This window comes from Papio anubis, chromosome 5 (assembly GCF_008728515.1).
Source record: "Papio anubis isolate 15944 chromosome 5, Panubis1.0, whole genome shotgun sequence".
NCBI lineage: Eukaryota > Metazoa > Chordata > Mammalia > Primates > Cercopithecidae > Papio > Papio anubis.
In genome coordinates, this window is record NC_044980.1 from 155,744,513 (window position 1) to 155,888,691 (window position 144,179).

Below are 144,179 nucleotides of genomic sequence, written 5' to 3' on the forward strand. Positions count from 1 at the left end.
CTATGCAGAGTTCTTAAACGGTAGCCGAGTTTAAACTCTCAAGGCAAGTACTGAGTTAATGTCTAACAAAACCTGACTGCTATTCCATTTTAAGTTCTGACAGTGTTCTTAGCAATCTGTATAGCAGAAAGAGGCTGCAACATTCTTTGAGATATTGCATCAGAACTCCTGGTTCTGGGCTTCAGCCCTTACGGCATCAATTTATATTCTGAAGGTTATCTTTAAAGCCAGAAAGGTGAGGAACAGAAAGTTTTAAAATAAAAATTTTCTAGGGTTTACTATATCTAAAACTCCTTATATTTTAAAATTGGCTTCACCTTGATAATAGGGCTCTGATTGCAGTAAGAAACAGCCTTAACTTTTATTTCCCTTTGAAAATGTACTTTTCCAGTGTGGGAGAATGCACTGAACTACTTTTAAAATTATGTTCATGGATATTTCATAGGCTGCAGTAGACTTGTGAGTCCTAAAAGAGTTAGCATTTTTCTTCTCTGGAATCCTGACTCAACCCCAGGACCAATAATCAGCAAACTAAACTGAATCTGAGTGAGGAGCTTAGAGCACCTCCCACTTGTTTCTGAAGGTGCCTCAAGGGCTTACCTGGCCTAGATAAAATTCGAGAAACATTGAAGATGGGTGCTAAATTACAGAGTGGAGAGAGGCTGACTAGTCAGATAATCTAACACCTGCCTGAAGAGTAATGAAGAAACATTTATTCTGATCTAGGAACAGAAAAGAAGGTGATGAGTTTGCAATAAGGATAAAGAGAAAAGAGAAAGAACTTCAAGGTTAAGGGCAAAGCATAGAAATAGAATGTCATCAATGGTCACTTTGAGTTAGTGTGTATCACGGTGATACACAATTAAGCATTCGAGTACATTCTCTGATCTGATTATTCATTCTGGGAAAAGGCCACAGAAGGCTTCAGCAAAACACTGCACAGTGGGAGAAACTTTTGACCCTCCAAATCTAGTATATCTTGATGGATTTAAATGTATTTAATCCCTTCATTACTCAGTTCTCCAAATACACAGTGTTTATTGTGTCACTAGGACTTGCCAAGCACAATGTGTTTTGAAGGGTCACCACCGATGAAGACATGCTGCTTCATACTTTCAACTATCAGAACACAATGCATACACACACATACATGAAAACACACTCCCAAAGAAATACAATATTCTCCCAAATGTAAAGTAATCTGCAAAAATGTCCCCTGTCCACAGGGCAGGTAGCATTTTACATATTAATGCAGAGCAGTTTTAGTTCCCCTATACGCACTTATTCACATCAAGTCAGGCTTTCTTTGCATAAGACATCAGCAGATAATGGTACATGTACAAGCAACAAAGATATCTGCCTCGTATCACCATTCTAAGGTACAAAATATGACTTTAAAAAAGCTTCGAAATGATCTTTCTGTTAGTTTATTTTTCCTTTTATCTTCATCTAAATTCCTCTCGATCCCCCACTTCCCCACAACTGGTTTCTGTAGCCAAAAGGGAAACAGTATGGGCTGAGGAGGATGTATTTTTCTTCTATTTTATAAATACATACTATGTAAATATATGCATATACATATATATTTACACAGTCAAATTTGATGTATCTTAAAATAAAACATAAGTTGTAAGACGAAAGCTTTTTTTTCAAACGCAACATTGTAAGATGGAATCTTAAAGTAAGATGATACTGCAGTCACTGGGTTCCTGAAAGGTGACCTTCACCCCCAGTCACATTAGTCAGCAATTCAATTTTCTCAGTATCTTTAAGAGGTGATAATAGCTGCAAATTGTCTTGACATATGCTACCAGCTGCTTCTGTTAAGCAACAGTTACACAACTTGCTTTCTCTCCATTTGAATCAGAAAAAAAAAAATGTTCTTTAACAGTTGTTTTTACATTTTCCAACTCAAGTTTGGAACTACATGTTGGAACTCCTATGTGCAGGAGTATCCAAGAGCCAGTCTCGTTGAAATATATGAAAGCCACTCTTACTGATACACAATTTTACCTTCTCTCAATCTCATTATTTTTAAAAAGCAATTTGTAATGTCATCCTATTTGATCACATTTCTATCATTTGTCATTGCAATTTCACACTGCATCTGAAATAACACTAAGGGAGAGGACTGCCCCTCATATTGTCTTACGCCCAATTTCTGCCTCCAAAGAAAGAAGAAGTAAAAACTAAAAGGCAGAAATGAAATCCACACGCACACAGCCTGACGCCACACCCTGGGCCTGGTAGTTAAACATCGACCCCTGACCTAATCAGTTATGTTATCTATAGATTACAGACATTGCATAGAAAAGCACTGTGAAAATCCCTGTCCTGTTCTGTTCTGTTCTAATTACTGGTGTATGCAGCCCCCAGTCACATCCTGCTTGCTCAATCGATCACGACCCTCTCACGTGGACCCCCTTAGAGTTGTGAGCCCTTAAAAGGAACAGGAATTGCTCACTTGGGGAGCTCGGTTGTTGGAGACTTTAGTCTTGCCCAAGCTCCTGATCAAATAAAGCCCTTCCTTCTTTAACTCGGTGTCTGAGGAGTTTTGTCTGCAGCTTGCCCTGCTACAACACCATATTTTGCCAAAGAATGCTCACATCACTCATTCCATGAGAGCCTCTCAACCACTGTGAGTATGGTAAGTGGGGTGGGTAATACTAACCACACAGTTCACATAGCAGAAATGGAAACTCAAAAAATTAGAGTATGAATATTTTCAATAACTGTCTTGAGTTCCTGTATCTTCTTTCATCCTCCAAGAGAACTCTTGTACTACAGCATTGTAGACTCAACACTCAACTTCATGAAATGGCCTCGAAAAATTCTATCTTTAATTCCTCCCACTTACTCAAGCTCCACACTTGATTTCAAATGTCTCTTGAAAATTTCTTGTATATTTGGCCCATAAGCCAAATTAAACAGAACATCTCCTACGAGCTTCCCTTCCTTCACGAATTCCTGTTGCTGTCACCTTAGTAGCCAACTGTGACTTCACCTTCAGATTTTCAGGAATTCTTCCATGTCTTTCCACAAATAAAATTAGTTTCTTGTCATCCAACTCCCCACCTCAGAAATCTCCAGTAGCTCTCCATTTCTTACTACAATAGGCTGAAACTTTTGCCAAGAACCCAGAGTCCTTTAATAACAACCTAGAATCACCCTATCTACCAATCTCATTCAAATGCTACCCATTTCTTGCCCTTGGCGCTAATCAGTTTACCCACTTCATTGTCTTATAAAGACATCAGCATCATTCTTGAATGTCTGCCATTTATGTTTTTTTTTACCCAAAATTCTTTCCACCAATGATTCAGTCATCACTATTCTCTCCCTACATGCCCACAAAACTGAGTGTCTATTTCACATATTCAACACTTTGATAATGTATATCCATCGTTCTCTGAAAATTTTCTCATCTTTGAGCGCTTAAAGACAAGATGAACATAGATAATAATAAATTCTCTGTTCTTTCCCAAGTACCCTAGTCCAGAGATTAGATGCATGCAAACAACATAGATGGTGAGGGTAATTCTGGGGTAGGAATCAGAAAGTTTAGCCTACTAGCAAGTTGTAGAATGTGGACCACCCAATTAACCTCCTGGATTTTAAGAGCTCTATCTACAAACAGAGGAATATTAGAATAAGAAAAAGTTTCTCAAAAGTCAATCATTCATATCGCATCTTTGTGATTCACTGATGGGAATACAGTTACTACTAATGTATATGACGATGGGCATATACATACACACACACACACACACACACACACACACACACACACACACACAACTGACTATTGAATCTCCTCAATCCAATATTACCTTTTACCTGCCACTCTTCTTTTTCAGTCCCCTTTATGGCTCAAAAATTTTTTTCTGTTTTGTTCTGGATCCCATTTCTTCCCTTCTATGTTTCTCTTCAATCCCTTCTAATTAGGCTTTTTGTTTCTTATGTGCCAGTAAGCTATATCTGTCAAGGTAATAAATTATCTCCATCTTACCAAATCCGATGATCAGTTCTCAGTTCTCATCTTCCTGAACCTGATGGCAGTATTTACGATAGTTGATCACTATATCCATCTTGAGGCACATTATTAACCGGGCTTCTAGGATACCACACTATCCTGAGATTTTCTGCTACCTCACTGGCCACTTCTTTTCAGTATTCTTTGCCAATTTCTTCTCTTCCTGATCTCTAAAAGTTGAAATGTTCCAGAACTTAATCTTCAGCCTATTTCTCTCTTCAATCTATACTTGTTCACTAGTCACCCATTTGACTTTAATTATCATCTATACTCTTAAACATATATCCATTTGTAACATTTTGAGCTCCAAATTCATATATACTACTTTTTATTAAACATCACCAGTGAGATATCTAATAGGCATCTCGTATTTAATATGTCCAAAATGAAACTCTTCAACAAAACCCTGCCCCCTTTAAAGTGCCCACATTTATTCTTTCCTTGGGCTTCCTCAAATCTGTAAATGGCACTACCCATCACCCAGTAGTTCAAGCCAAAAGTATTGGAAAAATTCTTGATGTTTCTCTTTTCTTCAACCCATACATCCAATCTATTAGCAAATCTTATTGGTTAAACTTTTGAAATGTATCAGGAATCCATTTCTTTTCTCACCAATTCCATCAGCACAGCCCCAGTAGAAGCAAGGATGCTACTAGCTTAAAATTGTCATCGTGCAAAGAGTTTAAAGGTACCCATTTGGGGTAGGCATATAGTTGAATGAGAAAGTGGGAGACCAAAGAGATTTATAAAAATGTTGTCCTTCTGTGGGCACATGGCTTAGCAGCAGATGACTTTGCAAAGATTTTTTATTAATGTCCATCAATGATAGACTAGATAAAGAAAATGTGGTACATATACACCATGGAATACTATGCAGTCATAAAAAGGAATGAGATCATTTCCTTCATAGGGACATGGATGGAGCTGGAAGCCATCATCTTCAGCAAACTAATGGAGGAACAGAAAACCAAACACTGCATGTTCTCTCTTGTAAGTAGGAGTTGAACAATGAGAACACATGGACACAGGAAAGGGAGCAACACACACTGGGGCCTGTCGGGTGGGGCAAGGGGAGAGAGAGCATCAGGAAAAATAGCTAATGCATGCTAGGCTTAATACCTAGGTGATGGGTTGATCTGTGCAGCAAACTACCATGGCACATGTTTACCTATATAACAAACCTGCACATCCTGCACGTGTATCCCAGAATAAAATAAAATAAAAAAGACTCTCCTTTCTTCAGTAGAATATAACCTGTGTCAGGGCACTTGAAGAACAGAGCTCTAGATACACTTCAGCCCTTACTTGATTCTCGACCTACATAACTGTACTTAGTGGCCATGAGTCAGAGCCGCCATCATCACTTGCCTAGAATGCTACAATCACTTCCTGTTCACCTCGTCATTTTAACTGGTGTCCCCCTGCATTAAGTTCCCCATAAAACTTCCAAAGTAATATTTCTAAATTATAAAGCAGACAGAGACCCTCTCCTTGACCAAACGTGAGTCAAGATCCTCTGAGCCCTCTTTTCACCTAGGCCTCAACACTGGGCTCTATCCTTGGCCCGTTTAGTCCAATTTTAACCAAGAATCCTGCTGGGTCAGTTTATCAGGAATCCCCCACCACTGATATCTGATCAAATTCTTCATCCCCTACCTTTGGTATCTGATCTTTCTTGACATCTTATCACTCTGGTCTGAGTTCAGTAAGAATCCTGCCAAGTCCATTTAGCCAGAGTCCTCCTTACTCCTAATGCTTCTTCTTAGTAATTTGCCATCTATTGATCCCCACCCTGCTCCTTGGCTGTAATCATCACTTGTCATTGTACTTGGAGTTGAACTCACTTTATCTCCCTTAGTGCAAAACCCCCATTATAAAAGTCTTCTTTAACACTGTCATGAAAATGTTTTCTTTAATAAAGCGGGTTGTGGCATACTCCAACTAAAACATCTCCAGAGACTTTCCATTACACTCAGAACACCATACAAACTCCCTACCATGGCCAATGAGGCCCTGCATGCTCTCACCTTTCCTCTTCCTTAACCTCATCTTTCTACATTATCTGCCTTACTCACTCAAGTCTAGCCACATGGCTCTCTTGCTGTTTCTCTGGTATACCAAGTTTATCCTGCTTCTGGCATTGAGAGTTGCTACTCCTTTTGGCTACAATCACTTTCCCCAAGATCTTTGCATAGATTATCCTTCTATTTATTCCATTCCTCCTAAAAAAACTATTTCCTGACTATCCTAACTAAAACAGTACACACATAAACACACACAGACATGCTTTCTCTCTGTATCCCTACCCTGCCTTATTTTCATATAATTTATCACAACATAAAATATTTTATATTTACTCAATTTGTTTCATTATGTTCTTTTTCCTCAAAATTTTAAGTTTCCTGGCCGGGCATGGTGGCTCATTCCTGTAATCCCAGCACTTTTGGAGGCCGAGGCGGGTGGATCACCTGAAGTCAGGAGTTCGAGACCAGCCTGGCCAACATGCCAAAACCCTGTCTTTATTAAAAATACAAAAATTAGCTGGGTGTGGTGGCACGTGCCTGTAATCCCAGCTACTCAGGAGGCTGAGACAGGAGGATCACTTGAACCCAGGAGGCAGAGGTTGCAGTGAGCCAAGATCATGCCACTGCACAGAGCAAGACTCCATCTCAAAAACAAAAAAAAAAAACAAAAACTTAAGCTTCTGAAAAAGAATCATATCTAGTTTTTTTTTGCTATATTCCCCCAATATTTAGAACAGAGACTGGCATTAGCAGATATTTAACGTTTGCTGATTGAATAATTGTTATATTTATGTACCATGTTTACTATTGTTTACTAACATTTTATTTAAATTGAATGCTTTTATTACTAAATGGTTATATTTAAAATGAAAAAAACTTGAAAGTAACTAATTAACAGTAGCATTAGCCACAAATAGAAGGTAATCTAAAAATTGATTTATTGAAAACAAAATAATATTATTGCTATCAGTTAGCTATTTTTTTGGTCAAAGACTCTGAGCTTAAGCCTCACTTTATTAAAAAGAAGATTACAAGGTATTGGAGAAGTCCCAAGGACACACTAGCCCAAACTCAGGCTTCCTCCTCCTAAGAAAATCTGAGTAAACAAGAGGGAAATGTTTCAACTTGTAAGATTCAAAGGTATTGAATGCCATGCCATATTACTGCTTGAAATCATCGTACATATCATCAGTAGTAGACTTTTCTAACTTTGGAATGCCCTGGCCTAGACAGTGAAGCCTTGTGTCTCAGATTCTAGGACTGTATAAGGAATTAAAAAAACAGCCTCCTCAAGTTCACATAACTGGCCAGAATAAACTATAGCTTGGAAACCGATTTTCTGATCCTAGCCCAGGGTTCTATAAAATAAGTTAACCATTTTCCCCATTTAACATTAAAAAAAAAAAAGTGCCTCTATATTTTTCCATATTTTTAACCTAGCTTTGGCATTCCCTGAAGCGATTAGATTTCCCAAGTCTTTGGTCATGAATTGCACTCAAATTTTACCCACGGGTTAAAGCAAGGTCTGGAACAACATTTCACACCCCTGGTGGTGCACGCCTGTAGTCCCAGCTACTTGGGAGACTGAGGTAGGAGGATCGCTTGAACCCAGGAAGCAGAGGTTGCAGTGAGCGGAGACGGCGCCACTGCGCTGCAACCTGGGGAACAGAGCAAGGCTGTATCTCAAAAACAAAAAATGAAACATTTCACATCCCTTAATACAAAGTCAATTATACCAAGGGTCTCTTTTTGTAAAAGCTTACATCATTTGCATATGTGAGAAGTTGATGTACAGTCAAAATGACAGAAACAGATGCTTTCTGCCATCACTTAATAGGAGACATATTTTTCCATGCTGGTGAACAGAAGGCTATCAGTTGCAGAGGCTACAGGTGAAAAGGTTCTTACATTTTAGAACCTGTTGAGGATAAAACGCCATCAAACATTTTCTAAATTAAAATGCATTTTGTTTTGTTCATCTGAAAGTGATACATTTCTATACTGGGTTAGGGTATAAAATCTGCTGCTTAATGGTTGTCCACAGGTTGATGTTTTCTCCCCTGCTTCTAAGACATAAACATCCAGGTTGAAAACCTGAGCTTCTAACAATCCTGGGCATGGTAAGCAGTGGTTCACTATAAATGGTTGTCATAGAAATGAGCAGAGTATTGCAAAATCAAGTTAGAACAATTTAGTTACAAAAATTAGATAACTTAAATCACCCAAAGATATTTATGATAAAAGACTAAATCCACTATAGTATAATGGAGTTTTATATGTCCATATTTACAAGGCTTTTCAGTCTTAATTTATTCATTTATTCAACAACAGTAATTTATTGTTCGGAGGCAACGTGCTATCGTGAATAGGGTAAAAAAATTAGCATATATCCCTGTCTGTTAATTTCTCCTCACCTCTCCCACTTATTCATTCCATGGCCTTGGATAAGAAATCTGGTTTTTCAGGGGCTCCATTTCCTCTTCTACATAAAAGTGATAATATCTTTCAAGGCTATTGTGGAATTAAATGAAATATCATTTGAGTCCAGTATGGTGTTTGACAGCTACTAGACAATTACTAAACGTCGATCTACTCAAAGATCCCTCTACTTTGGCCAAGCGCAGTGGCTCATGCCTGTAATCACAGCACTTTGGGATGCTGAGGTAGGAGGCTCCCTTGAGGCAGGAGGATCCCTTGAGGCTGAGAGGATCCCTTGAGACCAGGAGTTCAAAACCAGCCTGGTCAACATAGTGAGACCCTGTACCTACAAAAGGAAAATTTTTTAAATCAGCTGGGTGTGGAGGTGCATGCCTATAGTCACCGCTACTCAGGAGGTTAAGGCAGGAGGATCACTTGAGTCCAGGAGTATGATCCATGAGCCATGATAGTGACACAGCACTTCAGCCTAGTCTAGGTGACACAGGTAGACCCTATCTTTAAAAAAACAAAACAAAACAAAAAGGATGTGCTGCTATGTGTACGTAATGAATACAAAGTTGTGTGGTATGGTCTTTCTCTCAGGAGTCACAGTGTGAAATAATTCAAGCTCCTTTCTACCTTAGTGTCATACATATGATTTCCCAGTCTGAAAGCTGAATCACAATTCTACTATCTTCTGTTGTCTCATTCTTTCTCATCTTTTGGATCTCAGCTTAAATGTCACCTCCAAAGAGAAGTCTATGAGACTAACCCCTAACGCATACAGTTAGTCCTAATTCTCAAGATCTCATTTATTTCTTTCGCACTGCTTTTATTTACATAGTTGTGTGTGTGTGTGTGTGTGTGTGTATTATTTGCTTTTACCAGTAAACTGCAAGAGGGCTGGGAACACATTTTTCTTGTTGCTTATATCCCCAGTTCCTAGATTAATGCCTAACATTTAGTAAACACTCAAAAATATTTGTTCAATAAATGAACAGAGTTACAGTGTTGAACGACAAGAACACATCTTTCACCTAGGAAAATATTCTAAAGTGAGAAACAAATATAAAAAACCAATTAAAAATAATTATTAAACCATAATAGCAATAAGAGCATCACGTACATAAAATATGCTAAGAACACTTATTTTTGAGTGAGGAAATACCTATAATATCATTGGTCAAGCACTATAATCAATGAATTTTCAAAGTGTTTTGTGAACAAACATAGTGGAGAGAAAGATTGGTTGTACTTAGGCAGAGAAGGGAAACCTGAAGTGTCGTGTAGCTGACGTTCTGATCTAGGACTCGAAGTGTAAGTATCATATCGCCAGAAGTTGAAGGAGTAGGAGAGTATTCATGATAGAGGTAAAAAACACCTCACATCTTCCATTGAACATTTGTCATAGAGTGGAAAGATATCCCAAATGAGGAATAAATAGATCGAAAAATGACAGCATAGAACTTCACGTTTGGTTCTACCATGTTAAAGTTTAGAAGTCATTATATCTATCCTTACTAAAAAAAGTTGGACATAAGGACAAACTGAAAATCAATGACTTTTCTTGGACTCTTTAGAGAACTGAGTTTGCAGAGTGAACTGCCATCCCAAAATCTGAAGAGACTCATTCAAAGAGACAAAGCCAGAATCTGTTTAGCTAGATAGAAAATGCTGAAGCCATAAACTTAAACATTATTATTTTCTAGGGTCCCTGCAACAAATTACCACAAACTCGGAGGCTTAAAACAGTAGGGATTTATTCTTCCACCAAAGTATAAAATAAACATTCATCAATCCATACTGATATTAACACATGAGTGAATAATGGGGGAGAATAGACAAATCTGCTCAGAATTCTGATTTCAACAGAAGAGTGAATGTAGACACTGACCCCTCAAGGAGATGGAGCATAACTAACTCCCTAGTCCTTAAGTGTGGGCTGCTCAGAGTGGTTTTTTTTTTTCCAAAGAGTAGAGTATAAAAAGAAGAAAAAAAGAGTAAATCTACAGAGGAGAAACCAAACACACACTATCTCTGCCAGGTGATTAGGTGAGTATCAACAGTGAGAGCTCATGCTGTTAGTATGTTCCCTGGATATAGTGTGGTGAGAATCACATTTTACCTCTGTGGTTCCTCCAGGAACACATCACTGCAGTCTAATCATGAGAAAACTACCAATAAATTCCAATTGAGGAACATTTTACAAATTACCTGACCAGAACTCCTCAAAACTGTCAAGGACATTAAAAATAAAGAAAATCTGAGAAACTTTAATAGCCAAACAGACCAAAGGAGACAAGAAATGTGGTATCCAGGAAGAGAAAAAAAAAAAGACATTAGGTACAAACAAATAAAATCTGAATAAACTATGCATTTCAGTTAATAATTTGTTGATATTGATTCACAAATTGTGACAAATATATGATATTTATTTAAGATGCATTAATTACTAAGTAACCCAAGTCTCTATATTGCATATGGGAACTCTCTATACTATTAATATCTTCACAATTTTGCTATAAATCTAATCTAAAATAAATTTAAAGTTAAAATTACTTAAAAATAAGTATTTTCAGTGGCTACTTTATGAAAAAAACCTATATACATTATAGAAAACCCTACCTCTATAACACTTTCAAATAGTTGTGGAAGAAAAATGCTAGTAAAAGTTATATACAGACAGTTATACTTACTAAAACAATGACTCCTCAAGAACACATTATCTTCATTTTTTCACTCACAAAAATGTTCTATCATACTCCTGAATGGTAGAGAAAGGCTTTGCCTTGGCAAGAAAGGTGAGAGAGCCATGTGCACAAATTTTAATTACAAACCTGCACTCTCCTATTTTTATACCAGGAAGTCACCATTTTTGGGTGCTCACTCGTCGGCCAATATCTGTTTTCCCATTTGCTAGTAGAGACTGCCTTGCACTATAAAGACTGAAAACATCAGATACTCACCTTCTCAGACACCCCCGAAGTTCAGATTTGGGCATATAATACTATCCTGCTCAATGGAATATGAGGGGAATTCTGCTAAGAGGTTCTGCGAATGGTTTTCATTCCTAATTAAAAGACATGTAAGGAAACTGTCCTCGACCTTCGTTTCATATACACCTCATGGGTGTAACTGTATGAGGACATGATGCCTGGAGCTCTAGCAATCATGTAGCAGCCATGATGGGGTGGTCCTAATAGTAAAAGTTAAATCACCAAGAATGGTCGTTCACTAACGGATATAGAAAGCATTATCCTTCAAAGGCATCACTGAGCTGCTGAATTAGCTAATCCTAAAATCTGTCCCCACATCTAGACTTTTTATTAAATGGATAATAAATATCCTCATGGTTTCAGCTTCTTTTAGTTTTATCTTATGCTAGAGTTAAGAGCACCATAACTGTTTTATGTCGAATTATGCTACTCCATTAATTTGTTCTTTCTCACTCCAACTTATGTTTGTCTACCTAAACCTGATCTATATATTAATCATAGTCCAACGACATTTTTGACACCTGAAAACCTCATTCCAAGGGAAGAGAGTCCTACTCTAGTTCATTAACCTTTATTGCCTATAGCATTAGTTCAAACATCTCCCAGCCCATCAGAATCATTTAGGAACTTAAAATATCCAGCTTCCCAGGCTCTACTTCAGACTTATTAAATCAGTCTCTGAAAGAAAAAAATAGGGAAATTTGCATTTTTAACAAGATATTTGGATGACTGTTGTGGTCCTCTATATTTAGGAAGCACTGATCTACATTGCATTAATACTTAGTCTGCAGGCTCATTTTCTAAACTCATAACCAGGGATTCGTTAGTTTCTAGAGGACAGAAACTAAGCCTTGGGGGTGATGATATGCTTCTGTTTTTCTGGCATATTTTCTATCTTCTGAGGTAATATTACTTAAAGAATAGCCCACATCCATGACAGGTGTAGAGATTATTTTAGTTGGGGAATTTTATGAAATGGATAAATGATATACTTAATTTTAAAATATTGCCTAGAATCCAATTTCAAAGTAATTTTTAAGAAGCAATGGGGGTAAAGTCACCTACAGGAAACTAAGTAAAAGAGTCCTGTAAGAATCCTTTGTTCCATTAGACACCAGGAATTCTTCCGATTTTATTTTCATATTTTCATTCTATTTCTTTTATATAATGGTAACTTAGACAAAAATAGTATGTAAAAAGGGTGGAGGTGGAACTCAAATGGCTAAATATTGGAGAAGATTGTTCTGTGGGATTGTAGCAAATAGTCTTAATTTTTGTTGCTGTGATGGTAATCTCTTTAGAAAAAAAAATGGAAAGAAAGTATATCTTTCTACTCGCTTTGGTGCCTGGCACTAAGTGTTGCACAGAATAAGAAATGCATTAGTAAGAAGAGAAATAAAAGCACACATTTTCTGCCCTGGACAGTGGGGAGTGCATCTCATTCACACATTCAGTTCTTCATTCATTCAACAAGTATTCATTGAGCATCCACTATGCAGCAAGCACTTTTCTACTGGCCATTTGGATGCTGCAGTGACTAAGCAATAAAACCTGGACATTTTCATTTTTACTAAGTAATATGGTTTGGATGTTTATGCCTTCCAAACCTCATGTTGAAATGTGATCCCCAGTGTTAGAGGTGGGGCCTGATGATGAGTGGTTTTTGGGTCATGGGGACAAATTCCTCATGAATGGCTTGGTGCCCTCCCCATGGCAATAAGTGAGTTCTCACTCTCTTAATTCACTGGAGACCTGGTTGTTTAAAGGAGCCTGGTTTCTACTCCTCTCTCTCTCACCATGTGACACACCAGTTCCGCCTTTGCCTTACACCATGATTGGAAGCTTCCTGAGGTCCTCACCAGATGCAGATGCTGGCACCACACTACCTGTACAGCCTGCAGAAGCATTAGCCAAAATAAACCTCATTTATTTATAAATTATCCAGTCTCAGGTATTCTTTTATAGCAAGCATGTACAACCCACAGCTGATGGGCCACACGTGGCCCAGGATGACTTTGACTGTGGCCCAACACAAATTCATAAACTTTCATAAAACATGAGTTTTTTTGCAATTTTTAATCTCATCAGCTATCATTAGTGTTAGCGTATTTTATGTGCAGTCCAAGACAATTTTTCTTCTTCCAGTGTGGCCCACGGAAGTCAAAAGGTTGGACACCACTGCTTTATAGCAATGCAAACGGATTAACACACCAAGCCACTTAGATGATTGTGATGATCCTTCAGGTTTCAGAAGCACCAGTCAATATTACACAGGTATTTCATTCATATGTTCATTAACACTCATCTCACAAAGCATATATTTTCCATGCGGGAGAATATAGACAATAAACAAATTAATAAAGAATGCATGGTATAACAAATAATGATAAACACTATACAGAAAAATATATCAAAGTAGTAGCAACTTAGGACAAGTGATATTATTTTACATCCAGTAACAAGAAAAGGTTCCACTAATAAGATAACATTTGAACAAGACCTGCAGAAAGGAAGTAGTAAGTCACGGGATATCAGGGAGAAGGGTGTTCCAGAAAGAAGAATCAAGGAAGTCCCTGGAGCAAGAGCTTAACTGGGATATTTAAGAGACAGCAAGGACACCAGTATGACTGGGAAGCTAAGTGACAAGGAAAAGATTAGAGAATCGGGTTAAAGAAGTAGTGGAGGGGCTGATCTTGAAAACCTAGTAAGCTATTGAAAAGTCTTTAGTATTTATTCTGGATGAAAAGAGAAGCCAGTTGAAGAATCTGAGAACAGCATGATCTCATTTATGTTTAAAAAATATATTCTGGCTGCTGTGTTGAGTGTAGACCATAGAAGAAGTGGGGAAGCAGGAAGATGAGTTGGATGATGAAAGCAGTAATGTGGGCAGGTTGAAGTATGATAGTCATGATGAAAGGGAAAAGAAAGAGATCAGTTCTCTATGTATGTTGACAATAGAGCCAACAGGATTTCCTGAAGGCTTAGAAGTGGAATTCTGAAAAAACAAAGGAATAAACGATAACTGCATGGTTTTTTGTTTTGTTCTTTTGTTTTGCTTACTTTGGGGCTTTTTTATGTTTTTTTGTATTTTGTTTTGTCTTGTCTGAGCAACTGGAAGGAAAGAATTTCCATTTATTAAAGTAAGAATGACTCTTAGAAGAGTAATGTTGGAAAAGAAAGGGCAAAATTGGAGTTCACTTTAGTATCTATAATATTAAGTTTAATATGTCTACAGTTTATCAAAGTGGAATGACAAGCAGACATCTGAATATATGAGTCCGGAGATGAGGAAAGAGGTCAAGAGTGGGACAAATTTTGGAGTTGTTAATATTTAGAAGATATTAAAGTCATGAGATCTGAAAGATTCACAAAGTAGGGCAGTCTGGATAAAGAAAATTCAACGGTGTAAAGATTTATCTCTGAAGCAACACAAATAAGCTGGGGAGATAAGGAGAAACTAGCAAAGACCGAAAGAAAGAGCCCAATGAGGTACAAAAAGAACCAAGAAAACTGGTATCCACAAAACTAAGTTGAAAATTAGGGCACGAACACTAGTGTTAAATGATCTGAAAGGTCAAATGAAATAAGAACTAGGGACTGAATATTACATTAAATAAAAGGAAAATCACTGATGATCTTGACAAGCACAATTATGACAGATTGGGGGGGAAAGGCCAAGAGTGAATGAGAGGACTGACCTTGGGCACAGCCGATAGAGATAGGTATTTCTAGAAGTTTTGTTATAGAGTTCCTGAAGAATGGGATAGGAGTGAGAGGAGGAAATACAACTAAGACATTTATTTAATGGGTAATTCTCCATCATGTGATTGTGCTGATCAAAAATTACAGTGGAAAAATTGATTTACAGGAGAGAGAAGAATGTCTACATAATATCCTTGAAAAATCACAGGAAAATGGGAGCTAATGTACCAGAAGAAGTGTTAGTCTCAGGTAGGAAAACAGACAGTTTTTCCATAGTCAAAGAAGGGATGTCAAGATAAGTAGATAAACGTGCAAGTGGCTCATATATGTAGTAGCAACAAATGTACTAGACTCTATCAGACTTCAAAAATCCTAAAACTCTGCATTTTATTTAACAGGGAAGAAAAATATATCATGATTTTGTTTTTACACTAATAGCCTTTATTAGAGGATTTTAGTTGGATCCAAGTACTAAACACGGTTTCACAAAGGTATTCTGACTCAATTAGTTGGGAAGGAAAAGTACAAAAAAATTAATATTCAGATATGTAATCAATCAAAATCATCTTGCATTCAAATGCCTCCTAATAATAAATGAGGGTCTGAAGTTTGAAAACTTTCTTCCACTTTAGTATACTACTCTTACTATTTTTAATATTAGCCATATGATTAATAATAGCATAACTCAATGATGTATAATTTCCTTCTTAGTTGGTCCAAGATACAGGATGAGGCAATCAATTGTAGCCCAATATAGTCAATGATGACATATCTTTATCAACGTTCCCAAACAATTTGACTTAACAGTCCCCAAGTTATAATAAATTTGACATTGAAATGATATTTTCAAAGCCTGGAAAAACTGATAATGCTACTAAATGGTGCACATCTGGATGGCATCCAAAGGTGATTAACTGCTTACTCTCTTACTTCAGGCCAAAGTCCATGGAACGCTGAAGCATCAAGTTCTTAGATCAGGGTCAGACTTGATTAACGCCCAAAATAAATCAATAATATAGAAAAGTTGAACAAGATTGGCTGTTAAGCCCTTGAGAACAACTGAGGTTTGCATTTCTCATTCTGATGAGCTAACGAAAAAAGAAAAAGAAATACTGAAATTACTCAAGCAGTTGCAAAACGCAAGTGTATTTTTCCATAGACTAGAAGTATATGAGAATATATGCCATATTTCCAATATTCAACAACACCCCTAAGTGAAAAAAAATCTTTGCCCTATTTGAGACTATCTGATATTTATATGTATAAATATTACTATCTATATTTATGTACATATATATTATAAGGATGTTTATATGAAACCTTCTCACAGTTGGCCACAAAATTATGGCTGAACCAAGACCTGCAATTACTTTATTTTTGTTACTTGTTTAGAATCAGTCATTCTTCTGCTTCTGATGTATTGTATTATTTGTATCTCTTTCCAAATTAGCAGACACAGAGTCTCCCTAAAAGCAGAACAGTTCTTTACAGCAGTACAAAATTAAATTACTTACTTCCAAATATTGAAAGCTTTTAGAACTTGAACCTCAACTTTATCCATCATATGGTAACCTATCCTTCAGTGTGGTCAAATGAAAATATAAAATACTTTGCTCTGAAAGGGACAAATGTCATTATGTAATAGGCAAGACTGTCATTTTCTGGTACATTACTTGCTGAGTCATTAATAAATAGATAAATCTGCATGAGTTGCATGTCCTTGGAAAACCAACACAGGTAATTTGAAAGAAATGCAAGCATCTGACAATCAGAAGAGATGGTTTTGTAAAGGACAATTGGAGCCTTTCAAGTGTTCTAACCTGCATGAATCATTAATATTTCTTCAATTATTTAGGATACAATTTTTAGTTTTTACTGAAGGCATCATGAGATTTCTAATAGCTGTGTTTAGTGGTTACAATACCACTTCTATTAACCTAAATGAGAATATCTCATTTTATATATGTGCCCACAACCACATCTCAATACTAAAGATCAAATGCAAATTTCAACAGATTTTTTTAACATTAACCAGTTTCTCTGTATTAATCTCCAGAGTTACTAAAAACACTTTCACATTTTAAAATACCTGTGTCACAAGGAACAGCAGCAGAGACAACTAGAAATATAATTGGGCCCACTATCATTAGCTGATTTATAATTCCACATGTAAAATATAATAATATACATGCACTAATGGTTCTAACCATAGTTTTCTACCTATGGAACCAAATGTAGCTTTTCTCATTTTTTTCCTAACTAGAAATTTCAGGCTGAATCAGAGCTAGAACTCAAAACAAAGCAGGGAAATTTAGGCAGGAAGTCTTTGAAACAAGCTATTAAAAAGTACCTAATTTTCTTATCCATATTGATAGAAAACAATTCTCTCTATATAAATGCAAAGTAATGTCATCTGTAAAATAGACTGTCACTAACATTAGAAGCATTTCTTCGCGATTCAGGCCCCCCCAGCTCCTTGTTTTTGAGACAAGATCTCACTCTGTTGCTCAGGCTGGACTGTAGTTCCATAACTATAGCTCACTAGAACCTCTAACTCCTGGCTCCAGTAATCTTCCCACCTCAGCCTCCTGAGTAGCTGAGACTACAGGCACATGCTACCACGTGTGGCTAATTTAAAAAAAAAAAATTAGAGATAGGGTCTTTCTGTGTTGCCCAGCCTCATCTTGAACCATTGGCCTCAAGCAATCTTCCTGCCTCAGCCTCCCAAAGTGCTAGGGTTACAGGTGTGAGCTACCACCCCTGGCCAGGATCCACTTCTTCACTCTTTGCATCTTTTTTGTGGTTGGGAAGTGCATAAAATGTACAGAATTCTCACCCTTGATTATATGTAAGAACAAGCCCTGTTTATCTGAACTCTATCTTTTTCATCAGGAGGAACGCCATTCCACAACTTGCGAGGAATGCATGGCTTAGATTTCATTATTTATGATTTGTGTTCTGATTATGAGGCAACATTCAGAAAGCAAGATAAATGGAAGTGTTTTTGAGTTTTCATTAGTGACAGCAGCTTGTCATGTCCCTGTGGCAAACTCCAGCAGTTGTTCACACATGGCATAAATGGTAGAAGTTAGTTACCACTCCACATCTTACCAAACTGTGAACGTTATTTCTTATCCTCTTGCTTTCCACTCTACCCTCCAGTAAGGTTATAGCCATTAAATATTCAGTAGATGACATATTCAACAATTCTATAGACCCAAATACACCCAAACAGTATTTTTCATTAAAAAGTAGTGTTTTTTCCATTTATCAATAATGCATTAAAAATGTGTTTCTATACATTCTAATGGCAATATAGCTTAGTAGAGAAAAACAAGGCGTTAATGATTGAAGACCTGTAGGCTACTCTAAACTACTAAACATTTACTATTGCAATTCTGTCATTTTCCAGCTTCCCTTGCTAGGATATGGGACTGGGACCTGATTACAAACAAGGGCTGTGAGATTTTTATTGAGAGAATGCTAGATACATAGTTACAACAGACAGTCAAGGGCAGCACGCACTTTCCAATTCTATCATCATGACACTCCTCCCCATCAGGGAATAGGCAATGACATAGTGAGATAACAAGTTCAATGGAGAATGTCTTTGGGATTGAGTAGGGTCTCAAGGCAGAATTTTTTAAAGTGTGTATCCTGGCAATCCCAGGATTTTTACAGTCTTTTCCTTTCACTTGTTTAAACAGAAGCAAGGATCCATCTATTACCTTCCCAACCTGCCCATCGTGGCTACTTCAGAAACCAGAGTTCACATCTAATTGGCTTACTCATTCTGAGAGCAAAGACACAGAAAGGGAATCTAATTTCATAGCACAAGTTGTGTTTTTATTAACTTGTGCATTGAAGAAAAGTCCAGCCATTTTCCTTAAAATCTGTAAATAAGTACAAAGCACAAAGCAGTTCCTTCTCTATGAACACTTTCCTCTGGAAAAAAATTTCTAATTTTTTTCATAGTACCAGTTGTGTTTTTATTAACTTGTGCATTGAAGAAAAGTCAGGCCATTTTTTAAAAAATCTATAAATAAGTACAAAGCACAAAGCAGTTCCTTCTCTATGAACACTTTCCTCTGGAAAAAAATTTCATAACTGACTTTCAGCTAAATTACTCACTAGATTAACAAACTCACTCTATTCCCTCTGATAAACTCAGGAAACTGTCTAATATCCATGTCATAATAAAATTATAGGAATCTGTAAGAGATAAGAAAACGAAAGTGTTTTTCCTCCTCTCACACACTGAACACAGCACAGTTCACCTCTGGTCACCAAAGTGTTATGGGGGATTTCTTTCCAACACAATCAATTCTCCAGCACATACCAACTGGTTGTCCTATAATTCACTTCAATTCCAATATTACCTGTCTGGAGATAGCGTCAGGTCTCACATATTAAGAGCTCAGTCCCACAAGACTGCTCCCACTTCAGATGTCATTGTAAGCAGCAGGTTGTAACCTGTGCTTCTGACCAACTAGCTATACATCAAGGCTCCCATGACCCCCTCCTTGAGTTTGATTATTTTGCTAGAATGGCTCACAGAACTCAGGTAACACTTCCATTGACTGGTTTGTTTAGAGGATATAACGAACGATACAGATGAACAGCCAGATGAAAGAGGTGCAGAGGGCAAGGCCTGTGGCAGGAGCAAGGAGCTTCCATGCTCTTTCTGGGCACCTCACACTCCAGGAACCTCCACGTGTTCAGCAATCTGGAAGTTCTTGACCCCTTCAAACCTAGTCCTTTTGGGTTTTTATAAATGCTTCCTTATGTAGATAAGATTGATTAAATTATGTACCATTGATGAATGACTAATCTTCAGCTCCTATTCACTCCAAGAAGGTTGGGGTGTTGGGCTGAAAGATCCAACCCTCTAATTCTGCCTTTCTCTCTGGTGACCAGCCTCCATTATGAAGCTATGTAGGGGCCCCCAGGCACCAATCATCTCATTCGTGTTCAAAAAGATGTCACTTTGGACATTTCAAGGGTTTTAGGCACTGTGTACTAGGAACAAGAAGCAGAGACCAAATACATTTTTCTTATTGTATCACAATATCACGGCATCCTCCTAGCACCCTACCCAATTATGGACCCACCAGTTGGGCTGTAAGAGTCAGTTGTGTTTGTTTGTTCCTATTGCCTTTCTACCAGCTGCACTTGTTGAGGTAATTAAAACATTTTATTGACTATTACGTAAACCACTGAAATAAGAGTTCAAAAAGAATGAAAAGGTGTTTTGCTAAGAAAACAAAATTGGATGTTTCAAAAACATGTTCTAAATGTGACCACTATCAAAAATTGCTATTTAATTTGGTGTGAAAGAGGTGGAGGCATTACATCCTCAAAAGTCTAGATGGAGAGTGGACTGGCAGCTCCACAAAGATTTTAACATTCTGACCCTTTTTGAAGAACTAGAATCTGGAAACAGGATGTGAGAGACAAAGTATCATGGGTGTAGTTTAGCCACGAAAAAAGATGCAGAATGTCAATCATCGAGGCTCATCTCAAAGGAAGGCCTCAAATTATTTTAATGAAATTGGCAAAGGAATAGAAAGTGTTGCATCCTTAGGATGGTTCAACTTACAATTTTTCAACTTTCCAACAGATTTTCTGGGTATTAAATGCATTTCGACTTACGATACTTTCAATTTACCTTAAGTTTATTAGGACTTAGCTCCACTTTAAGTTGAGTGTATGCGCTTCATTTTTTTATGATTCCCTCACCAAATAACTCTCTCAATTAATCCACCACCCATTGTTCCTAATTGCCTCGAGTAGGAGGGCTTCTTTTGTTTTCCTAATCTAACCATGTTTCACTTTCTCCTGATGCTCACTTTGCTTCTCCCAAGCCAAATCCGACTGAATTGTATTTATTAAGAAATCTCTCTGTAGCAGGACTGAAAATGCTGGCAAGTAAAAAGGCTGAAAGGCTTTGCACTCTAACAGGGAGTAGTGATAAATCCTATCAACCTGAATGAATCAAGGTTTCATCTGGCTTCCATTTACTTTTTTTTTAATTATCCTACTTCAAGTTCTGGGATACATGTGCAGAACGTGCAGGTTTGTCACATATGTATACACGTGCCAATGGTGGTTTGCTGCACCTATCAACCCATCATCTACATTAAGTATTTCTCCTAATGCAATTCCTCCCTTAGCCCCAACCTCCCGACAGGCCCCAGTGTGTGATTTTCCCCTCCCTGTGCCCATGTGTTCTCATTGTTCAACTCCCACTTATAAGTGAGAACATGCGGTGTTTGGTTTTCTGTTCTTGTATTAGTTTGCTGAGAATGATGACTTCCAGCTGTATCCATGTCCCTGCAAAGGACATGAACTCATCCTTTTTATGGCTGCATAGTATTCCATGGTGTATATATGCCACATTTTCTTTATCCAATCTATCATTGATGGGCATTAACCCTGTTATCATCCCATGACATTTGGAGCAAAGAATGTAGCCGAGTTGTTCATCCAGGTGTAATTTATGGCATTTTAAACTGAGTCTAGAAGTTAATAACTATAAAATAATGCATGCACCTCATACTGAGTTTAATCAGGGTTTATTAAAAGATGGGTGATTTATACATTTTTGCCCTTCATGTATCATCCTTTAAAAACAAGTTTACCAGGAACTGAATAAAAACTTTCATGGCACTCTCAATATTTTCTGAATTGTCAGCTTTAAAAAAAAAAAACAAAAAAAAAAAACACACACACAGCTTGTCAGAACTTAAATGGTTAAAAAAGATTCACCAGCTTACCTATAATTCCTCTTCAGGCACAATATCAGCAGAAAGCACATTTCTCTTCACTCTGAAATTGTAGAAAGTGACACCGTTGTGAAGCCTCTGGGACTCCTCACTAAACATGAATATTCAGCACCAAGGACAGAAACGTTGGCACATCAAATTAAATGTAACCTTAAGAAGGCTTATCATTTTAAAGTCATTTGCATCTTATTCCCCCAGATTTCCCTTCCTAACTGTCTAAGATGACTCGGCATCTCAACCCAGTCAGCATTCATTTCACATACCTGAGGGGGAAGGAAAGAGAATAGCTCCGTGGCTGAAGCTCTAGCGTGAGGAGTTTGGGCCAGTCACCTGTAACAGCCATGCAACCACCAAATATTCAATATTAAATCAACCAAGGCTATCAGGAGCAAGCCTTGCATACTGTTCAAGTCCTTTGAGGGTAAGAATGTATTAGAAAGTTTCAGCTAGAATTCTTTGGTTGCAAATATCAGAAACTCAAGTTAAGCAAGAGCAGGAATATATCGTTTCACTTATCCTAGAGGTGGGGGGGTGGCGGTGAGGTGATCTCAGGCACAGATAGTTGACAGATTCAAACAGTGTCATCATGTATCTCACTCCTTGACTAATCTCTACTTTTCTAGTTAACCTGCACTGTATAAATACAGAGATGATGTGTGTATGGTCCTCAGAACCTGCAAATTCAGTAACAACAGCACCCCTGAGTGTCTATGTCAGTTATTTGACTATACCACTCCTATTTGCTTTACATGCCCATGCTTTGGTAGGAAACTCAGGACCACATACTTTATTTTATTTTATTTTATTTTTTTGAGGGAGTCTTTCTCTGTCACCCAGGCTGGAGTGCAGTGGCGCGATCTTGGTTCAAGCGATTCTTCTGCCTCAGACTCCTGAGTAGCTGAGATTACAGGTGCACACCACCACGTTTGGCTAATTTTTGTATTTTAATAGAGATGGGGTTTCACCAGATTGTTCAGGCTTGTCTCAAATTCCTGACCTTAAATGATCTGCCCACCTCAGCCTCCCAAAGTGCTGGGATCACAGGCTTGAGCCACTGCGCCCGGCCAGGACCACATATTTAAGAACCCTTTCAGAATTGCAGGATGTAGGGTCCAGGCCCTATGGCTCACACCTATAATCCCAGGACTTTAGGAGGCTGAGGCAAGAGGATCACTTGAGGCCAGGAATTCGAGATCAGCTTGGATAACATGGTGAAACTCCATCTCTCCTAAAAAATATATACAAAAATTAGCCAGGTGTGGTGGCGCATGCCTGTAATCCCAGATACTTGGGAGGCTGAGGCACAAGAATTGCTTGAACCCAGGTGGTGGAGGTTGCAGTGAGCCAAGATCAGAGCACACTGCACTCCAACCTAGGCAACAAAGCTAAACCCTGTCTCAAAAGAAAAAGAAAAAAAAAAGAATTGCAGGATGTAGGGGAAAAAAAGACAGTCCCTAAAATGAACAGATGCAGAACAGATCAAAAAATAAATAAAAAAGTAGCCAACATCCACATATATCCCTTATCACAGTCAACAGGGGAGGTAGGTAGGGAGGGTATATGTGGGGTAACGGAAAGGATGCAAGTTTTGGAGGCAGAGTTCTGTCTTTGAAAACTGTTTCTACCACCTACAAGCTGTGACTGCCTGAGTCACTTTTTTTAGCCTGTTTTCCCGTCCACAAAGCAAGTCCTACCGTGGAGGGTTATTTCAAGAATCAGATGTCCTCCTTGTGAAGCACCTAGCATGGGGCTTCCCGTATAGTACATGGTCAGTAAAAGACAGTTCTTACTATTTGGGTGGAGCAAAAGAGCCAAGATTAATGTTAAATCTCAATCAAAAGAAGCAGAGAGTTGGAAAGATATTTAAAGCATAAATTTACCCTCTTTAATAGCGCATAAATAAATTACCGTAATTTCTTTTAAACATTTCAAATTAGAATTAGCATTAACTGGCTGGGCACGGTGGCTCACATCTGTAATCCCAGCACTTTGGGAAGCAGAGGTGAGAAGATCACTTGAGGTCAGGGGTTCAAGACCAGCCTGGCCAACATGGTGAAACCCCATCTCTACTAAAAATACAAAAATTAGCCAGACATGGTGGCACATGCCTGTAATCCCAGCTACTTGGGAGGCTGAGGCATGAGAATCACTTAAACCCAGGAGGCAGAGGTTGCAGTGGGCCGAGATGATGCCACTGCACTCCAGCCTGGGCTACAGAGCAAGACTCTGTATTAAAAAAAAAAAAAAAAAAAAAAAATAGCATTAACTTATAAAATACATTGTATTTCACATAAGAATCCTTTTTTTTTTTTGAGACAGGGTGTCTCTCTGTCACCCAGGGTGAAGTGCAGTGGCAAGATCATAGCTCACTGCAGCCTCAAACTCCTGGGCTCAGGCGTTCTTCCCCATCCCAGCCCCCCAAGTAGCAAGGACTGTAGGTGCACACCACCACACCTGGTTAATTCTTCTATTTTCTTGTAGAGAAAGGGTCTCGCTATGTTGCCCAGGTTGGTTTCAAACTCCTGACCTCAAGTGATCCTCCCATCTCGGTCTCCCAAAGTGCTGGGATTACAGGCATGAGCCACTGAACTAGGCCTTAATATACTGTTATATGGTGTTTGTTGAAGTATTACAGTGGCTCATTTACAAACAAAGCATGTGCTCAGGGTGTGCAGTTGCAATAAATATGTTGGGAATGTTTTCAGTCTCAATATTCACAGTGATATTTAATACACTGAATAATTAGCACAAATCAAAATGGGATAAGTATGTTTCTAAAACCAGCACTAAGCTCAGGAAAGAGCAAAGCCTTAAGGGTATGAAGTGAAAGGCTATTTAGTATTTTAAATCCCATTTCTGACTCTCACACTAACCCCCTGTAACCCCAACTGCCAGTGCACTGACTTCTCAGTGCTCCTCTAGCTGCGAAAGAGGAAGCTGCTGGGCCCCAATCACCTCCAAAAGATTGTGTTTGAGAACACGGCATGGAAAAAGAAAAAAAATTATTTCAATTCTTAAATTTCACTTGCCTCTCAGGACAATTTCAGTAAGTGAACACTTAGTATGTATCTATCCCTTTTATTATACACAAAGATTATATAGGTTTTAATGTATAACACCAAATTTATTAAATAGTTAGATTTCATAGTTAACGTAGGAATTCAAGCTCACAGAATCACAGAATAATATAGCCAGAGGTAACCCTAAAATTGAACTACTCCAATACCTTTATTTTACAGATGAGGAGAATAAGGATAGAGTTCATATTTTCTAGGCTAAGTACAGAGAACTTTCATTTTACCATCCCATATAAGCAGGAAATTGTTAAAGGTTTAAAAGTAACTTTTAAAGCAGTATTAGTTCTTTCAACTATAAAGAGACAAAGAATATAAATAAGAAAACAAATATGTAGGAGAAAGCATTGAACACAGATATACAGGTTAGGGTCTAGAAACTGGTTGAAAAGATTCAGAAAAACCATCAACCAAAGAGATGAATAGGACAGGAGGAGAAAGACAGCCTCTGAGAATTTTCACTTTATAACTTCCGCATCTCACAAAGATTGCACATGACTATCTCCAGAGTAGAGTCAGACAGACATACCTCAGAGGGGGGACTAAATACTAGAATTACATGAAAAATTTCACCATACTAACCAATGTAAAGTTACTAAATTAGCATTTGATAAGGGAAATGTTAAAGAAAATGTCATCATATCATATAGCTGTTTTGGGCAACTATGAGCAAGTTCTAAACAAATAAAAGACAATTACCAGTGAGCAACACGTGCCAAATGCCTATAAAGCCAACAAATTGATTGCGTTCAATGACAAATTTTCAAGAACACAACAGCTGCCAAAATGTGACTGGATTGAACAGGACTTTGGGATGGTGGAGAGAGGAGTTCACCAAATCCTCTTCTCAAAAAGAAATGACAAAACTGAACAAAATTGTCCAACACTAAGATTTCAGGATTCTGGAATAGACCAAAGGTACAATTTCTTTAGAAATGGACCAAAGGCATAAAGCAAAATAAGACATTTAGATTCAAGAATAAAAAAAGAAAAACTAAACCCTGGATAATAACAGTGTGAATCTGTGGGGTTTTAGCCTGAAGCTGCTCCCTACCTGTCCTTCCCAGCACCCAATAGCTTAGTAGCTCTATAAGGTTGGGGGCAAGCTGTGAAGCCAGCAGCTTTATTGCCCAAGGAGGGGATGTCTTAATTTGGAGCAAAGGTCAGAAAAAGAAACCCACGGTCCTGGGCTCTGTCAGAAACAGCAGCCATAGTGATGTTAAAGGAATAGGGAAAACCAAAGGTCACAGCTATCCTGATGTAATGATCCTGGATGGGTCTAGTAACAAACTGGCAGACTAGCCAGAAATTTAACAGGAAGATGCAGGGGATGAGTGAGCCTTGATAAGCAACTACACATCCCTGGTAGTCTGGAAGGTTGTGCGTGAGGCCATGCACACATGCAGAGGTGAAACAAGCAGACTGAGCAGAAAGTAAAAGCCAAGGAAGACTTAAAAATGCATCTGAATGCATCCCCCAAGCCACAGATATGTTCATTAGTAAAAAGTGGAACTGTTACTGGCTTGAGATGATTAAACATGACCTCTGACCAATCACTGGCCCAATACCAAGTTATGCTCACCCAAGGTTACTCCTAGAAAGCCAGATTAAACAAAGAAAAAGAAAGAAAGAAAGAAAGAAAGAAAGAAAGAAAGAAAGAAAAGAAAGAAAAGAAAGAAAGAAAATCACTCAGAAGAGACAGCAGCGTCCGCTGAGAGGGAGACAGATTTCACAGAATTAGCGCAGGCAACTCACTAAACAAATAAACAAAATAGCAGCAGCAAAAACCCCCAGCTAGGGAAACATCTGAATCCAGAGTTGCTACAATATGCCAAAAATGTCCAGTTTTCAACAAGAAAAAAGTGACATCTGACAAGAAATGTGAAATTTTGACTGCTAGGAATGAAAAAAAAAAAATCCACTGAAACTGTTTCTAAAAGTTTCCAAATGTTTAACTTAGGAGAAAAAGACTAACAGACAATGATCATAAATATGCTCTAAATACTAAAAGAACCATGTTTATAAGAATTAAAGGAAATTATGATAACAATGACACATTAGAGAATCTCAATAAAGCGACTAAAATGAATGAATTGATGATAGATAATAGATAACCACACACACACATACAGTGAGGATAAGTATAATTCTTATCACTTGCAAATATTATACATTGAAATTACACCTAGTAAGCTAAAACAAATTCTATGAGTCCTTGATATTCCTTACAGTACGGGACAGTTCAGTCAGTCCTCTACCAATTTCAACTCATGAGTTGAAGATTTGGGAACTGAGCTGAATAAAAGAGACAAGTGAGGCAAGAGGCTTTAAAGAGAAACTAAAAACGTAAGTCCCAATATATGGCATATAGTAACAAGATCAAGATGACACATAGATACACTATATTTTATATTATTTCATATAAATCATGTGTAAGGTAGATGATACTTGGATTAAATCATACATGTTGATATCTTCTCATCCTATATATTGCCATGAGAGACACCTAACAACCAATTTTAATCTTAAAGAACAGTTCTAAGAGCAGAAAAATTAAATATGCACACTATGTATTTTTCTTTCAGTCATAACCAAGAGACTGATAAACTGAAGTTTTTGAAATCATTGTTTCCCCACATAAAGTGCTACAAAAATCCTTTTCCCACAATCCCAATAACGCTTTACCTTTGTTTTCTTTAAGATGAGTAAGTTTTTTTTCTTCTTTCTGAAGATTGGCTAACACTGAAGAAAGTATGTTTTTCTTGTATCTTACATGCATTCAGAGAAAATTATATTTTTTAAAATTTATTGATACTGGTGTAACAACCACAAAACTTAAAATATTATTATAGTAGGCACTGGGGAGTCCAGAATGCTTGGAAACTACAACCTAATTGGCAGGGTTGTAGATCACAGAGTGTCAATAAGAGCAAAGGTTCCCTGAAAAGCAAACATCAAAAAGCTAGTGAAAACTGTCTCCTAATTAGTAACTTCAGTTGCTTATGGGATATGGGTTGTTATGGAAACTGAAGTAAGAAAGAAAAATGGGGAGACTGAAAAATATTGTCATAATGGGCAGGAGCTTATCCATAAACTCTTTTTTTTTTTTTTTTTTTTTTTTTTGAGACAGAGTCTGTCTCTGTCGCCCAGGCTGGAGTGCAGTGGCAGGATCCCAGCTCACTGCAACCTCCATCTCCCGGGTTCGAGCGATTCTCCTGCCTCAGCCTCCCAAGTAGCTAGTATTACAGGCATAAGCCAACAGAACCCAACTAATTTTTGTATTTTTAGTAGAGAGAGGGTTTCGCCATGTTGGACAGGCTTGTCTTGAACTTTGGACCTAAAGCAATCTGCCCGCCTCGGCCTCCCAAAGTGCTGAGATTACAGGTGTGAGCCACTGTGCCTGACCTTCTATAAATTATTTATAAAACCTTTCTTCTTTGAGTTATCAAGTTGCCAGCTTGATCTCATGTTATCATCAAATTCAAAATGTCTTTCAAAGTTGTAGGAGTGAGTCTGATCTCTAGTCCAGAATTCTTAAGAGCCTGAGTTACAGGGTACTGGGGAAAGTTTTTTGGTATTAGTAACAGATTGATCTTATTTAACAAGCTTAGGGGATTACAAAGATCTTGCTGTACATGCTAGTACATACATCACACGCCTCATAGGCCTCTTAATTCTCCACCCAAGGGTGTCTTTTACTATTATAATGAGCATAAGTCAGCCTAAAGACACTAATCATGGTTTTCTGCACTTGGATGAATTTGAGGATTTTCCCTTCTGCTCTTTTACCTCCTTGCTGCAAAGTGTTCTAACCATGAGCCCAAAATGGATTTCATACACTGCGGAGCAGATGGTTATCTCCATCTATTTGGCAGATTTGCTCCCCTTTATCTACTTCAAGTGGAGGTATCTCTCATAGAAATCTTGTATCTCTCAATAAGCGTGTCTCCTCTCAGCACAGGTAGAGAAGTGCAAGCCTCTGTGTTCACTGAGTGTTCATCTAAATTACATCTAGTCTGCATTTTCACGACATCAAAAATGACTTACTTGTTTTTCACTACAGCATATTACTTCCTGGTGTTTTCACCGGGTGTTTTTAGATGTCAGTGTTACTGTTATTATCATTTTTGAGTGACTGTTTTTCAAATCATGAAGGTAGTTATAAGATATATATAAGATATATGTAAGATACATAAGATATATATAAAATATATAAGCAACAAGGCATTTGCATTTATTTCAATCTTTTTGGCTACCTAGGAAAAACAATACTTTAGTCCAAAGAGGTTTGGCGTCAATAGACTTAAACAGAAATCTAGACGTTGTCACTAACCAGCTATGAATATTGGACAATTTCCTTTACCCTGAGACTGCTAAATACAAAATCTTTGGCAAAAATTCTAGAAGAAAAAAAAACCCACAGATTACAAATAAAATTAAGGCCAAGTATTGAAAAAAATAAAATAAAATTCTGGAAGAACATAGCATGGTTGTGGCCCCATGACATTTCTTAGAAATCCTACATTTTAAGTAGTGGGAAGTTGAAAGTAAAAATAAGCTGTTTTAACAGATTTGCCCCTGAAATTATCAATAGTCAGGTAACTTGTAGAACAAGTTTATTACTAAGTGGACTTGTTAGCTTGAGTGATATTCAGGTAACAAAAAGTCACAGAAATGTTATCTTACGGGCACTAAGAGTCATTTTTCATGTGTGTCTGTTTTTAAACTTTAAACAATTAACAGTACTCAAGTGACAGAGACTCATGAAAGATGACAGTCTGTCAGCACTTCTCAACAAGGATTCCAGGAGAGCATTAAGCCCTGATGGCCCAAGACATCCATCATATTTAAGGAATTAACTTATCTCCTGTGTATATAGAATATTACTAGCATACCATCCTTGGGAAAACTGAGAAAAGAGTAGCCCGATCATGGCTTAATTTTCTCACAGATCACCAGTAAATGAAAGCTGATAGCTACGGGGTTGAAGGACCTAGGATTTAGTCACATTTTCTTGACAAGGCCTATAAATGCTCTACTCTTTGTCCCAAGGATCATCTTGATGTCTATGATAGACAATAAACAAGGTCATACATACCTTACTAGGCAATTTTGGGTTTTCACCAACTTTTTTCTTTCTTTTTTTTTTTTTTTTTTTTTGAGATGGAGTCTCACTCTGTTGCCCAGCTGGAGTGTAGTGGGGCGATCTCTGCTCACTGCAAGCTCTGCCTCCCAGGTTCACACCATCCTCCTGCCTCAGTCTCCCAAATACCTGGGACTACAGGTGCCCGCCACCACACCTGGCTAATTTTTGTATTTTTAGTACAGACAGGGTTTCACCATGTTATCCAAGATTGTCTCAGTCTCCTGACCTCGTGATCTGTCTGCCTCGGCCTCCCAAAGTGCTGAGATTACAGGCATGAGCCACCGCACCCGGCCGCCCATTTTATTCTTTAAAAGATTTTGACTAACAGAGTTATTTAGCATTTTGAGTTGTGTGTTTTATTTAGCAAGTGAGTAAAAATATTGGAATACTGAAATATTTGCATAAAAAAGGAAATGGTAGTGTTTTGTAATCTCTATTTTATTTCCTATTAAAGTTTTATATGTAAAAAAACTGTCTATGGAGTATGAATTAGAGACAGACTAGGACGAGGCTACAAGGAACCCACAGAATCGTCACAGATCTGGAGTCAGACACCTACGAGCTGTGAAACTTGGGACAACGATTTAATTTTCTGAGCTTTAGTTTATGTGTAAAATGAGTATAAGTAATAACTTCTTCATAAGGCTGATGAAAGGATTAAATGCAATAAACCTGGTTAAATGTTTAGAAGAAATTCATTAAACAACACTAGAACAGTAGATATTATGTCTTCTTACTGTTACATCTAATTCTCAAAGTCTTCCAGAAGAAAGAACTACCCTGCTTTAAATGCAGCATACCTACCAATCACAGCCCCAGTGAGTAGGATATCTGGAAGACAGGAATTGGCTTAGAAATGGAGAAAGTAAGCCGGGCGCGGTGGCTCAAGCCTGTAATCCCAGCACTTTGGAAGGCCGAGACGGGCGAATCACGAGGTCAGGAGATCGAGACCATCCTGGCTAACACGGTGAAACACCCTCTCTACTAAAAAATACAAAAAAAAACTAGCGGGGCGAGGTGGCGGGCGCCTGTAGTCCCAGCTACTCGGGAGGCTGAGGCAGGAGAATGACGTAAACCCGGGAGGCGGAGCTTGCAGTGAGCTGAGATCCGGTCACCGCACTCCAGCCTGGGCGACAGAGCGAGCCTCCGTCTCAAAAAAAAAAAGAAATGGAGAAAGTAATTGGGAATATCTTTTGGCTTTTCAGTAGTCACAGAGTCAAATAATTCAAAGATTTAAAACGATTAAGAGTCACTGCTCTTATCATCCCTTGAATTTCTGAAATAATGATTCAAATCTAAGTAGAAGGACTGGAGGACATGGGTTTCCAGAGAATAAAGAATTGGATGTTCAAGAAAATTTCATTGGTAATTAGGGAAATGCAAATAAAGTATCAATAAGATATTTTTTACACACAGTTGGTAAGAAGTAAAACTAAATAATAAATGTCTACATTTGACAATGGTATGGAGACCAAAACTGCCACACTGGGGGAAGGAGAAATTGGTGCAGCCTTTTTAGAGGGTAATTTGGCATCTATTCTACATATGCATGTCTTTTTTACTCAGAATTCCACGTCTATGAATCTATGCTACAGGATTCTGACATGTTCAAAGATAAACATTCTAAAATATCATTTCTTTTTGTAATTAAAATGAAACAAAAATTTCACCAATAGGAAAATATGTATATTAATCACGATTATGCTATGCTATAGATGCAATGCAACCATTTTAAATCATGAAACAATTTCTATATGTGATTTGGAGAGTCATCCCAGATATATCACTAATTGAAAAAGAAAAGAAAAAATAAAGCAAGTTCCAAAACAATCTTCAGAGTACGATATTATTTATTTATATACATATATGTATATACAGCATTGGGAATCATGTGTGTGCGCATGTGTGTACAAATGCACCTATCCACATGAATGATTTACACATCCTATCCACATGAATGAATTAAATATGTGAAATAGTAGAGTGTAAAAATTATTAACTCCCCTTTCACAACCTTCTGTCAATCCCTTCCCGTCTCCAAAGAGAATCACTATCATCTGTTTCGCATATATCTTGCTCTTTCTCTCCCTCTCTCTCTCTCTCTGTGTGTGTGTGTATGTGTGTGTGTGTATACATATATACACATATATATACATATATATGGCATTTTCAATGCTCTATATATACCATATATATATTATATTATAATATATAATATGTATATGCGATACAGAAATTGCTTCCACTAAACAAAGAACTCCTTGAGGCCAGAGGCTATACGTATTTTAATATTCTCTCAATACCAGGCAACTCACACTGATTTACAGACTGCTAGTATTAAATCTGTTGGTTCACGATTTAAATTTGTTGAATTTAAATTGAGGGCATTCATTTTGTGTATATATTATATATATTATATATATGCTATATTCTCAATGCTATTAATAATTTTTACACTGTAGTACTTCATATATTTAAATTTCCCATCAAGCACACATTACTATTGTGATTACAAGTATTTTAAATCACCAAACATGGTGGCTGTTGCCTGTAATCCCAACATTTTAGGAGGCTGAGGCAGGAGGATTGCTTGAGCCCAGGAGTTCAAGACCGGCCTGGGTAACATAGAGAGGCTCCATCTCTACAAAAAAATAAAATTTTATCCAGGCAGGTGGTGCATGCCTGTAGCTACTGGGGAGGCTGAGGCAGGAGGATCATCATAGCCTGGGAAGCCAAAGCTGCAGCGAGCCATGGTCACACCACTACACTCCAGTCTGGGCAATAAAGAGAGATTTTGTCTCCAAAAAACAAAAAGAAGTATTTTAAATAATTACTAATGAATTTAATATCTGTCTTTGTCATTTGGTCGAGGTACAGCCCTGGAAGTTTGATCTAATAATCAAAACTTCTTCTTGATTAATCCTCTACCATAAATTAATCAGGTAGCAAAAATAGAGCTAAAGCAAAAAATAATAGAAATGCTAGGAGAGTCATAAAAACTACAAAATGAATGTCCTCAATTTAAATTCAACACATTTAAATTGTGAACAAACAGACTTAATACTAGCAGCGTGTAAATCAGTGTGAGTTGCCTGGCATTGAGAGAATATTGAAATACGTATAGCCCCTAGCTTCAAGGAGTTCTCAGTTTAGTGGAAGCAATTTCTGTATAAGCAGATCATTTCAATATTCCAACATAAACTCTGTGCTTAAGGGTATGTTCAAAAGCTTATAAAAACAATAAGAAGGAGTCCCAGAAAGGAAGTCTGGATAATGTTTGCTCCTAGACTCTAAGGATTAATCTTAGAACTGAGGCTCTCATCCACCTGATTGCAAATAAGCCAAATCAAAAAAAATAAATAAATACGTAGTGACTTCTTAATAACTGTCCTATATATTTCAATTTATTGTTTTCCTTAAGAAGTTAAAAATTAGGTATCTATGCCAATACCATGTTATATTTTAGTTTACTATGAACAAATTAGAAGATTTAGGATTGCATCATTTATTTATTACTGAATTCCCACCAATAATAGCCACCGACAATTATTTAATCATGTATAATATGCAGAGTACCTATGTGTATATCATTTTATCCTTACAACTTTTGTGTTAGGCAGGAAGAATTTTCCCTATTGTATAGATTAGGAAATAGAGATTCAGAGATATTAAAATAGACTGTTCTTAGACAGTGCAATTATGCCATAAATGGGGCATTTTTCTCTATCCTGAAGAAGATTCTAGATTTGCAAATACCATATTTAACAATTAGGCAAAATATAACAAAGTGTTCCTGTTTTCTCCACTATTAACTGCAGGACCTTTTTAGACCATGCTGATATGATTTACAGTAATTATCACAGTAACAAGAATAGAACATATTGTAAAATAAGGGGAAAATATCGACCTAAACTTTCCTTAGAACTCCTAGAAGTGCTCAAAATGGCACCTTATACTATTCAGATCGGAGTTCTCTTCACGTAGTTGTTTTCTCCATCCAAAACATTTTTAGTAATTTAATTTTTCATGTCCATGACTTAGTTCAGTAAGATACTGCTTCAGCAACGAGACTTTCAGGAAATTCGGCACAAATGGCTTATTTTTAAAAAAGGAAGTTATTGAAATCATACAATTGAAGCTCCAAGAATATGTTTGCTTCAGGTATGTCTTGATCCAGCAGTTCAATGACAAATGACATAAAGACCTAGACTCCCTTCATCTACTGGTTCCATTCTCCCAGAGTACAAAATGGTTACCAGCAGTTCCAGACCACAGGCTTGCAGGTTCAAATCCAGTAGGCCAAGTCCACATATCTCTTTCCTTAGCTGCTCACATAAGTTTTGTTGCGCCTTATTGGCTCTTACTGAGCGACATACTTATTCCTGAACTTTGGAAGTTCAGGAGAAAAGTGATACTTTGGTTAGGTCTAAATCTCAAGTCAACCTTTTGAGCTGGGAATAAGTCAATGTCATGCAAAGCACACAAAATAAGAGAAAAAGGAGTGGATCTCAGAGGAAAATCAGTATACCCTTACCAGAAAAAGCTTAATAAATTGTGGTTCATGAAAACAAGTCATTTAGGACAATTTCTTATAGATCTGATATTAATAATCCAAGTATAATTTTATATTGACTGAATGAAGGCTGAGAATTTGTTTTGTGGCATAAAATTATATAAGGGTAAGGAAAGGTGCTGTTGATTAACCTTCCTGGAGAAAAGACTCTGAAATGGAAATGTGCAGGCATGAAGTTCAACAGGAAGTGATTTCAGTATTAACATTTGTAAGAGAGTGAAAGAAGAAGTGAGCAGTGGAAAAAGTTGAACCCTGAGAAAGCTGGCCACAGACAATCCCTTGGAGATTTCTGAAACCAGCCTACTCTTCCAATAGTCTAGTCTTCTACATTGTCCTGAATTGAGGCAAGGGGACCAGGCCCTTACCCTCTTGCTTTGTAATTGGATGTAGGTTACTCCTGAAGAGCAAATGTAAATTTGGGTGAGGCAAAGGCCTCCTGCTGAGGGCATTTTGGGGGACAAACTCAGCTGTGCCCTGTCGGCAGTTAACGCTTCCAGAAGCCAGGGGAATGAGGGCCTTGAAACTAAAGTGAGTGATCTGGGCAGCACTCCAACACATTCATGGGTCTACCCCTTGTTCCACCCATATCCATCAGTAGTAATTAAGTCCACCCCATCCTGGAATACTTCCTCTAGGATTTGGTCATTCTCTTTCCTGGGGACACACACAAGTGAAAGGTTAGTGGGATAAATGACAATCCCTCCACCACTGCAGCTCTTCTCGGTGTCTCAACTGATATTCATCATCTCTTTCTTCTGTTGCCAATTCTAGATTTCCCCCACACTCAGTTAGCACCTCTGCCAGTCTAAGCCCCAGGATGTAAGCCCCTGCCTACCACAGCATTTTTATACTATAGTTGCTGCACTTGTCGATTGATGATCACAAGTGGGCGGAGGTGTACCAAGAAACACCTAGTGGATCCTCTGGTGTTCACTGAAGGACAACAGTCCTATCCTCTTCTGATGATGAGGGTCAATTGTCACTGCTACGTGCCTCCTTTACTTGCCTTCTGATTTCTTGGAACAAAGATTCTAAAGTGTTTAAAACCTCAGCCATAAAATGTAATAGGATCCTTGCTGTGTCTCCCGGTGAAAGCACTCTCCCTCTGGGAGTCATAATCTCTAGACCCACACAGCCCAAAGTTGTGGGGATAAGAAAGACAAATTCTATAATAGAATCATTGAAAGTGATGGGAAACTGGCCAATTCCTTCTACCACTTCTTTGGTTCCCAGACTTAGGTAATCTAGAATATTTATTAGGGATACAGCACATTATAATGATTATTGATTAAGGACATATAAAACGTTCTATGCCCTTACTAAGCTGCTCATTTATCACTCTGCCACTCTGGCAGGCCAGTATTTTCTGGATGGTGTGGTATAAGATAGAACAGTGGATATCATAGCTATGTGTTCACAGTTACACTTTGTTTGCTGTAAAGTGGATGCTTTTGTATGATGATGAGTTATGCTAAATTCTATATCCATGGACCAAACACTTCTAACCCCTTGGATAGTGGAGCTAGCCTGAGCCCTATGAACAGGAAAACCTATATCATCCACAAAATCAATTCCAATCCCAGCCTACATGAATCTCTTCTCACTCCAGGGTGAGAGGTGTCCAATATAATCAAATGGCTAGTCTTGAGGAATGGTGTCATATTAAGGGCTCAGCATTTGTCTACTGCTGGCAGGTTACACCGAAATAGTATCACAGCTGGATTAACATAGGTGAGCTGAAACCCAAGCTGTGGGCTCATGAATAGCCTTTGTCTTTGCCAGCATGGCTATTCCAGCACCAGAATGGCTAATTTGACATCAGCTGTTTAAAGTACGTTGTCTATTTAGTTGCTCAGTGCCACTGCTGCACAGTCTCTTCCTCGTCTATATTCATATATAAAACAAAGGACTTCTAATTTCAGTCAAGATAAAGTCTGAGACTGAATCTCTACTCCCACCTGAAACAACCAAAAAAAAAAAATAGAACAGAAAACTAGTAAGTAAAAATAGTAAAATAATAAAACAGTAAAATAGCAAAAAAGCAGTAAAAATAGTAAGGCTTTTCCACTATTTTCACTATAAACAGAATGGTATTTAAGTGTTAACTGTGATAACTTAAATATTTGTATTTTAAATTCTAAATCAACCCCTAAAATAGCAAAGAATTACAGAATCATAAAAAATACAATTAATCCAAATGAAAGCAGAAAAAGAGGAAAATGAAACAAAGAACACACGGGCATATAGAAGATAAACAGCAAGAGAAAAGATCTAAACTTAACCATATCAATAATCACATCAAATGGAAATGATCTAAAGTCTTCATTAAATGGCAGAGATTGTAAATTAGAGAAAAAAAGGAAGATGCAACTATTTGCACCTTACAAGAAATTCACTTTAAATATATAAACAAAAATTCGTTAAAAAGTAAATGGATGAAAAAAAGATATGCCTTGCCAACACTAACCAAAAGAAAGTTGATTAGTTATATTAATTTTGGCATCATCTTCAAGTAATGTGTTTTGCTAGTTTTTAATGGGATGGAATGAGATACTACTTTTTTTTTTTTTTTTTTTTTTTTTTTTGAGACAGAGTTTTCCTCTTGTTGCCCAGACTGGAGCGTAATGGCACAATCTCCACTCACTGCAACCTCTGCCTCCCGGTCAAGGGATTCTCCTGTATAAGCCTCCAGAGTAGCTGGGATTACAGGTGTGCGCCACCATGCTCAGCTAATGTTTGTATTTTTAGCAGAGACGGGGTTTTACCAAGTTGGCCAGGCTGGTCTCGAACTCCCGATGTCAGATGATCCACCCACCTCGGCCTCCCAAAGTGCTGCTGGGATTACAGGCGTGAGCCACCTCACCTAGCCAGAATGAGCTACTTCTATAGGCCCAGAAGTTTCATGGAAATCAGAAGGTTTTTTTTTGCTTTGTTTTGTTTTTGAGACAGAGTCTCACTCTGTCGCCCAGGCTGGAGTACAATGACATGAACTCTGCTCACTGCAACCTCTGCCTCCTAGGTTTAAGCAGCCTCCCAAGTAGCTGGGATTATAGGCACCCGCCACCACTCCTGGCTAATTTTTGTATTTTCAGTAGAGATGAGGTTTCATCATGTTGGCCAGGCTGGTCTCAAACTCCTGACCTCAAGTGATCCACCCGCCTCGGCCTCCCAAAGTGCTGGGATTACAGATGTGAGCCACTGTGCACAGCCAGAAATTGGAAGTTTTAAGTTGCAGGTACTTTGACTCAAATGTCCCCAGCCCAAATTCAGCATTCCATGCCTTCTCAGCCGAGATTCTTACCTTGAATGGCAGAATTGCTGGCCTTGGGAACTCAAATTCTCTGCTGTCAGGAAGCCCAGTTCAGGTCCTGATATTCAGCACCCTCCTTTCTTTAGCTTTGAGAAATTAGAATTTATTTATATCTTACTACTGAGGTCCTATGGCTTTCACAGATAAGTCACTGATCAATCACCCTCAGCCTTTTGTTGTCTTTCTCCACTGTATCAAGGACACTCAGCAAGAGACATTCAGTTCCACAGACCTTATGATTACTATTTCCCCAAAACCTGTTAAATACTGGAAAATATTGAATCTTGTAGTTTATTTCCTTCCACCAGCATCTGATCTTGGTTTACTACCAATAGAAGTTTGAATAACTGGACTGCTATATCATGCCACAGGCTATTTACATTCCACATACCACCAGTAATAGTGGCCTTATTGTCAGTTGCCTTGCACATAACTGTCTCCAGGATCTCATTTAAGAGTACAACCGTCATTTAGAATTTGCTGATACCAACTGTCCTAGGTCAAGTTTCCCAGGAAACAGACTCTGAGATTAAGGTTTTCAAGTGGTTTATTAAGAAATACTTTCAAAATAAAATCCAAGAGCAGTGATGGGAAAGATAGAGTACTGGACAAAATGAAAACTTGAACTGTGATGGAGTTGTGACAGAGACCTCGGTTGATACCATGGGGTTCTCTGTAGTTGGAATGTACCAAATAAAAGCAAGAGGGCCAAACCCTTATGCCCCACATTGGCCTGCCTTTGGATAGGATGTTCCTGAAAAGGAGACATACTCTTGGGCAAGAAGACTTGCCTTAGGTGAAAGTAATTCCTTGGTAGGCACTCAGCTGTGAGCTGTCAATAAAATAGAAAATAATGTAAACATGTGTACTATAAATCTTAATTCAATTTTTAAAATAACAGCTAAGTGAATGAGTGTTTTGATGTTAAATGTAGCAAATGCCAGGGAAAAGGGGAAGACCAGGCAAGAAATCTGGGTAGCACACCATAAATCTACCACAAAAAGCAACATGAAATGAAAGGGGGAAAAAACATAGTTAATTTTTTTTTCTCATCTTAGTGTTCCATGAGGTAGATTATAAGAAAAAGTTCCACTATTAACTCATTTACTTGGGGGAAGGGAGACGATAAGGAAAAAACAGTTCAGTGGGAATTTTGGGCACCTTTTCCAAAAGAGTCTTAAAAAATAGATCTCCTTCACTTACAGTTGTCAAATAGTCACACACATATTATAGATGCACAGTCCTTTTACTTCTTCAGGTTGACAGATGGACACATCAATCTATCAGGGATGGAAAGGAAAAGGCCAAGGGAATAATGAATCTAGCTGTTACTCATTTTCAAAACAAACAAGACGATTTGCCAAGTGCTAATCTGCTTAATTTTCATCATGAGCTCAACTCTTCTATTTCATTCTCATGGGACCCATCTACATTGGAGAATTTGTCTACTTAATGCAACAATGATCAATCAAAGTCCATTTTTATGTAGACCAAAAAAAAAAGTCCAAGTTTTTCCAGAGAATCTCATGTGGGATAAGTATTACTGGACCACAACTTTCTTCTGCCTCCCCTTAATTCAAATGCTGTTATAAAGAAGTTCTCTTTTAGAGTTAATATGAGAAAGAGCTATCCAAAAGCGAAGAGTTAATATGAGACAGACCTATCTCAAAGCAAAGCAATGTCCAAACACCAAATGTATCCGTTTCATTTTCCTGACTAAAACTAGTTTTACTTCAAATGTATTTCAAACACGATTCATCAAGAACTCACCTTATACATTCTCACATAGTACCTGACACAGTCATAAGAAGCCATCCCCATACGACTATCACAGTTTCCAACTACACCTCCAAAGTAAATTTTAACAAAGTACATGCTATGAAACCCACGTCAATGGAGCACCACATTTTGAAAAAGACTAAAAACAGAAACAATATCTGCCTTTATAGTCCAAATAATTATTGTAGAACTCTGATTCTTGGGTTCCTAACATCAGAGTGGTGAGATAACTAAAACACTCATAGATGAAAGATTATGCACCCTCTTGGCCGATATTTCAAGGCTGTTTTCAGTATAGCAAATGAATGCCTGCATTTGCTGCCTTATTTTACAAGAATTAAAATTGGTGACAAAAACACATTTAACAACTACTTTTAAACATATTTTAATGACAATAAGTAACTGGTTAGATATATACTTTGTGTGCGACAATCTAAAATTTCATTTTGTATTTTAGTTGGATACTTTATCAGCTAATCTAAATATTTTGCATTATACAGAAATCTCAAACATTGAGAAACTATGGTTAATTAAATTATCTGATTAGCTAAATATTAAGGCAGAAAATCTTTTAATGCAACAATTTCTGAATACACTCAATAGATACATAGCATAATTTAATTTTTCTTAGTGGCTCAGGATCTTATAAGGCCTCAAGAATACTTTGATCAGCAATAATATTATACTGTAAATGTAGATGGTCAACATTATGTTGTTTTGTGGATATAAAGGAGTAGGCTTATATATTTTTTATCTTCTAAAAAGAAGACAGAGAAATGATTTTGAGTATTCCATTAAATCTATGTAATACATATTGATAAAGAACATGTACAAGCCCAGCCAATCAAAGGCATTAAAGTTACCAAGAGAAGCACCCATCTGTTATCTAAAATGACAAGAGCTTGTCGCAAATATTCATAATATCATGAACTAGAAGGTAAAGGTAAAATTACTGGCAATAGCATAGTCATGCTGGTTCTATTTTTCCCAGCCACAGAATATTCTGTAGACTGTGATAATAACTGTAAACAGCTGTTAGAGCTTTAAAAACAACAACAACAACAACAAAAATTTGAACTAAAAGGTCTACATTATCTTTCTCTTCCCAGTATTTATGCTTTCCAATAGTGAGGCCATTTAGTATAAGAAGTTTATATTAAACCACTCACCTCTCTATTCATTTTTAATCCAGAACTAGCTAGGAAATGTCAGATTCCATTCATATTTATCCCATATATAGTTCTTAGTTCCTTACCCCATTTATGTTTCCTAGTCCCTTGTCTAGCCATCTGTTTTATCTAATAACTGTTTCTATCTCCCTAACAGAGCATTCAGCAAAGATGGCAGGGACTAACGTAGAAAAGTAAGTCATTGGCGTGAATTTCTCAAAAGAGAGCTCTGTGTGACATGGGAGTGAGAATATATGCAATTGTTCATGGAACTATTTTTTAAAATTCTAAAATTTGTGGGAACCACAAAAGACCCCAAATAGCCAAAGCAATCTTCAACAAAAAGAACAAAACTGGAGGCATCATTTCAAAATCTACCACAAATCTATAGTAACCAAAATAGCCTGGTATTTGCATACAAACAGACACACAAACCGATGGAATAAAATAGCCCAGAAATAAATCCAAATGTGAAGGATCAATTGATTTTCAACAAAGATGTCAAGAACACACAATGGGAAAAGAACAGTCTATTCAATAAATGGTACTGGGTAAACTGCATATACACATGAAAAACAATGAAATTAGACTTTCTTCTCACACCATACACAAAAATTGACTCAAAATGATTAAAGAATTAAATGTGAGATCCAAAACTGTAGAACTGCTAGAAGAAAACATAGCAAAAAAAAGCTCCATGGCACTGGTTGAGGCATGATTTTTGAATACGATCTCAAATGCACAGTCAACAAAAGGAAAAATAGACAAACGGTATTATATAGAACTAACAAACTTCTGCACAGGCAATGAAACAATCAACAAAACGAAGCGCTCACATAAAGAGTGGGAGAATACATTTGCAAACCATACATATCATAAGGAGTTAATATCCAAAATATATAAGGACTTCAAACAACTCAATAGTGAGAAAGCAACCTGATTTTTTTTAATGAGCAAAAGGCATGAATACAAATTTCTCAAAAGAAGACAAACTAATAGCCAACAGGTATAGGAAAAAAAAAATGTTCAACATCACTAATTGCCAGGGAAAAAGCAAATTAAAACCACATAAGATACCACCTCACACCTGTTAGAATGGCTATTATCAAAAAGACAAAAGATTCTGAATATTAGCTCTTTGTCAGATGCATAGACTGCAAAAATTTTCTCCCATTCTGTAGGTTGCCTATTCACTCTGATGAGAGTTTCTTTTGCTGTGCAGAAGCTCTTTAGTTTAATTAGATCCCATTTGTCAAACAAATTTACAAGAAAAAAAAAAAAAAACATCAAAAAATGGGCAAAGGATATGAACAGACACTTCACCAGAGAATAAATTTATGTAGCCAATAGACATATGAAAAAAATGCTCATCATCACTGGTCATTATAGAAATACAAATCAAAATCACAATGAGATACCATCTCATGCCAATTAGAATGGTGATCATTAAAAAGTCAGGAAACAACAGATGCTAGAGAAGTTGTGGGAAAATAGGAGAACTTTTACACTGTTGGTGGGAGTGTAAATTAGTTCAACCATTATGGAAGACAGTGTGGCAATCCCTCAAGGATCTAGAACTAGAAATACCATTTGACCCAGCCATCCCATTACTGGGCATATACCCAAAGGATTATAAATCATTCTATGATAAAGACACATGTACACGTATGTTTAGTGTGGCACTATTCACAATAGCAAAGACTTGGAACCAACCCAAATGTTGATCAATGATAGACTGGATTAAGAAAATGTGGCACATATACACCATGGAATACTATGCAGCCATAAAAAAAGGATGAGTTCATGTCCTTTGCAGGGACATGGATGAGCTGGAAACCATCATTCTCAGCAAACTGTCACAAGGACAGAAAAGCAAAAGCTGCATGTTCTCACTCATAAGTGGAAGTTGAACAATGAGAACACATGGACACAGGGAGGGGAACGTGGCACACCAGGGCCTGTCAGGGGGTAGGGGACTGGGGGAAGGATAACATTAGGAGAAATACCTAAAGTAGGTGACAGGTTGATGGGTGCAGCAAACCACCATGGTACGTGTATACCTATGTAACAAAACTGCACGTTCTGCACAGGTAACCCAGAACTCAAAGTATAATAAAAAATAATAATAAAAAGACAAAAGATAACAAGAGTTGGCAAAAATGCAGAAAAAAGCAAATCTTTGCACATTGTTGATGGGAATGTAAATTAGTATAGCCATTGTAAAAAAACAGTACAGAGATTCCAGAAAAAATTACAAATAAAACTACCATATAAATGTGCCATAAATCACACTGCTGGGTATATATCCAAAGAATATAAAATCAGAATGTCAAAATTACATCTGCACTACCATGTTCATTGCAGCACTATTAACAATAGCCAAGATATGAAATCAACCTAAGTGTCCATCAGCGGATGAGTGGATAAAGAAAATGTAGTGTGCATACACAATGGAATACTATACAGCCTTAAAAACAATGAAGAAATTCCTGCCATTTGCAACAGCCTGAATGAACTTAAGAGGACATTACATTCCATTAAATAAGGCAGGACCAAAGAGACAAATACCACATGATCTCATTTACATATGAAATCTAAAACCATAGAACTCACAAAAGCAGAGAGTAAAGTGATGGGTATCAAAAATTGGTGGAGTGGCAGTGTGGGTTGGGGTCAGGCAGAGTTGTCCACAGGACATCAAATTTCAATTAGACAGGAAGAATAAATTAGAGGGATCCATCATACATCATGACAGCTCTAGCTAATAATATATTTTATACTTAAAAATTGCTGAGAGAGTACATTTTAAGTATCCTCACTGCAAAAAAAATAAAAAATAAAAAAATAATGATAAGTATGTGAGATAATGTATTTGGTAAATAGCTGGATTTAGCCATTCCTCAATGCATGCATATATCAAAAAATCATGTTTTCCCTCATAACTATATACAATTTAACTTCTGAATTAAATGAGTGATTTTTAAAAAATAATTGTTGTGGTAATATATGACAAATGTTGCTATTAGTAAAATATTAAACATTTTTTTAAAAATATGTGAAGTCTAATAAGTCAGGTTTGGATGTAATGAAGTTAACTCATAGGAATTGACTTGACTGGGTTTCTTAAGTATGAAACCCACAAGAACATCACCCTCTTCCAAAGACCTTTTCCACTAACTCCACCAAACAAAACAAACATAGTCTTTCTCTTTTCCAGAGTCCATTTCTTATGTAGCAGCCAGATTTCTCCCTACACTATTCACAACTCTCCCACCCCAATTTTATTTGATCATTTTATTCTCTGAGCCAGTAATCAGTAAGATTCTAATTACTTTTCATCCTGTTTTGAGGCATGCATTCATCCATTAATCTTCAGTAATGTCACTTAGGAAAGTTCTTTTATATTTCATACATCCTAGAGCTCATTTTGAAATTCTTGGCTATTTGCATACATGATTCTTGAGCTGGTTGCTAAAATGTTGGGAGACACAGTGGACAAGATAGAGAAGTACATATTCATATCTGATCCCACTTTCCCCTACTCTGGGTTAAGCAGTAAGCTTATGAATTGTTCACTGAAACTGATAGATAAAGATTCCTTCAGTAGTATGTGCCCAAAATAATTTCTCACACACACACACATACACACACACACACACACACACACAAATTGTTTAACAGTTGTAGGTGGTTAATATTTGTATTAGTTTGGCTTAACTTTAAACGTATGAAATAAATATTTTATATATATATTTTATATATATATTAAATGTATAATATATATTATATATATAAATATTTTATATACATATATATATATATCCTTCCCCAAAGCAAGATGAAGTACAATAGGCAATTAAAGTATGCTCTTGGTTTGGGGCACTCAACTTTGAATTTTCACAGTCTTGTAAATTTGCTGTGCTGAGAATCTTTTTCTTCCTGTTTAACATTCAGGACAAAAGCAATGTACATGTCTATAGGCCTATTTGTCAAGAAATAAAAGTAATAAATGAGAGACACATTTGAATAACAAGAGTGAACTAGACATGAGAAAATAGAACAGGCCTAGGCAGCTTCAATTCTCCATCTTAAAATTACTCACCATTGCTGAGAATAATAGAATATCAAAAGAAGAAATTCAAAACTCAAATTAATTCCTATCCTCCCAGGAGAAGCTGCCTGCCTGATTCTGATCTGTCTTTCATGCGTTGTTCTCACTCAAACTTACAATTTCAAGGGCTAGAGTGTCATTCCAATATGCAAAGAGGCACTGGCATTAATAAGAGTTATATTTAGAAATCCTTCTACTGTGAGATAGAATATAATATTAAACTTGTGAATTTTAAGGTCATGACAAGGACACACTGACTAGCTAAAGTTTCAAAATTATGTAAATTAGCTCCTTTGGTAATCACAGGCTCTACAATTGTTCTGTCCAAATTAAAAGGGACAAGTTTGTTCATTCTTCCTGCAAATAAGGACCATCAGGATGGGCACGTTATATTCTGGTAATAAACCATCCCAAAATCTCAAAGACACTTTTACAAACAAAGGTCTGTTTCTTTCTCATCCCACATGGCCACGATTTTACTCTTGGTACCAGCTGACAGAGCAGCCACCATCCTAAATATTGCTGATCATTATGACAATGGGAAAAAATAGTCTAAGAGTGCGTTGCATGAGTAATTAACTATTTCTGTCTAGAAGTGACTGTCACTTCTCTCACAACTCATTGGCTGAAACAAACCATGTGACCCCACACAATCGTAATGGGACAAGGAAGTACAATCTCTCCAGGTATCCAACGGAAAATAAGATGACAACCAGAGCAGTAAACACAACAACAACAACGGGCTTCTTTTCTCTCTAGCTTTCAGTTCGCATCCATCACTGAGAAACACAGGGGGAAATCAGACGGAGGCAGAAGAGTGGAGGCCCCACTCCCTTTAGGATGGTGTTGCTGCTGGCTAGCTGCATGCCCCAGCTAGGGTTCAAAGTCCTGTCAGGAAGCCCACACCACATCCATTTCCTGTTTTCCAGAATAGTAGTCAAACCCTCTCTAGTTCCTTCAGGTCTAACAATAACTTCCTAATGTTTCTAGTCCCAGGGTACTGAAGTATCCCCTGTGGTTTTCCTAATTGTTGTGGACTGAATTGTGTCCTCTTGGCATTCCTGTGTTGAAGCCCTACCCCCACAGTGTGATGGTATCAGGAAATGGCGCCTTTGGGGGATAATTAGGTTTAGAAAAGGTCTTGAGGGTAGGATCTTCATTAGGGAATTAGTGCCCCTAAAAGAAGAAACACCAGATCTCTCTCTCTCTCTCCCTCTCTCTTCTCTCTTCTTTCTCCTCTCTTCTCTTTCTCTCTCTCTTCTCTCTTCTTTCTCCTCTTCTCTTTCTCTCTCTCTCTCCCCCCCTTTTTTTCTCTCTCAACTCTGTCTCTTGACTCTCTCTTTCTCTCATTCTCCCTGTCTCCCCCCATTTCTCTTCTTGCTGTTTGAGAATATAGTAAGAAGGCAGCCATCTGCAAGTCAGAAGGTGGCCCTCATTAAGAATCTAGCCATGCTGGCACCCTGACCTCAGAGTTCCAACTTCCAGAACTGCGAGAAATAAATTTCTTTTGTTTAAGCCACCCAGTCTTTGGCATTTTCTTATGGCAGCCTGGCAGACTAAGACATTGATCCCACCCATACTCTTAGAATAATCCCTTTATTAAACTCTTCTCAAATTACCTAATATGAATATGCCATCTCTTTCCTGCTGAGATCCTTACTAATGCAATACGTATTTTTAATTTTCCGTTGTTTGCACCTATAATTTATCTCAAACTTGTAATTTCCTATATACATGACAGCTTAATTATGACTTAGAAAATTAGAACAAACTTCCGTTTAAAAGGGAGAAATGTTTAAGTAAATGTACCATTTATGTTTTATTCAAGGCATTGTAAAGTGGAAGGCACAATACAGCATAATCATTCAGGGAACAGAACTTGGGGTCAGGCAGACCTGGAGTTTAGTCGCATCTCTGCACATTGTAGCAAAGTTATTTGGCCATGTTACTTAACTTCTCTAACGCTCTTACTCCTTACCTGTCAAATAAGAATTATCATTCCTTATAACCAAGTTACAGAGTTGTAATGGCCTAAAACCTGGAACAAAGAAAAGCTATTACTATTACTCACTTACCAAAAATGCTTTTTTGGTATTGCTATTTTTTGTGATATTGCTATTACTGGAAGCTTCTCGAAACCTGAGCATATCTATGAGTGCCAATTCTCACAACCATCACAGTCTATGGGACTTTTACATTAACGGGAATAGAGAAGCACCCATCACCAAGATCTAAAAGCAACATGAGCCAAGGCCAGGAGGCATCCTGCATTTGCCTACAGAACATTATCTTCCATAGCAAAGCTAATCAAAGCTTTATTATCTTTAATGAAGTTCTCATATTAAATGCAGGACACTTGATATAATTTATCTTAATCAGTTTTTAATGCTTAGAGGAAGTTGTCTGACAAATTATTTGTTCTGCCTGCACATTCTCTCTTTATCATTTTTCTTGCCTGCCACTACATTAAACATAGACATGACCTACAGAGCGGGGTGAAAAAAACTAACAAGCATTAAGCCCCTACTTCAGCAACTAACAGGAGACTTACTCACACAAGACATCACTTAATTTTTCTTTAGCAACACAGATTTTTCCATGGCTCAGTCAATAAGTATCTCACAGGAAAGTCAAACCGGGCTCTGGAGCCTCCATCTATTAGGAGCCTTTGCAATAGGTAAAAAAACTTCTCGGCAGGCACACTAAATGGTGAAAGGTCTGAAAACCAACAACTGTGGTCAGGCAATCAGAAATTTCTGCTTCCTAAATCCCGTGCCCAAAAATAATTTCTAATAAATTGCTACTTACAAATGACCTTGAAAGTACCTAATCAACCCGTAATTGCAAGATGAAAGTGTCAGGAAAATGAGTTATATAACCTTAATCAACTTCCTTCACCTCTTTAGTTTTAGACTCCTCATTAAAATGGGGGAAATAATAGTACAAAGGGCAAGGGCTGCTGAAAAGAATGAAATAAAATAAGGCATGCAAAGTAGAGCACCTGATACAGAAGAAAATAATAACCGTTAGGTATTTTATTATTGTGATATTTGATATCCTTTCTAGCTATGAAATATTAGGATCCACTGCCATTTAGAAAATTTGATCCATCTTGCAATAGAAAGAGGTTATTCTTGTCATACAACTACTCAGAGTTTAAGGCTTTCCTCTGATCATCTGCATCCCGAAAAGGTTTGACACTTTCCAGTTGTCAAGGCCATCCCAGACAGGTGAAGATGACTAGCTTGTTAAAATTCCGTATCAATAAGCCAAACAGATTTTTCTGATTTCTGGTTCATTGCAGTATGGAATATAATAGAAATAAGATGGTGTCAACTTGATTGGATGGAAGGATGCCTAGATAGCTGGTAAAGTATTGTTTCTGGGTATGTCTGGGAGGGTGTTGCCAGAGGAGACTGACATTTGAGTCAGCGGACTGGGAGAGACAGACCCACCCTCAATGTGGGTGGGCACCATCCAATTGGCTGCCAGTGAGGCAAGAACAAAGTATGCAGAAGAAGGTGGAGGAAGCTGACTTGCTGGGTCTCCTGGCTTTCATCTTTCTTCTGTGTACACGCTTTTTGTCCATTCCTCCTGCCCTTAGACATCAGACTCCAGGTTCTTTGGCCTTTGGGCTCTTGGATGTATACCAGTGGTTTGCGAGAGGCTCTTGGGTCTTCTGCCAACAGACCGAAGGCTGCACTGTTGGCTTCCCTACTTTTGAGGCACTTTGACTCCGACCAAGCCACTACTGGCTTCTTTCTTCCTCGGCTTGCAGATGGCCTATCATGGGGCTTCATCTTGTGATCATGTGAGCCAATTCTCCTTAATAAACTCCCTTTCACATATGTCCTGTTAGTTCTGTCCCTCTGGAGAACCCTAATACATAAGGTGACCTTTACCTTAGGTGGCCTTGAAAGCCCCAGGAGACCAGGTTTTAAATATTAAACCTCAAATATCTACTAATTTCTTTCAAGGGTTCACTTTAACTGTGAATTTATCCTCTTAAAAAAAGAAAAAGGAAAAAGGAAACAAGAAAAGAAGTTCTTATTTATGTTTCAAGGTTTCTTAGTTTTCTGATAGGTATTTCTTTTATAAATCCTTTTACAACTCAAAGTATGCTTTTAAAATGGGGAGGGAGCATTATTCAAATGTCCTTTTCATCATTATCAATTCACCTACAAATATCCTACCATACAAGGCAATATTTCTAAAGGGCATCCATGCCAGAGAGCTGGTCATCACTACTGGGGGAGCTAGTCAAAAGGAAGGTATGTTCATGGAGTCAAACATTTCACAGGCCATTGTTTTTTTCCCAGTCAGGGCCCAAAATGTAAGAAACAAAGCAAATGGAACTCTAGCCCTTTGAAATGTTTTTCTGTTTAGTTGATTTCCTTGGAAAGAAGAGAGAGGTCTTACAGCAGAAATAGCCATTTTTACTCAGAAATTGTTGCCATATTAGCTTAAGAGAGTGAAGCGTATCATATAACAGTGCAATTCATCCCAATTTGGCATGCCACTCCAGATACTCCACTTCTATACTGATGTCCAAAGCTGGGTGAAATTTGAGTTTTCTTTTTTTTTTGGCGGCGGGGGGACAGACTCACTGCACCTCCGACTCCCTGGTTGAAGTGATTCTCCTGCCTCAGCCTACCGAGTAGCTGGGATTACAGGCACGCATCACCATGCCCAGCTAAGTTTTGTATTTTTAGTAGAGATGGGGTTTCACCATGTTGGCCAGGCTGGTCTCAATCTCCTGGCCTCGTGATCCACCCGCCTCAGCCTCCCAAAGTGCTGGGATTATAGACATGAGCCACCACACCCGGCCAATTTGAGCTTTCTTATAGGATTAGATTTTTTTTTTTTTAAGATTTAATACTGATTATTTTTCCAGAATAAATTTTCATAAAACAATCTCACTATTATGGCATGGGCAGATGCCTCCTCCCTTGTATCCATCCTCATCTAGAGCTGACAATCAGAGAATCCACAAAGTAGTCACTGACTACCTACCAAAGACTATAAAATAAAAGGGCCCATAAAGTGTACTTTAAAACACCTTCAAAAACTCCTGAATACAAATTGTTCTACAAGGTGACTTTCTTGAACTCTTCAAAAGTGAATGTCATGAAAACCAAAAACAGACATACACCAAAAAAATAAAGCAAGCAAGAAAGCAAGAACGTAAGCAAGAAAAAAAGAAAGAAGAAAGATTGAGGCACAGCCATTATAATGGCTAAATTTTTTAAAAAACGTACCTTACCAAGTATGTTGGCAAGAAGGAACTGGAACTCTCTCCACTGCTGGTAAAAATGTAAAATGCTACAACCACTTTGGAAAACAGCTTTGCAGTTTCTTAAAATGTTAAACATATACCTACTATATGATTCAGCCATTCCAATCTAGAAATAGACTCAAGACAAAAAAAAGCAAATGTCTATACAAAGACATGCCCACAAATAGTCACAGCAACTTTATTTGGTAAAGCCAAATCATGGAAACAACCCAGATGGGTATCAGCAGGTAAACGGATAAACACATTGTGATATATCCACAAGATGAAATGCTGTGCAGCAACAAAACGATGAACTATTGACACATGCAAAACATGGAGGAATCTCAAAATAGTTACACTGAGGAAAAGAAGCCAGACACAAAATAGTACATACTGTATGATTCCCTTTACATGAAAATCTACAAAATTCAAATTATCTCTAGTGACAGAAAGATCAGTGGTTGACGGAGGATGAAGGAGAAAAGTAAAGTGAGGGCAACGGAGAAAGTTTACAAAGGGGAACCAAGAAGCTTTGGGGGTGACATATACATTCATTGCCTTGATTGTGATGATAGTTTCACGATGTATCCATGTCTAAACTTCTCAAAGTATACACTTAAAAATATGCAGTTTTACGTCAACTATACCTCATTTTAACATGTAAAAAAAGATGGAGGGACTTCTTTAGATTAAAAGAGGTTAAAATTCATCCAAACATGTGAACATTGGACCCTTCTTTTAGAAAAATCACATAAGATAATTGCAGGACAATTGAAGAAACTTACATATGAATTGCATAAGTGATATGGTACTTGGGTTATTTCTTCTAAGATGTAACAACAGTGCTGTGGGGAAGGTTTTTCCTTTTTATTCTGTTATAGCAGCCCAAATTGACTAAGACATCATTCCTATTTTGCAGACAAAAAATTAACACAAAGATTAACTAGCTTGCTCAGAGTTATATAGGATAATTGGAAGAGCAAGTACTTATACCAGGGCAGTGTGAGTCTAGAGCTGGTACTCAAGTCTGAGCTCCCAATGTCTCTGAAGGCCAGGCAAGAAAATAATGAGCAGCTGGCACCTATGACAAGCTGGTATATTCAATTCCTGCTCCTCAGCCAATATTGTCACGTGTTTGGACTATTCAAAAAAAAAAGGCCAGAAATTTGAATTTAAAGGCAAAATTTCTTGGTTGCTTTTGTTTGATTATTTGTTTACATTGGAGAAATTTCATTTTTTAAATATAGTACTGATAAGAAGTAGACATTTTGAAAGAGAAATTCTGCCCATAAGCCACCAATTTTTAATCTGTATCAAAACTATTAAAGCCCTTTTGCACTGCTGCATTAAGAGATATATAGAGAATTTCCAAGAAATTCTATCTTTATGGAATCCATGATGCAAGCCAAAAGTTAAAATATCTACCCCTATCCAGGAGCCCCTGTTCAATGATATTTCTGAAATTAGAAACTTCTATCATGCCAAAACACCAGATGGGTAACAGGTTTTGTGGAATGCACAAGCAGTACACACAGAACTTTGAGCATTCTTTCTCTCTCCACCATTTCACCAGGTCGCTGTGTCTATAGTACACAGAGGGGACACAGAACACAGACAAGACAATGTTAACAAGGGAATCCTTCTCTAACTTCTGTCCCCAACCAACCTCACCTTGTCAACTTTCAAGAAGAAAAGGCAGATATGACAAAGATAATAGCATCCACTTCCTCTACTCAGTGCCACCAACAGACGCTACAAATGCTGATAGCACCATACTTCATTTAGTTCCCTGCACAGGATTGGGGGTTTCTGAGAATCTCATTGTTGGCATACTCTTGCTCTGCTGTTTTCTCTTGAGGACCGCTTCCCTTTCTTCACCTCATCATTGGGCTCAGGTCCTCCCTAATGGGTTTTCGTTCTAAGCCTAAGGAAAAGGGAAAGGGGGGAGTAAAAGAGCAGAAAAATTCCCCTGCATGACACACGTAATCCTCTACAAGGTAACATTTCTGTGCCGGCAACCCCAGAGGCAGGTGTAACAAGTTAGTGCCAAGGAGAAATCAAGGTCATAATAATAGCACTATTTAAGCACTTATTATGTACTAGGTGTTAGATAAGATACTCTCTAAACATCATCCCTAGAGCTCTAAGGAAAACTCTTAGGGCCATCTCAAAGATGGAGAAACTGAGACTCAGAATAAGTTTACCTGTCTCAGTCTAGGGTTCACCTTTTATAAATGCCATACCAGGGACTCCAATCCAGACCTCATGAGCTTTTTCCATCATAACGCTCTGCCTCTAGGAGCAAAGATTTATGATGAAGAAGAAAGAATGGGGTTAGAAAAATAACTAAAACAAATTCAAAAACAGAAAAGCACACCTCCCTATTGTAATCTTCAGCCACCAGCTCTCCAAGACTAGAGCTTTTTTTCTCACCATCTCACCATCAGAATTACGTTGGGGAGCTCATTTAAAATACCAATTCCTGGGTCCTACTCTAGAGTTAATGAATCCACATCTCTAGGGTGGGGAACCAGGGATGTGCATTTTTAATTGCAACGCCACAGTGGATTTTAATCAGTGATTCTTCAACTGACCACTGAATTTGATGATTCAGAAAAGGAGGAAGGTAGAGTCTAACAATCTCTACCAGCTATTCAAAGATAAAAAAGAAACTTTAAAGTAATAACCTATGAAGGAGTTTTTGCTGCCAGACACACAATTTTTAATTTTTTTCAGGCAAACAGTTATTACCAACAAACATCTCAAGGAAATCTAGTCCATTTATTTTACTTGTTTTGACATCTGCAGATAATGACAAGCTACAGGGAAAAGTGGGTTTCAGGACTGCAGCAATTAGTTAATTTGTGACTGATTATTAAAAAATAATATATGTAGCTCTGTGTTTCTCCAGAGGTGAGAGTTACAAATTATGTTTGTTTCCATTGCCACTGCCACTGCTGATGTTATTGTTTTTAAAGAATTGCAGCCTCCATATGTTTGTGAATATTAATAGTTTGAGGTTTTTCCGGTTGCCATAGCCACCTCAGTTCCCTTCTGCCGGCAGGACATGGTGCACTGGCAGTCAGAATTGTGAAGGAATCCACGTATGTAAATGTAAGCTGGGAAGAAGCTCAAGCTGGAAACAGCCTCTTTCCTTCCCACAATTCCCAATTTTAATCGCTAGTGACCAAAATGCACATGCTTCCAGCCCACCAGCCATCTCAAACCCAGCATAGTTATCCTCACACATCTATCCTCCATACCCCTGGTAACCAATCCTTCACTGTGCTTTTTTGAACCTTTATACACACATTTTGACTCAGTCCTTCCGGCAATACTTCCTCTACCTTCTCTCCTACACTGAAACATGGCTCTTCCCTGATTGTGATGATACTGAACTCCTAAGTGTATGCAGATCCTGGTGATCATTTTCTTTTGTAACCCATCCCTCACCCCACCATCCCATTATCTCAAAAACTACAGGTAGGTGGGCACCAGCCTCAATGTTTGTGATTCCTCCATTGTTTGACCATTCCCATTCAGGGACTCCTCCTTTTATTAACCTCCTCCATCTAATTTTGCCATGCCTCTCTGATCTCAATCTTTGTCTTCTAAACTCTGTGGGACCCCCCAGGCTTTCCTATGGGTCCCATCTCCTATCACCCCCTTAAGGAACTACACAGAGATGAGATGCCAGCCTCAGCTACTTTACCTCCTCTACTCTAAAGCTATTGATTCAGCTGCATCTCTTGTTCATTTAAGTTCTAACTACAGGCCAGATCAAATGCTTCCACCATAGTGATAAGTTTTCTACATTTTTAAGTTGACTGACATTGTCTCTGGATCAACAAAGCATGTGAAGCTGTAGAATACAGTGCTTCGGAATGTGGTCGTTGGATTGAACTGTGCAGGTAAAGTCCTGGCTTTATGCCACTTTGTGCCACTGTGGTTCAGGACAAGTGATCTAACCTTAAGACTTCAGTTTCCTTACCTCTAAAATGATAACAGTAATAACATCAATTTCACAGAATCATTATGAAGATGGAAGAGATAACTTCTGGGTATAATTCAGACTAGTTGAACAAAAGAGAAAACATAACTCAGACTAGCATAAGCAACAAAAGTGTATTACTGGCCCACTAATCTCAAAGTCCAGAGAAAAGAGAGTCTTCAGGCTGGGTTTGATTTCAGTGACTAAGCCACAGATTCAAGAACTGTTTTCTTTTTTTCTCCCTCTGTTCAGCCTTCTGTGGAGTCAGCAGGCTTGCTTTCCCTCACAGGTACAAGGAGCTTCTTCATCCAAAGCAAAGAAATGAACAAAATGATCACTTCAAAAAGTTCTCCCAAAATAGTGAGAGAGCTTTTCCAGTCATTCTCAGAAAACCTCTCATGGCCTGTAGTCCAGATGTGAATGGCTCTTCCCATTCACATGAGAAATATCTCTTCCCATTCACATTCACAAAGTCCCATTCTTGAACCATTGCCTGGGGCAAGGGCATTCCTTGCACTGATTGGCTGAGACCTGCTCACCCTAGCACAGAGAAAGGGATTACAAATCTTGGAAAGCATCTTTCCATCTATAAGCTGCACAGTAGGTTATAAGACAAGGAAAAAGGGCCAGTTGGATGTTGGGAGGAGAGGATGACATAATATTCACAATGGACGGTCAAGTCCTTCACTAATGATGGGAAATTAGTAAACACCCTGCTAAAATCAGCAGTGATTACTACATCATTTTTACCTTTGATGACTACTTCTCATTCTTCTTTATATTATCACTTACTGTCAAACACCGCGTATTCTCATTCATAAGTGGTAGCTGAACAATGAGAACACATAGACACAGGAAGGGGAACATCACACACCAGGGCCTGTCATGGGGTGGGGGAGCTAGGGGAGGGATAGCATTAGGAGAAACACCTAATGTAGATGACGGGTTGATGGGTGCAGCAAACCACCATGGCATGTATATACCTCTGTAACAAATCTGCACATTCTGTACATATATCCCAGAACTTACAGTATAATTTTTAAAAAGTTAAAAAAAAGATTGCTCTCCATACCCTGTGCAATGATTACTGATCTTTTCACCACTAACATACACTAACATGAACTTTTTACCACTAATGTACACACCCCAAATTCTGTACCTAGCAGTGTCCATACAAGAAACCTACCTTCAATACATGCTTGTTGGATAAATGAACAGACTGTAAAAGTGATCCTATCCAATGTCAAAGTCTCTTTCTGGCAAGAATTACAGGTCACTCTCGATTGTTTTATGCTCTTCAGTACAGAAAAATGTAATACATTTTAAAAAGTCTTTTTATACAAAATAATATTACTAACGCATCACTGATTACACAGGCACAGAGAGCAAGTATATCTTTGGTATTTTCTGTCTATTCAGTAAACGCTTATCCTTTACTACAATTACATGCAATTTCTTCTTTTGTAGCTTTCTTTCACTATTATTTCGGAGGTACATGATTCCATTTGACCAGACTAAATGCACTACGAAGAATAACATGAGACATATAATTTGTTTTGGTCAGTGTACCCTCATAATAAAAGCTAAAAGATCTTCAAATGAATAAATTCTAAGACCCCATAATTTTCAAAACCACAAATTATCAGAAAATCTCCAATATTATACAGTGTAAAATGATAAAATATTTACATAGGAAAAGACTTCCCTGTTAAGATTAATCTTTGAAATGTCTCATTTTCCATAAAAAATATTTAATCATCTTATACCAATATAAAGACATATATTCCTTATTCTGCCCAATTTTTTAAATAAATGACATTACTTCTAAACAATTTTATTTAATGCTTTTGAAAAGTAGATGATATTAGCAATTCTGCAATAATTTAACTAGCTAAGGCATTGCTGTAATTGTTAGATAGATGTGGTAAATGGCTCTATATGGGAGTTATTTCTTGTTTTTAATTCCTGGTATTTCTTTTAAAGCCTGCATGATTCTAGACTTTTTTAAAATATAATATTAAACTTGGAAATGTCTTTGAGAGAAGAAAAGTGCATGTGGGAGACTACAAAACAGACTGGCCATCTCAGAGTAAAATGAGAGAAAATGTGGATGCTCTGTCTTTTAACGGAAAGCTGTAGCAGTGCAGAACTTTTGCTTCTTGTCTGTAGAGACCATGCAGTGAATTTTAAGAGTAGAAGCTGACGAAATAGTAAAACAAGAAATGTTTAGAGAATATAAACTAGTCAGACCATCTGAACTTCATGAAAAAAGCAATACATTTTAAAAGCATAATAATAGCACATGTGCCCAATCTAGGTAACACTACATATAGAAAGCTATATTATACATTATACATCTAATAATCCATATGCATGACCAGTCACATTTTTATTTCACATGTCTCCTAAAATTGCCACTTGGGTTTATCTCTAGCCACAAGCTTTTCACTATCCAATACAAACCAAAGTCTCAGAAAATAATGAAACAAGATGAAGGAGAGCTCATGCAGTGGACAATAGTATATCCCCACAGAATTTGATGCCTGATCCAACTCAATGAAGTAGATATTGTTACCTGAGGCCAAGATGTTAAATAATTTTGTTCTATGCTTCTGAGTATTGGGAATCGGGTCCCAGAGACACTGACGGCATTGTAATGTGAGATCTAACCAATAAATCTCTTTCCCAAAGCAAAATCCAGCAGAGAACGTGGGCACCATTGATCTCACACAGCCAACTAAATAGCCAAAAGGTTGAGCAATGTAAGTTATTCTATTACCTCTGTTGAATTTGGGTGATGAGTCACTCGGGTGAAGCTTTTGATATTTCCTCAGTGATCAGACTGCTTGATGGTACAGCCAAAATTCATTTAAATCCATATTCCTTGCAGCCTCCACTCTGGCTTCTTTAGCGACCCTAAGAACAAAAACAGAGATGCAACCAGTACAATAGAAGGGCCTTCTTGATAATGATTACAAAACCACTTATTTCCAGGAGATGCACATGCAAATAGGCTTACAAAGAGATGCTCAATCTCACTCATTTTTCAAGAATAATAAATTAAGGCAAAAATTAAATGCTATTTTTACCTTAAAATTTAAACAATATGAGAATTTGAGAAAAAATGTCTCACATATGGGAGGATACATTGATGCACTCTTGTTGTTGAATCTAAATTTTAAACATGCATACATTTTGAAACAGTAATTCCCATTTTTATAAATTTAACCCTAGATAAGTGTTCAGAGATGCATACAGATGATATTACAGTGTTGAATAAGGAAGTAGCTAAATTAATTATAGTAAATCCATGCAGTGGAATGTCATGAGGATCTAGAAAGAATGAGGTAAATCTATATATATTGATATGGAAATTATCCCAATGTATTGCAAAATGAAGAAAAATAGTTTGAATAGCAATAGCTCTCACATGATTTCCATTTGCATGCTATGATTCTCACTTGTGAAAAGAGTATATACATATTTTTTTCCTTATGTACATAGAAATTTCTGGAAGTATAAAATAGCAATAAGTCTGTGAAGTGGAACACTAAGGTAGCAGGGGCAGGGGTGAAGTCAATGTGGATACAATAGGACCTTAACTTCCCACCTATTCTTTCTTTATTTGACAAAAAATGTTTACAAGAGAAGGACAGGAGATTCTCATCTCTCTTATCTTGCCTGTGTGAAGGTGAAATTGGATGGTAAGTGTCCAGTATAAAGAGCCTGTCAGACACCAGGAACACAGTGAATACTGGGTCCCCTATTAAAACATGACCGAGTGTGCACAAACATACACACACACACACAACCCACTCTCTTCCACCAGCTTCTAAAACCTGGTATCATCGTATATGCCTTCCATCACAGAATGTCTCCATTTCTTCAAGGTATTCTTATTTCAAAGGAGGAATGGAGAGACGGACTAGGACGAGAGTTAATTTGGCCATTGTTGTCACTCGATAGCTAGCTTATATTTTTCAAAAGAGAAAGAATCTTGTGTTTTATTTTACATTTCTAAAACAGAGAGAAATAAAATCTTCCTAGGTGCTATCTGTGACTTAGGCAAATGCTGCATCCTGCTCCCCTCTTCAGTCAATCTTGAGAGAACAACTGGGGTGGGAACATTTAAAATATACCTCTGCTGTGATTGAAAACTGCAAGAATAATGAAACTTTAAGCATAATAATGTTGAAAAAACACACAGTGAATTGTGGGGATTCTGACAGTCAGTGAGATTTACAACTCCTTTTCTCTCTCCCAAATCACAGAAACGACAACAAAAAAACTACCTTCGGTCAGTGGTCTCCAAAACAGATGTCGCTCTCACACACCAGCAATAAAGAAATTCTGAGCAAGCAGTCACAAAGTCACATACATCACACCATTTTACTAATATTAACCAATATAAAAATAGAAATTAAAACATGACATTTAAAACACATAGAAAATCAAATTTCTAGTATTTTTCTCCCACATCCAATGGGTTCCTGTTCCAAATGACTCATTAAGAAGTAACTATCGTGCGGTCTCTTACACAATTATAAAAGTTACACCCCTAAAATATTACAACTTAATCTATTCAACCAGGCAAAACTTTTGAGACAACTTTTACTGCTAAAATGCCTCCTTAGAGAGCATAGCGACACAAAATTAATTTGAGGAAATTAATTATTATTCTTTCAATTTGGAGGGGTTGGATACTATTGTGAGTGTTCTCTGGATGCTAAGCATTGTCAAGAGCCTTAAAACAGTTGACTTTTAATTTTTCCAACCACTCTGGATAGTTAACCTTATTCCCATCCTACAGTTACAGAAACTGAGGATTAAAGCAGCCCAGCATTAACTAGTTACAAACTGGTAAGATATCATATCAGAATCTTACTTTGACTGATTCCAAATCCAAACACTTAATCAGTCTATTTACTGCTTAGAAAAGGAAAACATTAGGTGTAAAAAAATGTGTAATGTGGTTACAGAATCTGAAATTATGAAATATTATGTAGTCAAAAAGATAAGCAGTTTGAGAGCTGAGTCTTCTCTCATTCCATATCTGTGAGCTTTATCACTTAAAGAAAGATTTTTCTGTAGCTAACAATAAAATAGGACCCCACCTGTATTTATCACCAGGTACACTATACCTTAAGAACTTTGGTAGGAAAGGTTTGCAAGTTTGTCCAACCTGCAGCCTGTGGGCTGCATGTGACCCAGGACAGCTTTGAATGCAACCCAATACAAATTGGTAAACTTTCTTAAAACATTGTAAGATTGTTTGTGATTGTTAATGTTAGCGGATTTTATGTGTGGCCAAAGACAATTCTTCTTCCAATGTGGCCCAGGGAAGCAAAAGATTGGACACCCTTGGTTTAGGAAAAACATTTTCCACAAATTTAAAGTTGTCTCTTTATAACTTTCTATTACTTTATTTAAAGTGAAAATAAAACCCACATAGATTTTTTTAAAATTAAATCTGTGCATATGATTTGTGTGAGAATTCTTTTTTAAATAATTTACTCTGTAGCACTGGTTCTCAATGGGGGAAGATTTTGGCTTCCAAGGACATTTGGCAATGTCTTGAGACAGTTTTGGCTGTCACCACCAGGGTAGGGATGCTTCTGACATCTAGTGCGTAGAGGCCAGGGATGTTGCTAAACGCTCTGCAGTGCACAGGATGGTCCTCTACAACAAATAATTATCCATCCCCAAATGCCAATAAACATCCTTCCCCAATAGTGCCAGGTTGAGAAACCTCACTCTAAGGAAATAATCAATGATATTGTCAAAAATAACTATCCAGATGTGTTCATCATAGCACTATTTGTGATTGTTTAATAATGAGATGTTAAACACAGCACATTTATTCATTAGAACACTGTAGCCATTTAAAATTACGTTGGCCGGGCACAGTGGCTCATGCCTGTAATCCCAGCACTTTGTGAGGCCTAGCTGAGCAGATCACAAGGTCAAGAGATCGAGACTATCCTGGCCAACATGGTGAAACCCTGTCTCTACTAAAACTACCAAAAATTAGCTGGGCATGGTGGCACATGCCTGTAGTCCCAGCTACTCAGGAGGCTGAGACAGGAGAATCACTTGAACACGGAAGGCAGAGGTTGCAGTGAGCCAAGGTAGTGCCACTGCAATCCTGCCTGGGTGACAAAGCGAGACATCATCTCAAAAAAAATAAAATAAAATGATGTTGCAGAAGAATATTTAACAACATGAAGAAATGTACATGAATTTACATGTCCTAAATTAGTATGTTTGGTATGGTTATAGTATTGTAAAAGTATATATATACTTACATACAGCATGGAAAATATTTTGAAAGAATATTGACCAAAATATTAATAATGTCTGTTGCTGACAGGAGATCCTATAAAATAATATCCATGACCAATGTCATTAAAAATATTGACACACTTATCCTGAGGAGGAAAAGCACAGTGGATCTAAGCTATCATCTCAAAATCAAAGTCTTCTCAACATATGACATTTTGTAACCTCTCTTTTCAGAACGTGTCAGTGGAAGAGTTTTATTTCCTGACATCAAGTTCCTTAATGATAGAAGAGGGGAGCAGCAGGTGTTTCTCACCAGGTGCCTTCGTGATGGAAGCAGATAGAGTTCACTGGAATATTTTTGTTCAGAGCCAAAATAGCACCTACTATTCTCATGCCTTGTCTTTAAAAGGCTTCATTGTTACACTATGATTCAAAAGTAAAATTACTCTCTTGCACCCACTCCAAGAACAGTATGATCATGACACTCTGCAAACTTAATAAATGTTTGAAACATCATGAACATCACATATCCCCATATCAGAATGTTGTATGAGTAGGAGGCATTATGATATCATCTGCTGTGCAGCCTCTTAACTTCCTATTGCAATTCAGAAATATTATTGCTGTCCCTCCAGAAACACATCCTTTATTTGAGTGACCAATAGCCTCATTGTGAATAAGCCAAAAAATAAAATAAAATGAAATGGCAATAAGTCTTCACAAATACTACAATGTTTATATAAACCAAAAAAAAAAAAAAAAACTGATAAGAGAAAGTTTGCTCACCAATATACTTGAACTTCTTATCTGCACCAGCCAGAGAAAGGAAACAGGAAGAGGTGAAGGATAAAGGGAGAGAGGAAAAGAGGACTATCTATTATTTACAAATGAGCAAAGATTATATAAATTAAAATGTCCTTGCTTATATTCATGTAAAAGAGGTCCAAATAGCTTACAGTTACCCATGGTACAAAGACCATTTCTTCTACTCTGAAATATTAAATAAGAACAATAATTTCTTAGCGGCTCCAGAAAAGAGAAAGTACTTTTGTTATAGTTGTTCATCCATTACATTACTTATTATGTAAAATCATTGAAAGCACATTAACTCTCTGACTCAAAATCATAAAATAATCACATGTACATGCCTTTATTTCCTTCCTAAAATCTGAGGGAAATACCAAAACACACATTTTTTTAAACACTATCAAACTCTGGAAAATAGAAAATCATTTCATCAGTGAGCCAAACTTTGAAGAAATTTCTGAAAAGCAGAGAGCAAACAGAAAAAGATTGACAGAAGAGTCCAAGTAAGAGAGACAATCAAAGAGAAACAAAAGAGAGGGGCACTGCAGAGCCACTTTTCCCAGTGGTGATACAACAAAACTCCAAGGTTAGAGTTAACAAGAACTAGAAGGAGCAGCAGGACACAAAGCAGCCCTCAGGGTAATTAACGAGTGGGCCAGTTTCCAGCCAACATCCATGTGTACAGACAGGCTGATTTTAACATGCATACCAGATAGAACACAGTGAAAAACAGTTCTCTAAACCTAGGCTGTCCAATATGGTAACACACGAGTGGCTAGTGGTTTCCATATTGGACAGAACAGCCACAGAACATTTCTATTATAGCAGAAAATTTGATTACATGCCACTACTCTAAACAAAGTGGGAGATCTGATGATAGTAGCAAGCGTAGAGAAGGACACACAGGAGAGGAATTGAAAAAGGATTTTTCCTGTCCTAATCATAGGGCCTAGAAATGAAGCAGAAATGAGCTAAGTGCAGACATACAGAGGGGAAAAGGCCGCTCTGTGCAAAACTGAAATGAATTTTTTTTTCCTCTTCAAGTAAAAGGCAGCAAGAATTACAGTAGTTAAGAGGATGGCCTCTGGAGCCTGAATGACTAGTGGTATTCATATTTATAGTTATACAGCCTTAACACATTAAATGCATAAGGTAGAACAAGTGAATTAAAGCCCTTGGTACATGTCTTCTTATCTGTTATATCAAATAATAGTCTCCACCTCACAGAATTATGAGAGTATTAGTTAATTTATATGAAACACCCAACAAGTGTTTACTATTGCGATTGTTATATTGTTACCACAATAAATTATTCTATACTCAGAGCAAAGCCATCCTTAATTTGACAAAAGTAGAGAGCATGAGATTGGTACCCACCCTCCATGCATCCTAAGAAGATAACCTATCCCCTGTACACATTATTTACAAAGAGTTAGCTGGTAGGTAGTCCTCCCAATCCTGTGACAGTCCTGTTTCTTAAACAAGCAAACAAAACTGTGGAGGACTCACGTGCCATCTAGTCTTTTAATCAACTTTGTCTTTTATGTATAAATTTGAAAAAAAAACAAACTCCAGACATCTGAGGACAACAAGAACATGAAAGAGAAAGATAAAAATAAACATTAAAACTGACTTTAGAGGAAATAGGCATTATATAAGCAACTTAAGATAATTAAAAGAAAACAGACTTTGACACAAGATATTTTATAAGTAAAACAACAAAGCACTATCTTAAAAGGTAATCAATATTGTACTGGAAATTGAAGACATGATTGCAAAAAAAAAAAATACAGAATGTCAAGAGAAGAAAAGTAGTAGAATATTTATATCTTGTTTTCAGAAAGATATAAGTATTAATCACTTTTAAAGTTTTAGAAAACTAGGTTAAAATGTATTCATTAAAATTTAAGAGGAACTACTAAAATTAATGTGATCTAAAACAATAAAATAACAATAAGGAAAAAATTTACTTAGTAAAATATAAGAAGAAAAGGAAATATAGGTAAACAGAAGCATTAACTATGAAGGAAGTAATAACCCTATATGTGTCAGGAATCACTATATATGTAACCAAATTATATTCTTCCAATAAGAAAATATATATATAATTAAGTTTTATATAGCTATATGCTATATAAAAGGAAAAAAAGGTTGACTACAAGGTATGCACAAAGGTATACCTATAAGTGCAAACAAAATGAAAGCAAGTATGGTAAAACAAATATTAGATATAGAATTCAAGGCAGAAGGTATTAAATGAACTAGAGCAAGCTGTTTCATTTTAGTAGAAATTACATTACACCCAAAAAGCAAACAAACAGGAAAAAGAAAATTTATGCTCCTAATAACACAAAGTAAAGATATATAAATGAATAAACACTAAAAATATAAGCACTCATGAACATTATAATAATGTTGAGACTTCATATACTTAATTTAAAATGACATATCAAGTAATCAAATATTGCAAAAGCTCATAAAATACTTCAGTAACAATAAGTTTCTTATATCTAAGAAACAAAGCATGTATAATCTTTTCAAATGCCCTTAAAACATTTACAAAAATTAATCATATTTTTGAACCCTTACTGAAGCCATAATTTGCAAGCAGTAGAGATCATTTTGCCGTTACCTCATAATATAACAGAAATTAATAATTTTTTAATATTTGGTAAAGGAAAAATAAATTTTCCATAAAAGAAGTGGATCTCCCATACAGAATTTCAAATAACTTATGTAGACACTGCCCCATCAAGGAGCTTAACTCTCCACCCTTTAAGTGTAGGCTGCACTTAGTGACTTGCTTGCAAAGAACAACAGTATGGAAAGGAAGAAAAGGTAAATTTACACTGGAGATCCTGACAAGTGCTACCTCAGTCAGATCTTAATATGATACAAGAAGAATGGCACTTCATCTCTGTGATCTTCTTTCCTTCCTGAATGTTAATCATGGAAAAAAAAATACTTCAAACCCAAAATAAGGGATATGCTACAAACAACAACAACAACAAAAAAACCTGACTGACCTCAAAGCTATTAAAGTTATTAAAAATTAGGAGACTGAGAAACTCTCACAAACCAGACGAAGCCAAAGAGACATGTAAAGTGATATCTTGGATGGGATCCTGGAACAGACAAAGGACATTATTTTTTCAAAACTATCAAAATTCAAATAAAGTGTAGAAATCTGTTAACAGTAATGTACTGATGTTGGTTCCTTAGTTGTAACAAATGTACCACAGTAATATAAAATGTTAACAACAGGAAAAACTGGGTGAGGTGTATATGAGAACTCTCTGTACTATCTTTGCAATATTTCTGTAAATCTAAAAGTATTTTGAAATAAAAAGTTTATTTAAATAAAATTAATTTTAAAACATAGCAATATCAGTTCAAGAAAGAAAGACCTATCTGATTTCATTCATATGAAATTCTAGCAAATGCAAAGCTATAGAACTAAAAAATCAGAATAATACTTGCTTCTGGAAATGTAATGGATTGAGTGGGACAGGGCATGAGGAAACGTTATGGGATCATGATAACATTCCATATCTTGATTTGGATTTGGATTACACAGCAATATGCATTTGTCAAAATTCAGTGAAGACACACTTAAGAGTTGGGCATTTCATTGCATATAATTTTTAAATTGTGGCCAGGTGCGGTGGCTCATGCCAATAATCCCACCACTTTGGGAGGCTGAGGTGGGCAGATCACTTGAGGTCAGGAGTTCAAGACCAAGTTGGTCAACATGGCAAAACCCCATCTCTACTAAAAGTACAAAACTTAGCTGGGCATGGTAGTATACACCTGTAATCCCAGCTACTAGGTAGGCTAAGGCAAGAGAATTGCTTGAACCCAGCGGGCAGAGGTTGCAGTGAGTCAAAATTGTGCCACTGCACGCCAGCCTGGGCCACAGAGCGACACTCTATCTAAAAAAATAAATAAATAGATAAACATGTAAATGAATATTGAACTATAGTTAATGATATGCATGATGAAATATGTAGAGAGAAATATACTGAAATCTGCAATTTATTTTGAAATTTATCCAAAAAAGAATATGATGGCTTAATGCATAGATAGAGCAATGGGTAGGCGAATAGCTGTGTGGTAAGCAAGTAGAATAAAATCTTAATGGTAGAATTTAGGTGATGGGAATATGTGCGTTTATTCGCAAATATTTCCAAATCATGTGTGTTCATAACAAAATATTATAAAAACAGAAAGTAAGGAAAATTTAGAATTAAACTACGCTAAACATTAAAAACTATGCTGGTAAAGTAAAGGAAAAAGATCATTAAAAGTTCAAGGAATTAAGAGAGCAGATGTTGAAGGACAGTAACTGGATTTGCCAAGCATGATAATAGGCATTGAAGTCATAAGAAAGAAAGTGCAATAAGGTAGGGACATTATGGGGAAAAGAGATTAGCATTTCCAGAAGGAGCAGGGGTTTTTATAAGAAAGACAGGGTTCTGGTCTAGAAGAGGTAATACAGAATGAGTATACAAATCCTATCATCTACTTGAGGTACATTGAGCAGGAGGCAAGAGGAAAATACAGTCTTTTTTTAAGAGCATTGAACCCACAGAATACACAGGTTTCGATCACAATTAGAAAAAAACATGATGCAAAGAAGAGAGGAGACACAGGACACTTTATTGATCAACAGCGCAGGTCCAGAGGATCAGGAAGCTTTGGGATCCTAACAACGAGATGTTGGCAATGTACAGACTGCTGCACAGATAACAAAAATGGGGGTGATAATGAAAATCCAGGAAGATTTTGCCTTACTAGAGATTACTAAAGTAAATACAGATGTGTGGCATCGTGAAATTAATCCTCAGTCTCGTAGAAGAAAGAGAGTGATCAGATACAGTATTGTGGACTGAAATGCTCAGGGAAAAAATTCAAACCTCACTCCTCTCTCAGACAGCATCTAAGGATAGAGCTAAAAAGAAGCTGAAGAGGCCGGGCGCGGTGGCTCATGCCTGCAATCCCAGCATTTTGGGAGACCGAAGTGGGCGGATCATGAGGTCAGGAGTTCGAGACCAGCCTGGTCAATATGGTGAAACCTCGTCTCTAATAAAAATACAAAAATGAGCCGGATGTGGTGGCAGGCGCCTGTAGTCCCAGCTACTCAGGAGGCTGAGGCAGGAGAATGGCTAGAACTCCCTGAGGTGGAGGTTGCAATGAGCCAAGATCAAGCCATTGCACTCCAGCCTGGGCGACAGTGAGACTCCCTCTCAAAAAAAAAAAAAAAAAAAAGCTGAAGAAGGGAGAATGGCATGCATTTTTTAAAATCAGAAAATAATAGAAAACTAATCAAATTTCAGAAATGTAGACTAATAAAATGGAAGCCTAGTTCTTTGTAAAAATTAACAGACTTACTTACTTCTGGAACCCATTATCAAAAAATGAAAAAAAAAAAGGTCGAATAACCATTATTAATCATGAAAAAGAAAACGTAACTGGAAATTCAAAGTATTTCTGGTTTTCATTTTTGAAAAATGTCAAATATGTACAAAGATAGAAAGAATAGAACAATAAAACTTAATGTACCCATTAACCAGCTTCAGTAATTACTATGGCTTATTTTGTTCATTGCTGTCTGCCATCCACTCCCTGCAGCCTATATTATTTTGAAGCACATGTCAGACATCAAACCATTTGAGCTCTAAATATTCCGTGTGTATCACTAAAAGGTAGTATCTCTTTTTAAAGACAGCACTATATCATCGTCACAGATTCAGTGTTCATATTTAAGTTTTCATATTTTTTAGTGCTTATAATTTTCTTGGTTTGTTTAAACCAGAATCCAAATAAGATCCATACATGACAATTGGTTGATATTCTTCCAGGTCTCTTCTAATGTATAGCTTTCCCTTCTCTCTTTAGCTCTTGCTTTTCCCCTATAAATTTTGTTCTTCTTGTTGTTGTTGTTGTTGAAGAAATGGTGTCTTTTATCCTGTGGTTTGCTTACAGTTTGGATTTTGTTGATTATATCCTGCAGTGCTGTTTAATATATTCTTATATATTCTTCATTTGCTGAATATGGGCAGTTACATCTAGATGCTTCATAAGATTCAAATTCCATTATTTGATAAGACAACTTCATAGATGACATTGTGAACTTCCATCAAGAGCTGACCATTTCTGTTTCTGTGATGTAGCAGCCATTGATAATCACTGCCTAGCCAATTAATTCATTGGGGTGAAAAAATAACATTTTATTTATATTACCAGAAAAATTATCAGAAAACAATCTGTACAGCCTCATGCCAATAAATCAAAAACTCTAAATAAAATAAAAACTTGTCTTGGAACATGTTTTATGAATATTGAATCTGTAATCAGTAAAAAACTTTAACAAACTACTTACCATACAAAGAATTAAAAAGATAATTATGAAACATTCATGTTTTAGGGACATATTTTCCCAAACCTTCAAGGAACAGATAATTCCTTTGTCATAAATTGTTTCAGAACATAGAAAAAGATGAAAAACTTCACAGTTCATTTTATGAAGCAACACTAATTTTGATACGAAACTCAATAAGAGTATAATAAAAAGGAAATTATAAATCAGTTTCATTTGTGAGGATTAAAAAAATCATTAACAAAATGAATCCAGCAATATATTAAAATAATTTAACATAATAGCCAACTGGAGTAGAACCAGAAGTGCAGACATGGCTTAACATTAGAAAACAATTTCGGTAAAACAAAAACAGAGGGCTATCCTCCCTCACTTCAATTATTTGACATTGTTCCGGAGGTTCCAATTGGCGCACATAAATATGTAAAGTTGTTTAGTATTTGAAGATGATATGATTGTATGTAAGAAAAAATCCAAGATTCCAAATGAAAAACTTGTTACCAAAAAAAGCGAATACAACTAAGTAGGCTGGATATAAATTTAATATACAAAAATTGATGGCTTTAATATCAAAAAACAATAACTACTTCTAATGAATAATGGAATAAAGTACCAAAAAATCAATAGCAATAAAAAGTAAATCTCCAAGAATAAATATTGTAAGTAAATAATTAACAAGATCTAAATAACAAACAGATTTAAATACTCTTGAGGGATCTAAAATGATAAATAAATCAAAGTATAACATATTCCTAGATAGGAAGACTCAACATTAATAGAAATGTTATTTCTCCTTAATCTATAAATGTAGGGAAATCTTAACTACAAGATTTATATGACATAATAAACACACAAGAGTACTAGGAAAAAAAAATCTGAGTTAGAAAAAAAATCGGAGTATAACAGGGACGAGCCCAAAGAGTAATTAAACATTACAAAGCCAAAATAACTAAAACAGTGTGGCAACAGCACATGAAGAGATAATCAAGAAAGTGCAAGAATGAACCCAAAAGCACAAAGAAATTTATATTATGGGCACCTCAAAGCAGCAAGGAAAAGGTGACTGATGCAATAAGGAGGGCTGGGACAACTAGATAGCTATTTGGAAAACTGCTTCTGTCTTACACCTAGATAAATTCCAAAAAGATTAAAGATTTTCTGAAATATAAAAGTGTTTGAAAAAGCCATTTGCAAATCCTTTCAAAATTTCAAACTGGGAAAGATGTGTTTATACAATTGGTTGATATTCTTCTAGGTCTCTTCTAACGTATAGGCTTCCCTTCTCTCTTTAGCTCTTGCTTTTCCCCTATAAATTTTGTTTTTGTTGTTGTTGTTGTTGTTGTTGTTGTTGCTGCTGCTGCTGTTGAAGAAATGGTGCCTTTTATCCTGTGGTTTGCTTACAGTCTAGATTTTGTTGATTATATCCATGCATATCCAGCATGACAGTACCTCTTCTCCAGCACCTTTGCCAAAACAATGTGTGAATTATTTTCACTATGCTCATAGGTCAAAACTAATATTTCAACATTGTTCAAATTCATGCTATTTATTTTCAATTAAGACTCTGCTTTCATTTTGGGAAAAAAAAGACTATTTTCCATATTTTATGTTGTAAGTGTACACAAAGTTTTGATTACAGTAGCAATACTCCCCAAAATGGAGTTAGACTAAGCTGGGTCCAGAACCCAGTCCTATTGCTTCTTCAATACGTGTCTTTGCAGAAATTAATATCACTGACCTCAGGCATCTTTATCTACAAGAGTACTAGTAATATCTACTTCACAGGGTTTTTGTTGGAAAGAAAATGAGATCACAATTGTGAAGTTCTGGGCACACAGAGTAGGGACTTCATGTGTGTTAATGTTTTTTACCTCTTTTCTTCCCTTGCCCTCATACCTGGAGCATGGACAGTTCCATGCTTTCAAAGAGCAAGCTGATCTGGATAGCGAAGAGAACCTACTCATTTTACAAATGGTGAAACTGAGGCCATGCAGAGACATTTCTAGAGAAACATCCCACACAGATATGGACAATGACAGTTTCCTCTCATCCCCCAGAAGTAGCCAAAACCACAAGTCACTGCAAAAACCTCAAACTCCAAACCTCAACAGGGTTTTTGGTTGATTTCCCATGTCCTATGAAATCCCATATAGCCACAAGATATCCAAGGTAATAATCCAAGAGTTAGAAAACAGCCACTTTTTTTCTTTTTTTCTTTTTTTTCTAGATTGTGTCCTTTTGAGAACTGCAGAACTAACTGCTTAAGCAAGTTTGGAAGAGTTAATGCTGAGAATGTCTCTTGGACACAGCACAAGGGCTCCACCTTCAGCTTTAGAGTGAAGAGGAATTTCTCAAAAATTCCACTGTCAGAGTCCTAAGAAAGCAGACCTGAAATATAATCTCTTCTCATAAAATTTAAACTACACGACCTTTCACTTTTAAATATTTCAGTCCTGAATATTTATCTACTGCCCACAGGTGAAATGAAGAGTCTTATGATGTGCAATATTGATATTATAGTGACAAGATTTAAAAATGTATTACAGTTTCTTTAAATTCTTTGGAACGTACATTTTCACATCATTTTCTTTATACTTGCAGCAAAGCCTGATCAGCTCTTTCAATCCAATTCTCCTATGGTTTCACTCAATTGGATTTAAGTTCTTCTAATAAAGAAAAAGGTGAATTCTTGCCCAGTAGATTTATTTATAAATTACCAGTGGGTTTTGAATATTCCAGTAAATACATTGCAGTTTTTGGAAGAGCATTTCTATATTGACAAAGGGAAGCAAAATTCAGTTCTATTCAAGGATGCTGACTGGACCTTGAACATTAAAATCTACCAGTGAGCAGTGGTAAGGAATACAGCATCTAAACACAAACTTCCAAGAGATTCCCATAATTTCACAGAAAGAAACTCACAAATCTAAGTTGAATTCTATATAATTACATTACAGAGTGGAAGATAACCTTTTTTTCAGCTACATATTTTACAGTAATATATTTTTTAAAAGGTGACGAAGTGCCAATTTCTGTACAAATTGTGGCATGTAGGAGGGAAATTAGTCATTTTTCTACATTAAAATTAGTAGATATGGATTATAAGCAAATGTAAATACAGATAGACACAGATTGAATCTTTCAAATTCTGATCATAAGTGTAAACTTGTAGCTAATTTTCACCATCTTTTTTCCTCTATCATGCTCTCAGATTTCTATGTCTTAGTGAAAAGTCATAGATATTCAGGGTTATAGAACTGTGTCCCTATGTAACAAACCTGCACGTCATGCACATGTACCCTAGAACTTAAAGTATAATAATAATAATAAATAAATAAATAAACAAATAAAAGAAGCAAAAAAAAAAGAACTGTGTCCCAGTAAAGAAAACTAGAATATTAAACTTACGTCTTAAACCTCAGAAAGTTTCTACATGCCTTCTAATGGTTTCTTGAATTCTTATCTTTTTTTCCCATTGGATTGCTTACAAAACTGGAGTCAGAGGTTGCCACAGAGAAATGTGATTTTTTTGTGTCCCAAAGACACTGAAATGAGATTACCACCTCACCAAAGCAAGGATTGAAACCAAGTCCAAACTTCTGTCTTTTTCAACACTGTTTCCAAAGTCCTTGCCCATCTAAAGTTTCTTTTATAACGGTGGGGAGTTAAAATGTGTAGTGTAATTTCTATGCACTTAGCACCATGATAAATATTCTTAAAATGTATTCTAATCTTCATAATGACCCAGTGACAGTTGTTTTAAGATTCCTCATTTTATCATTAAGTAACCAAAGCATAAAGAAATTAAATAAGCCCAAAGTTGTGTTGGTGCACCAGCAGGCCCAAACTCTTACTCCCTATCCTCTCTACATATCTCAGCCACGACAACCCTCACATTAACCCCGTATGTAGGTGATTATCAAAACAAATACTTTTTGAGGCCAGGTGTGGTGGCTCAGCACTCAGGGAGTGCTGTAATCTCAGCACTTAGGGAGGCCAAGGAGGGCGGATCACCCGAGATCAGGAGTTCCAGACCAGTCTGGCCAACATGGTGAAACCCCATCTTTACTAAAAATACAAAAATTAGCCGGGCATGGTGGCATGTGCCTGTAATCCCGACTACTAGGGAGGCTGAGGCAGGAGAATCACTTGAACGCAGGAGGTGGAGGTTGCAGTGAGCCGCGATCGTGCTGCTGCACTCCAGGCTGAGTGACAGAGCAACACTCACAAAAAGAAGAAGAAAAAAAGATTTTTGAGCGATTTCTATTTGATAGACATTATGCCTTATGAAAATGAAGCACAGAAATGTTAAGTGAGCTGCCTAAGATACCACAGCAACTTCACAAAAGTTGGAACTAGAAGTCATCTGCTGAATCTTGACCCTGAAGAGCAAGCAGAAAGATTCAAAGTGAACGGGCTCTGGAATCAGACATGTCTGCATTCAAATCCCAGCTCCACCACAACCACCTATGTAATCTAGGTCGAGTTACCCAACATTACTATTCCTCAATTTTCTCTTCAGTTAGCTGAAAAGAATAATAGCATGCCAAATTTTTATGAGGATTACAGCTACCATATAAAAAGGATCTGGTACAAAGTATGGATGCACAGAAGTTGTTTATCATTTCAGAAGAACTAGGATCTCTTAGGCATTTTCCTCATGGTGAACAATTATTATAGGCATCTTAACTTTATTGACCTTGACTTTTCCACTTGCCCAAACATAACAAATTTACTACCCTAAAAGAATTAGCTTTGACCATGCTTGTCCCCAAGTATCTAATGAAAATATTGGTGTAGGTACAAAATAAATACCCTTATTCTTTCCTCTCTTCCACCTCCTCTCTCTCACTCTGTCTCTCTCTCTCTCTCACACACACACATACACACACACACACAGTGTCTCAGTGCAAGTAGAACCATCAATAAGATTAAAATGTTTCACTCGATGGAAACAAGAGAAAAAATACAAACTCTAAAGAAAGATGCTGAATTGCTATCTTTCTAAGGATAGAAGAATACCTCATAATAACAAATTGTTAGGCTAATTATTTTGATTTTTAAAAATTGAAAAATCATGATGTTAATGCCTTTTAAAGCATTCTCCTCTCTAAATTCATGCTTAATGTGAAATACATATACATCATACATCTTATTAGTAAGATATTCATTACTGAACTAATATAAAGGAAAGGTTATTAACCTCCTGAAATACCTTATCAAGACCATTCTTTAGGAGAAAAGTCCTAAACTATGTAAACAATTCAATTTTTCCCTACATCACGGCTCATCCAATTAATGCAGGATCCTTCTTCTCAGTCACTTTACAAGCCAGGAACCGCCTAGACAGCAACACCCCATCTGGGCCTCACTCGGCCACACTGGCATGCCCTAGCTCACCTGTGTTATAGCTTGTACCCATGTTCAGCAGTTCCTGAGCTCTTGTACCATGCCCAAGAAGAATGAGGATACACGGGACATTGAAGGGAGAAGAGGGAAGAGAAGAATTTTATTGAGTAATGAAAATGGCTTTCAGCAGAGAGGGAATGCAGGGGTGCGGGGACATAGTTCCCCTGTGTGGCTGGGTCTGGGGCCCTTTATGGACTCAGAATCTGGAGTGTATGCTGATTGGTCTGTGAGTATGCAAAAAAGGTTAAAGCAAAGACACCATCTAAAGGTAAGCACAACAGTGTAGAAAACCATTTAGGAAAAGGTAGGTATATGTAAAATAGATGAAGTGTGGGGACCAATTAGAGGAAAGCACACCAAACAGGAAGACAAGTTCTCAATCTTGTCTGAGGAACTAACTTGTAGCTTGGCTTTCAGGCTTTAAACTCTTTGGCTTGGAGGTGGGGTTTCACTAGAATCCTACCCCTATTTGCCTGTGCATTTGGCTGTCTCCTGCTGCTGTCACAATTTTAGAGCTTTGTTGAGGAAAAAGTCAAACTCTGCTGAATCTTGATATGTAAAATATATGAAGAGATTTATTCTGAGCCAAATGTGAAGACCGTCACCCAGCTATTACCAAGAAAGGGGTCCTGACCCAGACTCCAAGAGAGGGTTCTTGGATCTTGCACAAGAAACAATTCAGCGTGAGTCCACAGAGTAAAGTGAAAGCAAGTTTACTAAGAAAGTAAAGAAATAAAAGAATGGCTACTCCATAGGCAGAGCAGCCCGAGGGCAGCTGGATGCCCATTTTTATGGTTATTTCTTGATTATATGCTAAACAAGGGGTAGATTATTCATAAGTTTTCCAGGAAAGAAATGGGCAGTTCCCAGAACTAAGGGTTCTTCCCCTTTTTAGACCATATAGGGTAACTTCTTGACATTGCCGTGGCATTTGTAAACTGTCATGGCACTGGTAGGAATGTAGCAGTGAGGACGACCTTGAGGTCACTCTTGTTGCCATCTTCGTTTTGGTGGGTTTTAGCCAGCTTCTTTGCTACAGTCTGCTTTATCAGCAAGGTCTTTATGACCTGTATCTTGTGCTGACCTCCTACCTCATCCTGTAACTAAGAATGCCTTAACCTCCTGGGAATGCAACCCAGTAGGTCTCAGCCTTATTTTACCCAGCCTCTATTCAAGATGGACTTGCTCTGGTTCAAACACCTCTGACACAGTCTCAGGAGGTTCTGAGAACATGTGCCCAAGGTGGTTAGGTCACAGCTTGAATTTATACATTTTAGGGAGACTTAAGACATAAGACATTAATACATGTAAAGTATACATTGGTTCTGCCCCATAAGGAGGGACAGCTTGCAGTGGGGTCTCACAGAACATAGGTAGACTCAAAGATTTTCAGATTGGCAATTGTTTGAAAGAGATAAGTTATTATCTAAAGACCTAGAATCAATAGAGAGGAGTGTTTGGGTTAAGATAAGAGATTGTGGAGACCAAGGTTCTTATTATGTAGATAAAGTCTCATAGGTGGCCACCCCTAGAGGCAATAGATAGCTAATGTTTCCTAGTCAGATCTTTAAAAGGTGCTAGACTCTTAGGTAATCTCTTCAGGATCAGCAAAAGACCTGGAAAGGTAAGGGGATTATCTAAGGAATGTAAATTTCTCCTACAAGAAATGGCTCTGCAGGGTCCTTTCAAAATATGTCAAATAAATGTATTTCGGGGTAAAATACTTTGATTTCTTTCAGGGTCTGCAATCTGTCATGTGATGCTATCCTAGAGTCAGGTTGGAATTTGGTATCTTATTGTTAATGTCTATTAGTCTTAAGGTCTCTGTTTTAATGTTGATGCTAGTTAGCTGTGCCTGAATTCTAATGGGAAAAGAGCATACTGAGGCACGTTCAGCCCCTCTTTCCATCACGGCCTGAACTAGTTTTTCAAGTATCTTTGGAATCCCCGTGGCCCAGAGAAGTGATCCATTCAGTCTGCTGGGGGACTTAGTATTTTATTTTTGGTTTACAGCTTGAAGAGTCCACTGAGATTATTTAGCCACTGTAGAAACTTCTGGAATATCTGCCTAGTTTTTCCTCTTCTTTTCTGAGAATTAACTTCCCTTAAATACTGGAGTAGACTTCTTAGCCATGTTTGTAATTCATTACCACTCTCTATTTCGTCACAGGTATGGATTCCTGGATCAACCCGATAAATCAGGTTAGTCTTGAACTTCAAACATGCTATTTGGCCTCAGGGGTTAAACTAGAGGCTAGAGAAGCCATATTTAATAATATTCATTACAAAGCAGGGGAAGGGAGTATGGGAGAAAAAGAAAATAGATTTAAATCAAGTTTAGCCAAAAACTGTCTCCTTACATATTTTAAGTTTGGCTTAAGGTTTTTCTGTACATCATTAACTATAACAAGTAAAGGTGTAAACAGACTGTAGCCTACACTCGTGCTAATCACCAAGTTTTGGCCAATCAAATGTAGCCAACTGATTGAATAGTGTTCAAATAAGGCAAAAGCCAACCTGTAACCAATCCCACCATTGCTGAACCTCACTTCCATTTTCTGTGTGTAAATCATTCATTGCTCAATTAAACTCCTTTAAATTTAATTCAACTGAAGTTTTTCTTTTATGAAGACAAACAGAAAAAAAATCAGAAGAGAAAGTACATGGAATGAGAAAGAGATCAGAAGAGAGAAAAAAAAAGAAAATGTCTTCCTTGCATTCTGACAATTTTCTACTCCCAAGTATTAGTAATTCATGAGACTCAATCACTTTCTGCCCCTGGTTTACATGTGATGCTCTTACTTATTTTGTAATCCACTTCAGTCACTCTTAAGTTAAAGTTTTTGTTTATGGCAACTGTGAAATTCAATAATTCAAACTTAAAATTAATTCAAACTTAAAACTGTTGGAATTTTAAATTATTCTGAGCCTTGAAAGGAATGTGGCTATGCAACCTGAGTGACACAGAATGCAGCTGCAACTTCTGCCTTTTTTTTCTCTAAATAATTAAGACCAAACAACATCAGAGATAAGAACCCTCAGATTACTATCCCTCCTCATGGTGGAGTAATAAAATAAACTTCCTTGGAATGTACCAGTCTGTGACCGATTAAGTTGCAGTGGTGTATGCACTAGTCTTGTATAGAAAATGTTATAATTCTGCTAATATCTCTATACAAATGAAACCTTAACTCTCCACTTAGGAACACTGACCCCATTCTCTTGGAGTCTATTTCCAGGTGTCTAGCCTCACGTGTAGCACTCCAGTAAACTCTATACTTATTCATATTTTCTAAATCTCATTATTTCAGGTTAACACAACCAAATGTTCCCTCACTAAAATATTAGATAAATGCCTTCTTCTATTTTATAAAACAGGGAATGAGACCCAGAAGGGTGAAATTCCTGCTCTGCTCATTTTCACCTACATAATTAGCAGAACTAAATTCAGTTCCTTTATTTAAACTGAAGTTCTCTTCCTACTATGCTAATTTCCACTGAATGTTCTAAAATACTTAAATGGAAATATAAGAAACCCAAATATCATACTTCACAAAAACCTAAGATCCATTAATTGTACGACATACCAAACATTGCAAATTAAACTATGATATGTTGCTAAGATGCAAATGATAGTAAGAGATATTCATATTTCAAATATATTAAAATATGAAATCAAAGGCTCACTTCAGAATCAGGGAAAAATGGTAATACAATGGATGAACTGAATTTGGGACAGGGCAGGCTGAAATGTATTAATTGTAGTACCAGTTGGGGAGGAAATGGTCATAAGTTTTTCAAATAGGAAAATGAATATTGTGATTCTTCCTGTTTTAAAATCCATTGCATATGTGTTGCCAATAGTGGAGAATCTGAGCCAAGTTCAGAGTGCTTAAAAGAGGAATGGAAAGGACACTTTCAAATCCTCTTCTTGATTGATGTCAAAGTCCTAACACTAAAGGAATGTGAGAAAAGAGATGGAAAATATATAAAGCCCATTTCTAGTCCTCATGCATCATTCTTTAATCAATGCTATTTATTGAGTCCCCAGTCAGTGTTAGGCACCGTTTCAATACAGAGTCTATAGCAGAGAACAAAAGAAGCAAAGTGCTTCATAGAGCTGACATTGTAGTGGAGAAAACAGATGAAAAACAACAAAATGAAATTAAAATGTCATAGAAAAATGTCACGTAGTATACAAGTTCAAGAAAAAGCATAGTAAAGAGTAACTCCCTCATGAAACACACAATACAAAAATGAGTCTCACATACATGAAATAATTTTTCAAATCCTTTGAGACGGTAGGTGACTAAGTGTCCAGGTAAGTTGTTTGGACATTTAGTATACTAGAATTCAGAGAGGTCCTCTCAAGGCTCTTTTGCCTTGACCTCAGATCTAACAACCCAGTCATTTGTTGCTTTGCATTTGTTACTTAATTCAAAGACCTGGACCTTGATACAAAACGGCTACTCTCTGCTAAGGTGGTCAATCCAGCAAGTAGGAATCAGTTGCATGTAAACCCTTCCCTTGATTTCCAGAGTATGTGGGACCGCTCACTCTAACCCTTGTTGCTCTATAACCAAACCTTCAAATATACCCCAAGGCAAGCTTGGAGGCATGAATTTGTGATCCCTGTCTCACAGTCAGTGTCCCCCTGGCCTCCCTCATGTCACACTATGCCTTCCCTCACCGGTAAATACTAACTCTTTCTAGATGGTTGTCCAGAAGGTTTTCTTCATTACCGTTTAGAATAGTACCATGAAATTTCCAGGAGAGTCACCTGAAGCTCAGTCCTATCTCTGCCATCATGCCATCCGCCCGAGGTTTAGCAGGGATTATTTAATTATGAATTGTAGAGAAAAAAAAAATCTGAATTTCTCAGAGAGCTTGAAGTCCTTTCGAGGAATATTTATAAATATTTTTTTCATTTAAAAAAATTTATATAAATATTTATTAGTCTTCCAAACCTTCAAGCAATAAAGACAAGGAAAAGCATCCCTGTTCCCATGACAGCCCAATTTCCAATCTCCTTAGAGGATTATTTTCAGAAGGAAAATTAAAACTATAAAAAAATCAAATGAAAATTTAAGAACTGAAAAATACACTATTTTAAATCAGCAAAATTTAGTGGATGGGCTTAATAGCAGAATGGAGATGAAAGAAGAAAAAGACAGGGAAACTGAAAATGCAGCAATAGAAATGTATGCGTCTTGCTATATAGTGATTCTGTGCATTATTTATTAACAAATAAATAAACATAAAGGGAATTTTCTATAGGTATAATGTTCTGTAACCCACTTGCTACTCAGACATAAATTGTAGATACTATCTTTTTCTCTGAGTAGATAAAGGTGTCATGTTCTTTTTAATGGCTATATATGAGTTTATTGTATGGAACTATGGTAGTATGTTAAACTATCACCATATTGATCAGTTTCTTTCCAATTTTCATTTAATGATGCAATAATTAACATACATACACTCACTTGATACATTGGTGTGTTTCCATAGAATATATTCCTGAAATTTGAACTTTTAGGTCAAAAGAAATGCACACATTTTATATTTATCAAGATCTCCACATTGACTATGAAAAAGACTGTACTAATTTGCATACTACTATCTAAGTGGAGACTGCCTATTTTCCCATAATGCACCCAAATTAGTTACCATTTTCATGTTTGAATATCTGGTCATTGAATAATGATTACATCATTATAATATTTACTGAAAAATTACGGTATTTCTCACAATACTTATTCCTTTTAAAATTAAAAAATGCACTAATTTGCTCAGCAGCAATAGAAAAAAATTAATTAAAAAAAATTTTTAACTTCATATTTACCCCTACATGTAGCTTATGTTAATGGTAGAAGATTAAGAAAATAAACACTTAAGGAAAAATGGAATATCAGGGTACATGTGGTGCCAGCCAAATGGAGAACTTGATACAGGTTATTTGTCTACTATTACAACTAAAAACTGAACAGGTTGCAAAATGCACTATTTGAGATTCTAAAAAGTAAATAATAGCAAATGAATTGAGGACTAAAGTCAAAATTTAAATGTTGGCAAGCAAACTAAGACTCCAGTCACTAGGAAATTCATAATGACAGTGAAAGTTAAAAGTCTGAGAGAAATACATCTTTCTGGCCAAAGGTATAAGGAAAACAAACTACTGGAAGCTAGAGTATGAAAGAAATCCCAAAGGGAAAAGAACCGGAGAACGGGATTCTGTATATGAAGTGACGTAAGTCCTGGGCTTACTACCTCCAAGCTGTGCATGTACAGAACAGACTCAAAGAAATCAACAAAGGCTTTAAGAAGTGAATTGCCATAAAAACCACTGTTCCAGTTAAAGACAAACCCGTAAGATGCACATGTGCCAAGCAGATTCAAAAAGCATAAGGCAGGCCTGAAAAACTGAAATGACATTGGAACCACCACCCTACGAAGGAGACTCAGAACTTGTGGTCTGAACCTACCTAGCCAATTGGCTGCTTAAACAATGAAGAAATAAATAACATTCTGCAGAGGATTTAATAGGACCTAGAATCTATCAACATGATATTAGAAATATTCTGGATACAAACCAAAAGCATTCAACAAACAAAGAACCAAAATTATCTAACCAATATCTAAGAAAATAGATAGCAGATACCAAGCCTGAGATAACCCAGATCTTGGGATTATCAAAGACCTTAAAGTAGCTATTATAAGAATTATCCATTAGATAAAGATAAACACATTGAAATGAATGGATATATAAAAGTTTTCAGAAGCAAAATTGAAACTATAAAAAAGAATCAAGTGGAAATTTGAGAAGTGAAAAATCAGAAAAATTTACTGGATGGACAAAATAGCATAATGGAGATGAACGAGAAAGAGCCAGTGAAATTGAAGACGCAGCAATCGAAATTATGCAATTTAAAGAAGAGAGAGGAAAAGACTGCAAAAACTAAAAAAGCCTCCAACCTGTGAAACCATATCTAAGGATCTAACATGTTATTGGAGTGGAAGAAAGGAGAAATAAATTGGTGTAGAAAAATATTGAGGAAGAGCATCAGGATAAATAGCTAATGCATGTGGAGCTTACTACCTAAGCGATGGGTTGATAGGTGCAGCAAACCACCATGGGACACATTTACCTATGTAACAAACCTGCATGTCCTGCACATGTATCTCGGAACTTAAAATTAAATTAAAAACAACAAAAAGAAAAAAACTGTTATCAAGAATCCTGTCATCCAGAGATAATCAATTTTAATATTTGATATAGACATTTCAAGGCTTTTTTAAATATACGTAAGTGCACGTGCACGTGCACACACACACACACACTCATATATGCTGGGATACTAGAATATCTGCCCCTGGTAAATTGTTTTTGTTTTTTTTTTAAATAATATATTGCGAATGCTTTTCTATGTCAATAAATGTGCATCTTGTACAATAATTTTAACGGCTGGTCAATAGCTCATTGTACAATGTAGCCATAGTATTTTATTTTATTTATTTATTTATTTGAGAAAGAGTCTTGCTGTGTTGCCCAGGCTGGAGTGCAGTGGCACGATCTCAGCTCACTGAAATCTCCGCTCCCAGGTTCAAGTGATTCTCCTGCCTCAGCATCCTGATAGCCATAATATTTTAAATTCAATAACCTACCTTTGCTTAGCTTCCTTCCCTTTTATTAGCCATTATAAAATTCTGCACTCAGTCTTATTCCTAAATCATTTCATATTTCACACCATTATTATTTTCTTCATTCATATTCCTAAAAATAAAATTGCTGTGTGATACAGTTTGGACATTTGTCCCCTCCAAATCTCCTGTTAAAATGTAATGCCCCATGTTGGAGGTGGGAGGTAGGAGATGATGGATCATGGGGCAGATCTCTCACAGATGGTTTCGCACCATTCTTGCAGTAATGAGCAAGTTCTTACTCTGAGTTCAAGAGAGATCTGGCTGTTTAAAAGAGTGTGGCACCTCCGCCTGCTTTCTCTTGCTTCCACTCTCCCCATGTGACATCCCAGCGCCCCCTTCACCTTCTACCGTAATTGAAAACTTCCTGAGACCTCACCAGAAGCAAGGCAGATGCCAGCACCATGCTTCCTATAATGCTTGCAGAACCATGAGTGAATTACATCTCTTGTCTCAGGTCAAAGACTTACTCTGTGTAAGAGAGTATTCATTTAACCAGTATTTACCCAACAAATATTTATTTAGCATTTAATATAAATTAGGTACTGCTAATATGTGGAAGTACTACTTTCTCTGAACCTTTGCCAAATCTAAGCTTAATCAGCAACAGTTGGTCAATCTTCAATGACAAAACTAAAAAATATGCATACATTGGGTTTCTATGGAACAGTGAGAGCTGGTCTTAGTGGTACAGTGATGGTGCAAGATCAAGTCTCCAAAAAGTTATTTAAGAAAGAAAGGAGTCATTAAGTATTAAGAACACAGAAAACATGTTGATTTTTCTCTTGTGTATATTGTTTTTCTTTACTTAAATAATGGAAGTGTGTTTTAGAAGCTACAAAATTGGCTCATATCAGAGCTACCCATTTTCTCTCAATCAGCACAAAGGTGATCCATATACACTGACAGTCCCAATGGACCGATCAGTGCTACAATTGTCTCTATATAATTGGTTATAATTATTGAATCATTTCTACCAAATAACCACTGTTACAAATTTTAAGATTGCTTTCTGAATGTTCTATTAAAGGTTATTAACTATATACTATGATTGCCTGAATGCTGATTCCCAAGAAGTTAGTCTATTATTCTATATCCTTTTAAGAACTAATCTTTGTGAAAATAAACTGGGCATGGCAGAAAAGCATGGAATACATTATTAGTGTAAGATATTCTTATTCCCTAATTGGAAAAGTAATCCTCAACTATTTTGGGATCACTCCCTCCTGTGTGACCTTACTTTTTCATGAATATACTACTAGTATAGTATGTTAAACAATTGTAGAATTATACTCTTTGAAGTCTGTCTTCCCTGGTATACACTGAACCCTTTGAGGGCATGAAATTGAGTCGTATTCATTTTATTTTTCTGTTAATTAACTCAGAAAAATGTTAGATACAGGTACGCTGTTTTTTGTTTTGGTTTTAACGTATTTTGGTATTCTTCTTCACTGTGAATGCAGAAGATATCCCACTTAAAAACAAAGCAAATTAAAACAATGTGTGGTTGTTGCCAGATAAAATACAGGACACCCAGTTAAATCTGAATTTTAGAAAACAATTTTTTTTAGTATAGGTATGTCCCAAATATCACATGTTTATCTGAAATTCAAATTTAACAGGGCATTTATATTTTTATTTGCTAAATCTGGCAACCCAAAAATGAATGTACTAGAAATAGCTGGAGATTTCCTAGAATATCCCTGAAACCAGAACAAAAGTTTCTCTCTGGCCTAGGAAGGAAGATACCCCAAAATCTTCATAAAATGGAATGTGGGACTTCTGAGCTAAGAGCTCACTAGAGAGACGTAAAGTGGGGCTAGAGAGCCACTATCAGAAATGCTGTACAATGCATTGCTTAAAATATTAGACAATATCACTTCTAAGTCTTGACTTTTTCGTGCATTTTACTTTTGCTTTAATTTCGGGATTCCTTTTTGCTATCAGAGTTAGAAAATCTTGAACTTTTTAATTGATTTTTCTCCACCAGTGAACTTGGAACCATGCATCTGTCTTTCAGGAGTCAGGTTCCCTCCACTGCTCTGGAACACCACCCTACTGGGTATTCCCAGAAAAGCACCTTTGCGAGAAAGACCCAGTGTGGTCACAATATTTACATCAATGCACAACGGCCAGACTCCATTTCAGAAGCTATTTTATGAGCACAGATTTATTCACCACCAGATGATTCTTACTCAGTTACTTTTCCCTAACTCTCAGCTGCTGCCAAGGTTAATGCAGGCTCTGACTCTGCCTCTTGATTCATATTAATTAAGCCAATTCATGATCTTGTATCATACAGTGTCTGTTTTTAATATAACCTATTTGATGACGCTGTATTAATTGAGGAGAAATGCGCACTGGCATTCTGGCCTGCACTCTTCCTAATTATCTTACAGCCCTCATTCAGCAGCATTGAAATTAGACTTGGTTATCACAGTTAATGGAAGCCCGTAGCTCCTAGCTAAGTGATCTCCATCAGTCACCTGATCTTTTCTTGCTCTCAGCTGCATAAACATGATTGTGCTATCTATGCAGTACCTGATGAATGCATAATTTGAGCGAGGGTATGAATGTTTTAACGAAATCTCCTGCTTTGATCCTTAGGGCAACAAGATGGCACTCCATTCTGGTACCTTTCTCTAAGTGGAAGGATAACAAGATTGGAATGACAAGCCTATGAAAAGAAAAGTTACACAATAACAGGGGCTAGGAAAGGTGAAACTGGCTCTGAGAATATGCAGGAAACTTGAAACATGACCTTGCAATTGTGCGTTAAAGATCAGATGGGGCCGGGCGCGGTGGCTTACACCTGTAATCCCAGCACTTTGGGAGGCCGAGGCGGGCAGATCACGAGGTCAGGAGATCGAGACCATCCTGGCTAACACGGGGAAACCCCATCTCTGCTAAACAGAATACAAAAAATTAGCCGGGCATGGTGGCGGGCGCCTGTAGTCCCAGCTACTCGGGAGGCTGAGGCAGGAGAATGGCATGAACCTGGGAGGCGGAGCTCGCAGTGAGCTGAGATCACGCCACTGCACTCCAGCCTGGGCGACAGAGTGAGACTCCGTCTCAAAAAAAATTAAAAAAAATAAAAATCAGATGATAGAACAGAAGGCAAATAAGGGCATCAAAATCCTCCTGTGTTTCCTCATGCTGCTCTTGAGCACTACAAAGTCAATTCCACATTGTCCACCTTTCTCTTAAAAGCTTGATGGAAGGCTGGTGTGGTGCCTCATGCCTGTAATCCCAGAACTTTGGGGAGGCTGAGGCGGGTGGATTAGTTGAGCTCAGGAGTTAAGAGACCAGCCTAGGCAACATGGTTAAACCCTGTCTCTACAAAAAATACAAAAATTAGCTGGGTGTGGTGGCCCACGCCGGTAGTTCCAGCTACTTGGGAGGCTGAGGTGGGAGGATCACTTGAGACTGGGAGGTTGAGGTTGAATGAGCCGAGATCATGCCACTGCACTCCAGTCTGGGTGACAGAGTAAGATCCTGTCTCAAAAATAACATAAAATTAATAATAATAATAAATAAAATAATTTTTAAAACGGTGGAGTTCCTAGTCAAAACTACTAATTCCTGCTCTATGTTTCCATTCACTATATTCATTCATTCATTCATTTATTCAATAAATACCTACTAGATATCAGACACTATGAAATGCACTGGGGAAAAAAACCTGTGAATAAAACAGAAACAGTCACTTTCTTCATGAAACTTCAGTCTAGTCAATGAGACAGGTAATTAAACAAGTTCATTAATATCAATAATTATAAATTGTGAAAACGGTGAGAATAATACAATAGGGTGCTCTGATAGATAATGACAAAGAGGAACCAATTTTTGAAAGGGTGTTTTGGGAAAGCCTCCCCAAGGAGATGACATCTCAGCTGAGACCTGACTGACCAGCAGGAACCAGCATATGAGAACTGAGACAGCACAGTCCAGCAAAGAAATAGCATATGTAAAGGTTTTGAGGCACGAATAAGCTTGGTGTTTCTGAAACCAAATGTAGGCTAGCGTATCTGGAGTTAAAGCCACAAAAGAAGAGGAGCTGAGAATGCGACCCTCTATAAAACCCTTCTGCCGCTGGAGTCTGGGATGTTAGTGGTTTTCTGCATCTCTTTCCTCTTTTTCCACCGAATAATACCCAATTTAAGGCAGAAATTATGTAATGTTCATTTTTAATTACCAACAGTGTCTATTATGATGCCTTGTGTAACACAGGTAGCCAAGAAATGGTGGTTAAACTTGTATTGATTTAAATGTACTATGAATTTCAATTGTATCTGTAAAAAGAGAAAGCTGTTTAGTCTCTGAAAAACTTGCTAATGATAATAGTTAATATGTATTCAACCATTATTATTTACTGGGTGCTATTCTAAGCTATTTATACATGTTCATTTCCTTAACATGGGCAAAAACCCTATGAGAAGATACTATGTTTGCTTTCATTGCAAAGGTGAGAAACTCAGGAGCTGATAGGTCAATCAACTAAAAAAGTGAGAGTATAATTAGTGTCTGAGCCAGGATATGAATCCAGAGAGTTAGTCTCCACAATACATGTCCCTAAACATGATGGTAATGCTCCTAGCAGTCTGAATACGAAAGCTAATTAAGCCATTGAGGTACATCAGTACTTAATGCTCTAGAATTTATGTCAGGTATATGACATGTCATGGACGGAACATACTTCACCTGAATATATATCACTCAGGTTGTGTGAAATATACCTTTAATACATTTCCATCCCTCTGTATTTTTGGTTATAAGAAAGGATTATCTATTCACACTTCAAAAGGTTTGAGTGTTGCTATAGAAACTGCTTTTCCTTAAATTTTCGAGATGGCTCTCAGTTCATAAGATACTCAGCTGTAGAAACAGTAGAACATTTCTCAGTCCTACCAACCATACCAGCCCCAAGGGGTAGCTCAAGGAAATTGTCGATTTTTATCGATATTCTCCACCTTCCTTTTTCCCTCTTTCCCCAAACTAACTCAAATACAGAATCTAAATAAAATTAGCGTGTCTGCTGTGCCATATAGTTTTAGGACAAATTTTCTAGTCTCCTCCCCAGCTACCAGCTTGCTTCCCTGAAATGCTTTTAAATGAAGCTCTGGTGCTTCCCCTGCCCGCCAATGATGTGGAAGAGACCCATTGCTTAGAAGACTCCTGTTCTTTGATTATTACCTTCTTTGGGGACTTTGGCCTAGGATATAAAGTGAGGGCAAAAGGAAAACATATGAATGGTATTTAGAAAAGTAAGAATGTCAAGTTTTCTGGAAAGGAATGAGAAGAATGTACCGATGTTTTGATAAAGCAATTCATCTGTCCTAGAAACTCAAGCCTCCATCATCCCTTTATTCCTAGCACTTAGCACAGCTCCTGGTACCCACTAAGTGCTCAGTAAATGCTAGATAAATGTGTGACATCTCTGGTCCTTTGAGAGGTAAATGCACGGGAGTAAGATGGTAGGAAAGGTATAGAAATGTCATAAGACTATTTCCCCAATGACTCCCAAACACAGCAAACTCAAACTCCTTTTGTACATATTACTAGATCAACCCAATCAGCACACAAGATTATCTTTGCAGTTGTTTTGAAATTGCCTAACTTTGCGATCAAGCCTGTTAACCATGCACTGATATATATATGTGTGTATGTGTGTGTATACATATATATAATTTAGGTTTATGTACCATCTTCCCAAGTAGATTGTAAATCATTGTGGTATTATTTCTCTTTTCATTGCCTGTTACATATCTTTTTACGAATACGGTGCTGTGCAGAGTGAAGAGGCTCAATAATACTCATGTGTTAGCTAAAGAATCTGAAATGGTGAAGGGTTTCCTGAGCAGTCTTGTTCTTGGAGTGTATACCATTTTGTCACTCAAATTAGGAGAGTTCCACAGAAATCTTCCATTTAGGCCAGGCATGGTAGCTCATGCCTTTAATCCCAGCACTGTGGGAGGCTGAGGCAGGTGGATCACATGAAGTCAGGAGTTCGAGACCAGCCTGGCCAACATGTTGAAACCCCGTCTCTACTGAAAATACAAAAATTAACTGGGCGTGGTGGCGAATGCCTGTAGTCCTAGCTACTCAGGAGGCTGAGGCAGGAGAATTGCTTGAACCTGGGAGGCAGAGGTTGTAATGAGCCAAGATCACACCACTGCACTCCTGCCTGGGTGACACAGCGAGGCTCCGTCTCACAGAAAAAAAAAAAAGAAATCTTCCATTTAATCTCACTCAATAAATATTTAAAAGAAAGGAAGAAAAAAGAGAACGGAGGGAGGGATGAAGGGAGGTGGGAAGTGGAGAAAGAATTTGGAAGGAGCTTTTAGTTTGAGAGAAATAATTTAGAAAGAGTTTTCAGTTCAGTGGGACTGAAAGAATATGGGTTTTGGAGTAGATCTTCCAAGATCTAATAATGTGAGAACTTTGGCAAATAATTGAGCTGTGTCTCTTTCCCTAAATTATGAACATTAATACCTTTCTTAGAAAATGTATATAATGCTATGAATTTTAAAGAAATAGAACTCTTTTACTTTCAAGTGGGAGGAATATATCCAGAACCAGCTGAAGCTTAAAGAGGAATACCGGGGTGCTCACAGAATCCAAGGGGCTGGCTGAAGGGTCAGGGATGGTACAGAGACCTCAGAGTCTTCTAAAGCTTGAGAATGGTGTAGATAGAAAAACCACAGACTCAACATTTTAAAACAATGATTAATATTATCCATGCAGAGATAAAAGGAAAGAGGGACACAAAGACCACAGGTGGACAGTTTCATTGTAATTTGAAGTAGAACTAGGCTAATTACCTAAAGAGATCATTATGTGTGTTTTTCCAAGAGCCACCTTTTTCTATAGTTAGAATTTTCTTATAAAACAGGGCAGTAGTGGGCAAGGCAAATTGGTAACACAGGGAAAACTGCATGGGTCCAAGTGAATCTTCTCTGATGTCTTGCTAACCCTTGGCCAACCACCACCCCAGGGCCACCCAGATGGCATCCTCGGATCCCTGCTGTGTGGGCCTCTCTGCAACATAGCAGTTGGCTTCTTCAAAGAAAGCAGAAGAATTTCTTTCATTCTTCAAATCTCTCCTTTTAGAAAAATCATGCTTATTTCTCCATCTATCTTTTGGCCTCTGCTCCCACAGTTACCTGAATATTCACATAAGGCTTGAATCTAAACTCTAGAAGAAAAGATCTGATTGGTCTCATGATTTGTCAGTGGTCAAGACTTCTCCATTAGGATACTATTACTTGGTCTATAGTTCCCTTGGAACTACCACATAGAAAACAGGTTGCCTCGTGAATTGCTGACTAAGAATCAGACGTTCATTTCAAATCCAATTTATTATGGTCGGGGTGGTTGGGTGATAGAGATTTGTGTAAAAGAAACCACTTTGGAAATGGAATGTAACAAGCTTGGATTAATAAGTACACTGCTCTAACCAAAGGATAATTTCATAACGTGGCACTTAGTGTTTTTTTTATACAAGAGGTTTTGCATTTATTGTTTCATTTTATTTTAATATTTACAAAATTCTCATATTTGTATAAAGAAGGTATTCTAATCTTCATGTTTAAGTAGGGAAACTGAAGTCCCGCAAAACTAAGTCATTAACCCAAAGTATAGTTAGAAAGCCTAGTCCACATTCTGTGACTCAGAATTATTAGATTTTTGCTTTTTTTTTACTACATTGGGTGGTTATCATTGTCCTCCATTGCCTTCTTTTTGTGTTGTGGTTGAAAAACAAATCTCTTTTGCTTTTATCATCTCAAAGAGAACAATGGCCGGAGAAGATAAAGATAGCAAAAGAGGAAGAGAGAATGCTGCTGCTGTCTCAAGGCCTGTGGAAGGAAGGAGAATCTCATAATCACGTCGTATGCCAACTGGGATGAATTGGTAGGGGATCCTGAAGCTCCATGTTGAGAATTTCAAAAGCATATCTGGGCTGGGCATGGTGGCTCACGCTTGTAATCCTAGCACTTTGGGAGGCCGAGGCGGGCAGATCACAAGGTTAGGAGTTCGAGACCAGCCTGACCAACATGGTGAAACCCCATCTCTACTAAAAATACAAAAATTAGCCAGGTGTGGTGGCATGTGCCTGTAGTCCCAGCTACTCAGGAGGCTGAGGCAGGAGAATTGTTTTAACCTGGGAGAAGGAGGTTGCAGTGAGCCAAGATCAGGCCACTGCTACTGCACTCCAGCCTGGGCGACAGAGCAAGACTCCATCTCAAAAGAAAAGAAAAAAAAAAAAAGCATATCTGGGTTCTCCTGGGTAGAAGGAAAGCTTCTGGTTAGATTAACAATATCTAGGGTAGAGGAGATGTTTTCTGACTGCTTGGTGATGTCTACTATGGCCTCTAGAAATATCAGCGGAAGAGAAAGAAAGATTATTTAGCATGCCAGGCCTGAGCTTTATTATGTCAACATTGCCCACCTGAAATTATGGCATCAAATATATTATTCTGCTGCTTCTAGTAAAATGAGGGGAAACAACTGTTGAGAATGGATCTGTTTGGGAGCTAAATGTATTTAGGGAGCTTTCTTTTTTTGTTTTTTGTTTTTAATTCTTATTTTAAGTTCAGGGGTACATGTGCAGGTTTGTTATACAGGTAAACTCATGTCATGGGAGACTGGTGTACAGATTATTTTGTCACTCAGGTACTAAGCCTAATACCCAATAGTTTTCATCATTTAGCTCCCACTTATACATGAGAACATGAGGTTTTCTATTCCTGTGTTAGTTCACTCAGGATAATGGTCTTTGGCTCCATTCATATTCCCACAAAAGACATGATATCATTCTTGTTTATGGCTGCATAGTATTCCATGGTGTATATGTACCACATTTTCTTTATGTAATCTGTCATTGATGGGCATTTAGATTGATTCCATGTCTTTGCTATTGTGAATACACTGCAATGAAAATTCGCATGCATGTGTCTCCATGGTAGGATGATTTATATTCCTTTGGGTATATATCCATAAATGGGATTGCTGGATCAATTGGTAACTCTGTTTTTAACTCTTTCTGTATGTTCAAATTAAGTTAAAGAAAGGAAATTTTCTTGTAAAGAGAAATTATGTATTTAGAATTTAGGGATGATAATCCTTGACAATGGCTGGCTTTGGTTAAAAGTATAAGACTGATGGCAATGATGATGATGGTGATAAAGACAGCAACAATATTAACATCATAACACCTAAATATAAACTCTCTACAGAGAAGAAAGTGGATGAGGGAGAACTGCCCTGAAAGATTCGCACACAGGCTGTCCAATATAGAAAATATTTTCAAACTTATGAAAAAATAATACTTTGCAAGTTGTTTTTACCTCTACAGAATGTGTTGAAGGGCCATAGGGAAATAAAACATCATCCAATTTTCTTTAATTGAAAAATCCTTAACCAAGAGAAATAACTGTCCTTGTACAGAAAGTGAACTGCAGATGCAAACATTTTTTCATTGTTTTATATTATGATTTCTAATTTGGGATGGTTTTGCTATTTTTGTCTTATTTTGTGGCTGTTTATTATTATTATGATTATTATGATTATTATTATCCAGCATCATCTCAGAATGTTTCAGCTTTGGGAAACAAATTGAAATAAAACCTCATTTCAAATTATCAGTTTGAAAGTCATAGAAAAAACAAGGAAGTGTAACCAGTGATTTAGAAAGTCTTTCCTGCACCCAGATCACCATGAGCCCAGGCATAAGACAGGGTTAAGAAAGTCTGGAAAAGCAGGCAGCAATGTTCTCAACACTCCACGGCAGAAAACGAACCTGAAGACCACATACCAAAGACACCTATTTTGCCTATGAAAGGAAAAAAAAATAGGGTACACTTATTTTTAACTTCAGATAAGCTGGAAAACTATTTCAAAAAAACATTAAAATGTAGAAAAATAAACTGACGGTCAATCAAATTTGTGCATCATGGAAGAATTCCACGGGGATCAATTCAAGACACTTAACATCTCATATTAAAAAACTTTATACACATACACACACAGACACACACACACATACATAGTCACCTTAAGAATACATATATTCTGGGATATATTTAGATACATTCTAGGATATATATATATTCCAGGATATATATATATATAAATTCATATATATGTAAATATATACATATATGTATTTTAAGAAGACCCTCTGTAAAACGAAGCATGAGCAGGAACAGTATACTCATATGTCTTATTAAAACAACATGGGACATTTAAATTTGGGCTTGCCATTTTTCTGGCAGGAAAAGAAATTCAGCCAATTTAAGACTGAAAATTAAATGGCACTACACATATATATCAAGCAGAAAGTAAAAGAGAAATGAAGTAACTGAGTCCAGGAATTTCAAATGGAGCTCACTAAAAAAAGAAAGGGAGAAAAGAGAGGCCAGAAGCAAAGAGTCTAAGCATATGAGTGGTAACAAATGTGTAATCAGTGTAGAATGATAGCCTCTGTCCTGAGGTTAGGTCTGACTCTGGGTTGGAGGCAGAGTTGGTGAGGGTGGTCTACAAGGCACAATACATGTCAGACAGACCAGAGGCACACATTCCTGTCAATGCCCATGCTTCAGGCCCCTTTTCTAGATCACAACCCTGAGATTGTAACAACCTCTGGATCTCTCTGAACAGAACCTCTAAGAGATCCCTGTTCCACTGAATCCTGGTATCCTGGCCTAGGCTTTGTGTCTCATTCACCCAATGCACTAGACCCTGTATTTCATCTCTGTAGATTCAGGGCAAAGTGTGTTTCTCCTTGTCTTAGCAGGCTTTTCTAGTCTCAACATTCTTCTTACTCATTCAGGGTTATTATGCCTGCTTGATCCCCCCCAGCCATTGGTAACTGCTCTATAACTCACTTCCTGTCTGCTGAGGCCACAATAACTATCAATGAAATGTTATGAAATGTGTGACAAGGTGGAAGGAAGTTTTAGAGTCATATAGATCTGGGTCCATGCTTGCTTCTCCACAGACTGTAGTGTGAGCCTTAGCAAGGTCCTTTGCCTCTGTGAGTTTCAAGTTTGTCCTTGCAGAGTTATTGTCTGGATTTACAATAATTTTTAAAACCTGACTCACTGATACATCACGTATGTTCCAAATTGTAGTTACTATTACCTGAATTACTAGTTCGACATTTCATTCCATCCTATTATTTTCTACTTTCTGATCCTCTGCAAAACTAAACTAAAACATCTGTCTTACTCTTCATTGATTCACTCATTCCAACATTATTTTGCTGGATGCCTACTAGAATAATGAGGCTCTGTAGTAGGCACTGGAGATTCAGCAAGGAGCAACAGACGGATACACAGTGTCTACCCTCATCAATCTTTTAGTCAAGTCAACAAGAAAAACAACAAAAGCATAATTATATGTATTGCTAATTGCTATGGTAATAAGTGCATGAAAAAAACCTACAGAGGATCCTAACCTACTCTAGGAAAGGGGTGGTCTGAGACAATCCTAAGAAACACTCCTCTTCTTAGGACCTAAACTATGAGTAAACTGAGTTATTCAAAACAAAGAGAGAAGGAAGCATCCTCAGGTGTAGAGGACAATGTGTGTGAAGCCCAGCAGTGGCAGGGATTTGGCACATTCAAAGAACAGGAAGCAGTGTGGCCAAAGTACAGTGTTCGTGTGACAAAGACAGTCACTATTAAATATATAAATAGCAAATGGGTCAAATCTGAGCCATAGAAGGAGAATAAAAAGAAATGATTCTCAAGCCTTTGAATTACCCAATGAGCCAACGAACAAAAGAAGCACAGAATCTCTGAGATACCTCAGTAGTAACAGGTTCCTTGCACAGAATTGAGCTGTAGGTGGTAAATGTCACAGCAACACTGGGAAAACAATTGTGTCCCAGAGAGTCCCTGCCTTGTTAATATATCCCAACCTATTTTAGGGATGTTTTAAGGTAGCACTTGACAACTAAATAACTCTTAGCTACCGTGTATCAGGCAATATCATAATGTTCTAGCTATAAATCCTTCCCACTGTGTGCCCCCATAGAAACCTCTTTCTAACATTTCACAAACTTGACTGTAAATAACCATTTATTTATGTGTGTTCTCATATAAACAGAAACTGTGTTATCTCCAGTGCCTAGAATACAGGGACACAAATTATATGATCGATAAAAAATATATTCATATGTTTTCTTCCATGCTTGGAATATCCTTTCCCTCTTACTTCCTTTTATGATGAATAACTTATCTTTTGCATATACAGATGGCCTTTCTGTATTTTCATAAAACTTCACTCATCACTGCACCTACCCACCTGTACTGTCATTCTGTCTTTTTTTTCTCTCTACCCTACCAGATAGAAACCTTCATAAAAGCTCACATGTATTCTATTGTAGTCAATAGATATACTGGCCCTAGGACCAGTATAAGATGCTTAGTAAATACGGGTTGAATTAATGAGTAGAATTCATGAAAAATGAACTTGCTCACAAGGCTTATTAGTATAATGTGTTCATTACATAGACAACAAGATCTGCCCAGCCAGCACATTCAGGACAGCACTAGATTCAGAACCCACCAAACCTGAGTTATTACTATGGAACTCATCCTGTTGAATTTGGCTAACTTCTTATGACAGACATTAAGGATTGGTATTTAGATTTTGTTTGTTTGTTTTGTGTTGTGTTATTTTGTTCTGTGGAAGGAAATGTTTTGGTATTAATATCGGCTATTTAAAAAAAAAAAAAAGGAAAGGAAAAACATAAAGGCATAGTATCCTAAGCACTTAGAAAAAGGTCATCAAGCAAGAGACTGAGCAAGACCTACTCACGGAGAACAGAAAACAGCAAATGGATTCTAAGGCTCTCTGGAGGCTGAACGCAAGTGAATGAAGGTTAGCAATGCTACGACATATTCAATAGCCATCAGTGTGAATTTGTTCTTTTAACAGAAAGGTTCATATGATACTATCTGAGCAGCATTTCCTAAGTGCCCTCCATGGAACATTATCTGTGACAGTGCTATGCTCAAGTAGGTTTAGGCTTCATCTGCAATTAACACATGTAATGGTGAAAAACTGGTTACACATTGTTTAATCTCACGCTTTCCAAATGAAATTTAACTTGAAAAAGCTTTTTTCTCCACACTTCAACACTAATTAATACTTAGAGAAAGCAATATTTCCTAAAACACCCTTTGGAAAACACTTGCATATGTAGTAGAAGACCGGAAATGGACAGAAGGGAAAATCTCTCCCAAGAGTATATACATACCAGTAGGTATCTAACTGCATGTAAATACAACAACTTTTGTGATGGAGAATTCTCTCATTACTATCTTCAGTTCTTCTACTTGAGATACTTCTGTGCCTCCTAAAATCAAGACAAATTCAACCAAAAGGAGGACTTTAGGAGATGACAGTCCCCCAAAACTGAAATAAAGCTAGTTTGATTGAAAAAAAAAAAAAAAGTAGAAGTTCCAATAACTTTAAAATATGTTTCCATTGTTAATCACAACTTTTAATAGATGCATAGCCTTCAGCAACCTCATAGTCTGTTTTCTGAATGCTTTGTACAAAATGTGCTGAGAATTTATTTTTCTCCCTCACTGCTCTAACTTGCTGTGGCATTGCCTTGTCAAACACACAGCTAATGACATTTCTGGGGATTCAGAGGTAGGAGATACAGAAAGGTCTGCAGGAAAAATGACAGTCATCAAGTCCGGAGGACATGAACTGTATAGGTAACAGACATGGTTTCCCATGATTGCGCTGCAACTTTAAAAACTTAGTAACAAGGCTGGGCGCGGTGGCTCAAGCCTGTAATCCCAGCACTTTGGGAGGCCGAGACGGGCGGATCATGAGGTCAGGAGATCGAGACCATCCTGGCTAACACGGTGAAACCCCGTCTCTACTAAAAATAAAAAAAACTAGCCGGGCGAGGTGGCGGGCGTCTGTAGTCCCAGCTACTCAGGAGGCTGAGGCAGGAGAATGGCGTGAACCCGGGAGGTGGAGCTTGCAGTGAGCTGAGATCTGGCCACTGCACTCCAGCCTGGGCGACAGAGCGAGACTCCGTCTCAAAAAAAAAAAAAAAAAAAAAAAAACTTAGTAATGTAATCCAAAAATGTATGAACAGGGAAGAAAAAAGAAGTTGTAAAACATCATTTTTGAGATGACTTTTAGCATTTTCAAAAAAGTTTTGAATTTATAGTGCGCATCAGTAATAGAGTTCTTTTAATGGCAAGTTTCAGGAATTTTTTCAAGGTGTACTGAATATTTGCCAAGTTTTTTTGATGTCAAAATATGCTACAGACGCAAAAATGCAAGGAACTGTTCTATGGAAGTTCACAGTCAAACGGTGGAAATAAACTTAGAGTTAAATAACTGAGATACCATGTAATTCATATCCTAGTAAGATAAGCTCACAAAGATTAGCATATGGGGACAAAGCGATTTACAAAGCTTGGCAGAATAGGGTAAGGCTGTGGTCACAGAGAAGATGCTGGAGTTAGGTTTTTGAAGGCTTAACAGGAGTTTGTTGGGTGCACATATTGAAGGACTTTTTTTTTTTTTTTTTTGGAGTCGGAGTCTCACTCTGTCGCCCAGGCTGGATGGAGTTCAGGGGTGCGATCTCGGCTCACTGCAAGCTCCACCTCCCAAGTTCACGCCATTCTCCTGCCTCAGCCTCCTGAGTAGCTGGGACTACAGGCGCCCACCACCACGCCCGGCTAATTGTTTGTATTTTTAGTAGAAATGGGGTTTCACCGTGTTGACCAGGATGGTCTCGATCTCCTGACCTTGTGATCCGCCTGCCTCGGCCTCCCAAAAGTGCTGGGATTACAGGCGTGTGCCACCACGCCCGGCCGGAGAAGGGCATTTTAAGCAAGGGAAATCACATGAGATACATGAAAAAAACCAGCCAATTCAATAAACACAGGCAGTGAATGTTGCTTATTATTTTATTTTTTTTTCTTTTTTCGAGTCAGGGTATTGTTCTATCGCTCAGGCTGGAGTGCAGTGGCACGATCTCAGCTCACTGCAACCTCCACCTCCCGGGCTCAGTGATCCTCCTGCCTCAGCCTCCGGAGTAGCTGGGACTACAGGCCCCGGTCACCAGGTCAGGCTAATTTTTGTATTTTTAGTAGAGAAAGGGTTTCAACGTGTTGGCGAGGCTGGTCTCAAACTCCTGATTTTAAGTGATCTCCCCACCTGGGCCTCCCAAAGTGCTGGGATTACAAGCATAAGGCACCACTCCTGGCCAAATGTTGCTTATTATTAACAGGCAAGTATGGAGAAAGAAGGAAGCAGTGGATGATATAGGTCTGCTTGCGCTCTCCAAAGATGTAATAATATTTTTAACCATTTTAGAAAATATTTGCAAACTATGCATCTGACAAAGGACTAATATCCAGACTCTACAAGGAACTCAAACAAATCAGCAAGAGATTATTTTATAAATAAAATAATCCCATTAAAAAGTGGCCAAAAGACATGAGTAGACATTTCTCAAAAGAAGACATACAAATGGCCAGTAAACATATGTAAAAAATTTCACCGGGCGTGGTGGCTCACACCTGTAATCCCAGCACTTTGGGAGGCCGAGGTGGGCAGATTGCTTGAGGTCAGGGTTTGAGACCAGCCTGGCCAACATAATGAAACCCCATCTCTACTAAAACTACAAAAATTAGCTGGATGTGGTGGCGCACGTCTGTAATCCTAGCTACTGGGGAGGCTGAGGCATGAGAATCGCTTGAACCCAGCAGGCAGAGGTTACAGTGAGCCGAGATCCTGCCACTGCACTCCAGCCTGGGCAACAGAGTGAGACTCCATCTCCAAAAAAAAAAAGTTCAACATCACTAATGATCAGGGAAATGCAAATTAAAACCACAATGAGATACCAGAATGGCCATTATGAAAAAGTGGAATCACAATACATGTTGATGCTGATATAGTAAAAAGGGAATGCTTATACACTGCTGGTGGGAATGTAAATTAGTACAGCCTCTACAGAAAACAGTATAGAGATTCCTCATAAAACTAAAAGCAGAGCTATCATTCGATCCAGCAATTGCACTACTGGGTATTTACTCAAAGGAAAAGAAGTTATTATATAAAAAAGACACCCGCACACTTATGTTTATCACAGCACAATTCACAATTGTGAAGAGAGTGGGAGGAAGGTGAGGGATGGAAAACTACGTTTTGGAAACAACGTACACTACTTGGGTGACCAGCACACTAAAATCCTAGACTTCATCACCATACAATTCATCCATGTAACCAAAAGCCATGCTACTCTTAAAGTTATTGAAATTTTTTTAAAAATTAAATAATAATTTTAGCCACTTTATATATCTGTATATAAACTGGTATATATGTCATATCATATATATATCTTATATCTATTGTATCATATATACATTGTGTCGTGTATATCTTACATATATCTATCTATATATATATCTGTATATATGTCTGTCAAGTAAGACTTTTTTTTTTCTTTTTTTTTTTTTTTATGGAGTTCTACTCTCATTGCCCAGGCTAGAGTGCAATGGCGCTATCTCGGCTCACTGCAACCTCCACCTCCTGGGTTCAAGCAATTCTCCTGCCTAAGCCTCCAGAGTAGCTGGGATTACAGGCGCCCTACCACCATACCTGGCTAATTTTGTATTTTTCGTAGAGACGGAGTTTCACTATGTTGGTCAGGCTGGTCTCGAACCCCTGACCTAAGGCGATCCACCCACCTCGGCCTCCCAAAGAGCTGGGATTACAGGTGTGAGCCACCATGCCTGGCCTCAGGTAAGACTATTTTTTTATTTGAAAGATACATGTGTTAAGAAGAGCCTAATAGGCCGGGCGCGGTGGCTCAAGCCTGTAATCCCAGCACTTTGGGAGGTCGAGACGGGTGGATCACGAGGTTGGGAGATCGAGACCATCCTGGCTAACATGGTGAAACCCCGTCTCTACTAAAAAAATACAAAAAACTAGCCAGGCGAGGTGGCGGGCGCCTGTAGTCCCAGCTACTTGGGAGGCTGAGGCAGGAGAATGGCGTGAACCCAGGAGGCGGAGCTTGCAGTGAGCTGAGATCCGGCCACTGCACTCCAGCCTGGGCGACAGAGCGAGACTCCGTCTCAAAAAAAAAAAAAAAAAAAAAAAAAAAAGAAGAGCCTAATAGAGTTTTTATAACAGCAAGCTAATACCAGAACCTGACTCTTTTGTGTGTTGCCTGTTTCTCACTACTGGACACCATGAGCTTCTGAGTGAAACCAGAATTCATTTCTACCAAAAATTCATCTGTACCAAAAAAAATTTGCTTTTTTGACACAAAGTGGCAGATGCATGCATGGAAGAAAAGAAAGCAACAGGCCCAAAACTCTCTTACACCTTTCCCACAAGCTGTGAACCCTAGTCATGGTGTTACAAGCTGAACTGCTGGAGGCTCCCCACAACACCACTAAGTCAGTCTTATGAAAAAGAAGCAGTTGTCAGTGATTCGGTTAACGTTTTTCGGTTGCAAGAAAATAAATAGAATCTGGTTCTCTTAAGGCAGAAAGGAATGCATGGGAGGGACAAGGGACAGCCTACAGAAACGCCAACACCCCAGACTTATGAGAAGGCCCAAGCAGAGCAGTTTCAGTAATCACGGTTCATTGCAAGAACCGTCAGTCTCCACCAGACACTTCTATCAGGATAAAAAAACCCTGCAACTATTTTAGATCTTTATCATCCCCCTCAAGATTCAAACTCCAGGAACAGAGCATGTGATCAGGCTGGCTTCTGTCTCATATCTACCCATTAGCCAAGGAAATGCAAAGCACCAAGACAAACATGATGAGGGAAGGATAGTTCCCCTAAGCAAAATCGGGATGTGGATACCAAAATAAGACAGAGGAGATGCTGAACAGACAAAATCAATACACGCCCACCACAGTCCACACAGCATTGCACATCTGGAAACTTATAAATAATCAGCCAACTCATTCACTGAACTTTACATCTTCTACACTTCTCAATCAGATCTGAGATGGAGGAGGTGTTACAAGAAGCATAGAGAGTTGTTAAGAATAAGGTCTAGGGAGGCAGTCCGAAGGGTTAAATCTTAGGTCCACCATTCACTAGTGGTGAGAACCCCAGCCAAGTTTCTTAACTTCTCTGTGCCTCAATTTTTTCTTTTATTTTTAAGAGATAAGGTCTCACTCTGATGCCTAGGCTGGGGTACAGTGGCACCATCATTGCTCACTGCAGACTCCAACTCCTAGGCTTGAGTGATCCTCCCACCTCAGCTCCCCAAGTAGCTGGGATTACAGGCATATGCTGCCATGTCTGGCTTATTTACTTATTTATTTACAGACAGGCTCTTGCTATGTTGCCCAGACTGGTCTCAAACTCTTAACTTCAAGCGATCCTCCCACCTCGGCCTCCTAAAGTGCTGGGAGTTTTTTCATCTGTAAAACTGGCATGATAATATTAGGTGGGGGTCCTATGAGGATGAGAGACTGGGAGGAAACAGAGGTGAGGCATGGAATGCATTTATTTAGTGCTTTTCTGGCATCTGATAAGCACTCAAGAAACATTAGTTACTGTCATCTAGCTGTCTGGCACTGTGACTTGCATAAATAATTCTCTCCCCCTTTTAAAGTGTCTTGTTTTGATTCTTGAGTTTCCTGGAGATGCTCCTATATAACATCACAAGATCATAATAGAAATTCAGAGTGAGAAGCATCTTTGTTTTTCTTCCCTGCCTTGTTTCTCTCCTACCTGAAAAGAATAGTCAAGACTTCATTTAGATTTCAAACTAATGTTCTGTGACAACTGTTCAGCATGAGTAGCATTCAAAATAGAATTCCAGTGATTTTTTTCTTCTTCTCTAAAAGGTATACAGCTAAGGTTAATAGAGGTGCCACTCTCAAAATATATCTGCCCTGAGCAACGTAAAAGGATTATTTAAAAGGGCACAGTGCATAGGACACACCCTGGTATTAAAGGCCTAGCAACTAAAATTAATTTTATAAGCTCCTACACACACCAATTTTCATTGACTCTGAATCTTCTAAATTATACTTTCCCCTTGTTTAGGGAGGTCTACAAAAATAAGTAAAAAGAAGAAAAATCTTTTCATTTGCAAACCAATGCAGAGACAGTACCTGCACCTTTTGAACATTTAAAGATAAATGACTTTGTCCTTTTGTTGTTTCTTTCTTCTTTGTTTTTCTCTGCAGAGTTGCTTGACGGCAATAACATAACAAAAATGAAACACTGATTTCCCCTCATCAAGTCTCACTGCTTTTTAAATTATCTTGGATAGCCTTCATTTGTAAATACCTTATCTTTGAGAACAAATGCCTTTAAATTTCCTCTAGTATAGCTTTTACTGCATTTTAATCAAAAAACATATCTTCAACATAAGTAAAATAAAGAAAGACTTCTGATTTTTTTTAAAGAAAACCCTTTCATTATGGCCCTAACAGGATTCTTTTTTTTCAAAGTTTAAAATAGAGCATAAAGTTCTAAATTAGACTAACCATTTTTCCTTCAATTACATTCCTGGGATAGACATTTGAAATAAATTTCAAGCTAACAAACTATTGCTCAAAATGCTCTCAAAAGTATTTCAAAGTCCAAGATTATGTCTTCGGTCTCTTATACTTGTTTACTAGCTTACCTCCATTAAATCCTTTGAATTATTATTCAAAAGCAGCCACATTCTTTTACTCTTAATTCTGTTGGCTTAGTACTTCAGTGCATAATTGTACTTTCAAAGTTCTTTGAAGTGGCTTCATGCTATTTACATATTACATAATTCAAGGACTAACCAAGATATTACAAAAGGGAAAATGTTCAGTTCTATAACTTGTTAATTAAGACTGCAGTACCTATGTAAAGATAGCTGTAGATAATCTAGAAGTCTCTAGAAATAGGAAAATTGTCTCATATTACAGGGGAAAGGGAGAAGAAAGCTGACAAATTTTTAGAGTAAATCCCAACATGACCTGAGGTCTCACTTGGTGCCCATTTTGCCCTTATTCTCTAAACCTTCTTCACTTAGACCTACAATTTAAAGATAGAAAAAAAAAAAAAGGGGGGGAAATTAAAGAGGTATCTTTGGTGCAGATCCTCCTAACTTCTAACAAAAAGTCTCATGAATATTCACACATAATAACAACTGAAAAAGAGCTTAAAATAAAGTTGAACAGATACACTATTGCCAAAATCTGGGAGGAATTTCTCACAACTCTATGGCTTATGAAACTGGATAAAGAAAAAAAAATTCCTTACCCATGCGTGGGTTCATCAAACGGAACAACCCAGAGAGAAGGTAGGAAGACATTTTATCCTCTTTCACTCTAGTCTCATGCCTGAGAGATCCAGGATCTGTACCAATAAGAAAACTCGGTGAGCAGTCATCTAGTTCGAGAGTACCACTTTGGGATGTATGGTGAATACTGTCTCCTTACACACTCTCCCAACTGGACCTTGGGATTTCTACAGTTGTCCATCATCACCCACCCGCTTTGCAATTTCAGAGGAATCCCCCATTGTGTATCATATTCATTTCTTAGGGCTGCAAGAACATTTGAAAACAAACCAAATGGCTTAGAACAACAGAAATGTATTTTCTCGAAGTCTTGGAGGCTAGAAGTCTGAAGCCAAGGTGTCAGCAGGGCCATGGTCCTTCTGAGGGCTTTAGGGAAAGATCCTTCCTTGGCTCTTCCCTGCTTTTGATGGTTGCTGGCAATCCTTCATGCTCCTTGGCTTGCAGCTGCAGCACTCCAGTTTCTACCTCTGTCATGTTTTGGTCTTCTCCCCTTGTGTGTCAGTGTCCAAATTTCCTCCTTCTCATAAAGACATCAGGCATTGAATTAGGACCTACCCTAATGATTTCATCTTAACGTAATTATATCTGACCCCGTTTTTAAATAAGGTCATCTCTCCAGGTATTTGGGGTTAGGATTTCAACATTTCTTTTTGGAGGACACAATTGGACCCACAACTTGAGTATTCTGGTGTGAGACAACACCCTGCTGCCCTGTTTTTCAGAGAAAGGAGTCCAACCCAGGCACATGACCTAATTCCAGCCCACTGGATGTGCCCACTCCACATATTAATAAAGTTAGATTAAGTGACACAAAGGTAAAAGACTTTTACATTTCATTCCCAACTGCAGCGGTAACGCCCCCTCTACCATCCCAATACTCGTACAATGTCCTAACTTCTTCCAAAGTATTAAATCCTTTCTGGCTTAAGATAACCAGAAATAGTACTTGGTATTTGGGAATGACAACTTGCAAAAATATATAAATGGGTGACACAGAATGAGGGGCTGCAGAGGTGCATCTCTCCTAGAAAAGAATGTATTCTTAGAAAAGCTAAAACAGAACGAGCCTGAAAGAAGTACATGCAAGGGTTATAATTTTTATATTTGAAATCCGCTCAAATGTGAAGTTTCCAGACAGGAGGATTTAAGAACCTCAGTACTGAAATCTGTAAGGCATTGGGAAATGAGCTACTTTCTTGTGGTAGATTTGATACAAGAATTTAGCAAACAGCAAGAAGCGCCATAAGAAAAACACACAACCCTGCTGGTAAACATTATCTGAATAAAGATCTCCTAATTTGAGGATGGATAGAGATAAAGAAAGGCAGAGATGTGCTCAAAGAATGATATATGCAAAACATTAAGAAGAGAATATCATACTGAAGAATTAAAAGAGCATTACTCTGATAGTCATTTACCAGTAGAGATAGAGGAAAAATCATTACTAATTTTATAACACCCCTCAAAAGGATGCCATGAAATTTCTATGAAATAAGAGCAGAAAATCAAAGGTAAACTAAGAAAAGGAAAAACAGCATAATGATGTGGAGACACAATTTATTAAAATTTTTTAAATGGGCCGGGTACAGTGGCTTACACCTGTAATCCCAGCACTTTGGGAGGCTGAGGTAGGTGGATCACCTGAGGTCAGGAGTTCGAGACCAGCCTGGCAAACATGGCAAAACCCTGTCTCTACTAAAAATACAAAAATTAGCTGGGCATGGTGGTACATGCCTGTATTCCCAGATATTTGGGAGGCTGAAGCAGGAGAACTGCTTGAACCCAGGAGGCTGAGGTTGCAATGAGCTGAAATTGTGCCATTGCACTACAGCCTGGGCAACAAGAGCAAAACTCCATTTCAAAAAATAAAATAAAATAAAAAGTAAAATTTAAAAATGAAATTTAAAGTATATTAAAGATTAAAATAATCAGTGGAGACATTAAAGAATAGGATTGACAATATTGTGAAAGTTGGGCAGAGAGTTATTTTAGATTTTGTTTTGTTTGGCTTGTTTTTCCATCCAACCAAAGGGAAATACCTACCTGGCTAAAAACACAAATAAAACAAGGACGGAATAGTGAGTAGAGTCGGTGACTCTCAAATCCTGTATTTGCCATGTACCTCTTCATAGACTTATACAAGTAAGGTAAGAACCAAGTCAGAAATAAATTTTATTGGTTTCCTAAAACACTACAAACTGCGGTATAAACTGCCAGTTTCTTTGTCATATTTGTCTGATACTTTAAATAGCATAGGGCTTTAGATCTAAATGGCTCAACAGACCAATTTGGAGAGACGAGCCTAGCTTAATGCACATTTCCATGGAAATAGATAAACTACACTTCAACATACTGTGAAAAGATACAACACACTAAAGGTATCCTGGAAACCTCTTCTTCTTACACCACCTCCTCTACCCCTATGCATTCTCACCTTGTCCCATAAAATAGAAACTTTAATCGAAACTTCTACTCTCATTAGGAAGAACTCGACAAAAAAAAACCTTCCACACTTCTCTTTACCCCTTATTGGATTCTCTCCACAACAAGAGAGGCTATAAATGATTGAGGAGTTTTGTGACAGTCTGAAATCCATACACCTACTTTCCCGTATTGAAGTTTTCAACTAGAGGCAATTTTGACTGCCAGGGGCATTTGGAAACGTCTCAAGAAATGTTTTACTCCCATGTTTCAGGGTGGATAGAGACCAGGGATGCTGCTAAGCACCCTATAACACAGACGACAGTCTGCCACAATAAGGAATTATCTAGTTAGCTGGGCATGGTGACTCCTGTCTGTAATCCCAACACTTTGGGAGGCCGAAGCAGGTGGAACACTTGGGGTCAAGAGTTCGAGACCAGCCTGGCCAACATGGTGAAATCCCATCTCCACTAAAAATTCAAAAATTAGCTGGGCGTGGTGGCAGGTGCCTGTAATGCCAGCTACTTGGGAAGCTGAGGCAGGAGAATCACTTGAACCCAGGAGGCAGGAGTTGCAGTGAGCTGAGATGGTGTCACTGCACTCCAGCTCCAGCCTGGGCAACAGAGCAAGACTCTGTTTCAAAAAAAAAACAGAAAAGGAATAATCCTCTAGTTCAAAATGTCCATGGTGTGGAGGCTGCTACACCACATGGAGATCTCTGCTTCTGCCTGACCCAGTTTCATGTTCTTTCTTCTTATATTGCCTACTTCTACTTTCCATCTCATGAAATTTAAAAAATAATAATAACTTAAATTAAAAAAAAAAAAAAAGCAGGATCTTCTTAAAGTGTTCACCCTCACCTGGCTTGGTAAGTTCATCTGCAAGGAGCAGAAGACTCTGCTTGCATGAGTCTTCAGGTCTGGGAAACAATCTCTCTTTTGCTTTAGCTAGTTTGAGTTAAGTCTCTATCCCTCTACTCACTTCAAGGTCTGGCCATACTTCCTAAAACTGACTTCTCTGTGATTCTCCTCAATTTTTCACCACAAATTCCTGAAGCACATTTGAATAGATCTGTTTTCCTTGCAAGTAAGCATGCCCTAAGACACATACACACTACATGTAGTTGAAAATAGCTCACACCTGTAATCCCAGCACTCTGAGACGCTGAGATGGTAAGATTGCTTGAGCTCAGGAGTCGGAGGCTGCAGTGAGCTATGATGGCACCACTGCCCTCCAGCCTGGCCTACAGGGTGAGATCTTGTCTCTAAAATAAAATAAATAAAATATTTTAAAAATCAAAAAATTATAATTTTTTGTGTGAACAACCTGAACATTTCACATAACCTGATCTTTACTGAATGACTTAGAAGGTGCTTCAGAATAATGCAATGCCTCAGAAATACATTCTCCAACACCAAGTGTCATTAGAAGATAGATATTTTCCATTTGGCATAATATTATGAGTGGGGAGAATTTTACTGGCATTAGTAAAAAACAAAACAAACAAACAAAAAAACATGAAACTCTTCCCTTAGGAATCTAAATTGTGCTTATACTCTGGTTTTCTCTGGTCTTTTGCCTGATTTAACTTCAGTAAAATACTATAAGAAAACACACATTACTAATACAGGTGTTATAAAATGCTAGTTAGAAATTACTTATGTCCTCTACTAACCCATTGTTCACAAAACATTTATTAAAATGTTGCTAATATACACAGATCCAGCACAAAGATAGGGAATAAATACTTATAACTGACCTTGTTAAAAATCTGCCAGTTTCATTTAAAACCTTATTGACATCTGTGTATATGTCTCTCTAAATTATGGTTCCATCATGTTGCAGTTGATCTTTGACCTCTAAAAGGTCATTCTTTCATAAAGATTTCAACCCCATTCAGTTATAGCAGAGACTGAATCCTGAGTCCCCTGCCCACGTCTCCTCTGTCACACACATTCATGGGTGTTTGGGACATTAAGCTATTGCTGCAACTACAATAGTTTCACTTCTTAAAGAGAAATCAATGTGAACAAATGGATCATGAAGAATTCTGGGTATTTAGTATAAAAAAATTATATCTACCATTCATAATAATACTGATATGTGTCAATTAGAAAGATAATGTACAATGAGATAAAAGGCTACTGGGAAAACTGTGATGATGGATAGGTTTTGTGCTTATTTGATTTTTTATTAATATAACATCACACACTAACAGGAGTCCTTGTCTCTTCGCATTTTGTAGCTACAGGAGAATCTTCAGAGGAAATGAAATTTTTTTTTATTCTACCTCCCCACAATCCTCTGAGCTTCTGGAGAAGCAATGTCAATTATACCATCATTAATGCAAATGGCATCTTAAAGAGTTTGTAAGGCAAACGGAGAATGTTAGTGCCACTCAGAAGTGCCAATGTGCACTGCAGATTTCCCCCTAACGTCTGCAGCCCATCACATGTCTTTATTCACTCAGATCTAATCCGATCAACTGAGGGGACAGGCCACTGGCCTGCTCTCTGTCTTTGTCACTCAAACTCACCCATTAAAAACAATCTATTTTCTAAAGCTGGACAATGTGGAATACAGGTTTGGCAGCCAAAAGACAAAAATTCCTATATGCAGAGCATGATAATAAGGAGGCTGTTGTCTTTTTTGCTCCATGGGTTATTCTTATTAAAATAAAATGTGTTCCAAAGTGACTCAGAAACATGAAAATCAGCTAGTTCATAAAAAGTTATATGGGAGCTTAGGCTTTCAAATTAAGAAAACAAATGTGATAAACATGATCCCAAACTCAGTATAAAAGTGTCTGCTGCCACTAAAATGTCCTCCTTCTATTGTGTTTTCTCATGTTGTAATATTACAAAGAACCTTCTAATTGTGCTATCATGAGAATTTAAATGGTTTCACAGTTGAATCATCTCCACTAATCTTTTGTGTAATGAAAGCTGAATTTGTAGTAACATGGCTTAGGAGTCAATAATTTACCTTCTGATGAAGAAGTATCTACCCGGTAGACGGCACTGTGCTAGGTAATGAAGGACATCAAAAAGGGAAGATGGAACATGGAACACACAGGTCTTACTCACAAGAAGTAATGGTGTGTTAGAGAAGATACAATAAATAGAATGCAAGAAAAGATGTAAAAGTTGAAATGTCACAACAAAGCAATTCTGTATACATAGTCATTTTATAAAACTCAAAAAGCATTACAGACACAAAAACAACCCATATTGAGGCTGGTTGAGATCAGCTGATGAGCCTTAAGTCTTAGGATATTTACTTTATTCTCTAAGCGATGAAGATCTAAAGAAACTTTGAGAAGAGGGGTAACATGGTGGAGCAACAAAGGAAGAGAATACTGTCAATGGTACCCCTATTGCACTAGAAAGAGAGGCTACCCACTGATGGCACCTGAATTTAGGTTGTGTGTGAACATGAGATTGTATAGTGTTGAATTGCACAGTGAAAAATACATTCTAATTTTCTTTTTTAAAAAAATACTTAAAGGAGAAAGTCTTTGATTTGGTACTAATATTAAGGGAGGAGATCACCCCTCATATCGTCTTATGCCCAATTTCTGTCTCCAAAGAAAGAAGTAAAAACTAAAAGGCAGAAATGAAATCCACAGGCAGACAGCCCAGTGCCGCACCCTGGGCCTGGTAGTTAAGGATCGACCCCTGACCTGACTGGTTATGTTATCGATAGATTACAGACATTGTATAGAAATGCACGGTGAAAATTCCTATCCTGTTTTTTTCTGATCTAATTACCGGTCCATGAAGCCCCCAGTCACCTACTCCCTGTTTGCTCAATCAATCACGACTCCCTCACAGGCACCCCCTTAGAGTTGTGAGCCCTTAAAAGGGACAGGAATTGCCCACTCGGGGAGCTCAGCTCTTGAGACAGGAGTCCGATGCCCCTGGCCGAATAAACCCCTTCCTTCTTTAACTGGGTGTCTGAGGAGTTTTGTCTGCAGCTCGTCCTGCTGCATTTCTTGGTTCCCTGACCAGGAAGCGAGGTGATTGGCGGATGGTCAAGGCAGCTCCTTAGGCGGCTAAAGCCTCCCCTGTGGAACATCCCTACAGGGGACTCCAACCAGCCCAAGCGACGCAGATCCTGAGAGCGCTCCCGGGTAGGCATTTGCCCCGGTGGGACGCCTCACCAGAGCAGTGTGTGGCAGGCCCCCGTGGAGGATCAATGCAGTGGCCGAACACCGGGAAGGAACTGGTACTTGGAGTCCAGACATCTGAAACTTGGTAAGACTAGTCTTGGGAACTTGCCCACTCCATTTGAGTGGAAGCGTGGCCTGATCACCCACGACGTGCCTTTATCAGCACTTTGGTTTGGTTTTGGTTTTGGTTCTGACTTGGTTTGAATTGCTTGACGGGACCGGTCTTGGGAACTTGCCCACCCCATTTGAGTGGAAGCGTGGCCTGATCACCCAAAGCGTGCCTTTATCGGCACTTTGGTTTGGTTTTGGTTTTGACTTGGTTTAAATTGCTTAACAGGACTGGTCTTGGGAACCTGCCTACTCCATTTGAGTGGAAGCGTGGCCTGATCACCCACAGTGTGCCTGTACCAGCACTTTGGTTTTTGTCTTGACTTGGATTGCTTGATACTTTGGTTTTGGTTTTGACCTGGCTTAGATTTCTTGATACTGTGATTTTGGTTTTGATTCTGCTTTGGCATAAACTGTAAAAGTGCGTGTGTGCCCTTTTTACCCGTTCTTTGTTTTGTGGTGTGTGTGTGGTGTGAGCGTGGTGTTTTGTCTCGAGGAAACATGGGTCAGGCACAAAGTAAGCCCACCCCACTAGGAACTATGTTGAAAACTTTCAAAAATGGATTTAAGGGAGACTATGGAGCCACCATGACACCAGGAAAACTTAGAACTTTGTGTGAGATAGACTGGCCAGCATTAGAGGTGGGTTGGCCATTAGAAGGAAGCCTGGACAGGTCCCTTGTCTCGAAGGTATGGCACAGGGTAACCTGTAAGTTAGGGTAACCAGATCAGTTCCCATATATAGATTCTTGGTTACAGCTAGTTTTGGACCCCCAACACTGGTTAAGAGGACAGGCAGCAGCAGTACTAGTAGCAAAGGGACAGTTAGTTAAGGAAGGTCCTTGCTCCAACCACCGAGGGAAGTCGGCACCAAAAGTCCTGTCTGACCCAACACCAGAAGAATCATGGCAGGAACTGGTACCAGCAATACCCCCTCCTTATCGGGAGGAAGGGCTCCTCACCCCTGAGCCCACAGCACCTCCACCTCCACCAGATGACCACACCCCTAGACCACCCAGAGTAGACAAGAGCGGAGGTGAAGCCGCAGGAGAAATTCCTCCCTTGGCAGCTCGCTTATGGCCCATGATTGGAATCCAAATGCCCCTGAGACAGCAGCAATATACTGGGGTAGATGAGGATGGACACATGGTGGGAAGGCGTGCCTTTGTGTATCACCCTTTCACTTTTGCTGACCTCCTCAATTGGAAAAATAATACTCCATCTTACACTGAAAAGCCTCAAGCTTTAATTGACTTGCTCCAAACTATCATACAGACTCATAATTCTACTTGGGCTGATTGCTACCAGCTGCTCATGTACTCTTTAATACAGATGAAAGGCGAAGTGTGCTCCAGGTGGTGGCTAAGTGGCTAGAGGAGCACGTCCCAGCCAATTACCAAAACCCCCAAGAATATATAAGAATTCAAACTGCCAGGAACAGACCCCCAATGGGACCCGAACGAGGGACCAGACATGGAGAGGCTAAGATGGTACCGTGAGGCATTAATAGAAGGTCTAAAGAAAGGGACTCAAAAGGCTACAAATATAAATAAGGTCTCTGAGGTCATCCAAGGAAAAGAGGAGAATCCAGCGTAATTCTATGAAAGACTGTGTGAGGCTTACCGTATGTACACTCCTTTTGATCCAGATAGCCCTGAAAATCAGCACATGATTAACATGGCCTTAGTCAAAGCGCAGAAGATATCAGGAGAAAACTGCAGAAACAGGCTGGGTTTGCGGGTATGAATCACAGTTACTGGAAATAGCCAATCAAGTGTTTGTGAATAGAGATGCAACAAGCTGCAGAGAAAGCCATACGGAAGGCGAACACCAGGCTAGGCGAAATGCCGACTTACTGGCTGCGGCCATTAAGGGAATTCCCCCGAAAGGCGAGGGAAAGAGGGGTTCAGGGAAGAATACCCAGTCTAATTGCTCATGCTTGCAACGTAACCAGTGCACCTATTGTAAGGAAATAGGACATTGGAAAGATAAGTGTCCTCAACTGAAGGAAAAGCAAGGTGGTTCGGAACAAAAGACCTCAGACAAAGACGAGGGAGCTTTGTTCAATCTGGTTGAAGGCCTATTGGACTGAAGGGGACCGGGCTCAAGTGCCCTCAAGGAGCCCACGGTCAGGATTACAACGGAGGGCAAGGACATTAAGCTTTTGGTTGATACTGGTGCTGAACATTCAGTAGTGACCACCCTGGTCGCCCCCTTATCCAAGAAAACCATTGATATAATCGGAGCAACAGGAGTTTCCACTAAGCAGGCTTTCTGTCTACCACGGACCTGGCTGGTGGGGGGACATGAGATAGTTCACCAGTTCTTGTACATGCCTGGCTGCCCCTTGCCGTTGCTAGGAAGAGACTTGCTTAGCAAGCTGAGAGCCACCATCTCCTTTACAAAACAGGGCTCTTTACAGCTCAAGTTACCAGGAAAAGGAATTATCATGGCCCTTATGGTCCCCTAGGAAGAAGAATGGAGACTTTTTCTAACCGAGCCAGGCCAAGAGATAAAACCAGCTCTAGCTAAGCAATGGCCCGAGTATGGGCAGAGGAAAATCCTCCAGGACTGGCGGTCAACCAAGCCCCTGTACTCACAGAAGTTAAGCCTGGGGCCCAACCATTTAGACCAAAGTAGTATCCGGTTCCCAGAGGAGCTCTCAAAGGAATCCAGGTTCATCTCAGGCACTTGGGAGCCTATGGAATCATAGTTCCTTGCCAGTCTCCATGGAACACCCCCCTCCTGCCTGTCCCTAAGCCAGGGACCAAGGACTACTGACCAGTACAGGATTTGCACTTGGTCAACCAAGCCACAGTGACTCTGCACCCAACAGTTCCTAACCCTTACACATTGTTAGGGCTGCTCCCGGCTGAGGACAGCTGGTTTACCTGTCTGGACCTAAAAGATGCTTCTTTAGCATCAGAATAGCTCCTGAGAGCCAGAAGCTGTTTGCCTTTCAGTGGGAAGATCCAGAGTCAGGTGTCACAACTCAGTACACTGGGACCCGGCTTCCCCAAGGGTTCAAGAACTCCACTACTATCTTCAGGGAGGCCTTGGCTCAAGACCTGCAAGTTTCCTGCTAAATACCTAGGCTGCATCTTGCTCCTGTATGTGGACGACCTTCTGCTGGGACACTCCACAGCAGTCGGGTGCGCAAAAGGGACGGATGCCCTGCTTCGGCACCTGGAGGACTGTGGGTATAAGGTGTCCAAGAATAAAGCTCAGATCTGCAGACAGCAGGTACGCTACCTGGGATTCACTATTCGGTAAGGGGAGCGCAGCCTCGGGTCAGAAAGAAAGCAGGTCATCTGCAGCCTATCGGAACCTAAAACCAGAAGGCAAGTAAGAAAATTCCTAGGAGCTGTGGGGTTTTGCAGATTATGGATTCCAAACTTTGCAGTACTAGCCAAACCTTTGTACAGGGTTACAAAGGGGGGTGACCGGGAGCCTTTTGAATGGGGCCTCTACAACAACAAGCCTTTTGTAAGTTAAAGGAAAAACTTATGTTGGCCCCACCCTAGGACTACCAGATTTGACAAAGCCCTTTACACTCTATGTGCCAGAAAGAGAAAAAATGGCAGTTGAAGTTTTAACCCAGACTGTGGGGCCCTGGCCAAGGCCAGTGGCCTATCTCTCGAAACAACTAGATGGGGTTTCCAAAGGCTGACCACCATGTCTAAAGGCCCTGGCAGCAACAGCCCTGTTAGCACAAGAAGTAAATAAACTAACCCTTGGGCAAAACCTAAATGTAAAGGCCCCCCATGCTGTGATAACTTTGATGAATACCAAAGGACATCATTGGCTAACAAATGCTAGATTAACCAAGTACCAAAGTTTGCTATGTGAACATCCCCACATAACCACTGAAGTCTATAACACCCTAAATCCTGCCACCCTGCTCCCAGTATGAGATAGCCCGGTCAAGCATAACTGTGTAGAGGTGTTGGACTCAGTCTATTCTAGCAGACCTGACCTTTAGGACCAGCCATGGGCATCAGTAGACTGGGAGTTATACGTGGACGAGAGCAGCTTCGTTAACCCACAAGGAGAAAGATGTGCAGAATATGCAGTGGTAACTTTGGATGCTGTCATTGAAGCCAAACCTCTCACAGGGCACTTCAGCCCAGAAGGCTGAGCTCATTGCTTTAACTCGGGCTCTAGAACTCAGTGAAAGTAAGATTGTAAACATCTACACTAACTCTCAATAAGCCTTTCTAACCCTTCAAGCGCATGGAGCATTATATAAGGAAAAGGGTCTGTTAAACTCTGGGGAAAAGGACATAAAATATCAACAAGAAATTCTACAATTGTCAGAGGCAGTGTGGAAACCTCAGAGGGTGGCAGTCATGCACTGCAAGGGACACCAGCGAGCCTCCACCTCAGTGGCCTTAGGAAAGTCTCAAGCTGATTCAGAAGCTCAAAAAGCAGCATCTGCCCCTTAACGGGCATCAGTAGTAGCCCCCTTACTCCCTCAAACACCTGACCTGGTACCTACCTATTCTAAAGAAGCAAAAGACTTCTTCCACACAAAAGGGGGGCAAGTAATAAGAGGAGGATGGATCAGACTGCCAGATGGGAGGGTAGCTGTGCCGTTGCTAGGAGCCACAATCGTATTGGCCGTGCACGAAACCACTCATCTAGGTCAAGAGTCACCTGAAAAGCTGTTAGGCCAGTACTGCTACGTCTCACACTTGCCAGCCCTTGCCAAAGCCGTAGCACAACAGTGCGTTACTTGCCGACAGCACAATACGAGGCAAGGCCCCACTGTTCCACCCGGCATATAAGCTTATGGAGTGACTCCTTTTGAGGATCTTCAGGTGGATTTCACAGAAATGCCGAAATGTGGAGGTAACAAGTATTTGCTGGTTCTTGTGTGTACTTACTCTGGATGGGTGAAGGCTTATCCAACAAGAACTGAAAAGGCTTCCAAGGTAACCGTGTGCTTCTCCGAGATGTTATTCCTAGGTTTGGACTGCCCTTACGAATCAGCTCAGATAACGGGCCGGTGTTTGTGTCTGACTTGGTACAGAAGACAGCAAAGTCATTAGGAATCACTTGGAAGCTACATGCCGCCTACCGACCTCAGAGTTTCAGAAAGGTTGAGTGAATGAATCGGACTGTCAAAAATAGCTTAGAAAAAGTATGTCAGGAAACAGGATTAAAGGGGATACACACCCTTCCTATGGTATTGTTTAAAATTAGATGCACTTCTTCTAAGAAAACAGGATACTCCCCTTATGAAATACTGTATCATACACCCCCTCCTGTACTACAGGAGCTTCCAGGCACTCCCTGAGAGTTAGGTGAAATTGAATTACAGCAACAGCTACAGGCTTTAGGAAAAATTACACAAACAATCTCAATTTGGGTAGATGAGAGGTGTCCCATCAGGTTATTCTCCCCAGTTCACCCTTTCTCTCCAGGTTATAGCGTGTGGATCAAGGACTGGAACGTAGCCCCTTTGCGGCCACGGTGGAAAGGACCTCGGACCATCATCCTGACCACCCCCATGGCTGTAAAGGTAGAAGGAATCCCAGCCTGGATCCACCACAGCCATGTGAAACTGCAGCCGATGAAATCTGGGAGGCAAAACCGAGCCCGGACAACCCCTGCAAAGTGACTCTGAGGAGGACGACAAGCCCTGCTCCAGGCACACCCAGAAGCTGACTGGTCTACGCATGGGCGAAGCATGAGGAGAATCACCGTGGGACTCATTTTCCTTATAACTTGGACTTGTATAGTAAAAACTTCCACTGATTTTCCCCACATGGAAGAGTGCTCTCAGTGTATACATTAGGTTACTCAGGTAGGGCAACAAGTGAAAACAATCTTTCTGTTCTGTAGTTACTATGGATGCCTAGGAACTTTAAAAGGAACACGTTTATATAATGACACTCAGTACAAGGTATGTAGCCCATCCAACCGACCAGATGTGTGTTATGACCCCTCTGAGCCTCCCATGTCCACAGTTTTTGAAATAAGATTAAGGACTGAAGACTGGTGGGGACTCAAATGATACAAGGAAAGTATTAGCCAGAAGAAAAAGGGGTGCCCAAACACGTAATCTTGAAATTTGATGCCTGTGCCGTCATTAATAGCAATAAGTTAGGAAAGGGATGTGGCTCTTTTAGTTGGGAAAAAGGCTTTATCACTGAAAATAAGTACATTTGTCATGAATTAGGACTGTGTGGAAATGAATGTGGATACTGGTCTTGTATCATTTGGGTCACTTGGATAAAAAATGAAAAGGATCCAGTCCACCTTCAGAAAGAAAAAATGGCCCTTCCTGCACTAAGGGACAGTGTAACCCCTTAAAGCTAGTAATAACCAATCCCCTTGATCCATGCTGGAAAACAGGGGAGCATGTGACCTTGGGAATCGATGGGGCCGGACTGGATCCTCGAGTAAATATCTTGGTTCGAAGAGAAGTTCACAAATGCTCTCCTGAGCCAGTGTTTCAAACTTTCTATGATGTACTAAATGTACCAGTACCAGAAATTCCAGGAAAAACAAGAAATTTGTTTTTGCAATTAGCCAAGCATGTAGCCCAGTCTCTCAATGTCACTTCATGTTATGTATGTGGAGGAACTGTAATGAGAGATCAATGGCCATGGGAAACCCAAGAATTAGTACCTACAGACCCAGTTCCTGATGAATTCCTGGCTCAAAAGAATCACCCTGATAATTTCTGGGTCCTAAAACCCTCAGTTATTGAACAATATTGCATAGCTAGAGAAGGAAAATAATTCACTCACCCCATAGGACGACTTAGTTGTCTGGGACAGAAACTGTATAATGGTACCACAAAAACAGTCACTTGGTGGAGTTCAAATCAAACAGAGAGGAATCCATTTAGCAAATTCCCAAAGTTGCAAACCGTGTGGACCCACCCAGAGTACCAGGACTGGACAGTCCCGCTGGATTATATTGGATATGTAGGCATAGAGCTTATGCCAGATTACCTGACCAGTGGGCAGGTAGTTGTGTTATTGGCACTATTAAACCATCTTTCTTCTTACTGTCCATAAAAACAGGCAAACTCCTGGGTTTCTCTGTCTATGCTTCCCACGAAAAGAGAAGCATAGCTATAGGAAATTGGAAAGATGATGAATGGCCCCCTGAGAGAATCATACAATATTATGGGCCTGCTACTTGGGCACAAGATGGCTTGTGGGGATACCGGACCCCCATTTACATGATCACCCGAATCATACGGTTACAAGCTGTCTTAGAAATAATCACTACTAAAACTGGTAGAGCCTTGACTATTCTGGCCCAGCAGGAAACTCAGATAAGAAATGCTATCTATCAAAATAGATTGGCTTTCGACTACTTGCTAGCAGCTGAAGGAGGGGTCTGTGGGAAATTTAACCTTACTAATTGCCGTCTACAAATAGATGATCAAGGGCAAGTAGTTGAAGACATAGTTAGAGATATGACAAAACTGGCACACGTGCCCGTGCAAGTGAGGAATGGACTTGATCCTGGGGCCATGTTTGGAAAATGGTTCCCAGCACTAGGAGGATTTAAAACTCTTATAATAAGAGTTATAATAATAATAGGAACCTGCCTACTACTCCCTTGTTTGCTACCTGTACTTCTACAAATGATAAAAAGCTTCATCACTACCTTAGTTCACCAAAATGCTTCAGCACAAGTGTACTATATGAATCACTATCGATCTGTCTTGCAAGAAGACATGGGTAGTGAAAATGAAAGTGAGATCTCCCACTAATAAAATGAGTGAGAGTCTCAACAGGGGGGAATAAGGGAGGAGACCACCCCTCATATCATCTTATGCCCAATTTCTGCCTCCAAAGAAAGAAGAAGTAAAAACTGAAAGGCAGAAATAAAATCCACAGGCAGACAGCCTGGTGCCGCACCCTGGGCCTGGTAGTTAAAGATTGACCCCTGACCTAATCGGTTATGTTATCTATAGATTACAGACATTGTACAGAAATGCACTGTGAAAATCCCTATCTTGTTTTGTTCCGATCTAATTACCGATGCATGCATCCCCCAGTCTCATACCCCCGCTTGCTCAATCACGACCCTCTCACACGCACCCCTTTAGAGTTGTGAGCCCTTAAAAGGGACAGGAATTGCTCACTTGGGGGGCTCGGCTCTCGAGACAGGAGTCTTGCCAATGCCCCCAGCCAAATAAACCCCTTCCTTCTTTAACTCAGTGTCTGAGGAGTTTTGTCTGCAGCTCGTCCTGCTACAATATGATATTAACATCTCTCCAATACTTGTTACTATTCCTCTCAACAAAGAGAGCAGGCAATCACATCCACTTTGAATTCAATAATATTGTTTTTATGAAATTTGCACTTACTTTTACAGTTACCATCTATTTATGGTGATACTTATTTCCTCTTTATATACATATTGAACAAATAAAAGCTTCTATAAAATACAATTAAGATTAGCCAATTTAATGGAAAAATTATTCAGTATGTGCAACTGAGTTAAATTTAGAAAACATATACCTAGGCTAGGAACCACTAACCATTTTCTTTTTTTCTTTCAGAGACAAAGCCCTGCTCTGTTTCCCAGTTTGCAGTGCAGTGGTAAGATCATAGCTCACAGCAACCTAGAACTCCTAGGCTTAAGGGATCCTTCTTCCTTAACCTTCTGACTAGTCAGGTAAGATTACAGGCCCTCACCACCACACCCAGCAGCTGTGTGTGTGTATGTGTGTGTGTGTGTATGTAGATAGGGCCTTGCTATGTTGCCCAGGCTGATCTCAAATTTCTGGCCTCAAGCAATCCTTGTGCCTTGGTTTCCCAAAGCACAGGGATTACACACACAAACCACTATACCCAGCCAGCATTTTCTTAAAGAAATATTTATACATGTGCAAAAGAATGTTCAAATACGTTCACCACAGCATTGTTATAATACAGCAGTGGTCACCAACCTTTTTGGCACCAGGGACCAGTTTAATAGAAGACATGCTTTTTTCATGGACTAGAGGTGGGAGATGGTTTTGGGATGATTCAAGCATAATACATTTATTGTGCACTTTATTTCTATTATTAGTGTGTTCGGAATTGGTGGGTTCTTGGTCTCACTGACTTCAAGAATGAAGCAGTGGACCCTCGCGGTGAGTGTTACAGTTCTTAAAGACAGTGCATCCGGAGTTTATTCCTTCAGACATTTAGATGTGTCTGGAGCTTCTTCCTTCTGGTAGGTTCATAGTCTCGCTGTCTGGAGTGAAGCTGCAGACCTTCCTGGTGAGTGTTACAGCTCTTAAAGGCAGCACGTCTGGAGTTGTTCATTCTTCCCAGTGGGTTCGTGGTCTCGCTGGCTTCAGGAGTGAAGCTGCAGACCTTCATGGTGAGTGTTACATCTCATAAAGGCAGCGTGGACCCAAAGAGTGAGCAGCAGCAAGATTTACTGCAAAGAGCGAAAGAACAAAGCTTCCACAGTGTAGGATGGAGCAGGTTGCCACTGCTGGCTCCACGAGCCTACTTTTATTCCCTTATCTGGCCCCACCCACATCCTGCTGATTGGTCCACTTTACAGAGAGCTGATTGGTCCGTTTTGACAGAGTGCTGATTGGTGTGTTTACAATCCTTGAGCTAGACACAGAGTCACAGAGTGCTAGTTGTCCAAATCTCCACTAGGTTAGCCAGTTACAGAGTACCAATTGGTGTATTCACAAACCCTGAGCTAGACACAGAGTGCTGATTGGTGCATTTACAATCCTTGAGCTAGACACAGAGTCACAGAGTGCTAGTCCTCCAAGTCTCCACTAGGTTACCTAGATACAGAGTACCAATTGGTATATTCACAAACCCTGAGCTAGACACAGAGTGCTGATTGGTGTATTTACAAACCCTGAGCTAGACACAGAGTGCTGATTGGTGCACCTACGATCCTCCGGCTAGATATAAAAGTTCTCCAAGTCCCCATCCAGTTCAGGAGCCCAGCTGGCTTCACCCAGTGGATCCTGCACCAGGGCTGCAGGCGGAGCTGCCCGCCAGTCCCAAGCCACGCCTGCACTCCTCAGCCCTTGGGCTGCCCATGGGACTGGGCGCCATGGAGCAGGGGGCGGCACCCATCAGGGAGGCTCAGGCCATGCAGGAGCCCATCACAGGGGGAGGAGCTCAGAAATGGAGGGCTGCAGGTCCCTGGCCCTGCGGGGGGGGGGGGGGGGGGGACACAGCTAGGGCCCAGGGAGAATTTGAATGCAGCGCCAGCAGGCTGGCACTGCTAGGGGACCCTGCGCAACCTCCACAGCTGCTGGCCCAGGTGTTAAGCCCCTCACTGTGCGGGCCGGCCTCTCCCTGTGCGGGGCCCCCGAGCCTGCGCCAACGCCCACCGGAACTCACACCAGCCCACCAGCGCAGCCCCGGTTCCCACCCGCGCCTCTCCCTCCACACCTCCCCTCAAGGAGAGTGAGGAGGCTCCGGCTTCACTCAGCTCAGAGAGGGGCTCCCACGGTGCCATGGCAGGCTGAAGGGCTCCTCAAGCACTGCCAAAGTGGAAGCCGAGGCCGGGGAGGCACTGAGAGTGAGGGCTGCTAGCACATTGTCACCTCTCGTTAGTACATTGTAACATATAATGAAATAATTATACAGCTCACCATAATGTAGAATCAGTGGGAGCCCTGAGCTTGTATTCCTGCAACTAGACAGTCCCATCTGGGGGTGATGGGAGACAGAGACAGGTCATCAGGCATTAGATTCTCATAAGGAGTGTGCAACCTGGATCCCTCGCATGTGCAGTTCACAATAGGGTTCACACTCCTATGAAAATCTAATGCTGCACTGATATGACAGGAGGTGGAGTTCAGGTAGTAATTAAAGCAATGGGGAGTGGCTGTATATACAGATGAAGCTTCATTCGATTGCCCTCTGCTCACCTCCTGCTATGCCACCCTGTTCCTAAAAGGCCACGGATCATCATCGCCCTGGGGTTGAGGATGCCTATAACAGAGGAAACGTGAAAACAAATGGAAAGTTCCTAAATAGACAAAAGGACAAATAAGGCATAGTACCAGTATTCTAGAATACTAGGCAGCTGTTCAAAGGATGGGAAATATCTACATGTGTTTATGTGGAAAGATTACCAATTTTAAAAATGAGCAAACAGAAACAAGCAACTCATAAAGCCATATATTTGGCATGATCCCAATTGTTTTTTGAAATGTATACATATATAAGCAAGTGCATGCAAATGCACAGGAAAAGTACTGGAAAAATAATTATCAAATAGTTAAAATTGTTCATCTCAGAAGAGGTGAAATATGGAATCCAAGGGGAGGGAAAAGACAGTCACATTTTCTTTCATATAATGATAAATTGCTTGAATCTTAAATTCATGTCATACATTGTCATGTATTTTTGAATGATTGGTGTAATTTTTAAAAGAATTAGGAAAACGAGAGAGACCTTCAGGTAAATTTCTATTTATTTTACTCTTTCCCAAAACTACACTAAAACATCATAAAAGAACTTTTTAAAGGGCACAAAATCATAAGGACAAACAAAAAAGCAACAACGGCAGCAAAATTTTGAAAGCTGGATGAATGGTAACTGACTAAAGGGTTTAAAGAAAGCTCAATCCTAAACCAGCAGTGGAAGAAGCCAAGAAAAAAGCAAATATGCTTTGCAGAATCTGCAAAGTCTCTGGAATTGGCAACATTAGGCCCTCTGGGAATAGATATGAACGTAAAATTAAAAACAAGAGAATTGTTTGAAAGACCATTAAAGAAGTAGTAAGAGAATTCTCAGAAACAGTTACATCCCTGATTCCTTTCCTACTTCAGTCTGTGCATCTTACCTGCCCCAAAAGGATAAAGGAGGCTAACTCTCTAGAGCAAATAAGAAAAGCTTACTCTATAGAGAGGAAAATAAAAGGCATAAGTATGGGTAGAGACAATATATGGAAAAGAGGGATTCTCCATTAGGAATTCCCTCAGTGAAAAAACTCATTAAGATCAGAAACCCCACACATACCCTCAGGAGATTCCTGTCCGTTGTTTATTGCCCCACTTTTGAGGGATCACCAATGTCCAAAAAAAGAATAAAAGTGACTTGGAGGCAACAGTCTTTACAGAGAGAATAAAACCTCAAATAAACTATCCTTGCTATATTTAAAAGATTAGACAAGCTATAATATATGTGAATACAACAGTGTACTATTAATAAAAGAAGAAAGAGGGAGAGGTAAGAAGAGAAGAAAAAAGAACACAACAAAAAAGAACTACTGAGAACAACTATACATATATATACACACACACGTTTATGTTTATAGATGTATGTATAGGGATGTGTGAGTGTGTGTGTGTATAACTCGTTGGAATACTTGAATAAATAAGGTGAGGAAATCTCCCAGAAACTGAACAAAAAGACCTCAGAGAATAGTTGTGCCTATATCTATCATGTATGTGTGCTTTTTCCCAGAGTGGACTGCTTGCAGCTTAGTGCAGTATATCCCATTTGCTCATCTTGATATCCAGTTTCACAGTTTCCTTTAACACTTGGCTTTCCACTATCACCTCAAGGGCTGATTCCTTTCATAGAGAAGTTCCAGTCTAGGTTCCTCATTTTGGTTTTAAGTCCGATTTCTCAATCTAACAAATGTTAAAATGGAAATATCTTACTTCCCTGCTTTTGGCCCCAGAAGAGGGGGAAGTCAACTCCTATAAAAGGAAGGAAAGAAAGAAACTAGTGTTATTTCTGTCAATCTCTTCCTCTTGAGTGTAAGCTGCATGACTCAGGGACTCTGCCTAGAATAGTACTGAAGGCAACAGAACAGCATAAAAAATATTTTTGAATGAATGAATGAACAAATATAAGCAAGATACATATGGCTTTTAGAGGTGCCACTGCAACCTCTAAAAAGAATGGAAAAAGTGATGTGAAAACCACAAAACAAAACAGGAAGGCTCTGATAAGCACAGTTTCTCTTTACACTTACTTGGAAAAAAATTCAAGGAAGGTGTCTGTAGAGTTAACTCCATTTCCCCAAGTCTAGCTCCAATCAGTCAGTCTCGGTAAAGGCTTTCTTTACATGCATACCTGTGGACGTGGGATTCCTACCTATTATGTTATACCCTTAGAAATATCCCCTACATGGTCTTATATCCCCCACTCTTGCCTCACAATAAGCATTTTTTTTCCCTTCTTGCTAGAAGCAGATGGTTTAACAGGCTGTGAGTTATTCTTTTTTACTTAATATTTTCTTAATTTTAGTAAAGAAATACATCCAGGTAACTTTAAAGTCACAATTAGATGGTGGGGTAGGGACTGGGCCACTTGGTTGGGGAGCACCCAACTGTCAGCCTGTGTGGGTCCCTCCTCCTGGGCATACAAAAGCCTGGCTGTCAGCATTGTAAAAGCATTTCAGAAGAATAGGAATGAGGTATCTCACCATCCAAGTTACAGATATTCAGCATCTCACCAGTACCCTAGCTGTACAAACCTCTTCAATGTGAAGCTCCCATTATCTACCAGGATGGACAAGGGACAGGTTCCAGGCTAGGAGGATTGAGAGAGATGATCTGGGAGTCTAAATGCTCATTACACCAAAGTTTAATAAATCCCTTGATTTTTACTTCTTTTCATGCCCCATTTTTAAAGGTGCCTGGTATCTCCAATTGCTAAGCCTTTCTTGATTCTAGAACATCATTTTTTTTTCTCTTATTGGCTTCATTCACTGCAGACTTTAGTTTCAGATTTTTCAAACTGGTTAACTCAGCTTCCATCTGCTTTCAGTTTCCAAAATGTTGTTAACTTCTTTCCGGTGTTGTCATCTTCTCTTCTGTTTCATTTTTTAAAATGAGTACATACTTTTTATTCATTTTGGGAGGTTTATGAGAGTGCAAAGATAAATGTCTGTGTTCAATTCTCCTTCTTATTCAATGTCCTTAAGCCAATGGCTATGTGCCTTTCTAAGACACAAGTTGTATGTTTGCACTGAAAAAAGAAAATTTATACTATCCTTAAATCTCTTCTTAAAGGACTCTTTATTTAGAAATCGTGTGTCTGCTTCTTAGGATTTTATAAAACAATAGTGACACAAATGAGGAAAAGGAATGTGATGAGTGAGTGTCACCAAAGGCCCAAAATTTCTGCTTTAAGGAAAATAATGAAGGAGACAGAAAATTTACTCCCCATAACACACATGCACATGCCTCCAGGATAGTCCTCTTTCCAAAACTGTAGCAGATTTGGTGTAAGGGAGGAGACCACCCCTCATATCGTCTTATGCCCAATTTCTGCCTCCAAAGAAAGAAGTAAAAACTAAAAGGCAGAAATGAAATCCACAGGCAGACAGCCCGGCACCGCACCCTGGGCCTGGTAGTTAAAGATCACCCCTGACCTAATCGGTTATGTTATCTATAGATTACAGACATTGTACAGAAATGCACTGTGAAAATCCCTATCTTGTTTTGTTCCGATCTAATTATCGGTGCATACAGCCCCCATCATGTACCCCCTGCTTGCTCAATCAATCACAACCCTCTCACACACACCTCCTTAGAGTTGTGAGCCCTTAAAAGGGACAGGAATTGCTCACTCGGGGGGCTCAGCTCTTGAGACAGGAGTCTTGCCGATGCCCCCAGCCGAATAAACCCCTTCCTTCTTTAACTGGGTGTCTGAGGAGTTTTGTCTGCAGCTCATCCTGCTACAGTGTAGTGCTGCAAATCCATCATCCTTTATTTGTCGATGTCCATGACTTGGTGCCACATCAGCTGAGGGGCAAAGACTTTTCAAAAACTTGAAGAATCCTATATTTAGCAACTTGCAGATGCCATGCTGGTAATCTCTGGGAGGTGACTTGACACTGTTGCAGACAGGAAGTAGATGGAAAATGAAGCCATCTGACAAGTCTCTGTCTCTTACAAATGCAAATGTCCTTCAATTTGCATTTCACTCGGGAACACAGGACCCAAGTAAGACCTTCCCCACTGAAACAACAGCCTTGACCCCAAATAAGGGACAGATTGGAGGGGCTTGCTGAACGTCAGTTTTGGTGCATTGATCCTGATCCTATCACATTGCTTGAAGTTAATTACTATGATATTCTACTAATGACGCTGACCACTTTCTCTGTCATCCTGGTTCCTGGTTCTTAGTCCTGATACCGCAGGTGGTAATGGTTAATATTGAGTGTCAATTTGATTGGATTGAAGGATGCAAAGTATTCCTTCTGAGTGTGTCTGTGAAGGTGTTGCGAAAGGAGATTAACATTTGAGCCAGTGAACTGGGAGATGCAGACCCACCCTCAATCTGGGTGGGCACAATCTAATCAGCTCCCAGCGTGGCTAGAATAAAAGCAGAAAGAAGAACATGGAAAGACTAGACTGGCTAAGTCTTCTGTTTCATTTTTCTCCATCTGTTTTCTTCCTCCTGACTGGATGCTTATTCTCTTTCTCCTATGCTGGATGCTTCCTGCCCTGGAACATGAGACTCCAAGTTCTTCACCTTTTGGATCCTTGGACTTACACCAGTAATTTGCCAGGGGCTCTCGGGCCTTTGGCCACAGACTGAGGGTTGCACTATGAGCTTCCCTACTTTTGAGGTTTGGGGATTCAAACTGGTTTCTTGGCTCCTCAGCTTGCAGATGGCCTATTGTGGAGTTTCACCTTGCGATCACGTAAGTCAATTCTCCTAATAAACTCCCCTTCATATATACATCTATCCTATTAGTTCTGTCCCTCTAAAAAACCCTGACTAATGCCCAGGTCTCCCTATTTCTACCTTGACTTCCTGACCTAAAGACCCAGGACGCTTCTGCGCACTGATATATCTGATGGCTCAACCCTGCCCTCGCTGGCTTTCTTCCCTCTCCTTTTTCTGATTCATACCTAAGAAGTGTTAGCCTGCTGCCAGCCATATGTGTGACAGTATCACTCATGCTCTTACTTGAGTCCCTTAGTAGTCATAGTTAAAACTCATTTTTATGTTCCCACTGCCCTAAAAATTTTTTAAATCTCATTGTACTCAGTTTGCAACATAAAGCCACTCACAAACTATCTTTACCTAAAAAGTACCCAAATGATGGTACCACTCCTTAACCGGCACCTTTTCTATCAGGTGTCTTCTCTAGGCCTGGTAGTCCTCTGCATCCTTAAAGGGCTCGATCACACATTACCCTTCCTAAAAGTCTCACCTCATATTTTGAGTTTACTTTCATCTTTCCTTTTCCACTTCTCAGCTTTAATGAGACACTGCCTCACATTGTGATTAACTGTTGCTGATTAAGTACAAAAAGCAAGAAGATGAGTTTGATGTGATAGAAAATGATAGATATAGAGAAAAGAAAATAGTGAACCAAGCTAGGAATTAGACATATTCCCAAGCAACAAAACAGAGTAATTGGGACAAGCCTGATTATCAATGTATATTTCTACAGTTATATAAGCTTGTGATAAAAAAGAAAGGAGTAAACTATGCAGTTAAGTAATGTTTATAATTCTTTCCAGCTTATTTACAGTTAAAGATATGGACACTATGAAAACAGAATAGTTCAAAATCTAGATTTCCTTTTCCTCTTTTTATTTTAAATATTGCTAACCAATTCTTTCACCCACACACCCATAGTGTTTTTGGCCCTAGCAACCTAGATTCCCTTCTTGCATTAAGGTTACACCACTTGGATGTTTTGAAGTAAGAGACCTATCTGGGATTACAGAACTGTGAGCAAAGCACTCAGAGTACGTACTGTTTGCCATGTACACAACAAAAACTAGGAGCCAAAAACAAAAATAGCCTCTTCTTACTGCTGAAGTAAAGGTGTTTTATAATCCATATAGACTTGGTTTAAAAATACTCTTTTCAAGCATCACATTGTCTCATGATATGGACAATAGAATGTCCTTGGGTCACAAAGAATTAGTTTACTGTCTTTTTTAGGTAAACTTAGTATCTATAAAAGACCACAAGGTAAAATTTCTGATGCTAAAACATGATGAATTAAAGACATAATCCAAAAAAAATTTCCTTGTTTAAAAAAAAATTGTAATAAAGCCTGAGAATGCAGTTTGAATGCATTCACCGCATTCCATGAGAAATCCACAGAGGCCCATATCAAAGCACATCTTGACAAATATTTGGTTTACTGGGCTAAAGAAAACATTTAAAAGCATCCAGGCAGGAGGAAGAAAACAGGCTACCTACAAATAATAAAAACTGGACTGGCCCAATATTTAACAACCAATTGTATTTTGAAAGGAAAATTCAGTGAGCTAATAATTTGGTATCCTCATCACTTGTCTTTCATACATAAGGAAAACATAAAGATATGCTCAGATGCATAAAAACAGGGTCTGACTTGAGGATACACTCAAGCCAATTGAAAGAAAAATCAAAGTGAGGAACTAAATTGAGAAAGACATGAAATCAAATTGATTTCCATATTTAATTTGTACCTAACTTTGGGAATCCAGTTTGATTATGGACCACATTAAAGAATGAAACTCGGCCGGGCGCGGTGGCTCAAGCCTGTAATCCCAGCACTTTGGGAGGCCAAGACGGGTGGATCACGAGGTCAGGAGATCGAGACCATCCTGGCTAACACGGTGAAACCCCGTCTCTACTAAGAAATACAAAAAACTAGCCGGGTGAGGTGGCGGGCGCCTGTAGCCCCAGCTGCTCGGGAGGCTGAGGCCGGAGAATGGCATGAACCCGGGAGGCGGAGCTTGCAGTGAGCTGAGATCCGGCCACAGCACTCTAGCCTGGGCTACAGAGCCAGACTCCGTCTCAAAAAAAAAAAAAGAATGAAACTCCACCCTATAGTGCCTCCCTCAAATGTTTCTCTTCTGTTTTTCACTCTTAATTCCAGAAAATATGTTTATTCAGCCTTCTCAAAAATGCAGGGAAAAAGGTCAGAAATTATCAATCATCTTCCCAAAAATTGTACAGCAATTCACAGCAAAGAGAACATTAAACACTTAAATAATCTGCTAACCTAATGAACTTATTATCCTCCAAAAGGAAATAGAAACCACAATTCTAGCACCAAGGATTTTTTTTTAAATATAAATAATGTAAAAGTTAGAAATGTAATGGAAAATCACTAATTATTATCCAAAGCAGAAATTATAGGGCCTGGAAAAAAATGTGTTATATCCCTTGAAACCTCTAATATTCATTTACATATCCATTTTACATATCCATTTAAGCAGGAAAAAGATCTATTACCAAAATTATTGAACTTCGGATGCTGGCCACAAGCACTCAATTTGGGAGCTTCTGTTGTTATTCAACATGAAACCACCCAATATAATTGGAAAGCATTGTAGTATAGAAAATACTTCTCATCTGTGGGGAAAAATAGAATTTATTTGCAATTGTACTGTTCCTTTCACTGATTTTAAGGAGGGAAAACACAATTTGGATTAGCCAGACAGATGGGGTCATATCACTCCTCAAGCTATTTATCAAAGTTCTATGGCAGGAAAAATTTATATTTAAGAAGCAAATTATTTGTACATGAGTGTTTTCTTTTGTTTTGTTTTGTTTTTGCAGATGCCAAAGCCATATATGTAACTCTTGAGAAGAGTCCTTTGTTTTTTTTCTTCTAAAAAAGATTACTCTCTGTCTATGGTTCTCTCTTGCCCTTTTAAGAAAGGTACCTGCTGGTACAATAATGCCCATGATGAGAAGAGTAAGAAGATTGAATTATCCTGAAACCTCTCAACGAGGGAGAGGAATCCAAGCACCTCCTTGCACTGCTCACAGGGACCAAGAATCATATAGGAAGGACCAACAAAAGAGGCTGTAGCTGTCCCAATGAATGGACAATTAGAACAACGAAGGGCACTTACAGAGAAAATCTGTTCTGCTCCAAAGCCAAGACTTTAAACCCTAACTACATTTTTCTCAAAAACTTAATGGAAAAATTCATGTAATATTGCAAACTGTAAGCTTTAGAATCAGAAAGACCTGAATTTAAATCCTCAGTATCTATGCCTGGTATAAAATTTGGGCAAATCATCTTTTGCTTATTACCCTGTTTGCTCATTGGCAAAATGAGGATAATAATACCCGCCTCATAGAGTGCTTGAAAAGCTTTGAGTAAATACATGTAAACCATATGGTTATTCTATAAATATTATTAATGATGTCCTCAGATTCACTTAGAAAGAAGAAGAAATTAAGGGGTTTATTATCTGAAGTACATAATGATATAAACCAGTAAACATTATAGACCTGCTACGTGTCCTTCAAGATTTTGGATGCCATAGAGTAGGTAAATGTTACATTTGCCACATTCATTAAATAACACATTTCTTTTTCTTTTCTTTTTTTTTTGGAGACAGACCCTCACTCCATCACCCAGGCTAGAGTGCAGTGGCATGATCCTGGCTCACTGCAGCACCCACCTCCCAGGTTCAAGTGATTCTCATGCCTCAGTCTCCCAAGTAGCTGAGATTACAGGCCTGCGCCACCATGCCTGGCTAATTTTTGTATGTTTACTAGAGACGAGGTTTCACCATGTTGGCCAGCCTGGTCTTGAACTCCTGGGCTCAAGCGATCCGCCTCCCTCAGCCTCCCAAAGTGCTACTATTAATGGCATGAGCCACCATACCCAGCCAAAGAAAACATTTCTGAGGATGATAAACTAAACTACAAGCACTAGAAAAGGTGAAAAGGTGAGATCTCTATAGAAGGCAGGGAGGTAAGAAACAGGAGCTGAGCCTTAAAGAATGAGCAGATGGGAGAAAAAAGTAAGAGACGATACAGCAATACACAGAGGGAGTCGGGGTGTAGGGTGTGTATGGATGTGAGAGATACAGAGGGAAAGAAAAAGGACCATATCTTGGGTTCCCAATGAGTGCCAGTACTGCATTAATTGCTTTACATAGTAATCACATTTAATCATCAGAATAACTCTGCAAGGTATTATTCCATTTTACAGAGAAGGAAACTGAAGATCAGAGAAGTTAGAATGCAGAGCTTTTAGTGACACAGTCAGGACTTGAAAAGAGGTCTGCCTAATCCGATCCTTTAATTTTTTTTCAGTACCGTGTTTGTCAAAGTAAAGATAAGCGCGATCATTCTGGAGTGCAGTGATTCTGTTGAGGAAAAAGTGCTTTTACATTCAGAAGCCTCTGAATGTCCATTTTGTGACAAGATTCTAACACTTCTTTAATTCCAAAATTGAGGTAAATGTCCTATTGCACGCTCGCTTTCTTTGATGTGTAGGAATTTAGCTCTTTTCCCTATAGGTAAAACTTGCAAAATTTTCAGGAACCCCTGGAAAGCCTACAATTCCCATCACATGCAAAATTCCCTTCCCACCTACCTCCAAACCCCAGTACATTCTATTTCTCACTCCAGGAGGAATTGATTTTCATTGGTATTCATTTGAAGTAGGGAAGGTCATGATTTAGAACACTGAGAATGTGTTGTCTAAAGAGCACAGTTTGTATCTTACTTCAGAGAGAAGATCTTTAAAGATGCCTTGGCTTAGCTGACTTTTCTTACCCTCCTGGTCCAAGAAACATCCACTAGGGAGAAAGTCAATTTCAAACCTGCACACTGCAGAAGCTATGGGGCAGTCAATTGCAGAATGCAGATCAGTCTGTGTCTTCTCTTTTGAGATAAACAGAATCTGGGAAGAGTGTTGAAGGAAAACTTTTTGAGCAATCCTCATAGCAAGGGTGTCAGATTTTAGGGAGTTTTTTTATTGTGTGGCAAATACACAATTTACTAACTTGCCTGCACCATTCTATTATGCAACCAGGAAACAAGGCTCCACAAGAGTCTAAAAACCAGCATGTTTCCATTTGAAAGCCAGCCCGACTCTAGCCTAGATCCCCACTAAGAGAATGTATTTTTTAGTTCCCAGGTGCTCCCCAAGCTTTGAATGTGATATGTAAACATTCTAAATTAGTCTATTCATTAAATAGTTTTTTATTGCAAAGTGTGTCTGTGACAGGAGGTTTGTTTTTTAAATGGTATGTATGGAGAAATTAATTATTCTGCAGTTTCCTGAGAAAGAATTCAGTAGAATCTGGATGTGTTTAAAGTATACTTAATTACTCAGACACAGATATCATCAAATCATGCAGTGCTCCATATATCCCCTCCTAACATCTCAAAAAGCATCAACTCTAACTTTCCGTTTTATAATGTATATTTTTTTATATTTTATATTTTATTTTTTAATTTTTCTTATTTATTTTTTATATTTTATTTATTTATTTATTTATTTGAGACAGAGTCTCGCTCTGTCGCCCAAGCTGGAGGGCAACAGTACTATCTCAACTCACTGTAACCCCCGCCTCCCAGGTTCAAGTGATTCTCCTGCCTCGGCCTCCCCAGTAGCTGGGATTACAGGCGTGTGCCACCATGCCCAGCTAATATTTGTATTTTTAGTAGAGATGGGTTTCACCATGTTGACCAGGCTGATCTTGAACTCCTGACCTCAGGTGATCCACTCGCCTCAGCTTCCCAAAATGCTGGGATTACAGGTATGAACCACCGTGCCCGGGCCCTATAATATAAATATTTTTATATAAAAGTGTCTGAAGAGAAAAAAGACTATATTCGAGGGAGCAAATGTTAGGCCAAACTTTGCTGTCACTAATGCTGGCCAGGGCCATGAATATTCACGCAGAATACTTTTCTAAAAATCACATGGAGTGAATATCACTTATTTTTCCTTTCCCCAATATTTTCCCACTCTGACTAGAATAATTCAAAACTTTGAGCTGGACATCAACAAGATTACAGACATTTCTATGTTTCTATTGCAGTAAGTGGCCAAGTTTGAAGCTTACAGGACCTCCTTTCTAAGTAAAGGTGCTGGAGAAGCAAGAAGCTTTCCTAACCTGAGCTCCACTCAAGTGGTAAACAAATAAAGGTGATCCAAGAAGTGAATGACCAAAAGCCATAGATCAAAGACACTAAAAGAAGAACAAACCTCTAGCCTTGGAAAAACAGTGCTATTTATTAAACACATGTACCAGGCATATTTGTTTTGCAAACATTAGTTTAATCTTCACAACTGCATGAGGGCAGCATCACTATCATCCATTTTTCATAACTGAGGAAAGTGAGGCACAGTTAGTAAGTAGTGGAACCAGGATTTACACTGGGCAGTCTTGACTCCAGAGACTGCATTGTTAGCCACTATGCAAGCTGTGTTACTCATGGTTCTCCAGAAACACAACCAATCAGTGACATACTAGTATATGAAATACATTTACTATGAGGGATTGGTGATTATGGATGATTATGATTATGTGATTATAGATTACATGATTATGGAGACTGAGAAATCCCATGATCCAAGAGCTGGAGGCCCAGGAAAGCCAGTAGCACAGTTTCAGTTCAAGCCCAAAGGCCTGCAAGCCAGTAGAGCCAATGGTAAGTCCTGGTCCAAGTCCAAAGGCTTGAGAACCAGGTGTGCTAATGTCCAAGGGCAGGAAAATAGGGAGGGCCCAGCTAAGCATTCACCGTTCCTCTGGCTTTTTCTTCTTTTCAGCTCCTCAGCAGGTCGAATGATACCCAACCACACTGGTGAGAGTAATCTTTACTCAGTCTAATGATTGAAATGCTAATCTCTTCCAGAAACACCCTCACAGACACACCCAGAAATAGTGTTTTGTGAACTATCTGGGCATCCCTTAGCCCAGCCAAGTTGAAACATAAAATGAACCTTCACTCGAGCTCATCTCTTTCTATTCCTTTCTAGCCTCTAAGCCCCATGAGATCAAAGACTTTATCCATTTTCTTCATGTGTGTGTCTCTAAAATCCTAGAACAGTGTCTGGCAAATATTAGGTGCCCAATGAAGGTTCCATTATTTACTTATATAAGTATATGATGAAAACATGAATAAATGGAATTCCCAATCTAGCTTTTCCCCCTTGATCTTCAAATATATTGCGTATAGAAAACAGGCCATTCTTAGGTGCATGAAAGGCACTATCAAGTGAAAAACCCCTGCCCCAGCTGTTTCTCTGATGTGGACCCAATGGACATATACAATAGAAATGCCTTCTTCACCCCACCCTCATGGATATCTTTTTTCTGTTTTATACATAACCCTGACTAGCCTCTAAGGTCTAATTTCCTGACACCATTTTTTTCGACCAATTAACTAAATTGAATTTTAGGGCAAATGAAAAGAAAACCATTTTGCCTCTTCACATTTATCCATCGTCGCTCAGTGTGAGGTCCATGGAAATTCTGCTTCAGAACCAACTGAGATGCCTGCTGGAGATGAGATTTCAGGGTCCTATTTCAGACCTTCTGCATCAGAATCTCAGAGCTTGGGGCCCAGGAATATGAATATTTAACCGGCTTCTTTTTTTTTTTTTTCAGACAAAGTCCCACTATGTCACCCAAGCTGGAGTGCAGTGGCATGATCACAGCTCACGGCAGCCTCAATTTCCCAAGTTCAAGCAATCCTCCCACTCACTGCAGCCTCCCAAGTAGCTGGGACTAGAGGCATGCAGGCACCACCATGCTCAGTGAAGTTTTTTAATTTTTTTGTAGAGATGAGGTGTCATTATGTTGCCTAGGCTGATCTCGAACTTCTGAGCTCAAGCAATCCTCTTACTTCAGCCTTCCAAAGCATTAAGATTACAGGCATGAGCCAATGCACCCAGCCTTAACCAGCTTTCTATGTGATTATTATACAGACCTGTTTTTGGCAAACACAAAAAGAGATTATCAAATCTCTTCCACCACAAAAGAGGTTATAAGCTCCTTTTTTAAAAAGCCCCTAACACTGGGCACCAGTATTTCAGAAAATCTCTCTTGAGATTAGCCTCTTTCCCCTGATGCCGAACCTGTTTACTCTCTCCCAATGTCTGATGTCTCCAGTTTCTACCCTGCTGCCTCCCACTTGTTTTCAAATTCTGCCCAACTCCCCTAGGGCAATCCTTTGGCTGAACTGTGTGTCTGACTTGACTTCAGCTTCTCTCCTAGATGCTTGCTGTGTGGCCTTCCTTGGTGGTCCTTGAGCAGTACTGTCCCATCCTATACCTGGCTTTAGCTCGTGGAACCCCAGGCCTATCCAACTCCTGGCCCCCATTTCTAGGGTAAGAATTTGAACATCAGTGAACTAATCCATATCACTTGGGAAGCATCCCTTCTCCCAAATATTGTTATTCAAAAGAAAGATATCATAGGGCTTAAGAATACAGATTCTAAAGTCAGACAGAATCTGTATCTCAGCTTGACTGCTTAGTAGTTGTGAAGTTGAGCAAGTTATTTTTCTTCTCTGCTCCCAGTTTCTCCATTCACAATAGTACCTCCTTCATAGGATGGTTGTAAGGATCCAATACACGCTTTCAGAGCACTGAAACAGTGTCTGGCCCACAGTAAATGCTCACTAAGTGTTAGCTGCTGCTGCTGCTGCTGCTGTTGCTGTTATTTATGTGAAATATGATTCTAGGAGCATCCAAGGACAGACTTAGAGTTGGGAAACAGATACCATGAATATGAACTCTAAGGGGAAATCAATGAAAAAAGAGTTCTATCTCCCTGTCTTGCTGCATGTGCTGTGTGAATAAGGGCAGATTTATACATATAAAAATGATCTTCTTTTCTCCCAATGATGTTAGCAGCAGAATTTTCTTCCTCTTTAACTCCTTAAATACAAAAGCTACATCCTAAAGACTTTATATCCCCCTTTAAGACGTGAAGGGGTCCAGAATAAGTTACTATGGCATCAAAATTACTTTGAACTGAAGGCACTTGAGTTCCTAAAATCCTTTATCTGCCTAAAAGCAGATCCTCTCAAAAGAACTAAAAAGAACTTTATTGTCATAAGTCCTCTCCCTGGAACCCTAATCTTCTCTTCTTGGAGAGATATGTCAGCACCACACCCAGACATCGTCAGAAGTTATTGCATCTTCCTTTCTCTCTCTCTCTCTCTCTGTTGCTTACACACACACACACACACACACACGCATGCACACACACACGCATATTTTTTAATGTATGCAATATTCATAAACAAATATGGCCGGGCGCAGTGGCTCATGCCTGTAATCCTAGCACTTTGGGAGGCCGAGGCGGGCAGATCACTTGAGGTCAGTAGTTCTAAACCAGCCTGCCCAACATGGTGAAACCCCGTCTCTACTAAAAACACAAAAAACAAACAAACAAACAAAAATACAAATGCATAAGAACACAGCAAGAGTACTGTCTGCTAGGAGAGAAAGGAAAATGGGGTGGGGAGAAAAAGACTTACCTTTATGGATATCCTTTTGAATTTTTTAAATTTTGAACCATGTACCCATTCACAAGGTATATAAATATTAAAGCAAAATGTTTAATTCACAGTCATTCCCATAATAGAAACAATAAATATAACATTATAATATGTAAGAACACAATGAATATGTTTTGTACATTTAACATACATAAAGAAAGCCACTGCAATTCTGATGAGATTAAAGCCAAAAAGCTGCATTACTATGATACCCAAGAATTTCTTCAAAATCATATGGGAGGGGAATGGTAACTAAAAAAGCAATTGGCAATTGTTGAAGCTGGTGATGGGTACATAGGGTTCCTTATACTTTCATAAAGTATATAAGGGTTCTGCCTACTTTTGAAAATAACTAAAATTTTCCATAAGAAAAAGGTTTTTTTTTTAAGTTTCATTAAGAGTCTATAATGAAGTAGTCAGGTTATTTATAGGGCTCTAGAGTAGATGAAATTGATTCCAGGATATGAAGCTTGTGAGGACAGAGTAAAGGGGGGAAAAGCACTTCATTCGTATTTGGTACAAGAAACAATGGCTTGCAGGCAGCCTACAGGATTTAGACTAGGCTGGAGGTGGAGGCCTCACCGACACAGAAGGCGGTAGCACTATCAGAAGTAACCGTCTCAGATCTTTCTAAACGAAGACCACCATTCCAGTAAGGTGGTCAGGCTTCAGCAACAGTAAATAAGCCTCTTATTTTTAATTGGAGCGTTCTCAGCACTTCCATGTTGATGTTCGCCTCCTGCATATTTTCAAAGACTAAAAAAAAGCTGTAGAATGATTTTCAGTGGATCTCAACAGTTTCCTATCTTGAATAAATCCAGATATTCTGATATCGTAACTGCCCAACAGATTCTTTCTGCCCGTCACACAAAGACCACGATATTGCAGTAAAGTAAGAGTTTAATTGATGTGAGGTTGGCCACGCTATGCAGGGGAAAGGGTTGTTACTCAAATTAGTCTCGTGAAAGGCCCATAGGCTAGGGGATTTTCAAAGACAGTCTCAGGGAATGGGTGGGGTGGCTAGGCAATGGGCGATTGCTACTGACTGGCTGGCGGTACAATCATCGGAGTGTGTGAAATGATTCTCCTGCACTGAGTGGCTTCTGGGTGGGGCCACAGGAGGAGTTGGTAGGTCCAGATAGAGTCATCATCGGTGTCAGACATACAAAAAAAATCTAAAAAGATATCAGAAAACTCACGCCTGTAATCCCAGCACTGTGGGAGGCCAAGGTGGGTGGATCACCTGAGGTCAGGAGTTTGAGACCTGTCTGGCGAACATGGTGAAACCCCATCTCAACTAAAAATACAAAAAATGTTCCAGGTATGGTGGTGGGTGCCTGTAATCTCAGCTACTCGGGAGGCTGAGGCAGGAGAATCGCTTGAACCCAGGAGGCGGAGGTTGCAGTGAGCCAAGATTGCACCATTGCACTCCAGCCTGGGCAACAAGAGTGAAACTCCATCTCAAAAAAAAAAAAAGAAAAGAAAAAAAGAAAAAAGATTCCTTAAAAGGTCAATCTTATGTTCTATAATAGTGATGTTATCTGTAGGAGTAATTGAGGAAGTTGCATATCCTGTGACCTCTGGATTAATGGCTGGCAGAATTCAGGCCCCTCTATCCTCCTAGGCTCCTGGCCTCTCATTAGCTTTTCAAAGGCAGTTGAGCTTTGGGGAAGGGCTACTATCATTTAAACTATAAACTAAATGTCTTCCAAAGTCAGCTTGGCTTAAGCCCAGGAATAATTACGGCAGCTCGAAGGATAAGGACAAGAGGAGGATTGGTTAGATCAGATCTCTCCTACTGCCATAATTCTTTCACTGACATAATTTTTGCACAGGTGGTATTAGGAATAACGCTCAAAATCCTAAGGAAATTGAACACTTAAACAAAGGATTCTTAGCAAAGCAATTTTACTTCTGCACAGAGAGGTACCTCCTTGGCCAGTTGCCATGAGAACACACCTAAACAAAGGGGCACAAGAGCCTTTATTCCTGACGCAAGTTCTGCCCCTGTACCCTTTCCCCATTGGCCGGGGTCAGGTCGTGCAATCTAAACCAATCCCAGTTGGCTAAACATTTGATTATTTTTTTTTTTTTTTAGATAGGGTGGGCACGTAAAAGAAAGTGGAGGGAAAGGGGAAGGGGTGTCTGTAATGAGCCAGAAAGTTCGTCCTCTTTCCAAATAAGGAAAGGAATGTAAGCTGGCACTGATAACACCTAGTACTATGGCATGCCTGGGCATTTAAAAAAGGCAAGGAGGAAAAAAGGAGAGAAATGGGAGGGTACTATGAATTAAAGAATAAAAGACTGATCAGATTATTTGAAGAAAAACCTCATCATATCCCACAGTGGTTTCAAAAATTTTAAAGAATATGATATAAAAATACTATTCCTATTGTAAATTCAAGGTGCTCCAGAGTTCAACACATCCATTTCCTATGACCAACTTACACAGTTTCTCATTATGTTGCAGTTGGATTTGAGAAACCAGGATGAACCAGGGGAGCCTACACAAAGCTTATTTGACACTGATACTTCCAGGACACAGCACCTCTTATTAGCATAGTCGAAGCAACAGAGAGGGCTTCAGATGTTGCCGCTAAGTTTTTAAAATTATCCTTCATTGCTTATTACTCTCTAAATTGTGGTTCCTTTAAAAATATGGCATTTTCACATACAGCCTTTCCTCTGGAAAGAATTAGGCATGTTCCTCCATTTCATTCACACGCAAAAAGTTAAAACCCCCCAAGTATAGGCCCAGTTAGAGAGGGGAGGTTAGATAGATCTGTATTGGATGCTTTGTTCTTCTGTTACTTCCTCCTCCCACTTTTATGTGTTAAAGATGAAAGAGCACTGGCTTTGGTTCTGCAGACCTCATTTCAAGCCCTGGCTTCTGTGACTCCATATTTCTGTGCTTTGAAATGTTGAGTAATTAACGGGCTTTCTATTTCCTTATCAATAAATGGGGATAAAAGATCTACCCCACTAACTTTATACAGGTCTTAGAAATAAAAATAAAAAGTCTTGCAAAATGATCATGTGTTACATGCTGGTACATGCTGGTTCCATGCTGCTTAGGGGATACTTGGTGCCTCCTTCAGCACTCTACACCTACTTCTTTCATACCTTTCTCCCCCATTCAGATTTCCCTCACTTTTCTCACCTCTCAAACCACTGAGCACAGACCAGCCTCCATCTTCAAGCTATGCTAAAACTGTCCAGGCCAAGGTCACCAGTGACCTCCATGCTGTAACAATCTATTGGACATTTTCAGTCATTATCTTTTTAGACATCTCCACATAACTGACCTCTTTCATTAAAGTCTCTTCATTATGGTCTGCACTTCATGCTCCCGGTTTTCTTTACCGGCCTTTCTGACAGCTTCTTTTCAACCCTCTTTGCTGGCTTCTCTGTCTGTTAATTTAAATGTTTTTAATTTAAGTTTCTCAAATGTTCTGTTTAAATAAGAAATTAGTAGAGATACAAGGTTGTTTTTTTTAACCTTCCTTCATGTAGAAGAAGAAGGTTCCTTTTTTGTTTAACAGAAAATTCACAAGTATTTATACTTTTTTTAAAAACAAAAATGTACATTTAAATATTATTTCCAAGACAACACATTATTATGCAAAACTAATGGGATTTGCAGAGATTCTAGAGGTTAAAGGTTATTTTCATAGGACTTAACAATATGTGAAGTCCTAGTGTGTCTTACAAGAAGTTAGGATGTAAAATAGAATCTGCCTCTCTGTAGCTACAAGAAAAGGTGGGAATTTTCTACTTGTGTCACTAAGATTTCTTGCGCCAGCAATTACAGGCACCTATGGGTTGAAGGCTAATGCTGGAATTCTATCAGCTCAATAAACAAAAGAAGCATGACTGAAAATGTGGAACTTAAAATGTGAGGAATCGGGGGAAGAGAATGAAATAACATTTTTAACAAACGAAATGTTATGATTCAATGCATTGTATTTCTTTGGGCCAGATGTCTAAATATTTCAATCCCTCTGTGCTCAGTACCAGACCCCCTACTACTGTTCTTTCTCTGTACCCCTTCTCAGATGATTCCATCAATTCCCATGGCCTTCCTTAACTTTTCTTTGCAAGTTACTTCCAGACTACATCTGTAACCTGACTTTTCTGGACTTCTGACAGGTATTCTACAGCCGATTGCTTGGAATCTCCTATTAGAAGACTCTCAAGCACCTCAAAATTACTATGTCTGAAACAGAACTCTTCAATTATTGTGCCCTATTGCCTTTCTCTTTCCTTGTCATTGATATCTAACTATGGCACCCTCATTCATCTACCAAGTTTTTCAAAGCAGAAATCTAAGAGTCACCTTTGATTTCCGTCTTTCCTTCATGCTCCTCCAAATTTACCCACTTCAAGTTTTATCGATTATCCATTTAACTTACGTCTTCCTTAGATCACTTTTTCTTCAGCTCTGCAGCCATTACACAAGTCCAGACCATAATTGTCTCTTGCCTGGGCTATTGTAATAACCTTTGAACTGGCCTCTTGCTTTTGCTCTTGCCCTCATCCAATTCCTTTTTCCTGTATCAGTCAACGTGATCTTTTTTAAAAGCATAAATAAGAATGTGTTCCCTACTGAAATCCTTTCAATGATATCCCCTTACATTTACAAAACAATCCAAGTTCGTTCCCACACTTCCAGGAACTCACACGCTCTGGTGGCTGCCTATCTCTTTTGTCTCTTTAACTTCATTCCACCTTTCTCTCCCTTTCACTGACAACACTCAAGTCACAATAGATTTTTTCAGTTCCTCTGACACAGCAAGTTTTTTCGCATCTCGGAGCTTGTAAACACACTAGAACATCTTGCTACTCATCTTTTAAAACACTGGCATCAACTCACCCTTAAAGTCTCAACACAACAGTCACCTCTTCAGAGAGGCTTCCTCGAGCATTGTTTCTAAGGAGAATCTCCCTGTTAACCTCCCTTTGTGGCTCTCTGTTGTTTTCCCTCATGACATTTAAGTTGTAATGTATATTTCCTCTTGTTTTTCTATGTCACTGTTGGACTCATCCACAAGACTGAATGGTATGAAGAAAAAGACCATACCTAATTGGTTCTTTACCACATACCAGCACTCAGCACTGAGCCTGGGATGGAGAAGGACATCCATAATTCATTCATAAAAACCCTGTTTACAAACAAATTTACAAATGTTAGGAGTATGTAAAGCAGAGAACACGGGTAGACATTTTTCTCTAATTTTTTAATGGTAAAAGGAGAAACCTCTTCAACTAATTTTATGGTCATAGTAATTCTTTGACATAGAAGAAGGGCTGGGTCAGGTTAGGGACCATCCTGTGCACTGTAAGATGTTTAGCTTCATTTCTGGCCTTTATGCACCAGATGCCAGTAACATCACCTCCCCTTGTTTGTGACAACCAGAAATGTCGCCAGACATTGCCAAATGTCTACAGGAAAGGGTTGTGGGTTGGGGGAGAACCAGTTGGAAACTGAAAGAAATCAGGCACATTCCTCAGCCCTGGGCTCAACACAAACAGGCCCAGTATGAACACATCCCACCATATATCTCTCAACTTCCTGAGCTCAACACAAACAGGCCCAGTACAAACACATCCCACCATATATCTCTCAACTTCCTGAGCCTAGTACAAACACATCCCACCATATATCCCTTAACTTCCTGAGCCCAGTACAAACACATCCCACCTGGAAAGTCCCCGAAAAGGACACAGCCATTTGTGGTTTTAGTGAAAGCGCAGGAACCAATAGAAAAACTGCTAAATGTATAACTTAAAATGTAAACCAATTGTAATGCTGTAACTGAAAGAATTCCCTTGTTCCTCTATAACTTTACGTATCCTATTTACATCGGGCTATAAAAAGCAAGCACTCGCATTGTTCGAGGCCCTCTTGTATGCTGTGGAATGGAGAGACCAAGTTCGAACTTGCAGTAAAAGATCCTTGCCACTTGGCTTTGACTCTGGACTCTGGTGGTCTTCTTTGGGGAACAAACGGTCTGGGCACTACATCTGGGAGCTCGTCCGGGATTCCCCAAGCCCACCAGACCCCTGGTCAACGGATCTACCAGGATCGATCTGCTGATAGGTGAGCCGGCTCGTCTCTGTTTGTCTGTCCGTGTCTGTTCTGAACCTGTATCTGTGACTCACGAGGTCTGAAACTGAAGCTGATGCAGTCCTGGTGGACGCGCTATACGACAGCCAGCGGAGACCAGTGGGAGACGTCCCCTGGCTCTCGTCTGATCTAGATTTTTATCTGAACTGATTCTGACCCGGGCTTCAGTAGTACAGAAAGAGCATCTACAGCCAGAGAACACCCAACCTAGGCGGTCCCCCAGACATGATAATCTGAGCAAAGACCAATGTGCCTACTGTAAGGAAGCTGGCCACTGGGTAAGGGACTGCCCCAAAAAGAAACAACGAGGACAGGGACCCCCTAGGTCTACACCCATGCTAGTCACTCAAGACGAAGACTAGGGAAGACGGGGTACAGACCCCCTCCCCGAACCTAGGGTAACTTTACAAGTGGAGGGGTCCCCAGTTCAGTTCTTGGTCGATACAGGAGCACAGCACTCGGTCCTAGTTAAAACTAATGGAAAATTATCCTCCAAGTCCTCGTGGGTACAAGGGGCCACAGGAATTAAGAAATACCCCTGGACAACACAAAGAATAGTAAACCTCGGAGCCAGGAATGTAACCCATTCTTTCCTGGTCATCCCTGAGACCCCCTGTTCCCTATTAGGGAGAGACCTGCTAACTAAAATGGGAGCACAGATCCATTTCCTCCCTGAGGGGCCCGTCGTGACCAATTCCCAAAATCAGCCCGTGTCCGTCCTGACTATAACCCTAGAAGATGAGTACTGGCTCCACCAGGAGCGAACGGCCCCTGACCAGGACATAGCAACCTGGCTCCAGCAATATCCAGAAGCTTGGGCAGAAACGGGGGGCTTAGGACTAGCAAAACACCATCCTGCCTTGTTTATGGAACTCAAGCCTGGGACAGACCCTGTTCGGGTACGCCAATACCTGATGCCCCTAGAGGCCAAAGAAGGGATTGCACCACATATTCGCCGGCTCCTCGACCAAGGGGTCCTTCGCCCATGTCACTCGCCCTGGAACACTCCATTGTTGCCGGTACGAAAACCTAATAGCGGAGAATACAGACCTGTACAAGACTTGAGAGAAATCAATAAGAGGGTTATGGACATACATCCAACTGTGCCTAACCCGTACACCCTCCTGAGTACCCTAAACCCTAAACATCAATGGTACACTGTTTTAGATTTGAAAGATGCTTTCTTCAGTTTGCCTTTAGCCCCTCAGAGCCAAAAGCTCTTCGCCTTCGAGTGGACTGACCCTGAGAGGGGCATAAGTGGCCAACTGACATGGACCAGACTGCCGCAGGGATTCAAAAACTCTCCTACCCTGTTCGATGAGGCCCTCCATGAAGACCTGGGTGAGTACCGATGCAAACACCCTGAAATAACCTTACTACAGTATGTTGATGACCTCCTGATTGCTGCTGAGACCCAAGAAGCTTGTATTCAAGGAACCAAGGGTCTCTTACAAGCTCTAGGGAACCTAGGCTACCGAGCCTCGGCAAAGAAAGCTCAAATCTGTAAATCAGAAGTAACATATCTGGGGTACCTGCTAAAAGGAGGGCAGCGCTGGTTAACAGACACCCGGAAGCAGACTGTTCTGCAGATCCCCAGGCCACAATCCACCCGACAAGTAAGGGAATTCCTGGGGTCGGCGGGATTTTGTAGACTATGGATACCTGGGTTCGCAGAGCTGGCTAAACCCTTGTATCAGGCAACACGGGGGCAGCAGCCATTTAATTGGACAGATGAAGCCGAGTCGGCTTTCCAACAGATTAAAACCGCCCTACTCTCTGCGCCTGCACTGGGACTACCTGATGTCACCAAGCCCTTCCACTTATACGTGGACAAGAGCAAGGGTGTCACCAAGGCGGTAATAACTCAGAACTTAGGCCTCTGGCGGAGGCCGGTTGCCTACCTGTCAAAGAAATTAGACCCAGTGGCTGCTGGGTGGCCCCCTTGTCTCCGAATGATTGCGGCCACGGCCCTGATGGTAGAAGATGCTGATAAACTTGTCATGGGTCAAGAATTACGGGTCGTTACCCCACATGCCATTGAGGGTATACTCAAACAGCCACCTAATCGATGGATAAGTAATGCCCGGCTCACCCACTACCAAGGACTACTACTAAATCCCCTCAGGATAACTTTCCTGCCCCCAACAACCTTAAACCCTGCCTTGCTGCTGCCCAACCCGGACCTGGATGCCCCGCTCCATGATTGCACTGAGATACTAGCTCAGGTGCACGGAGTTCGAGAGGACCTGCAGGACTGCCCACTTCCTGACGCTGACCTAGTCTGGTTCACTGATGGGAGCAGCTTCGTACACCAAGGCCAGAGGTACGCTGGAGCGGCAGTGACTTCAGAGACTGAGGTAATCTGGGCGGAACCCCTGCCCCTGGGAACATCGGCCCAGAAGGCCGAACTGATAGCGCTCACCCAAGCTCTCACCTTAGGGACAGGGAAGAAACTGACAGTATACACAGACAGCCGATATGCTTTTGCTACGGCGCACATACATGGGGCCATTTACAGGGAGCGAGGGTTACTAACAGCTGAAGGAAAAGAGATTAAAAAACAAGCAAGAGATCCTATCCCTGTTAACAGCCCTATGGAGACCAGAAAAATTGGCGATTGTACAGGGCATCAGAAACCAACCACTCCAATTGCTCAAGGCAACTTTCTGGCAGACCAAACTGCAAGGAGTGTGGCAAAGGCTCCCAGCCAACTCCTTGAACTCCAGCTCCCTGATCCGGGCCCCTGGGACTTGCCATATCTCCCTGATTATTCAGAACAAGATCTCCAGTGGATCGACAAAATTCCCCTGAAACAGATCCAGAATAGGTGGTGGACTGATACTAATGGCCGAACCATCCTACCAGAAAAATTAGGACAACAAGTGTTAGAACATATACACCGAACCACCCACCTAGGTGCCCGGTGGATGATAGACCTGACCAGACGCTCCAAGCTCAAAATCAGACATATAGCCGAGACAGCCAGCAGCATCGTGACAAGTTGCAAAGTCTGCCAGCTTAACAACGCATACCCCCAATCCCAGGCTGCAACGGGAACAAGGCTCAGGGGAACCAGGCCCGGTATCTACTGGCAAGTAGATTTTACTGAGGTAAAGCCAGGAAAATACGGATATCGGTACTTACTTGTCTTTGTAGATACTTTTTCAGGGTGGACTGAAGCATTCCCAACCAAAAGGGAAACTGCTCAGGTTGTAGCAAAGAAAATTCTGGAAGATATTCTCCCCAGGTATGGCTTCCCCATCCAGATAGGGTCAGATAATGGGCCGGCCTTCGTCGCTAAGGTAAGTCAGGATTTGGCTTCCATCCTTGGGGCAAATTGGAAACTACATTGCACTTACAGGCCCCAGAGTTCAGGACAGGTAGAGAGGATGAATCGGACCTTAAAGGAGACCTTCACTAAATGGAGTATGGAGACTGGCGCTAATTGGGTGGTCCTTCTCCCCTATGCTCTGTTCCGGGCCCGTACTACCCCTTACAGACTGGGCCTTACCCCTTACGAAATCATGTATGGCAGACCCCCACCCCTGGTTCCCAGCCTAAAAGATGATCTGCTCAAGTCTGAAACAGAAAATGTCTCTGAACTCTTATTTTCCCTACAAGCCTTACAGAAAATTCATCAAGAAATCTGGCCCAAGCTGAAGGAACTATACGAGACTGGTCCCCCACCAACACCCCATCCGTACCAGCCGGGAGACTGGGTCCTGGTTAAGCGACACCGACAAGAGACCCTAGAACCCAGGTGGAAGGGACCACTCCAGGTACTCCTAACCACACCCACCGCCCTGAAGGTAGAAGGCATCGCGTCATGGATCCACTACACCCACATCAAGCCAGTGGACCCAATCTCCGACCTTCTGGGGCCAATCACGGCGGCGGCTGAAGCACCGGCCACGTGGACTGTGGACAGAGCTAAGAACAACCCCTTAAAACTCACCCTGCGCTGGCAGCATAACTCACTGCAAACATGCAGTTAGGTAGTCTAACCCTAACGTTAGTCGCCCTAGTGGCCGCTGAGGAAAACACAAACCCAGCTCCTAATCCCCTTATCTGGAGATTCTGGCTTTATGAAAACCAAGCCCACCCTGGACAACCTCATAAGCCCGGGAAATTATTGGCCAATGCTGATTGCCCCTCCTCCGGGTGCAATAGCCCAATTTTACTAAATTTTACTGGTTTTCAAATAGCCAAACCAATGGCAGCAATGATATGCTTTGAGTTTGATCAGACCAAATACAATTGTAAACACTATTGGTGGCACCAAAATGCCGGCTGCCCTTATAACTATTGTAACATCCATAAATTCCATTATTGGGGAAAGGAAGAACAGTTAGATCCTAAGTGGCCCTTCCATCATAGATGGGATGAGGACTTTTCATATACACGGATAGTCAGAGACCCCTGGAACTCCCGCTGGACCACACCTCAACACGGGGCTGTATACTACTCCTCCTCCTCCACATGGCCTAGCAGTCACCTCTATTTGTGGCGAGGTCTAGTGCAGGTACGGCCCCTGGTCCATGGGAATATACAACGACAAGAAAACAGACTAACACAAGATTTACGTCCTTTCTCCTGGTTAAAATTATTACAAGAAGGATTAGAACTTGCTAACCTTACAGGACTTCACAGCTTGTCTGGCTGCTTTCTGTGTGCCACTCTAGGGCGTCCACCACTAACCGCTGTCCCTCTGCCATGGGGATCCTCTACCTCTGCCCAAGCTAACAACCTCCGAAATCTCTCATATGCCCCTATCCCTAACGTGCCACTATACCTAAACCCCAGTCAGGAGAAATTTCCCTACTGTTTCTCAGGAACTAATTCCAGCCTCTGCGACATCACTGCAACGCCCCCTAGTACCACCCT

General features: G+C 39.1%; 1 long non-coding RNA gene and 1 other non-coding gene across 2 annotated transcripts; one reads left to right on the top strand and one right to left on the bottom strand.

Annotated features, from left to right (window-relative positions):
• Window positions 1-37,866: 37,866 nt before the first annotated feature.
• On the bottom strand, window positions 37,867-114,487 carry LOC101008265. The gene is made up of 4 exons (XR_004183886.1): window positions 112,859-114,487; window positions 101,233-101,328; window positions 57,166-57,302; window positions 37,867-39,341 (listed from the first exon to the last, which is right to left on the bottom strand). It is a non-coding gene; the product is annotated as an uncharacterized LOC101008265 (transcript).
• An 8,992-nt stretch (window positions 114,488-123,479) lies between these two features.
• Window positions 123,480-129,790, top strand: LOC103885560. The gene is made up of 3 exons (XR_648700.4): window positions 123,480-123,587; window positions 127,958-128,100; window positions 129,697-129,790. It is a non-coding gene; the product is annotated as an uncharacterized LOC103885560 (long non-coding RNA).
• Window positions 129,791-144,179: the final 14,389 nt, after the last annotated feature.